The sequence below is a fragment of the Juglans regia genome, chromosome 1 (assembly GCF_001411555.2).
Source record: "Juglans regia cultivar Chandler chromosome 1, Walnut 2.0, whole genome shotgun sequence".
Taxonomy (NCBI): Eukaryota; Viridiplantae; Streptophyta; class Magnoliopsida; order Fagales; family Juglandaceae; genus Juglans; species Juglans regia.
In genome coordinates this window covers 8,304,912-8,424,420 of record NC_049901.1, presented here as the reverse complement: position 1 = coordinate 8,424,420, position 119,509 = coordinate 8,304,912, and the positions used below count along the sequence as shown (strand labels likewise).

Genomic DNA, 119,509 nt, shown 5'->3' with positions numbered 1-119,509 from the left:
TCCAGTATACTTGGCTACACCTATTGATGTTAATAAATTTTTATTTATCAAAAAAATCTCGGGAAGATAGCCGATCTATATTTAATTTTTTTTTTCCATGTTCAAAGGATACTTCAAGATGCAAGGTATTTGGGAAAAATTAGGGAGTTCTTCTCTCTTAGGTTGGACATGCTGGTTGGGTGTGCATTCAATTGCATGTCAATCACATACCCTTTGAGAATATCATGTCCATGAAAGGCTGAATGGAATTGAAGGCATATTCTCAATAGAATGAAATTAACACCACTGTTTGACCCTCCATTTTTCACAGAAAAATTGGCATCTAGGCATTTGGATCATGTTTGGTGTCATTAAGTTTGAGAATTAGATGAATCTTACATTATCAATCATGCCATTGCAAATAGGCATGAATTGCAACTTCGCCATCTAACCCCCTGACTAAAATTAGTTATTACCTGGCTTCACATTATAGATCTTTAAAATGCTGTGTTTGCATGTGATTGGCTCTCCTCTTAGAAAATGGGAAAATCCATTTATTTCTGTTCATGGTCTCACAATTGGAAACAGTTCAAAATGAGTCTCCTTTTTCTGTCTTTACAATATGTGAACATTTATAGTCAACCTGCGTGGGCCAACAAAGTTTTGGAAAATTATATTTATTACAAGATATTATTTTGGGTTCACAAAGCTTTGTTCCTGTCAACCACATCATCAACTCCTCCATTATGTTATATTGAATGAAAATGAAATATCATATTTAACTAAATGAAGTTATTAAATGAAAAATAATGTCTAATTAAGTTGCTAGTTTTCGTTTAAAGTTAGTAGAGTCTATAATTTTCTCAACTCATGCCTTTTGAGTTTGGTAACTGACGGATTCATAAAGATTATTGGATTTTAGAGAAAATCTGTGTAAGTTGTCTCTTGATGGTTAGGATTACTTTGACACACTATGTAAAGAGCTATTTGTCTCTTTCTCCACCCATACCAAGTTTGTGATGTTTCCATCACAAACATAAAAGCAAAGGAGACTAAGAAGAGAGAAGATTGAGATGCTCCACCAAATTTTGTAGATCAAGATGCTAATATTGACATTCTTTTAAACGTTATACTTGTTGTAGAATGATGATTCAACGTATTTAGGTTAGTTACATATAGCATTTTTTTAATATAAATTTAGGTATTTCTGTGCATCACGCAGGTCTGCTACTAATTAACCATAATATGAGAATACAGTTGGAACAAAGATAGGGCTTTTGAATCTTTGGGGAGTTTCAGATTGAACTATTGAGAAAGCATGATCTTTTAGGTAGATCTTTTGATGAACCTGCTGAAAACAAAATGCTGAAGGACACAAACGGTAGCATTATTTTTGAATTTTTGGAAGTATTTGTTCTGCTGCAGGGCTCGTTTAAGCTGATGCCATGTGAAATCACCATTTATTCCAAAAGTTTAAGTTGATGGAAAATAATAGATTTTATTATTTATTTAATATTTTAACACTAGATTTTATTATTTATTTTATATCTTAACACTCTCCCTCACTTGTTCTGCTGCAGGGCTCGTTTAAGCTGATGCCATGTGAAATCACCATTTATTCCAAAAGTTTAAGCTGATGGAAAATAGTAGATTTTATTATTTATTTAATATTTTAACACTAGATTTTATTATTTATTTTATATCTTAACACTCTCCCTCACTTGTGAGCCAGACTTCCTCCCAATGTGTAGGCCCAACAAGTGGAATATTTAATTAAATTTGGTAGAGTATAGAGTCAGGATTGAACCTGGCTCTGATACCATGTTAAAATTGCAAAGAAACAACTTTTTCTTTACTGCCATACCATTTTACATTGGAAGAGATTACAATTAAATAGACACATTGACTATGCTATGTATGATAACCATTGTGTATATGGTAACTATGTATATTCTTAATTTCTAAAATCATGTTGTTGCTGATTTGGTGCTGATTTGGTTGATCCTGTCAATAGTTTTGTTGAACTGGTTGGGTGAATGGCAAACCATATATGAGTCCCCGCGTTGGTCAACCTGTGAAAGAACTTGAGAGTGAATTGTTGTAGCAAAAGGTCACTTCTGATTGGTTTAACTCAGCCATATGTCCTGTGTCTTTTTTAAAATTGGAGAGCCCCACCAAGAGGAGTGGAGGTCAATTCCATTGCTTTTGTCATAGTCGAAGAAAAGTAAGGTATAAAGGGGGATTTCTCATTTTGTTAATAAAATTTCTATTAACAAAATGGCTCTTCTTTCTCATAATTCTCTCTCTCTCACTATTTATTTGTTTACATGATTTCTTAGGCCCTATTACATCGTTTGAGGTAACTTATCTTTTCAACATTCCATTTTTACATGACATTTTCCTGTTGAGTCGGGCCCTTTTTTTAAAATTCTTATCTCAACTTTGAAAATTGAAGTTCTGCAGAGTAATCTGTTTGGCTTGCCATGATTGCTAAAAAAAGTATTGAGCAAAGTGGAAGCAAGGATAGCTGTTGGTATGAGGAGGCACATAAGATGGCTGAAAGGGATATTGTAACAAACCTGAATTTTGCATGTCCATTTTGGCCAATAGTGTTGACAAAAAACAGCAGGTTGGTGGTTCTCGAGCTGCTGATATCATTTTCTTCATACGATTTTTCGGTTGTAGTGTACTTTTGTCTTCCCTCCTTCCCTATGTCAACTAAAAGGAAGAAAAAGAGGAGAGAAAGATACATACTGCAAGATTGATCATTATTTTAAATAAAATTGTGGTTATATTAAGACCACAAAAAAGCTAAGTAATGGGAAACAAAATGCTAGGCAAAATGATATACAAGTTTTTTGGTTGGTCATATTATAATGTCCTGTGGTAGGGATGCAATGCTCTGAAGTTTGGGATTGTTATAAGTTATAACACTCAATTTCACAACTTTGGATGGTAATCTCAGTAGATTTCTCAAGAACCCCTATCCTGCCGTTTCTTCTTATTATGGGAACTCCATCAAAGCAGTTTGACCTCTCTCTCTCTCTCTCACACACACACGCTCACGCATGCGCGAGTGCAATGTGCTTTAAATTTTGAGTCGTGCTACACAGAAGCTCCACACTCTGCACACCACTTAAAAATATGTGATTTTACTTTTTAACCCTCATTTTCATGAAAAAAATGTGATTTTACTTTTTTACCCTCATATTTCATATTTCATGTGTGCAGGAGTGTGGGGCTTATGTCTATAATTTTTCTTAAATTTTTTATCCTCCCACCTTCTTGAGCGGTAAAGGGTGAAGTATACCAAGTGGGTGGCGAATAAAAAGTGAAGCAACAGTTTCTCCCCTACGTTTTTAATGGTTAGTTGCAGCAATGGTAAGGGTAGAATGAATGTATTTGGCTTTGCAACTCAATTTAGTGAAGAGATAGCGGATCCTGTCGGCAAGGCTGAGCAATGCTGACTGCTCACCAACTAGAAAGAAAAGCTCTTTCACTCGTATGGTATGTCTTCATTGTTCACCCCACTCATGTTCTTGTAAAAGTGGAAGGAGATATAATGATTAGTATAGGACAAGAATATCTTTCTACAAGAATCTTTACCCTCTGTGTTCCCTCATTATTAACTTTCTTTTTATCACCTCTCTTTTCCTTTCCACTTATACCATTCTTGATTGTTTTTTTAATTTGATACCCATCCGTGTAATGTAATTGATAGTGAAATTGATTGGTAGTATTCATAGCTTGTGACCCTTCTTTGCCTTCTCCATGTGCTGTAGTTTTATGGCCCGCTGTTCCACAAGAAGCCCATATCTTCCCTCATTTATGTCACATTGTGTCCATTATGTATTTGTATACTAATTGTGAAATTCTAATTACAATGAAATGAGATTTGATATGAAATTATTAATGGTTTGATGGGAATATAGTGGCAGCAATGCAACATAATCATGACTTGAAAATATGATGTCCTTAATACTTCAGCTCTTTTGCGAGGTATAATTTGTTCAATGGTAAAAAGAAGGATCAAAAGAGAAGAAAATTTCGTTCCATTTAAGATGACTTATTCTTCTGATTTAAACAGTTTCTATTTTTGAACTTTGGATTGAATCTCTTACTGGCTGTGTAAAATATCCAAGATGGTGTGCAATACTCCGAAAAAAACCAGTTATATCCTAACATACCAAATCCATGCCTGCAGGTGAAAATGAGCAGACATGTTTCTCCACTTTTCCTTGATGCCATACTGGAGGAATATCTTCAGGATGGTCTTCAGCTATTCATCAAGTCTTGCATGTGCTCGAAGATTCTTGAACTTAATAGCAGTAAGACTTTATGTGCAGGTATGGAAGACCCAGATCAAGCCTAACAATATAAATGAACTTCAATACTTTTGCAGCACTCAGATCAGAAATTTTTTTAGAACATGCTAGACTTCCATGGAAGCAAAGTATCATTGAATAATACTATTACATCGCATGAGTGGAACCCCAAAGAGCTCGAGCCCCTCCTATAGTTATCTCTATACGAGGCTTCCCAGGAGAGATACCTTAAACTATGTGATGCCTCTTTAGAAAAAACAAATAAATAGTTTGGCTACTGATGTTCTGATTATGTAGATAATGGTTTATTTTACTAAGGTCTCATCTAGACCTACTACTTTTGTTCCACTACTTTGTCTTTCTCCATTATCTTCTGCAATGTGAAAATTCTTGGTTAAAGTAATTTACATGGTACATTTTCTAGGTGATTGGAAAATGTGTTGTGTTATGAGGGCAGTGATTCAATACCAAACTTTGAATTACAGGAGCTGAGAGTTTTAACAAATTAAACTAAGAGAACCAGTACCTTAAGAATCTAAAAGATTATTGCATCACATGGTAAGCTACTTTTTCTGTAGCAGCTTGGCCCGTTCGTTCTCGACATACACAGTCAAGAAAAAGTCCCCTCTCTCCCACTAACCCATTGCATAATTGGTGAAGCGTATTTGTGTGGCCCCTACTCTATGTGGGGAAGGAGAGAACAAAATAAAAAATAAAAATGAAGCAATAAAAAATAAAAAAGAAAAAAAAAAGGTCATGATCCTATCACTTGTTTACAATACAAACACGATATGACATCTAAAAGAAATGTTAAAAATTCAATATTTCGTTTGAATTCAGAAACGAGTTAAGGTGGTTTTAAATAAGATGAATAAAATATTATTAGAATATTAATTTTTAATATTATTATTTTTTTAAATTTTGAAAAAATTAAATTATTTATTATATTTTATGAGAATTTAAAAAAATTATAATGATGAGATGAGATAAGTTTCCAATTCAAATCAGGGCTAGAATAAACTAAAATAAAATTCTCACTCACTACCCATAAAAAAGGATGTTTTTGTTATTGATTCATTGACTATAAACTGTGTTACTCGTCAAGTTTGTTTGATATTTATACTTTTAGATGTCAAAAACAATTCTTTATTTCTTTTTAACATTTTATTTTCACATATTTTAATCACAAAGAAATTCTATAAAAGTAAAATTACAAACTAATGTGAGTTGATGTGGTACGTTAGATTTTTAGATTACTTTTTTTGTGAAGTAGATTTAATATATCATATAAAACAATATCGGTTTATAAAATTATTTTTGTGAGATTTGTCTGTGCCTCTAACATTACTTCCTTTGACATTTCTACCTCTAGCTAGGCGTGATAAATGAATAAACTCACTTTTCTTTTAAAAAAGAAAACATCATAAGATGTTGTAGAAAGAACAAACTCATTCTGTATAGCTCTAAAGTAGAAAAGCTTGATGCCTTATGATAGAGGAATGAAATTTTTTTTTAATAAGAACACGAGGGCTGCTCATTCAACCACAGATGCATGTCCCCCTACAAAAGAAAGGACCTCATATTCATTTCATTCCATCACAGCCAGAATCACTCATTATATTTTCAAATCTTTGAGTTGGAAATTAGACCTCGAAATCAAGAAAAAAAATAATGATAGTGCTCCATCAAATCTCCAATTATCTCATCGGCTGACCATCATTAAGTATCATTACAAATGCAATTATACTTTTTTTTTTTTTTTTTTTGGGTTCTTGTATTCCTGAGATCCCATAATTACTTTCTTGTATGGCTCCAAGATGGCGGGTCACCTAAACATATTATTGTACTTGATTCCCAGGGAGACAAATTTACATTGGTCCACCTTTAACGGTCTGTTGGTGTGATTTTCTATCTGACCTTTGCTAGTAGGGTTATTGGGTATGTTGGACTCATTGATCATTGCTACTCATTGATACGCACCATTTTAAGTTGTTTTATACACCTACTACTGCTTAGAATAGACTACTATTTAAAATCTGTTGCACATCCAATGGCAAAATCTAGAGGGGCAGGCGCAACGAGATAACATGCTTCCCCATATGGGCCTAAAACCCCCAAATGCATGATAAAAAGTTCATATTAACACCCATCTCTCAATCCAATCACAAACCCGGGCTTCTTAATTTCAACCCTTGGTATTAAAAAATTAAAAATAACTCTCCAACAAAACTCCCTCGTGACCAAGGGCCACCTCCAGAGGAGTAAATCGGTCCGTATTTTTGGTTCATCATTTTTTCGGACCGAACACTCATGGAGACCGGTAGTATGGTCTAATTATTTTATTATTTTGTTTTATTTTTTCTTTTCAAATAAATTAATAAAAAAAATTAAAATTAAGTAGATTATTAATATGAGTTATATAACTAACTCATTAAAAAAAATATGTAACTATAATTATATTTATGATGTTGATAGTTACTACTTACTAACTTAGTCTTTACTATTTACTATGCATAATTATTAATAATGTCATATATTTTATATATGATTAATAAATATCAAATAATTTTATTGTATATAGATTATTCATACTTGCTTGCAACTTAAGTATTTAAAAAAAATTACCTAATTATTTTAATTAAGTATAAATAGTAGAGTATGTATGATGTATTAACTATTTATATATAATGATATAAATTATCACATGATTTATAATTTATTATTAATTGATAGGATATATTATTTTATATTTTATATGGTCAATGATAATAAATTAGATGAAAATTACATCATTAACTTATATAATTACTATATAAAAATAATATATTAAATTATTAAAAATATTTTTAAAATATATATTTAGGGGTTCGGTTTGGTCCAGTCCAAAATTTATAGATCTCGGGACCGGATCGAATTTCTTTGATCCACAATTTGTTAGATCGAGACTGACTAGTTTCAACTTTGGTCTGAATCGGACCGGACCAAACCAGTCCAGACTGAACTCCTTACGGCCCTCACCACCTCGATCAACCTTGGCACTTAGGTCCCAGAGGTCAATGTTTATGCATAATAACACCGTAAGTATAATTTATTACTCAGATTACCATCCACCCGATCCGAAGAAATTCTTGCACTGATCTCCCTACTTGTCAACGTGGAACTCATTGGAATAATATTTAGGAATGGGATCTTTGAAATCCTTAAGAGTCCAAAGACTTAAACATTTAAAACTCCGTATTCTGCACGAGTATATCAAAGTCATTCAATCGGTGGTGGACCGGAGCCGGAGGTAAGACTAGTTGCAGTAAGACTGCAATGGGAAGAGAGAGAGTGAGAGGAATAAATGGATCAAAGGGAACGTCCACATAAGTTCTCTTCCCATCGGCATCTGCTCTACTACTCCGTATTAGGAGAAATAAACATGTACAAAAAAAAAACCTTAAAAAATATAACAAGTCAATCCAGGAATTCTGCCAATGACAAGTAAGCATTCCTTCCAAATTAAAGCCCTTTGGCCTCTGATAATTGAATGGGATGGATAAAGGTGAGCATGAAGTTCGTGAAAACAGGTCATTTCCTAAACCAAGTGTGACAGTATTATCATTTGGGCAGAACTCTACTGACGTTAATAAGGTGAAGTAACTAAATTGCAGGTATGTTGGTGAATCAAAGGATACCTGTTCAATTGGATATTTACACTAATAACGAATTTATGTAAGCAGTAAGCAGCATACCGTTGAATAAAGCAAAAGATACCCTCGAGCAAAACAAAATTCTATCATTTAACATCATCAGACAGTAGAAAAACTTATTTACACCCATTAGCCAAAACCTTTATGGACTGTATATTGGCACCGTGCTACTACAATATTAAACACCATCTTCCTTTTGCTATAAATTAAACCCAAAAAAATTATACTTTTCATTGTGATATCCTTTGAAGGGTGTTATGTTTGGAAGGTAGCTGTTGGAAAATTATTCGGCATTTACGCGAGCACTGGATGCCTCCATCATACCATTACGAATCTGATCACCAATATCTCTTACATGACCAGGGCCATGCGGAATAAACACGGTGGTGTTCTTGGAAGAGTTGCCGAGGTCTTTAATCGTGTCAAAGTATTGAGTGACCATGATTAGATCCATCACTTCCTTTGCTGAGGTGCCCTCCACCTTGTGAGAGAAGTTCAGTATGTTCTCTCTCAAGCCATCAGTGATTGCCTGCCTCTGCCTGGCCACACCAACCCCACCTAGGTATTTGGCTTCAGCTTCAGCTTCTGCTTTCTTTATTTGGAACACCTTCTCTGCTTCTCCCTTGTACACACTAGCAAGCTGAAGTCTCTGAGCTGAAAAACAGAAACATTATTTGACAAACTCGGTAATTTCAACTGCCAATCAGTAGTAAGAATAGCAATCATATTGACCACCGCAGATACTATGAAGGTTCTACCAATCAGAAATATACACAACTAATTAAGATATGGTTCGAACATGAATGCATATATGGGTAAAATTAATGTCCAAAGGGGACAAGCGTTGCAAGGGGCTGAAAACAGGAATAATGGCCACAGGATTTTCTTTGGCAGCAGGTATTTGAAGGAATTTTATGTGTTACAGGTTTGTGGTTGGAAAGGGTGGAAATGTATAGGGATTTTATGGTCCAAACGGTGTATGGATAGAGATTTTTTTGGTGAAACGAGGAAAAGAAGTCAAGTTTGGGTTGCTTAACAGTAAACCGGAAATGGTGTTTTGAGTTTTGGACTTTCTTGAGTTACTTGGGAACTATTTGATCGATGAATAGTCTAGTGTTTTTAAAAATTTAGATTTTAAGCAAAGACTAGGTCCAAACTCAATTTAGTCTTGGCTGGAATTGGACAGGAAATTGCTAAAAATTTCAAAGGAGAATAGAAAAGAAAATAGGAAGATACTAAGCATCACACCTTGGCTGAAGTTCACACAAATGCACTTTCATAAAAAAGTAAACCATATTTTTGAAGAATTTAGATCTTTATTCTCTCTTTTGTGGGTTTCTTGCTGTGTGCATCAATATGACTATGGCCAGCCACTGTATCTTGATGGTCTCAACTCTGTGTGCGCGCGCTGCATGTGCGTGTGAGTGAGTGAGTGAGAGAGAGAGAGAGACAAACACATTTCTCTGCTTACAACGGCTGGAGGAATTACATAAGAATCACGGAAATTCAGCTGTAATAATTTTTCCTTAAAATGAAGTAAAAAAGCTTCTTAGGAGCTTGGTTTAAATTAATCTTTTAACCCTGCAGATAGCTTGCCATGTACCACTAAAATAAGTCACAGCCTCACAGGACACATAGCCCATCCTCCATATAAAACTAATATTTCAACTTGTGAACAGATCCATAGCCACACATAGTCCCACAACCTGCCTTGCTTGAGCAACCCTGCGGCTTCTACCTGGGGAGGAGGGAGGAGCTTTGGGCTCCTCCCTTCCCCCCCTCTCCATGAGCCATTTTTGTCACCAACTTCCATTCCAGTATTGTCCCTTTTAAGTGCTTTTCTCTTCTCTATCCAATGGAGTGTCACAACTCAGATCCATTGCACCCCTTCATCCACTCCCGCCCAAAAGCCCCTCCGACATCATTCCCACCTCATGCACCACCAGTCCCCCTCTACCCCAATCCAAAATCTCCGTCATGACAAGCAAGTCTGGATCTTTAGCACTGTGGCCAAACACCACAAATTTGCAACCTGTTGTTCCCTTTCTTTTTCCAGGAGTTCCATTCTTCTTCTACTAGCAGTGTGGAAAGGGAATCCACCAACAACCAGTTCACTTCAGTCCTATATGATGCAGTCATCGCTGCTGTGGCTTTCTAGTCTCATAGGGGTTTAGCAGAATATTGCAACAGGATATTAATTGGATTGTTGCAAAAAATTGGGCCAGCTTGTTGGCACCATTTCCGGTTTTGTATTTTTTTCCTTGCATTATAGTGATTGTTTTGGGTGCTAGTAGGGGTAACCCTCCCTCACAATTTGTGTCCAGCTCAATATATAAATAAATAATTACCTCTCTGAAAAAAAATCTATCATTCATATCCTGCTTAGAAATATATGTATCCAGACTAAAACAACTCTTCTCCTTACTACAAGAGCAAAGGTCATTGAGTCTTAAAACGTTTATGTTTCTACAATATGATAAAATAAAAGATCAGGTCCAGATATGGTAAAAAAAACAGTAAAAAAATGTGAAAGGTTACCTGCATTTATCTCATTCATTGCCTTTCGCACAGAGGCGTCAGGAATTATATCGACCATTAATATGTGCTCTATGCTATATCCATAAGCTCCCATCACCTGATCCATAATTCCAACATATGATGTAAAAGCCTTATCCATTGACACAAGGAGTTTGGAAAAAAGAAGAAATTTTTTTTTTATTTTTAATCGGGTATGAAGCTAACCTTCATCACCATGTCAAAGAAAAGTCAAACAATTTGAGGAATAGCAGCACAATAAGTTGCTATTATCCAATAGGAGTGCTAGTCCAGACCAAATAATAGGGCAAACAATTCACTAAAAGTCATGAGAACATGCAGAGGCCAGTGCACAAGAGCTCAAGTAAGCAGTATTTTATCTTTTCTTCTTTCCCCCTCTTTTGATAAGTAAAAAGTCTCACAAGAAAGGTGCCTCGTAGAAAGCAAGCCTCATAAAAAAGTAATTTTCCTTCTGAGTTTTAATATTCTATCTTAATTTCTGACTCACTTCAGTTGACTATGAGTCATGATATAGATACAACCTTTTGACAACCAGTTTTTAACAAGAAAACAACAGAATGGATTAAAAGCCCTTTTTACAACCATTTTTACAACTCTATTTTAAATGGATAGCATTTTTGTAAAATTTTACATAGTTTTAAAAAGGGTTGTATCTATATGATTTTCCATTAACTATCCCCTGAACAAGACATTTTCCAAAATTTGTTTATCACGATGATATTTTGGATATCGAGCAGCAAAAGATGTGCAGAGCAAAATTAAGAGGAAATCATATAGTCATGGGAACAACGATGCATGAACAGCTGGGAAGAAAAAAAGGGGGGAAAAGAAGGGAATGCGGCAATACATAATTCACATAGGAGACAGGTGAAGTCCAACTGTTGATTACAATCTATAGAAGAATCCAGTTACCTTCTCAAGTTCCTCCAAGACAGCTTTAGCAACTTCACCCTTTTGTTCAAAGAGCTCATCCAACGTCATTTTGGGAACCACAGCTCGAACCACTAAAAATGCAAATGAAATATCATTAAAAAAGAGCAATACCATCAAATGAACTTTTGCTCTTAGGGGTTTTGCAACTCATAAAATGCATTGGAAAGATGAAAGCAAGAGAATTACCATCGAACACATAAGCCTGGATCTGCTCTTGGGGATTTTGCAACTCATAAAATGCATCATCAGCATTTTCTTTGACAACACGGTATTGAATAGAGCAGAGCAATTGCACAAAGACATTGTCCTGTAAATTCAGTTGTTATAAACCCTTACTCTCATAGAGTAACGCTATGACTTTTGTTACACTATCTGAAAAATGTACAAAAAATAAAATAGGCAAACCTCCTATACTATATTGACAACTCTAACAGTTGTTTTATCATCCAAGAATTGATGCAATAACCTTTTTTTGATGATTAGAATTGATGTGATAACCTTAAGAAAAAAGTTACTGGGAAATTGTGAAAAGCAGAGTCGAGAATAAAATAGCTGGTAAGTAATAGCACTGCTGACAATAAGTTCTGGGTCATGCTCTACCTATGCTCGTGCTGACAAAAACTTGATCATCAATAAGTTGATAATGCCACAAAAAATGAGCATAAAAAATGCGTTTGTGCATTATGATCTAGAAACTTGTAACAAACTTCTAGAAACATGATGCCCTAAAAAGAGGTGGATAGGGGTGTGTGTGTTTTGGGGTGGTGGTGTGTGGCGGCACAGGGCATGATTGGGGGAGAGCAACCTAGTTGTATAAAAAAGTCCACTCTCAGGATATGCTTCGTGTCAGTTTCTATGGTCAACTGAATGCAACTGGCTTTCGAGAATCCCCTATAAGACTGAACCGTCCAACCTGTGATAGATCAGAACAGTTCTATAATTGTTTCAAAAACACAGTCAAATGCTGCCAAATTCAGCATGGTATAACAGATAACCCATTCAACCTGATAGGTTTTACCAAATGGTCGGTGCTTTTTCAACCATCAAGGTTTGATGGTTTGGGTTCCACAATCACAAAGGGATTGTTTGAATCCAGCTTAACTTGGTTATTCATTGAAGGGGGTGTTCACGGTTTGATTGGTGCAGTTTTTACACTTCTTTCCTGCTCCTTTCCTCTCCCTCTATCCAAATGTAACCCTAGTGTTTAATCAACAGGATCAATTCTTACAGTTGGGCTTCAGCTCAGGTAGTCGTGTAAAGAAACAATCTGTTATTAACTCCTCTCCGTGCAGGCTCATAACAGAATCCCAGAGCTTAAATTATTTATTTTTCCCTTTCCGCCTCCTTTGTGCATCTGATGAAGTCTCACTTGCAGCTGGAAGAGGACGATGCCATCTTAATCACCTTCAACATCTTCACCAGACTTCAGTAATGCGTCACCTTTAAGTTTCTCATCACTTTTGTAAAATATTTGATAAAATCGTTGAGTCCTCACGACCGAATTAGGATAAAAAAGGCATGCACCGATGAATGTAACAGCAGCAATAATCGAAAATGATAGACTATAATATTCAAGTCGTCTGCATATTAATTCAAAAGAACCTCTTCAGTCATTAATCTTCCAATTTCAGTTTCGGATTAGATTCAAAATATTTCCCGAAAGACGTCATCGGAAAACATCTCCTTGGATCTAAATTCAATCTCATAACATACATCTACACCACGTGAAAAAGGACGTTGTGAACTCTGTCTTTGTTTCCAATGATTTCCACCACTCAGTTACTAGGAAAACAGAATTCAAAAACTCATACTCGATTGCTACGAAACAAATACAAACCAATAAAAATAGAACCCTCAGAATTTCCTCCCTTTCGTCTATTTTCTTTGGAGTTTCCGCCCAATTTTCTCGGCGACCAAACAAAAGAACGGCATCAAGATTCAAAACAAATACAAAGGAAATTAAGAGAGAAAGGAGGGGAAGGGAGTGCGACCTTGGTTTTGGTCTCGATGCGAACGTCGAGGGAGCGGATCCTGGTGGAGAGGACACCGGCGAGCCACTGGCCGGCTAAGGGATTGAAGAAGTGGAGCCCAGGCTCAGCCAGCTTTTCGAAGCGGCCCCACCTCTCCACCACCCCTACGGTAGCCTGGTCCACGCACCCACAAAGCAGACAGCATGTGTTTCCCATCTCTCCGTGAAAATCTCTGAATTTCTGTCCCTCTTTTCTTGAGAGGTTAACTACAAATCAGAGAGAGAGAGAGAGCGCGCTAAAATGGATTGCTTCTATAACTGAATGCTTCTGCAACTCGCTTAACAGTTAACACCGTGGATACGACGCACAGATCAACGGCTGTTATCGTGATACGGTTAATGCAGCTCTTTGCCAAGGTGTTGCAGGGCAATTTCTGACACGATGCTTGAATTACACGAATACGATTAGAAACATGATGCGTTCGGAAGAAGTCAAGGTTGGTTAATGGGAAGGGAAAACTTGAGCTATTGCAAGTCTTTCTCTTTTTTTTAAAAGATATTTATAATTATGAATTAGGTAACAATCGCATAATCATTTAAAAATAATAATAAAATATGAGATCTACATATAAAATTTAATTTTTTAATAGTAGACTTCATTCTTTTTCAAAATTAAGGATATAACCGGTCGTCCGGTTTTTTAATTTTTTTAAAATATAAATTTCATAATTTATCATTAAAAATTTGATTATAAAAAAAAAACTTTTAATATTAATTATAAGTATTAATATTAGTTATAATCTTTTAGTAAAAACTTTTAGTATTAATTATAAGTATAACTATAATATATAGTCTATATTAAACTATTTAGTATTATTTATAAACTTATATATTAGTATTAACATTTAATATAATAATTTATAAATTATAATATGAAATTATAAATTAACATTTAATGTAGAAATTTATAATTATACATTATATATATAACTTATTTATATTAATATTTAATATATATTTAAAATATTTTGTATAAAACTTATATATAAAAATATTATTTTTTATTTTTTTTAATCAACAGGTCCGGTCCGGTCCAAAAAATCTCAAAACCGGAACCGGCCGGTTTTTACATTTTAAAAACTGATTCCGGACAGGACCGGTTCAAAACCGGTAAAACCGGTCCGGTTTGAATTTACACCCCTATTCAAAACGATTACGTAATATTTACGCACTTTATAGTTTTATGTAGAATTACTCTCACTAATAAAGAATAAATTTTTTTATATTTTTTTAAGTGAGATCTACTTTTTTTTCTAATGATTTATATAAAATTTATCTATTTAAAACTTATATAAATCTTTTTTTTCCCCTATAAATCTAACATATTGTCATGTATTCATGCGTAACCCGACAAGTCAGCTAGAACGAAAAATATTAGAATTGCAAAAGTTATCATGAAAATTATTATTTTTATTATAAAATACACATAACTAGTGCATATCATATAAATTTGTGAGATAATTCTTACGATTTTCACTATATTTGATCTTATCTTGAGACTTGACACTATTCAAAAGTCAAGTAGTGAGTCATGATCGAAGATCTTACCTATATCACGTATTCATACTCTAAACTTAAGTAACAATCAGGTAGAGTTAGAAGAGTAGGAAGACGTAATGTTCAAATTATGATATGTTATTAAAAATAGAAATAAAAATTATATAAATAAATTTAAAATTATGCAATATTACATCATTAGTCCTTCAAAATGTTGGTCGCAACTCCCTACTTGTTAAGTTACAAGAGGTCAAGATTTTCTTAATCCAGATTGGTGTTGGACAAAGCGGACCGGTTCAACGAAACCGACTTTGAAATTTTAGAAGATAATGTTATATATAATCGTAGAATGTACAAACGTCATATCGTATAATTATTTTAAAAAAGAGTGATCTATTATTAAAATATTAATTTTTTTCAAATAAATCATGTATTTATTCTTCTTTTTAAAGATATTAAATAATATTTATATATTTTACGATTATAAATATTATTTTTCATGTTAAAAACGATAGAGGGTTCATAGAAAACTCTCGACGACCAGACCACCACAATCTAATCGGTGAATTTGGCTTCAGCTTCACCGATTCTAGATGTGTTTCTTGTGACGAATTGAAGACCAACGTGTACACTCTTGTTTTTGTGGTCTGAGCTTGGTCAAAAACAAACAGAAGAAAGACTTTGCAGGCCTTAGAGCATAGACAGGCGTTGAGTTCGGTCTGCCAACAAATATTTTTGGAAGAAATAATGACTTAACATCACATTTGAAATTACTAAAGTATCCCTAATTATACACATTAATAATCAACAGAAATTGTTAGCACGGATTAGTAATAAAAATATAATATTAAGAGAAGGAAAACTCTTTGAAGAATTCTTCAAAGGTAAAATCCTACGGAGCAATCAAATCCAATAAGTCAATTTTATTGATTGAAGGTTTTACAAGTAAAGCGTTTACAAATCCTTTATAACTCGACATATTTACCAATGACATGTGACCCGTTTGTCTTCTACCTCAGTAGGTATTCAGAACTTCTGACCCTCTTCAATCTTTGTCTTTCTTACTGGAACCTCCAATGCTTGAACTTGAACACAACAACTCCCCCTTAGAATATGCTCTCACTCAATCTCACGGATTGAGTCTTTTCAAAAAATCCTTCTTATGAGATTTTTTTCTTGCACGATCTCTTGAAATTCTATCCAGATCTTCAAGCTCTAAAAAATGCCTGTGAATACGTATAGTTCAAGTAAATTGTAAACCCTTAGCCGACTCCTTTGAATAGGCAATGCAGTCATTGATTTGGAGAATGATTCTGCTAACAGATTTAAGCCCCAGTCAGATACGTTGCTAACTATTTGCGAACTTCTCAGACTGGATCACTTATTCTGTTTCAAGTTTGTTTCAGTTTCTTCAATAAATCTTGCATACTTATCTCTTCAACTGTCTCTTTAAACTTAAAGCACATAAATGACTCTTGTTTACTCTTATCTTATAATATAGACAAGATTTGATAAGACCTATAATTTAAATATTTATCCTTATCATATCACTATAGTCCTAGAGTCCAATTAGATTACATTTATTCCTAACAGCATATGCATATAATCCTAGCCAAGCATAAATTACATATACAATCTCCCCTTTTGATTGATTGATGATGCCAACAGATATTGGATAAATGTAATCTAACCTGCAAAACCAACTAACCAACCACTAGCAAAGATCTCATTTAGACAGTCATACTTCATATCAAGTTTTACCATAGCAAAATATGTGAAGTAACAATACGTCTAAACTTAACCACACATATTTTAGTTTAACGTAATATGTAAAATAAAAACACACAAATCATTGTTTAACATACAAACCAAACTGAAATAAAACAACTATCTTCTTGTGTTGTGCCTTGGTCTGATTCCCTTCCTAACAGACTCTGCACACCATCTTCTTATTTTTCAAAATTTTTGGTAGTCCACATATAGTTTCTTTCTTAGATATTTTTTTGCATGCCCCTATAATTGATATGTTCTAGGTGGTAGTGTCAGAACTCAGTTTCATCTAGCTCTACTTTGTGACATTGCATCGTGTTCATTAGAGAGACTCCATAGCAAGTTGTCAGCAGTCCTAGTGCCCTTTAAGATTCATTTTTCATCATTATTGTAGACTTTGCATTCATCTTTTGAGAACTACACTAAAAGATGGTCATCACAAAATTGACTGATACTTAATACATTAGACTTGAGACCATTAATAAAAAGTATATTATGAAGAGTAGGTAAACCAAAAATACCTACACTTCATTTTCCTTCTACTGTTGCTAAACTTTCATCTCCAAACGTTACGGATCCTCTATTGATTCTCTCAATCTTTTTAAACAACCCTTAATCTCCTGTCATATGTCTATAACAAGCACTGGTAATATACCACATGCTAGTGTCCATGGCTTTAAGTGTTGTGCAAACTACTGGACATACGCTTTTTTTTCTTTTACTACCCACTTGGTTTTGATATTCGATTTATTTATGATTTTAGAAAACCACAATTTAGAAAATTCACCAAGTTTCTTTCTTAGGGTGTTTACTTGATTACTTAGTTTGTTAACTTTAATTTCTAGATTTGTATTTTTGTTTGACAAATTATTTCTTTTTCCTTTTTCTTTTTCTTTTCTAGATTTAAAGCAATTTGTTTTATTATGTCCAATTATTCCACGATAATAATAAGTAGGAACAATCATACCTTTGGACTTACCTGAAGTCGTTGTTACTGTTTTGTTTTTATTCACAGATTTCTTTGGGACATTTTCTACATTACTTCCTTTTACAAAGGTGATATCTTTGAATGTAGTGGCAGCGGATACTTTATGATGTGAATCTCTGGAAGTATTGTATCCTAATCCTATGCGATCGGAACTATCTTTTTAAATTTTTAGTAGTTCATTGAGTTTTTGAGTGTGAGTCTTTTCCTTGACTTCCTGACAAGCTGCTAACCTTTTTTCAAGCTCCTCTTTTTGTGCATGTAGCCTTGTTACTTCCAATTCCATTACTTTCAGTACTTCCACCAAGTTTTTTTTCTCTCTCTATGGTGGTGAGATTTTTGTACATCTTCTTATTTACCTTTTGGATTTTCACAAATTTTTTACATAAATCCTCATATGCCTCATGCACACTTAGATCATGATTAGCAACTTCTGTTGCAACATTAGAGTCAGTGTCATAAACAAACACAATATCGCCAGTATATAGTTTGCTCATGTCATCATAATTAGTAATAGAAGCAGAAAAAACAATAAAGGTAGTTTTATTGTCAGAGGATATATCTGAACTTTCAGATTCAGATTCATCACTTTGAGTAATATTCAAAACTTTTGCTTTCCTTTTAAAATTTGGACACTCAATTTTTATGTGACCAAAACCAGAACATTCATGACATTGGACTTTTTCTTTAAGTTCGGTTTTGTCTTTATTCTATTTTTCAAATTTTTTTTTTTTTAGTGAAAGTTTTACCCTTTTTCCATTTACCAGAATTTTTTTTATTAAACAATTTTTTCTTTTTATTTTTTGGCCATAAGTGCTAGATCATCGTTACACATATCTTCATCATCAGACTGTTTTTCTTTCTTAGTAGTTTTGAGTGCAATGGACTTACCTTTCTTATGTTGTGGAAGGGTAGATTCACAAGTTTGTAAAGAATCTACCAGTTCTTCTACCCGAATCGTGTCTAAATCCTTACTTTCTTCTATGGCTGTTATCTTTGGTCAAAACCTTTCAGATAGGGATCTTAGAATCTTCCTTACAACTTGTGCCTCTTCTACCTTCTCTTTAAGATTGTACCTGAAATTAACAATGTCATTCAGTTTAGCATAAAATTCATTGAAGGTCTCATCTTCCAGCATTTTTATTTCCTCAAACTTTGAGGTTAATATTTGGAATTTAGAATTTTTCACCGTTTTGGTTCCTTCATGTTTGGTTTTCAAAATGTCTCAAGCATCATTGGATGTCTTACACATGGAGATTCTCTTGAATTCATCAGGAGATACTGCCATGAAAATGGCATTTAGACCTTTATTGTTTCAATTACAGCTGCTCGATTATTCTTTGGTCCACTCCTCTGCAAGTGTTGTGGGTCTTGTCCATCCTAACTCTACGGTTAGTCAGACTTTCTCATCAAGTGATTTTAGAAATGCTCTCATTCTTACCTTCCAGTAGGCATAGTTATCACATCGAAATTTTGTGGTGATGATAGTGACGCCATGATCTTAGGGGAACAGATCTCACTCGGTTTGAGTGAACCACGCTCTGATGCCAATTGAAATTATTTAAGTACCTCTAATTATACACGTTAATAATCAATAGAAATTGTTAGCACGGATTAGTAACCAAAATATAATATTAAGAGTATTTAACTCAATAATTTTGGTTACGAAGAGAAACCCTTTGAAGAACTCATCAAAGGTAAAAGCTTACAGGGCAACTAAACCCAAAAAAACCAATTTTATTAATTGAGAGTTTTACAAGTAAAGTGTTTACAAAACCTTTGTATCTTGACACATTTACCCAATACACGCTACCCGCTTGTCTTCTACCTCAGTAGGTAGTCAGAACCTCTAACCCTCTTTAATCTTTATTTTTTCTACTAGAACCTCCAGTGGTTGAACTTGAACACAGCAACTCCCTCTTGGAATATGCTCTCACTCAATCTCACGGATTAAGTCTTTTTAGAAAATCCTTCTCTTGAGATTTTTCCTCGCACGATCTTTTGAAGTTCTATCCAGATCTTCAAGCTCTCAAAAATTCCTGTGAATACGTGCAGTTAAAGTAAATTGTAAACCCTTAGCCGACTCCTTTGAATAGGCAATGCAGTCATTGATTAGGATAAGGATTCTGCTAACAGGTTTATCCAGAGTCCCGATCAGATACGTTGCTAACTATTTGCGAACATCTTGGACTGAATCACTTCTTCTGTTTCAAGTCTGTTTCAATTTCTTCAATAAATCTTGCATACTTATCTCTTCAACTGACTCTTTAAACTCAAAGCACATAAATGACTCTTGTTGGCTCTTATCTTATAATATAAACAATATTTGATAAGAGCTATAATTTAAATACTTATTTTTATCGGATCACTATAGTCCTAGAGTCCAATTAGGTTACATTTATTCATAACAGCATACACACATCTAATCCTAGCTAAGCATAAATTACATTTATAACATTTAAGACATGTATTACACGATGGCTTCATCCTCTTTTATATATATATAGTAGATATATATATATATATAATACTGTGTAAGTTTGCCCATGCAGCCATGTACCCTCCAAGGATGCATAATCCACGAAGCCAAATCTTTAGACCCACTACATGTTTATTTTACACAACTTTTCCACCCATTTTTCATCATCACCTTCTCACACCCACTCCTTCTGTTGCACTTTTTTCTTCCAGATTCTTGGAATCCAATCAGTTGCAACCCTAGAAAGAAAGAAAAATACACTCTGGAGAACAGAAAAAGAATCGAGGAAATCCATGATTGCCTCTTCCACCAGAATTGCATCATCTCTTCGGAAAAATCACAGAGCTGGTGGGACACCTTATATATAATGCAATCAATCCAGACCACTAGACCAGTACACAGCCATTTTTTCTTTTTTCATAGAAGTCAGGTACTTCCTCTGTTTTATCCATGCATTTGGAAGGGGAACCAAGTTGATTGGATCTAGATCTCGGTTTGCCTTTTCGGGGTGCAAAAGCAAAGACATTATGTGACATAGCCAGCTAATTTTCTCATTATAAACTCGTGTATTTTTTAAAAAAACATAAGAGAGCGCAAGTGAATATGGGAAAACGAACTACTTTGTTTGTTCTACGTTAGTCTATGATGTTCATACTTCAAATATTCCCACACCCTTGTTTGACGAGAATTTTGTAACATGTGAAGTAGAAAGACCATCAACACTGCATGGCTTTTGCTACTCGATCTAACTGTCCCAAAAGTATTCCTATCAACCCTAGTTGGACGAAGACATTATTTTTTGTGAACTATGTATGGCAACCCAACTGGGATTTCAATGATCTTATTGCCACTTCTCATTGTTCTTAATAGAGGAAACTGTGTAGTTGGCTTCTAAACCCATAAAAAATATCGAGGAAAAACAACATGCAGTGATATTATAGGTCAAGTTTCCTAAGATTGTGAAGAGGTTTTCAGTTTCACATCCCGAGTATTACGGCAAAATAGAGAGATTCTTTTAATTCTTATGGTGAAAGAACTGATTCCTATCATAAATCTCTGAGGTGTACCTATTATATGTGAAAAGTTGTACAAGTTGCACCAAGCCATCAAAATTCTTAGTAAACTTGCAACATGACATAGATCTATGACCAAGTTTTGCATTCAGGAGGAATAAAATCCCAGACGCAATCACGTTTGAAAGATTTGTTGGTGGTGGGGATTTCACTCAGCTCCTTACAAATAGAAGTCACTACAAACAAAATACCCCATAAGAAAGCCTATCTCCCGGCCAGAACAAATCAAGGTTCAGTCACATTCATAAGAAAGCTTAGTCCTAAGCAAAGGACGCGACATTACAAGGAATCTATTTTCATCATCAGTGAGCAGTTAGTGGGTCATCCCTACACCTACCATTTGAAAATTCTGGAAGCAATGGCTAGAGTAATCAAGTCTGGGAGAGGCAACTACTGCAGTTACCCAATTCTTGAACAACGGCTTCCATGGATGGCCTCTCAATTGGAGACTCGAGAGTGCAAAGCAAAGCAATTCTTGCAAGCTTCGTTGCTTCATATTCGAAGAACCTGCCATGAAGGTTTGGATCAATAAAATCTTGATATCTGCATGACTCTGCACCAAGTCGTATTGAGCTAGTGACTTTCAGCTTTCCTGAGAGGACTTGGAAAACAAGCACCCCAAATGCATATACATCACTTTTCTCCGTGAATTTGCCAGTAGTGGTGTATTCAGGAGCTAGATAGCCCATTGCAGCACTGGCTTTGAGTGCCGAGAAGATAACATCATTGGTGAGAAGATTGTGCAGGCCGGAACCTGAGAGCAATGGGTTGAATCGCTGGTCAATGAGCACATGCTCAGCTGAGATGTTTTGGTGAACAAGAGCCCGTTTGTTCCCTTTGGAACTGTGTAAATATGCTACACCTGCTTGGGAAAAAAACAAAGTTCAGTATGAACAAATAGAAACATCACCTTTTAGAATGCATTCCTGTCATCAATGGTGAAAATTGAATCTTCCTTACATTTATGTTGAAGAAAAGAATAGAGAGAAACGAATTTCTCATTTAACAAATATAAAAATCACCATAAAGAAGTAAATATTCAATGCAAAACCAAACTTTTATTCCCAATTATTCTTTAGAGAATGTGGGATAAAATAATACAGTGATATGTGCAAGATTATTCTCAGAAAAAGCATCCCCCCAATTAAATTTCACTGTAGGAGATAATTTATACTGGATATACAAACCATATTTCTCCACCTCAACATCTTGTGGATAACAAAATAGGACCTTTGATTGCATACATTATCAAATCTACAGGTTTTAACCAAAAAGCAGACAATGAAACAACTAAACCAGAGTAAAACACTGACCTTTCGCAATCCCATTCACAATAGAAACTCTAGTTGACCATTCAAGGACATGGCCATCATCCTTTGCATCGAGATAGTGCAATAAATTCCTGTTGGGAACAAAATCATAGATGAGAAAGCACTCACCACGGCCCCTTGAACAGCAAAATCCTCTCAATCTTACTAGATTCTCATGCCTCAATGAGGTCAAATTGTTTAATCCCTTCAAAAACTCGGCTTCCTCTGACTTGCAGCTAGTTTTTCCGATGCTCTTAATAGCAACAATGGAGCCATCTCTCAGTATTCCTTTGTAAGTTGCAGAGAAGTTACTCTTATCCAACAAGTTCAACTCCGAGAAGTACTGAGTAGCTGACTCCACCTCTTCCAAATTGAACCTAAAGCTCTGGAAGACTTCTTTCGCAAACCCACTGAAATTTCGCCCATCAGCTAAAGGGTCCCACCCACTAGCGTACTCGAGGCTGATTAGAGGAGAGCCATTCTTCCGGTACACCCCCTTGGACTGATCAGTATTAAGACGGTTAACTGAAACATCAAACTTGGTGCTGAGTTTCTGTTTACGGTGGCGATATTGAATGAAGCTCAGAATTCCTAAAGCCGATAGTGCAATTATTACCACAATTACGCCAACAGCAACAGAGGATCTAGGGGATTTTGACAGATTTGAGCACCGAGTATGGTTGCAAGGTAACTGCACGTTTGCAGTCTCTGGTATGTCTCTTGTAGGCAAATTAGTTCCAACCGGTCCATAGGGCTCAGGCCGACTTCGATTGAGATGATTTGAAGCATTACACGTTTTCAAAGGATAAAACCCAACCCCACATAAACCAATGTTATTCTGGTATAGGAATCCATCATTCAGTCTTTTCAAAGCTTCATCAACCACAGCAAAAACGTGATCAAATTATATTCACATTTTTCAGTTAATCAAAACAGGCATACTCAGCCAAGCTTTAAAAAAATAAAAAAAACTTTACCAAGAGGTACACTGCCAGAGAGAGTATTGTTCCGAATGTCCAGAACTTCCAGCGAAGGGGTGTTGGCCAATTTTGAGGGAATTGAACCAAAGAGCTGATTGGAGCTCAAGTCTAGCCTCCTTAACAGACCCAAATCCCCTAAACTTGCAGGGATTGCTCCAGTTAATTTGTTAGATTGCAAAGCAAGAACACTAAGCCTCTTTAGAGAACCCAGCTGTGTAGGAATGCTTCCGGTGAACTGGTTATAACAAAGTTGCAATACTATAGTGCAAAAGAAAAGACAAGATGAGCAAAGTTCGAAGCGTTTATGAGAAAATCCTAAACAGCTAGTAGCACAAGGAAAGAAATCATTGAACAAAAACAAAACATATCATTTATTCAGTTCTATCTACAGTTGCAGATACCCGAAATAGCAAACACGAAAAATAAGGAATCTCTTCATGATATTAGGCCTTTAGCGTGACACAAAAATAAGAACTCTAACAGAATAGGCTAAACGGTTGTATCCGACATTGTTTATCGATTTATCTACTCATTTAAACATTTTATCAGCCTACAGCATCAAGATTTACGATTCTTTGTTTTCTTTCTGTCTCATTAAAATTCAGGAGTGAAGAAATATATGCACGAACTTTGGAAAAAGATATCAAAATCCACATCTGCAAAACTAAAACGCACCCACCCGCCCAAAAAAAGTAAAAGAAAAAGAAAAAACTAGCACGCCCACACACGCGAGGAGTAAGGCAAATCTTTGGGCGCACTGCTACAACCAATCGAAGTTCTAAGTTTTTGGTTCATATCCTCGAACAAAAATGAGAGAGAGAGAGAGAGAGAGAGAGAAGAGTGCGAAAGCCCACCACTAACCTTGTAAACCAGCCATGTTTCCGACCTCGGGAGGTATCCATCCAGAGAGATTATTCACATTCAGATACAAATCAGTCAGCTCAGTCAAATTTACTATTTCTCTTGGTATCTCTCCGTGCAGAGAGTTATAATGCAAGTAGAGCCCCGTCAAGTGCCTGAGCCCAGCAATGGCCGGAGAGACCTTGCCTGATAGCCCCTTTCCCTGCAACGAAATGTTCGCCACTTGACCTCTCTCATTGCAAGCAACACCTTCAAAGGAACCGTCGCATTGGGTGCCGTTGATGGTCCATGAAGAGAGATACTGGCTCTGTGGGTCCAAAGCTGCTTTCATATCCATGAGTGCTCTGAGCTCTGCATTTGCACAGACCCATGTTGGGCTTGTTAACAAAAATATGACGGAGAATAGGAATGCCGCGAGACCCATTTTTGGTTTTGGATCAAAACAAGCAGAAGCAAGTTCTGTTTTTTAACTCTCACTCCCCCCTCTGGTTCTTGGTCTGGTTAACAGGTTTTTCTCTTGTTTACGTCGACCTCTTCCCGAGCTCCCACCCTAAACCCAACGTAAAACCCATCCCCCCAAAAAAAATAATAAGAAGAAGAAGAAGAAAAACAAAACTCTCTTTCTCTGTCTGTCTGTGTGTTTCTGTCTTGGAAAGAATGAAATGGTGTGCAAGAGACAACGAAACAGAGAAGCGGACTAATACAGTGGGGATTGGGAAAGCAGCCTCGGTTAGTGATGAGATGGAATGTTATGATAACGGGATTGAGCCATAGGATTGAACTCCGCGAAAGGAATACGGAGATTCTTTATAGCTCAGGCGATGGGATGGTGAGACTGGGGCCGAGTGCTCTATGCTCTTAAGTTCTTAACATTCCCCCGTTGCGGTAAAGTGACTTTTGATATAGGAAGGCCGTATGGGCGTGAGTCTGTGACTCATACGACAGATCGATGATGTTGGAGTGTATATCAGATTTTTTTTTTTTTTTAAAGAGAAAAGTTCGATAGCGGTAATCTTTTAAAAAATTATCTGATTTATTATTAAAAATTTAATTTTTTTATATAAATTTTATATTATTTTTTTAAATAAATATGTCGATGGTTGCATATTTTATAACTATAAATATTATTTTTTATTTTTAAAAAAATTTAAATTCAATCTAAAAATATTAATGCGATCCATTAAATATGATACTGAATTTGCCTTAAATAAAATATTATTAATTACAGAAAGTTAAGGAAAAGATAATTTCATACGCTGTGACACCCACTTTGTAATCTACCATTGCAATCTAGAAATTTAACTAAAATTATTTATATTAGGTTTTAATTTCCTCTATTTAAAACAAAAATGTGTTAATGTAATTGATATGGCGGCAATAAAATGTATTCATTTAAGTTTCTATCGATCAGTTACTAATATAAATTGTTTACTAATCTGATTGGATTGGTATAATAAACTATAGAAAAAGATAAACACTTTGAGTGATTAAAAAGATAGACCCATTGTTAAATGTTGATGCATCATTGACTCAATCCAACAACAGCGATAATTGGTAATCAAATATTATTTGAGAATTGATAATCGAACGGTGTTTTTTTTTTTCTTATACATGAGGAAGGGAGATTCGATCATTTATTCTCTTAGTGAGAAATTTAGATGTTGTCAATTAATTTAAAAAATCTTGGCATAAACCGGTATTGTTGGAAGGAGTTAATATACATCAACATTTAATTTTGGGTCTATCTTTTTATATTAGACCATCAAATTCACTTACAAAATTAGAGATAATCTTAATGGTTTAAATTATTACCATTCGAGTTATTTACATTTTAATTTAAGTAGCATCGTGCTAGAGTATTTAATTCAAAATTTAAAAAAACACACACACATATATATGAAAAATTATATTTACAGTTTTGAGTGGGGATTATATGTGCAGTCTCATTAATAAATATGGATAAAAGGAAAAGAACATCAGTTTAAAAAAGATATTATTATAATTTTAAATTTTTATAAACATAACCATATGAGTTTATATGAGCATTCACATTTTAATATTGTATATAGACTAACTATATATATAATGCAAACACTAACAAATAAAATAGAAATGATAATTATAATCGTGAGTGCATAAACGTTGTATAATTATTTTGAAAAAAATGAATAAATACGATATTTATATAAAAAATAATAATTTTTTAATTATAGATCTTTTTGTTTAAAATAATTATATAATATTTATATATTTTATAATTGTATCTAGTATTATTCTAATTAAAAATGATATGGTGCATTTTTTGTAGAATTTCTTTTTCATAAGTATACACAAATGACAAAAATGTGGCTCAAATCATTGGAAGTAGAGTGTCTAATCAAATGGTCCTTTTTTTTTTTTTTGAATAAAAAAAATCAAATGGTCCTTGAATTTAACATAGAATTTAAATGTCACAGATGTAGGTCCATTCCTACTGAACTTGTTGCGTTTGACACGTGGTTAGTGATGAACACAGCCAGTTCTACCATACGAATCGAATCGTACGATCACAGATTTGGTCAGCGGTTTGAATTCAAAAAATCGAAATCACCTGTGTACACACCCATAGTAGACCAGTGTACGTTCGTGGTTGATTGAGTGAAATAAGAGAAGATCCACTAAGAGAGAAGGAATCGTGGTTTCAAACCAATGGAATTCCATAGTGTGAAGGGCAGTCATGGGCCTGTGCGTATCAGATTAAAGAAATTCAAATCAAATAAGTAGAAAGTACTCATCGGTAAAACAGTGGGATTTTCATTAAAAACAAAAAAAAAAAAAAACATTGGGATTTTGGCTGTATTTATGTGTCAGAGCAGGCACTGCTCCACTCTACTGTCATTTGTCCAGTTGTCCTGCTCCAGTGATTTTTTTTTAATATTTTTTAATAGTTCAAATTCTTATTCCATGTCAAAGACTTTGACCGTAAGTTAAAATAAATATAATATTATTTTTTAATATTATTATTATTTTAAAATTTTAAAAGTTTAAATTATTTATTATATTTTGTATGAAAATTTAAAAAAATTATAATGATAAGATAATATGATATAAGATGAAACCATCTTTAAATCTAAATATGACCTTAGGGTTAGTTTGGATATTATAATTTATTATTTTATTATTATTATTTATATACTTTTTATTATTATTTATTATTATTTAATTATTATTTATAAAATATTTAAGATCACCTCATTATTCAAACGTAATTTTAAGACAATTTCAAATCCTTGTTCTATATGAAAGACAACAAACGGAAACTATTTCAAAAAAAAACAAAACAAAAGGAAACATATGTATATTTTATAATAAAATTAATTTTGTAATTTAACATATTATATCAAATCATCTTAATTTATAGATTTACTTACGTGTAAATCATTTTGAAATTAAAGTATTTTTCTTAATTTAATATGTTGTAAAAGATTTTTATTTTATTTTTATAATGAGGTGAAAATTAGTTGGACCTTGATTTTAAATTATAATTTGAAATGTTAATATTATTAGGCTTGGTTTGGATGCCCAAATGAGATAGACTTCATCTTTCATCTGTCTAGCCAAATGGCAAAATACAAAATCTTATCTCAACTCTGATTTTTTCAGTAAAGCTACAATAACGATACAGTACCACTACAGTTGATCTATAATAAAGTTTCATTTGCCTCTATAGTACCGCTATAGTAATGCAAACTATCACATTTTTAATATATAAAATTAACTATTAGAATTTTTTATTTTATTGTAATATATAATTAGAAAAATATATTTGGAGTTTTATAAAATATAGTATAATAAATAGGTCATAATTAGAATAATTTCATTTAACAAATAAATGTGTTCATATTTCCAAATATTGAAATAATCACTGCCAACTACAAAAAAATATATTTGAAAAAGTTAAAATATTTATGTTTTTTAAAATTAATAATAGATATTACTTATTTTTAATATATTCATAATATTTGCTACCTAATAATTAAAAATATTTTTCAATAATTGGTGGGACCTACCACTTTATCAAATTTCTAAAAAATTAAAATTATTTCATCTCATTTCACTGTCTAAACACATTTTTATTTTACAAATCATCTCATATTAACTCAAAAATTTCACTACCATTCAAAATATATTACCCCATCTCATCTCAAGATGAGGCCTTAATAATATTACCTCCGATCCTTTTAAAAGTTCTTTGAAAACAACCGAACAACTAATAAAGAAACATGAAACATGGCCAACATGAAACAACTCTTGGAAGTTGGAACGTCGAATGAGACCATGGAAAGGTAATAGTCAAACATGTCCCTTCACTACAATATCATAAACTGAACTTTTCCATGCAACTTTCATGGACCTCTCTAGCTAGTATTTTCAGGACTGCAATATCATATCTGGGGCTGCACAATCTACCCACTTATAAATTAATCTGTAGCACAACATGCGTGATTTGGCTGGGCTTTCCTTTGATCAACACACTGTGTACCAAAAAATAAGGTTTTTTAAAGCATATTATTATATGTATTCTAGTACTGTAAATGTGCTCCTTTTTATGCAGGAATAGATCTCGGTTCCAATTAAAAGATCTCGGTTCCGGCCTACAGCTTCGTCGTCACTCTACCTGCATGCTTTAGATGATCAGTAGTGCGCTGGGCAGTGCATAACTTTTTCACCAGGCCAGGCCAGAGATCGAAGGACTTGTTCCTTTCTCCTTCTTTTAAACAGTTCTTTACTTTTTAAATGCCGTCCCGGATTTTTTCTCTGCCTTGGCTCCTTTTCAAACTTTTTGGTTTTCTTTACCATTTCTTTGCCGGGTTGGCATGGCATCTCTTTCTTATAAAGTACTGTCAGTTTTCAGCCTTTTTTTTTTTTTTGTTTTTTGCTCATTCCTTTATTATTACTGCTATCATTTGTTTAGTGGTAAACTCGCCATTCTTTGGTCTTTGTTTGGTATTTTACCCTGTAAATATACTCCGAATATATAGCAGTAGTAGCAGAATAGTGTTACCATGACTGCCATCTACACTTTCGTCCTTCAAACATAGTGCATCATTCAAAGACGAACACGCATGCATGAGTCTTGTCTAAGGATTTGCATGTGTAAAAATGCAATAAGTTTTATTTCAGGAAACTCATCATATATTAACATCATGTTTTGCATGCGTTTTGTACGTATATATATAGATAGCTTAATCATATATATGCTTTAATTTCATTGTGATCATGACTTTAAGCCTAGCCTTTCCATGTGTGGATATTAATAAAAAAATCGTGGGTACATCATGTTTTGGGACGGTTGTGGTCAACATCAGACCAGAGAGCATCTCTTTTAGGAGACGATGTAAAAGGGTTTTAAAGCGGATGCATGAGAGAGTGCAGGCTGGCATATTATCAAAGAAAAAGAATTTGCAAAAGGAAGCGGTGGAGCATAAAGCTATGAATCAATTATGTCTGTGGCCTCCATGGGTACTACAAATGATCTTAGGTTGAGTGCACACTTCCAAAGGATATATCCAAACGATCGACCTCTTTTCCAAAAATGTTTGTGCGTTCTAGACATGCATCATGAATGATCTAAAATTAGCTGCTGCAAAAATGGCTACGAGTTATTTCGTTTTAGGTAAGCCCATGTGGTTTAAAATCATGTCATTGTCTCTCACTTTGGCCTAGCTTTCGTAGTCATGATTTGCATGCCACGCGGGCAACTTTGCATGTTTCTTAATTACCATCTTTCTAATATTTTTCTGGACACTCCAATTCAAATAAAGAAATCAAGTGGATCCCATGCATGCATGGAGAGCTAGTACTGTTCCTATGCTCCGTTTGGGTGCATGCATGTCGAGAAGATATTGAGCTAGCTTGAGTAATCCATTACCCATGCAACCATCTAAGTGATGGTAATTCATAAGGCAATTTTTAAGTTACTCTCGTATATTTTGGTATATGCTAGATTTTAGATTCGATCCATTAATTTACGGCTTTATTGTTTACAAAAGGAGTAATTAATCCACTATATATTATAAAGGGGTGGTGACTACCTCAACGTTAGATCAAGTGACGACAAATAGACAAAAAATTAACATAACTAGGGAGTAAGACGAAAAAAATATGAAATCAAGGGTGATTTGCAGTTTGACTTGGGCTGGTTAATTTGGATGTTGATCGATCGGATCATCACTTAAACATAAACATTATTTATTTTTTAATTTTTAATTTTTTCATATAATTATTACCTAATCATTGCAACTTTCCTAAACATCCAAACAAAATACAAAAAATAACTTTGATTTTTTAAATATTTCAAACACATAAATAATATTAAAAAAATTATACTTTAACAATATTTTTATTCAATTTTTCCTCTATCATTTTTCAAAATTTCATCAATCATCTTAAGTTAAACTATTTTATTACTATTCATAAATCATTTTACTATTATTTACATATTTTTTTTATCTCAATATCGAATATCCAAATGTGACCTAAAAGCTAGACATCGATTTTGGAATTAACCCAAAAAAGTAACTACTAATTTTTTATATGGTACATATAATAAATCTTTAGATAATTCTGATAATTTGGATATATGATAATTTAGTATACCATTCATTGGAACATAATTTATTTGCGCACAATATGTATTTTCAGCCCTCCGCGGATTCTCTGTCCTCAAATTACGTACGTTCATGGTCCCTAAATGCCACATGGGTGCATTCTAGCATCTTAAGCTGGACCACGTTTAAGTTGTCACGAGATTGCATGGCCTTGAGTTTGTACTTATCCAAACCAATTAGCTAGATGCATACTATCAATATCGGGCCAGAACAATTTTCAGATCTATTTAGATGTTCTTTAAGACAAATTATTTACATTGCATTAAATTTAAAAGAGTTACTCGTTTTTCATTTATTTCTCGTTCAATTTCACCACAACACATAAGTCCTACGTACTAATAAGAGGGTCAAGATAATTGCTTTCTGCCCATAATTTGTCCTAAATACATAAATTATGAATTATATTTATCAACTATAAAGTCTCATTTGGTTATACAGATGAGATGAAAAATCTGTAAATAATAATTAGATAGTTTATAAATAATAGTGAAATAGTTTAAGTTAAGATGTTTTATAGAGTTTTGAGAAATGAGAGAGAAAATGTTGAATACAAATATTATAAAGTTAATATTGTTAGAATATAATTTTTTGATATTATTTTTGTTTTAAGATTTGAAAAAATTAAGTTATTTTTTATGTTTTGTTTAAAAGTTTGAGAAAATAATAATAATTAGATTAAAAAAGTTAAAAATTTGAAGTTGAAAAATGTTTATATTTAAATAATATTTGGATGATGAGATAAGGTAAGTTGAGACCATCTGTGAAATCAAATGAGTCCTAAATATTATGTGGCACATTCTATATATTTATCTATTTTTGGAGTTCAAAAAGTGTTAAATCACTATTTGTTTAAAAAATTTAAAGTGATAGAAAAATATTTATTTATTTAATATCTTAACACTCTCCCTTAGTATTGGCTAGACTCTCTCTCAATGAAGAGGGCTTAACACAAGAAATATTAAATTGAGCGGAGTAAAGTGTAGAATTAGGATTTAAATTCAGAATTTTTATTCTGATACTATATTAAATCACTATTTATTCTAAAAGTTTAAAATTTTATTATTTATTTAATATCTTAGCAAAAAGTTTGACAAAAATATCATTGGCATACCACTTTCTCCCATGTATGAACAAAAATATCCACTATTATTGTGAGGGGATATAACGATTAATTACACAAAAATGTATTCGTGTGGGTTTTTCGTAAAAATAGTACTATTTGAGGCATTTACAACACACACTAACCACATAGTAAAATTTAATTTGTAATATTCAAATTTTAATATTTTACTTCTAAATTAAATTATATCATATAAGTCATGTGTGTAAAGACTTTCAAATAAAATTATTTTTTTCACAAACATGACCCAATTTCAATGTGTGACACGATAAAATATAGCTAGCTAGCTAACTTCTAATGTGGGGCATGCCTCCAAACAAGGTGCTTCCTCGGCATTCTCCAGCGTAAATTAAGTTCTCGTTTGGCTTCAAAATTAGTATCAACTTATTTCATCTAATTATTATAATTTTTTAAAATTTTTATATAAAATATAATAAATAATTCAATTTTTTTAAATCTAAAAATAAAAAAAATATTATAAAAATATTTTATTTAATATTTTATTTTTATTTCAACTCATTTCAACTTACCATTCAAACCTAACCTCAGATTTCGCACTCTCCTTCACGCGGCCTTCTGACCCAAACTCATGTGGGCTGCGAGGGGATCTGTTAGCGAACTATGGTTCTCAAAGTCAAACTCTTCAGGCTTTGTTGGTCCCTCCGTCTTGTCTCACTGCAGTGGGCTTGAGTCTTGAGAAGCAAACCCTCTTATAATTAACTGTTATACGTCAGATTATTTATATAAATTTTAATTTTTTTTTTATGATATACCAACCCTCATAATTACTCATTACATTTTCATCATATTCTGTCTTACCTAATATATCGTTACAAAAATATTAAATTGGGTCTTAGATTTGCAAGTTGTTTTTTTTTTTTTATGAACGAGAGAGGTAAAGGGCAGGTTGACTTTATTTTTGTAGTATCGAACTCACACGCAATTATTCATGATTAAAAAAAGATATTAGATTACCTTGAATTAAATCCTCTCAGGGGTTAGCCCCCATCCTCTCTCCTTAGGTTTCAGCCATAACATAATATTAATCATAGATTTTTTACATTTTCTTCCATTTAAAAAATTGATATGAATTTTTTAAATATATAAGAAGCGCACGACACGTATTTTTAAAATGAAGAGATGGGCGTAAAGTAAATTTTAAAATTAGACTTTTAGAAAATTATGTGCTCTTCAGATATTTAATAAACACTTACTTTGTACATATAGAGATAGGTTGAAGAAAACTTCTACAAACCAATATTAAAAGAAAACGTTGTTCTTTTTCTCATTAAACTTCTTAAAAAATAATAATGAGTATGCAAAACAACGACTTCGAATGGCTTTCCCGAATTCAAATTTCGGAAGCCTACAAGATACCAATTATACATGGGCCGGAGAGAGGGCCCATTTCGTGGATGGCCTAAAGGCCTTAAAACTAAATATAAGATGCAAAAGCCGAAATCTGGCTAAATATATAAATAACCATTATATATCTCATTAGAAGCCTAGGGTTTGCGCAGCTCGTCTCAGCAGGGGAACGAAAGCACCGGTACCTCCACTTCCTTCGCCGCCGCCATGGGTCGTATGCATAGTCACGGGTACCTCTCTTTCTATCTCTCTGTATCTATATCTATGTATTATCTTCTTCTGGAGCTGGCGATATCTGATGTGTTTTTCTGACATGAATCTAGTAAGGGTATCTCAGCCTCAGCTTTGCCATACAAGAGAACTCCGCCAAGTTGGCTTAAGATCTCTTTCCAGGATGTAAGGAAAAAACTCCAATATTCTTTTTTGGATTTATATATACATATGTGTCTGTGTGGATATTTGTTTATATTGTCATTCGTGCTCACTTAAAAGAGGCTGTGGTTTTTGTGTGGGATTTAGGTGGAGGAAAACATATGCAAGTTTGCGAAGAAGGGTCTGACTCCGTCCCAGATCGGTGTGATTCTTCGTGACTCTCACGGTATCGCTCAGGTCAAGAGCGTTACTGGAAGCAAGATCCTCCGTATTCTCAAGGCTCACGGTATGTATTTGTTGTTTTCTGAATGATTTTGTGCTCTGTTGGAGGCTGAGAAATTGCGGTGGCGTTTAGAATTGGAACATTGTTGCCTAAATGCTTCGACTTTAGGGAATCAAGAAATAATGACGACAGTTAGTTCTCTACATGTGATGTCTTTTCTTGGTTTGCAGTAAAATAGTTTTCCATCACTAGGCTTTGTTTGTGTGATAATATGAGAAAATGTTAGATATGAGACGTGTAATGAGTTTTTTCCCTTCAATTTTCTTGTTTGGTTCCCAAATGAAAATGCTCAGATTCAATTGTTGGATTTTATTTACACCGTCTCCCTCTAGCATTTGATTCTAGTTACGGGTACATCAAAAATATGTATTTCTTTAGAATTTATTTGCTGAGTTTGTTTATATGTTTCTTCTTTCAACTGGGTCAGGCCTTGCACCCGAAATTCCAGAGGATCTGTATCATCTTATCAAGAAGGCAGTCTCCATCCGTAAGCATCTGGAGAGGAACAGGAAGGATAAGGATTCAAAGTTCAGGTTGATTCTTGTTGAGAGCAGGATTCACAGGCTCGCTCGCTACTACAAAAAGACAAAGAAGCTTCCACCTGTCTGGAAATAGTAAGTCTTCTCCTAATGTCTCACAATTACCTATTTGGATCCTCTTCCTTTTATTGATCCAACTTTTCATCCAATTTGATTGTGTCGTTGACCTTGTGATTTTGTCATTAAATACTGATAAAAAATTATCATTAATTCAACTTTTCTCTTTTCTGCAGTGAGTCGACAACTGCCAGCACTCTTGTTGCTTAATAAATATGTAGCTCCGCACACTTCTTCCTTGAGATATATGACTAATGTGAATGAAGTCTTCTGGTAGATTCGTCCAACTGTAAGACGTAATTCAGGACAATGAGAAAGGTTTTGTTATGCTGCTTCTAATTGGGGAGTAGATGAACCAAGAGATTTGTATTTTTGGATTTAGATGGTTATTTATTTGTCTTTTAGTTTCCTTTGTTTTTGTGTTCTGGTAGTCTTATGATTTGAACCTTTTGGCTTCAGATACATGTTTAATGTTTCGTATGTTTACAGTTGTGGGCAGGTAAGTCTTTTTTAACTTACTGTCAAAGTGATAGGCTGTGTAACACTTTTACACGACCATGTTTTAGAAATGACTATGCATCAAATTAACGGGTCAATGTGATATGCTAGCCTGAGTAGCCGCTGTTCGAGAGGATGCTGCAAATGCAAATCCCCTTCAGTTTGATGTGAGTTCGGTTGAGAGTTTGGTTTACCGGTGTTGTTTAAACTGATCAGGACCCGGGTTTCTATTTTGTAGTGCACAGCACAGTTTTGATGTTGGATACCCTGTTTGGAAGTCTTTTTACGCTATAGAAGGCCTTTAGATTCCAGGTAAGGGCTTGTGCACCCTTAGGATTAGGTAGGACGTTTTGCTCAGAATTACTTGGGGAGCAAAAATGCTACTACAGAAATCCATGACTAGTTAGAACAAAATGTATTGAGCTCAAAATTCGATTTTTTGCTCTCTAACTATAAGTATTAGCATCAGACATCGTGGTGATTCTTTTGTGCCTTGGAAAAAAGTCCAAATTTTTAGATGAGATGAATTAAAAGTTTAAAATATTATTAGAATATATATTTTTAATATTATTTTTGTTTTATGATTTGAAAAAGTTTAATTGTTTATTTTATTGTGTTTGAAATTGAAAAATTAATGATTAAGATGAGTTTAACATCGTCTTACAAAATTTATCTTATCATTTTAATTTATTACTATTTATAAAGAATTTAATTTAATTTGTTTTAATTCAACTCAACATACAAACGAGATTACTTGACCTAAAACATGAAATTACCTAGCCTAAAAAACACATGAATTCTCAAAGATTGGCTATGGTGTTATAATAACAGCACAAGGGTTATATAAGTATTTCTACGTTGAAATTTTTCTGCGCGATTTTACAAATCTTTAGGAGTAGAAGCAATGACATCAATTAACTATAAGTATGCAGCATCTACAACTAAGATATTCGCTACAATTTGATGTCTTCCACAGCTTTATGAAGTAAATTAGTGAACTAGCTTCAAATCATCGTTGGGATAGTGCAGTATTTTTCATAGCAGAGCTTTGTTTTATATAAAATATAATAAATAATTAAATTTTTTTAAAATTTTAGAATAAAAATTATATTTTAATAATATTTTATTTAATTTTTAACTTTTATTTCATCTCATCTATGTAACTAGACAAGGCCTTATTTAGTATGATTTTTAAAAATGTATCGTTATTTTCAATAGTTTTTCAACAAAATTTTCCAACTTTTTTAATTGCTTAAAACACTTTTACAAATTTACCAAACATATCATTTTAAAATAATAACTTTATAAACGTTAAAAGTACCTTTTTTTTTTTTTGTATGCAGTTAAAAGTACTTTTTAAGTTTGTACAAGAGAATATCTGATTTGAATGAATTTTATTTATAAAAAAAAAAAATAAGATGTTAATGTTCGATCTTCTTGAATAAAAAAGACTTATCTCATTTTAATTATTTCGTTAACTTCTTTTGTACATAAACAGTAGATTCTGTTATGAACTTTATTTATTATAGATATAGGAAATACCTTTCTGTAGTATCAAAAAAAAAAAAAAAAAACTCAAAAGTTGTTGAAATAATGAAAACTTCTGTTGAATGTGAAAAAAAAAATGTTGATAATTAGTTAGAGCGTTGGCAATGTCTAAAAGTCCAAAATTTAGTTAAAAGTTGAAGTTTTGGTTAAAATCAAAGTCATTGAAGATATTAATTCACATTAAATTATTAATCTTAAAATTAAAATAATAATATAATATTATATATTTTAATAATTTTTTTTTATATTTTCCAAATACACTCCCATCTATTATTCTTTTTATATCAATCTAATTATGTATTTTCTTATACATGCGGGTGAATTTCAGGCAAGTTGGGGAGGGAGAGGGAAGAAAGGAGGGGGATTTCAGACAAGTTGGGGTGTATGCGGCTGTATTGAGGATCTTTATGGAATGCCTACGTGTCTTGTTTTTATTGGCCAGTGGAAAAATGTTTTTCACACCCGGCCCCAAGTTTTTCTCTTTTATTAAAACAAAATAGAAAATATTGGGCTTTCCCTAGTAGCTTCGTCGAACAGAAAATAAAATAAAAAAAGCGGTTTACAAAACCCCAGAAAAAACCCTAGAGAGCACACACAGAATCCCAATCTTACGCCAGGGACTAAATAATTAGTAGGGTATTGCGAGAAAAAATGGTGTTAGGGCTGAGGCAATTCTCGGATAGAGTTGGAGAAGATGCCGGGGAACCCCTTCTCGACGCTGACAATGGCGAGGAGCTCATGCAGGTACTACCTGGTGTCGCCCTCGTTCTTGGGAATCAAGCTCCTGAGTCCCCCGGCACTCTCTACATCTCCACCAAGTACTCTCTCTCTCTCTCGCTCTCTCTCTGTGTGAATATGTACTTATATATGCATATCTTTCTGAATTACAACTTTCGGGCTTTTTGGGTTCTCAGAAAATGAAAGGGAACGAAAAGAAAATTGTCTGACTTCATTTATTCTGATCGGACGAAGAAATCTTTATTCTTGTAACTTGTAATTGACTATGTTGCTTAGATTATGTGTTAATTACCTAACTAAATTGTAACCAATACATTTTTCCTCTTTATTTTTTATTTTTCTTTCTGTTTTCTCTCTAAGTACTGGGAGATTCTATACTTTTATTGGAGTTGCTTTAAAGACTCAATAATTTCCTGAAGCTAGTTAAAAATGTATTTTTTTTTTTTCCTTGATTTGTAAGTCGTACGAGTACCCAGTGATTGTTGAACTCGCAATCTCAATGCTCCCCTTTGTGGCGGGGAAGGTGTCATTGAGCTGCCGGTCGTTGGCCGAACCTTGTTGAAGATACGTGATCAATTTTCCTCAAGCTCGACAATTGCATATTTATTAACATAATGGAGCAAAACTTCCTCTGTCCAAAAAAAATATTGTATATGTTTTTCACTGAAAAAATGGAGCCCTGGTGGTGGTCTTTGGTTTGTTAGATAGGCAAGGTTATTCAACTTGGTTGAGTTGACAAAAAAAGTCACCCGCAGTTGTATTCAACATGCTGGTGGTCTTTTGCAGGCAAGTGGTGTGGTTGAGTGATGTGGACAGGACCAAAGGTTATGCGGTCAATTTCTTGTCTCTTTCACTGCATGCAATTTCAAGGGACCCAGAGGCCTATCCCTCTCCTTGTATATATACTCAGGTATGCAAGTTTTCATACCCATCAATGTACTTCGGTCTGTGATTGTAATGCAATGATTTTGTTTTGGGATTTCCTAGTTTGAAATGTATTGTATGCAAACTGGGTTAAAAAGTAATTATTTAGCTGTCTTAGGGATTGTTGGATTAGTTTTGTTGCTGCTTTGGAACGTGTGTTTGTAATTGATCATCATTCAAGAACATCTGATTCTGATGCACATGACAATTAGACCAATAATTTACTTATTGAGTGTGTGGAAGCTTTGACACTCGAGCATTTATAAGGTTTGATCTTTTTCAGTGAAAACCATTAAAGTCTTTAAAGTTTCACTGAACTGAAAAATTGTTTCATTTGCACATATGCTAGTGATTTTGACTTCGTGCCATATTATTTTCCTTGCACCATTTGATCTCTTGGAAAAGTAGGAATGTTGACTTGTTTATGTAAGTTTCAAAATAATGACCAATATGTAAATCCAAGTGGTAAAGAAAGTCCTATATAGATCGGTTTTTGCAAAACTAAAAAGACCTTTGTAAATAAATTTTTCCATGTGATACAGTCGTGATGCTCAAAGGAAGATGACTAAATTTAAAACATCAATCAAGTATGGAATTTATAAATTATGTTAATTTGCAGAAGAATTTCATATCTGGATTTTTTTTTCTTCCTATATAAAGGTACTTCTAAACTTCATCATTTTTTATTTTCTTTTGTTGCAAGTGTCTTTCACTATAGATGGTACATCAGAGTCCATTTTATTTTTTGCATATTTCTGCCCCTTCTAAAATTAGTTGCCCTTAAATGATCTCTGTCCTCGACTTATTTTTACATTGCCAATGAATGTTATATTGTTCGAAGATTGAAACAGAAGCTGATGAAGATGATTCTGAGGGCTCAGATTCAGAAAGCAGTGCTGTCTTGGACTTATCCAAGATCAGAGAGATGAGGCTTATTCCATCAGATCCAAGCCAATGTATTCTTCTACCTTTCTTCGTGCTTTTTAAATCCTTCTCTTTTTCATTTGCTTGTCTTGCAGTTTAATCTTAAAATAATTCTCATACTGATGTTTTACATTTTCTGGCTGTACCCTCCTTATTGATATTGGTGAAACATGACTAATTTTTTACCTTCCGTGATAGTGGATGCTCTGTTTGACATCTTCTGTGAATGTGCTGAGCTTAATCCTGAACCAATTGATGGTGGGTACCCTTGTTCTACACATGATCAGATTCTATTCTTTAAGTTGTAGGATTTCTTCATCAGTTGCTTGCCATTTTTAATATTTGTGCATGCTTTCTTTAGAAGAAGAAGCAGCAGAGCATAATTGGGTTTTTAGTGCTGATCAGTTGGAAGATGAGGCGGCAGGTATAGGATCATTAAAATTATACACCTATAACTCTTTTTATGACACTTTTAGAACTCATTTTACAATTAGCCTATGCAATCATGCCACTTCATAAAATTGAATGTTAATTTTACAAAACTACCGTCCATTTTATATAAAATTGGAAAATAGTTGTAAAAGAGTTGTAAGTTGATCATTTTCCTTAAAATTATATTTATAGATGCCTACGTAACTTTATGAAATACATATCTTATTACATGTTTGTATATACATATATATAGAGGAGGAGGTTCTTTTCTCTCAAAATCCAAGCAACTCAATTGGTCATTCAAATGGGGATCATGACCTCGCTCGTACGGTGCTTGAGGTAGGCCTGTCAGCACACATATTAGTCTGTCTCGGAGCTCCTACATTATTGTCATATGACTTGGTCGAATTCACTATTGTATGTCATTGGATATGCACGTGTCTGTCTGTCTGTCTCTGTCTCTGTCTCTGATACTTGGTCTTTTTTTTTTCCTCAATAAATATGATATTTGATGTCTTAATTCCTACAATAGTTAGCTGAGATTGGGGATCTGGATGTAATTTAATGTATGGCATGTTTTCCCATTGTTGATCTAATAGGCCTAAATTATGACTTGTTAGCCCATGGTTCTAATGAGCCATGTATTTATTATCTTAGGCTGTTATTTGAGGGCAAGATCTTATAAAGGTTCTGTGATAATGGAAAGGTAAATTTACTTATAATAATATTATAATAATAAGTATAAAAAGAAAAGAAGAAGAAGAAATTGAAAAGTTAAATGGACTTTTTTTATAGAGTTTTTCCAAGGAGAGGTTTTTTCAACAATTATTTGGTCAGTACTAGCATTGAACCTCATGATTGTTTAGAAACCAGTAGTTTTAGTCGAGACCTATGTCTACGGGACTATATAATCAACTATATGTTTTCGGGGTGTTGATTTATCCTTTTATGCTGGTTGGTTTTAACTCTCTTCTTTAACCTAAAAAAGCTGTGCTTGTACTCATCAAAAAAAAAAGCTGTGCTTCTCTGATAAATACGAATCTGATGATTAATATGATGTTAACTTCATATTGAGGTTTTTATATTGGAATAAAGATATGATATTCGAACGTCGTACCATATCTGCCAATCTGATTATCTCCGAACGTCGTACTATTTCCTGCTCAGCTGTTACTTTTACTCTTTGAAAAGCACGTTTTATTGATTTGGCTTATGTTCTCATTACAGCTTCATATCAACGACCAACGATTTGAGGATGCAGACGACGACATGGAGCAAGACCGCAACAGTGGCCATCATTGATCTTCTATGCTTCTTCTAGTGTCGCGTCTTCAAATGTTTCCATTAGTCATATGTCCCATTTCTTGAGCCCTAATCAGAGTTTTACTGTACATGTGAATTATCATCGTGTCAATGTCAATTTGGAGCTCATGACAAAAGATAGGGCAATGCTGTACTATTATCGTATACTTTTGTTTTGATAACTATGACATCTTCTAACAATTATCAGCTTTTATAGACCCACCGTTTTCAGAGAAGAAAAATTTTACTTTGCAGATCTTATTCCATAATCCCTGCGCGCCTCCCCCGCCTGTGGGGGTGGTGATGGCAAGTGCTGGGCAATTATTTAAAAATAAATAAATAAATATGAGATTCTATTCATGTGAAAAAATTTGATTTTTTAATAATAGATTTTATTCTTTTTCAAAACGACTATACGATACTTGCGTATTCCGCATTACTAAAAAAAAAATAGTTCTTCTACTTAGCAGGTGTGTTGTTGAGGGGGGAAGGAGAAATTATATTTGCAATCATGAGTGTGCAAGCGTTATATAATTATTTTAAAATAAATAAAGAAATATGAGATTTATATAAAAATAAATTAAATTTTTAATAGTGAATTTTTCTATTTTTCAAAACTGTACAGTATTTGTGCATTTTATGACTGCATGTAACATTATTAAAAAAAAATAGCTCTTCTACTCAACAACTGAGTAGTAGAATTCCTCAAAGTCTTTTCCATTTTTGAGCATATTGCCATCGCATTCGAGTACGCCATTTTTATCTCTCATTACATCTAATCTCGCTGGATCTAATAGAGATCAAAGTGTTTATTTATAATTTTTTTAATTATTATCATTTCATTGTCTTTGATTTTAAATTATTAAAAAAATTACTTACTATTATTATTTTATTTGTGAATTGTGACATTGAAAGATGATGAAATACAATAGAAGAATTTTATTCGTTTTTTTTCTCATAATCTCATAATGTGATATTAAAAAATAATTTTATAAATAAAATATAATAAATAATATCTAATATAATAAAAAATAAGGAAATGGTGAAAAAATAGATGATGAGTAGTATTAATCAATACAATAATCAAAATAATGATGAATCACATTTTTTTTAATTCATAAATGATAATTCAAGCATTATTTTGGGCTGGACTTACTGAACCTATTTTTAGTTGGGCTACTCGCTGAACAAGCAAACTGGGCCCATAACACAACTATGGTATTGTTTGTCTTCACAACTTCTAACAACTTATCTAATTTCATTTTAGGCCTCGTTTGTATTCACAGCTCATCTCAACTCATTTCATTACTATTTATTATTATTCAGTAATTTTAACTCATAAATCTCATTATTATTTATAATTCATCTCACTATTATTCACAATCCATCTCAACTTATATAAACTCATATTCGAATCCAAACGACACTTTAATTATTATAAGTTATAATTTTTTTAAATATTCACACAAAATAAAATCCATAATTCAAAATTTTAAAATTTTAAAATAAAAATAAGATTAAAAAATATATATTTTAATAATATTTTATTTAATTTTTAATTTTAATCTCATCTCATCTCATCTCATCTCTTTTATGAAAACAAACTAGACCTAAATTCCTTTTGTTTATTTTTTTTGAAGTCCCAAAACCCTAACCCTAGAAGAGGGACGCACGTATATAACTCCCCAGTAGATTGCGCTTCCTATTGAATCGTCAGTAGCTTCGGCCGCCCCAACCAGAGATCCACGCCTCCGCTAGGGTCCTATTCTCTCTTTCGCTCCCCTAGTAAGTACTATCACACTGAAGCTTAGATTTATTTTTTTATTTTTATCTATTTGGTTAGTTTTTGCATTAAGAAAAGCAACATTCATTTCCTAAATTTTCATTTCGTAATTGCGTTTGGGAAAAAGTCACTCAGATCCAGTTTTTATTCATTTGTGGCGATTGGAAATTGGCAGGAACGGAAGCAAGAAAAGATGGCTTACGCAATGAAGCCGCCGAAGCAGCAGGGTGTGGATGAACCCCAGGAGCAGATTCACAAGATCAGGATCACCCTCTCCTCCAAGAACGTCAAGAATCTCGAGAAAGGTACCCCCATAGTTCTTTGCCATCATTTTTTTTTTGTTTCCCAACAGACATGGCCCATATGCCATATTACGATGAATTCATGTATGGGACGCTCATTTTGTTTTTCGTCTCATTTTGATTTTTGTTTGCTTGATAGTTTGTACGGATTTAGTTCGTGGTGCCAAGGACAAGCGTTTGAGGGTTAAGGGACCAGTGAGAATGCCCACCAAGGTTCTGCACATTACCACCAGGAAGTCTCCTTGTGGTGAAGGTATATTTTCATATTTCACTCTTGGGATTCAAATGCTTGGCTGTATAAAAGTATATTCCTGATTTTAGTGGTCACTTTTCAATATTCATTCGGCAAACCCATCTTATCGAATTTGAAGCATTTTGATAACTTTAAGTGGTTGATGTTTTTTTTATATTCTCTCACTGGTACGTTTCCATCACTATGGCATGCATGATCCTTTGGCCTGTTTTTCTTGATAATTTATTTAATGGTCTTGTCATCAGTTGCCTAAGTTTAGGTTAGGTGAGATGAGTTGAGATGAAAGATATTATTGTTTTAAGATTTGAAAAAATTAAATTATTTATTGTATTTTATGTGAGAATTTATGAAAGTTGTAATAATGAGATGAGATTGGTTGAGAGTGTTTCTCGATTCAAACCTAACGCTTGGGGCATGGGATGAGACACGAAATTCTCATCTCATCTCATCACATCATTATAACTTTCCCAAACTCCCAGACAAAATATAATAAACAATTCAACTTTTTCAAATCTCAAAACAATAATAATATTTTAAACTTTCATCTAAAATAAAAAATTCTCATCTCACTCTCCAAATTGTGAGGAGCTTAATGAAGTGGGTGTTGGAAATTTGTGAGGAATGGGCGGATATTGGAAGTGGTTGTAAGGGTGTTTGCGTCAAACTAAAAGATGGAAAAGAGAGATTCAAAATAATAACCTGGGTAGGGACGTGGTTGAGGTTAAGGTGTCTCAGATGGTAAAAAAAATGTTTCATCAATTTTGAGTCTCTTGGAAATGGATCTCAGAACAAATTTTGGAGCTTCCTCAACACTCCTTGCCAGCCCCCACAACTGAAGGTCCAATTAAATCACTTCATCTTTAATTTTAGTAATAGTTTTTTTTTCCCTTATTGGTGCTTGGTGTCTTAGAACAAAGTCCCAACTAATCCAAGGTGTTGAAAGGCTCTCAACAAGGAGGTTCCTACAAATCACCTTGGATAATTCTAGGGAAATATCCTGAGTCTGATAGCTCCTAAAAATTGATTGCACCCTAGAGGATCTGAACCCTAGACTTGGAGAGAGCATATACCACCAAGACCAAGGCCATTAAATGACTAATCAAACTAAACTATCTTCTTTTTAAACTTGTAATGTATTTCTATTGATAGCTAGGTCTTATTATCTCATAATTCTTCTGTTATTGAGAATTTTTATAAATTGTTTGGTTTGTTGTTCGCAGGCACCAACACTTGGGATAGATTTGAGCTTCGTGTCCACAAACGAGTAATTGATCTCTTCAGCTCCCCTGATGTTGTTAAGCAGATCACCTCTATCACTATTGAACCTGGTGTGGAGGTTGAGGTTACCATTGCAGATTCTTGAATGTAGACTACTACAGTTTCGCTCTTCCAATCACCTAGTTAATTAGATGTCCTTAGTTTCAGTTTCCCAGTTTTTTTGGAACATGTCATGCCTCAAGCGAATGATGCTGTTGGGTTAATGCATTACCTGTTTTTGATGTGAAAGGACTTGTGCAAGGAGGGATTTTTTGTTTTGGTATTTTTTTTCATTTTTCTTAAATTGAGGTTTTTGAATGATTAATTACTAATATATTTGATGTTAAATACCATAAAAAATGTTTTTTGGTCATACCTTCCAATTGGTAGTCATTCGTCGTCAAAAACAGCTATTTCGTGATGTGAGAAATTGATGCTGTAACATGTGTATTTTAACTTGTTAAATTTGTTTCAGGAACTTGCGAATCGTTATTAGCTACAAAACATAGTTTCTCATCTGGGGGTGTCACTAATAAGGGGTACTTTCATGCTGCTACGATGTTTTCCATTCGTCCTTCAAGAAATGGAAAACGTGAGTGAGATAATATAGTTTTATTTTAGAGTAGTGGGCCAAAAAGAGATTATATAAAATAATTTAAAATAATCTTATAAACTGACTTCGTTTTATGGAATTGGTTATATCTATTTAGCAATAAGAGTAATTTTATAATTTGACATATCACATTAAGTCATATCAGTTTGTTTGATTATTTTTGTATAATTACTGTAGCTAGAGTATTTATCTTTATTTTATGTATGCATCATCCAAGCATATGGGAGTCTGAAAATGATATAATAGTCTCGGTTGTTTTTCTAAATCAGATAAATTGAGAGTAGATTTAAAATTTTAATAAAATATTGTTATAATATTTTTTTTTAATATTATTTTGTGTGGAAATTTATAAAAGTTGTGATTAGATAAAATGAGATGAGTTGAGAATGATTGTGAAGAAAGAAAAGTTTGGGACCATATGAGTTTAAAACAACTTTTTACACCAGCCAATGATAATGTATCACGTAGACACAACAGGAAAACACCACATGAACCCGCATCCACCTGATCCCCCTCCCTCCCTCCGAATCTCTCTCCCTCCGCCATCGTACTCAAGCTTTTCTCATAGAAAAAACCCTTTCCACAACAATGAACAAAACAAAAGGAATGCCACCACGAGATACAGGGTTGGTACCAATTTGAAGATTATGATTGGCCGATTCACCATTGCTCAATGTTGTTTTACAAGAACCCTCCATGGTTCAGCAGGTTGATCTTCACCAATAAACCTTCCAATTAATATTAACTATGAAAATGGAGAAGACTATGCCCGGTTGCCCATGAAAACCTGGTTCAAAAACCAACGGAGAATTTTGTTCCTCAGATAAGCACAAACAATAACTCAATCTCTCTTTCCCTGGGTTGAATTAAAAAGCTGAAAAGAGAAAAATAAAATAAAATCTCAGGAGTCAATATCAACCCCCCCCCCCCCCCAAAAAAAAAAAAGAAAATGTGTCAGAAATACAAAGCTTAGAGTTAGACAATAAAAAAGTTATTAGTTGTTTCTAGAACAAGATGTATAGGAGAGGAGACAAATTCCAATTCATAGATGATAACAGAAACTGGCGGAGGAATAGTATTGGTGGGTGTTTTTTTGTTTTGCTCATCGTCGTGGGGAGGGTTTTTTGTTTGAGAAAAGCTTGAGTGCAGATGATGGTGGAAGGAGAGAGATTCAAAAGAAAAGAGGGGAATCAAGTGTACGCCGATTCTTGTGATGTTTTTCTAGAGTGCCTACGTGGTACACATTATCATTAACTGGTGCGAAAAATTTATTTTAAATCCATCCCGGCCCAAGTTTTTCTCTTGTGAAAACAAACCATGCCAAATCAAGTATTCTAATGTACAGCCGATTTCATTCTTGTTCCAGTGAATGCTCTTAGCTTTGGGACACATCAATCTGACAATCTTGTAATGAAAGGGGAATTACTGTGATAAAATTGAAAATCTTTGCTTAAAATAACCCCTTGTTCCAAGTTTTGAGCTCGGACCAATCCTATTTCACGAGATTTAATTTATATTTAATATTGGAGCAAAAAAAAAAAAAACATATATACCTTATATATGCTTCCTATTTTGCATCACCATCAGGAATCTTCCTTGTGACGATTGACGAAGGTATTAATATCAGAAAGAAATTAAATAAAATTATCAGATTGAGATACAATTATACAACTGTGGTTAAGGGTGTAATTGGTCCGTTCAGTAGTTTTGTACATTTTTTAAAATCGAATTGGTGTACACTGGTTTTGAAATTTTAAAAATCGATATCGGAGTGATTCATTATTAAAACTAAAACTTCTGGTTTTTTCGATTTTGGTCTGGTACGATTTGATTTTTTCGATTTTACAAATTATCTATGTTAATAATAATATAATGTTTACATATACTAAACTATTAGTCTATTTATATTATAGTATTATATATTATTTTATAATAATTAACACATATTAGAATAGGATTTTTCCTTTTTCCTTCTTTTTTTTTTTTTTTTTACACTCATGAGTGGTCTCTTTTTTTCTTTTACCGTTCAAGAACCGCACTGAATGAAACTTCTAGAATAGGATGTCTCTATTCAGGAATTTAGACATCGAGAAGCTCTTGAGTTTTCTCTTCAGAGTAAGAGTGAATTTAGAGAGACAAAAAGCATAATGGGTGAGTACTAAAGTATTTAATGATGTCTATATGAATATTCCTTGCAATACCAACTGCTGTCGAAACTAGTCATTGCGTCTAGTCTAAGGTATCTACACTAAGGTCGGTTTAGATGTTAAATTAAATTGAATTTTGTAAAATTTATCTAAGATTAATTTATATATATTTATAAAAATTTAAAAAAAGTTATAGATCCCATATGTAAAAAGATGTTAAGTTAAAAAATATTATGAGTCTCGCGTATAAAGAAATTTAGAATTATGATAAGTTTATTAATTTAAAAATTAAATATTTAAGTATTAAATTTAACTTAAAATTAAATTAAACTAAATTGATTTCAATTCGGTCTAAGTTACAAACGGGCCTAAATACCATTTTACCTGCTCAAAAACAATAACCAAGATTAACTAGAAAGAATATTCATCCAAAACTTCCATGTGTCGAGATATTTTTTTTCATCATGTCAAGAGTTTTTGACTTTGTTCATGCTCTTCACATTGGGCTTACCACATCATCTTGTTGGGCTGGAGATGTAAACTCTCATGGCTGGGTATCTCAGAGTCAAATGGAGTTGTATTTCTCTTCAAGTTAATTCCACTTTCTGTTGGATTTTAGTGAGCTATGGATGATCTTTATAAATAAACAGAGATTCTAAACACTGTCAGAAAAAAGATAAAATTCCCACAATTATTTCATGTATCTAATTATTGACCTGTTTGCAATCATGTTTCTAGTGCAAAATCGTACTGGGTATAATAAAAAGGAAAAAAAATTTCGTACATCAAACTGTACACTAATATTAAATGTAAGGTATTTTTTTATTTATTTTTATAATAAAAAAATTATGTGAGTGTTGATACGTATGCGGCATAAGATATTCAATCCCAATACATGAATTAACAGAATATGTGTTATATTTAATACATGAATTAGTAGAAAATGCAAAAAGCTAGCTCAAAAATCAAACAGCATGAAAAACCTGGCTACTAATTAATCTCAATTAAAGAAGTTTTTAACTCAAGTACAAGACAAGAAAGAGAACGCCATGGTGTAGCAAATATCATATAGAGGAAGGGAAAGAGAGAGAAAGGGCCCAATCAGGTGAGGAGAAACAAAAACAGTGTCAGGATAAGCATCATTTCCAATCACATACCAATTCCGACGATTATTGTGGGAGGTTTTATTTGTTGATTTTTTGTAATAGTTCGACCGTGTCGAAGCACGTCAGTTGATTGGTGTGCTTTTGTTTCACCTACAAATCATGACTTGGAGGAGTTTCTTTCGGTTCTTTTTCATCAAACAGGATTGCAGTCTCTCTCTCTTTTCAGTCATTCGTGCCCCCCAACAATCATCATTTCTGGAAATTATCTTTTTGTTAACCCATAATCACCACGACTCAGGCTTTAATTATCTTCACCGACGCGTTTTCCTGTGTAGAAATTATGTCGTTGAACTAATTAATCGGTTCAACCCCGGAAAGAACATCGTCAAGAAAAAGGAATCAACCACCCAACAATATCAATTTGCAGAAGATATTTTCACCTACGAGGATTTCTGTGGAGATTATTACGGCACGAAATTCAAAGGGCTTCGAGGGTTGAGACCCAAAATTCAAGGAAACAAAGACTCCTGATTTTCCTTTTCTTTTTTTTTTCTTTTTTTTTGGGTTCTGCATAACATAAAGATCGCTGCTTTGATCCCAATAAAGTAAAATTGACATCATCATTGCAGAAACTAAAAAGTTCAGATTCCTATCTTGCCAAACCAACACATATAAACTTGTCCATCACCAATACGAGAGAGGTCTTCGATTACAAGGCCTAGAGCCACGGCGGTGGGGGCCTCGACACTGAGAGATTCCACAGTGGTGGGGGCCTTGACGCAGAGGTAAAATGGTTCTCGCAAAGTTGTGTTGGCCTCTTTTGTCAGCCCTTCTCTATATATGCCCGTAGGAAGCTAAACTCATCTACTTCTGCTATTCTTTTGGATCAAATAACAAATAAGAAAATTTTAATTTACGGTCATTTTTATATATTATTTATGAATTTTTTTAATATAAAATAATTATTTTAATCAATCACATTAATAGAATATATAAAAAGTATACAAAATTAAAAGATATATAAATAGAGTTAACTTCAACGAATTTTTTTTTTTTGTGGGGGCTAAACAGAATTGCATCAGGAGAAGAAGTGTTAGGTGTTCTATATAAAAATTTCATTACATTAATCGCAATCCATGTTCCTTAATTGAGCCAAAGGAAGAGACTGCTAAAGGCAACAGCTTGTTTTGATCCAACAAATCAATTTGGATTTGGTTTGAAGTCACACTCAGTAGAAAGACAATACGATTCTATGCTTTTTGAACATTTCAAATCAATTACAACGTAGATGATCTTTATGGTGTAATTTAAAGAGAGATGGAGACATTTCATGAATCTAATTCATATTGAATATTTTTTGAGCTAAAATCTTTAGATACCAGAAACTCTACCATCTGAATCGGCACAGACTAACCTGAATTGAATCAAGTGAGCAGTTGAAAACATGTAGCCTCTATGTCTCGCATTTCTAAATGAGATTTTATAAAAATAAATTTATAAATTGATATGATTTTATTTTAGATTTTATTTTATAATAAAATTAATTATAAATTTAATATATTATATCAAATTTTGAATTTATTTTTATAAATATCTGAATAAATTATTTTTGTTTCCAAAACCCATCCGTAGACTGACAGCTTAAAATCAAATGGCAAACCGTCCTTGGATTTCTCCCTCCTTTGCGTTCTGCAGCAAATGTAGGACCATTTAAAATAGACTATAGCAGAAACAGAGCCAATGGATTTGGCAGGAGGGGTATACGGATCGTCACCTTTTATTTCAATTATAAATTAATAACAATTTCACCTTATCAAATCAAATAGAAAAATTATTCTTACCACTCATTATCCATTATTTACTATTTTACATTTCATATTTTATAAAAAAAGTTTCACACTTTATTAAAAAAAAATTGCCAAGTATGAAATGTGGGGTAAATGATGGCTTATGTATAACATTTCTCAATCAAATAAGATGAAAATAAAATGAGTAAAATTTTTCATTGAATATATTATACCTGAATGCTCAGGAAATATATAATAAAAAGGTCATTTAGTTGAAAAAATGTGACACCTTGAACTATTTATTTATATTTCTTCATTTATATTTTTAATTGTAATTTGAATATCTATTCACAATTATAAAAATACACATTAATTGTTTAACGTTAATATAAGATTTTAAAATAAAAAATTAACATCAACTAATAATAATATTGTAAAACTATAACTTGAAACACCTCAAAGATGATGTCATGTCATTAAAATGATGACTGATGTAGATTGGTTATCTTTTATGGTTGAGTTTGAGAATTGGATGCTTCGTACTTTTGAGACAAAAATAAATTTTCTAAAGTTACAAATTTGCGCGAAACGAATAGCATGTAATAGAATAAACTTTTTATGTTAAAATAATATTCGACCAGCAATTTCGACTCGACATATTTGACTAGTAAGAATAATCAAAATTAAAAGTACTGTAATTTTATTACATTTATTATAATAAATTTTTATACAATTTAATTAAATTATAATTAAAATATATCTTTACGGAGTTCACAAGTAGTGAGCAATGTAATTCTAGCTTCCTTTTATTCTTTTGCTTTTCTTTTTCACGGAACTCGTGAAGACACGCGCCTAGACAAGAGAGTATGGTGCTCCGGCATACTGAGCAATGTAACCCATTTTTCCCGCATAAACCCCAAAGTTTCCGCAGTTGTGTCTAACATACTAGGCGCGTGAGCACGAAAAGACAGGGACAAACATGTCAGCGCACGCGTGTGTTGTCTTGACTCGTGCGCGTCGCAGTCAAGCTGCGGGACCCATCTCGAGTTCTTCACTGTTTGTTCAAGCTCAGCTGGTGATTCTGCATGGGGGGCCCCACACGGTCGCTATCGATCTCTGCTGTACGATCGCTACTGTCCGTCGCTCATCATTAGGAGTCGCGCAATTTACTCCGTGATTAGATTAGAAATGCATTCTGAAATTTTATTTATAATAAATATTTACGAATGCTAAATGTAAAATCTAATTTAAATATTGACGTTATCATTATTAATTATTATTATTTTATTATTAATTATTAATTATTAATTATGATTCAATACTATATTTCTACTTTTTTATTACTATTCCCAAAATACCTTAAAATACATTACTATCAAAATACAACCTAAGAATCTTCTATGAAACATAATTTTGTAGAATTTATTATAAATTTATTTTTTATTAAATTTATATATCAATTTCTTTTCTTAAAATATGAAAAAAAAAGTAAATTGAATCTCTCTCGCCTCTCATTTTTTGTCCACTTGAGAGATGAAATGCAATCCTCAATGGTAGAGCGGAATTAGTATTTATTATATTTCAATATAAATGATAAGTTTATTAATTTTCTAGGTTCTTAAAACTCTTTTAAAACTTCATATTTTTCAACATTTTCAGTTTTGAAAATAAAACTAAGAATAATATTATGATTATAATGTATAGTTTCCCATCTCGTATTTACAATTCTATTTATTGACACACTAATCATATTATTGATATCAAAATTTGTTACATAAGGTAAGAAATGTATATATGCACTGTCTTTTTAAATACAAAAAAAAAAGGTAAGTAATATTTATGCATTTATTTGTAAGTAACAAAATTCTTTATTTTAATTCATTAAATTAACTTAAATGCTAAAAACTAAATTTGAAATAACAAAACTTAAATTTTTATATACACGATAAGGCTTGTACTTTAAAACAAGAATAGTCATGTACCTCCATTTCTTTCCAAAAGTTAACTCATTTATTTTCATCTTATCATTATAATTTTTTTAATTTTTTTAAAAAATATAATAAATAATTTATTTTTTTTAAATCTCAAAATAATAATAATATTAAAAAATATATTTTAATTAATTAATATAAAATTATCTCATCTCACTATACAAACGAGCCTTAAAATACTAGACCCACTTCACAAGACAACAAAATGACGAAACGCACTTTGCTTACCAACATTCAACACAGCATGCATATAAAATCTTTATGTAATTTTAAGTAATTATAACATATATAGCTAATTTACAACTCAATTTATAATTAACAAATATGATTGTATTATTTTGTAAAAAATTATAATCGTATGAGTTTTCTATTCGATTTGAGGAAAAAACTTTAGACAATTAATTTTCATTTAGAACAAAGTCGTAAAAAGAGTTGAGTTGTATATGGTTATTCATTTTTTAATTTCAAACATAGTTGTTAAAATTATTGTAGATAAGTATATGAATAGGTTTACATCTTTGAAAATATTTTTATAATCTAATCACTAAAAAAAAATTAAAAGAAATCCCCCTAAATCACAAGTTTTAAAAAGATACATAAATGAAATAGATTTTATAATGTTGATCAAATATGCAATAACTATTATAAATGAGAAAATATATTTGGAACCGTGAATTGTGCAACCGCTGCATAATTACTTTGAAAAAAATGAATAAAACATGGATCCCGCATGAAAAAAAAAACTAATAGTGGACTCCACTTTTTTTCAAAGCGATTACTCGGCGTTTACACACTTCACGGTTGTATGTAGAATTACTCATTATAAATATGGTTTAATTTAAGTATATTTATTTATCTCACTTTATGGTTTTAATTTTAAAAAAATGACATTTTTGGTCATAAAATTTTCAAATATGTATACTATTTTTTAAAATAAATAAATAAAATATTTATAAAAAAATTTAATTTTGTAATAATAAATTGAATTCCTTAAAAAAATAAAAAATTATACTTATCATCTTCACACCACACACCATACATAATTTTTTATTTTTTTTTCTTACTAAATATGTAATGTATAGATGATGACCTTAAGAAATTAATTAGTTTAGAGAGAATAAAATTAAAAACAATTTAAAAAAAAATTAAAATTAGTGTGATATACAATCAATAATAGCAAAACTAAAAGTACACGCCGTTAGAGCATTGACATTGGTTTATCTATAAACATATTCAAAATCACATTTTTTGAAGATTAATTTTTCATATCAAGAAAAATTCATTCATTAAATTATGCATCTTAAATAATAAAAAAATATTATTATTTTATAAATATGATTATTTTTCCTAAAATTATTTTTTTCTTTCAAATTTATTTTTATTGCTGCTGAGAGAGAGGAATGAGAAATAAATGTTTCGAGAGGGTTTGTTTTTGTTGATGTTGTGAAAGAGAGGGAGGAGAAGAGAGAAAAAATAGTGTAATAAGATTTGGAAAGCGAACATCTTTAAATTTATAGAAATAAAATTTATAACTATACAAATTTTTAGATATATATAATTTAATATAATCTAATTTAAAGTTATATTATATAAATATATAGATGCATATTAAAATGTATAATCTAATACCAGTGCTTTTATACCAAAAATGCCGAAAAAGTTTTAAAAAGATGATAGGTGACAACAACTTTTTACTGGAAGGAAAAAACTACTGCCCAAAACTTACCGCTGCATTTGACTGTTCAGTGATTTTGTTTTTATTTTTTTATTTAATAATTAATGAAATAATTTTAAATGTATGATATAATTATTTTTTATATTTTAAATATATTAAAAAATATATAAATAAATAAATAATTATAAAAATAACTAACAGTATAGACTAGGGCCGCCTCTCCTTATTGGAAAGGCTGAGGACTAGGTGCCGGAAACAGCACTTCGTACAGGTATAGGTTGGGTTTAACACTCCAGAGTCGAGTGTCTGACCCCCGAATACGACTTCTGTTTCTTGATCTTGGAGATGCCATTTGAATGCCACCTTTTTTTAGGGATCATTTCATTATAAATTTTAGATAAGATAAGAAAGAAATGATTTTAAATGAATAGAATGAAAAAATATTATAATATTATTTTTTATTATTATTTAAAAATTTAAAAATTTTAGTATATATTATATAAAAATTTAAGAAAATTATGATGAAATGATTTGAAAGTGTTTTGTATCCAAACGGATTAGATGAAATTTTCTCGATTAATTTGTAAAGTGAGATGAGATAAATTTTTTATAAATAATAGTAAGATAGTTTGTGAATAATAGTGAGATAGTTTGAATTGAGTATTTTTTAATTTAAAAAAAAAAGAGAGAGAGAAAAAGTTAAATAATAAATATTATAAAATTAAAATATAATTTTTATTTAGAAATTAAAAAAAATTGAAGTTTTTTTGTTTGAAAATTTTAAAAAATTATAATGATTAATTTTAAAATATTTATATTTATATTATGTTTAAGAAATAGATAAAATAAGATGAGACCTATTTTCAAAAAAAATCCTAACTCCCCTATAAAAAAAATGGGGGGGACTTTTAATTAAATAATTAGTCATATAGATGTGGGAACCTCATCAAGCGATTGAATTTACCTCTCACCTTTCAATTTGTTTAGCATTTTAAATCACTCAGTATCTATGTTGGATACGCTAATAAATGTCAATGTACTTGCTTTTCTCCTACGATGCATCTGGTCCATTCCGATTGGAAAGGTCATTTTTGCAAATTATTATTCACATTGACTTCTTTAAGCATGGTAAATATGGAAAATTAAGACTGCCCTTTCTTTTCTCGTATTCCCGTGTCAACTAAGAAATATTTGAATAATGTGTTAAGATGAGATGATAATTAAATAAAATATTATTTTTTATTTATAAATTAAAAAAATATAATTTAAATATAATTTTAAAATTTTAAAAAATTATAACAATAAATTGAAATAAGATAAAAGATGATATTAGTTAAGAGGTGTTTTTTATTCAAACCTAATCTAAAAGTGAGATAGGGAGTACGGAGTTTTCCTTTCAAATTATTAGCTCCCAAAAAAAATAGTAAATTCAAGAGGCTGCATGTAAATAAGGCCGATGATTGTCCTATCGTATGAGGTTATCAAGGGGTTTCCTTCATGTTTCCATTTTGTATCGAATAATGTTATTTCAGCTCTATTTCTACGACAAAAGTGGTTGCTTCACGGAAGCAGCGACTCTTTTGGGTTGGTTGGCTGAAATAACACTCTCAATTGCAAACATGGTTCCAAAAGTTCGCTTTCAGGTTATCTCATGCATATTTAATTTTAATTCTACGTTTATATAGCGTAAGTCTCATCACTAAAAGAAAAGAAAAACGCACATTTATAAATGACGAAGAGCACAGCCTAAACCAAGAAGGGTAGCAGCAGCTGATCTTGACAGTAATTTTAGAGTCCATGGTTCGTGTCTTGGTCTGGACCACGCACTGTACACTCATGGTCCAAACCCCCCGCCCCACTTCACCAAACTTATCCCTCTTACTCTTTTCCCGCTCTGTACGAGCAAAGTACTAACACAGGATTTGATCAGATCAGGACAACCATCATCCTGATCATCCCTCTCTTCTCCTAACCTGCATGGTATATACTCTCCCAATTGCGTAGGTCCCGCCCTTCCCTACTTTAAGATCCACTTCACACCTGTCCTCCACTATCCTCAAATCAATGCCTCCAATTTTTTTCAAGTCAAATCTCACAAAAAAAAATGATTTCTATACAATTTTGCATACAATGTTGTGAATTGACGGAAAATAGGATATTTTTATAAAAAGAAATGCCATGCATTAGGTATTATTTATTATTATATTTTAATATTTATAATTTTTTATAGGGTATGGAATATTTTTTATAAAATGCAAAGGTATTTTTTATAAAATATAATTTGTAAATTTTAGAATGGTAAATAATAATGGATGAAAACTTTTATTTAATAAAATATATTGTGAAAAAAAAAAAATTAGAGGTACACCTGTCACCGGACAGTAATTCCGCTCTATAATCTCCTACTATATATGGACCCTGCCTCCCTTTACTTCACATTTTGCACTGAAAGCAGGTCACTCATTCTCACTAACATGCGCCTGGGTTGTCCTCGCCGGTATCCGGCGCTCCTCCCCCTCACCCTTGTAACCACACTCTTCTTTATCAGCCCGGTGATCGGGTGGCGCCCATGGCCTCACAACAAGACCAACGCCCATGATTTAGTTTTCGGAGACTCCAAAAAGTTCGAGGGCTCATCCGAGTTCGTCCGCTTAAAGTACCACATGGGACCGGTGCTCACCGCCAACATTACCGTCCACACAATCTGGTATGGCACTTGGGAGAGGAACCAGAAGAAGATCATCCGCGAGTTCATCAACTCCATCTCTGCCGTCGATTCCAAGCACCCCTCAGTCTCCGGCTGGTGGAAGACGGTACAGCTCTATACGGACCAGACCGGCGCCAACATTTCCCGTACGGTGCGTCTCGGCGCCGAGAAAAACGACCGGTTTTACTCGCACGGGAAATCACTCACGCGCCTGTCCATTCAGTCGGTGATCAAGAGCGCCGTTGGGGCCAAGTCGAGACCCTTGCCCTTAAATCCGCAGAGTGGGCTCTACCTTTTGCTCACATCTGCTGACGTGTACGTCCAGGATTTCTGCGGACAAGTGTGTGGCTTCCACTATTTCACGTTCCCGTCCATTGTGGGGTACACGCTACCTTACGCATGGGTTGGGAACTCGGCGAAGCTGTGCCCGGGTGTGTGCGCGTATCCCTTCGCCGTACCGAATTATATCCCTGGGCTGAAGCCGTTGAAGTCACCGAACGGCGACGTAGGGGTGGACGGGATGATTAGCGTGATCGCGCACGAGATCGCCGAGCTGGCGACGAATCCTTTGGTGAACGCCTGGTACGCCGGGCAGGATCCTAGCTTCCCGGTGGAGATTGCAGACCTGTGCGAGGGGATATACGGTACCGGCGGCGGTGGGTCCTACACCGGTCAGCTCTTCAACGGCGAGGATGGCACTACGTTTAATATGAACGGGATCAGGCGGCGGTTCTTGGTTCAGTGGATTTGGAACCATGTGGTTAGCTATTGTACCGGCCCAAATGCACTCGATCAGTAAAAACCTCTCTCCCTCTCTGTCTGTCTTTTCATTTTTCGTGTATTTGGGATTTTTTGCTGTTGATGTTGGGTTTGTGTTTTGGGAGTGACTAGTTAAGGTAGTTAAGTTTGTTAATTATGTATTAATAATATTGTCGACAGTTGTATACCGTCTTTGTATACAAATTACATGTGGGTTCTTCCCGCCTCATTTGAAGCCAGCCAGACAGTTCGGGTTAGGTACTGCTGATCTTAAAGATATTTAAAATTGTGCTTAAAACAACTTTTGTCTTAATACTACACAATACAATACCCTACTCGACCACTGCAATTTGGGTTCGAGAGGGGGGCCCTTGCTCTAGGTGGTTTGAATCGACAAAGACAAAGACCTGAAAGACAATATTGCATTTGCATTTGCATCTGCTCGTGTGTCCTCCCTTATCTGCTCATATCTCCGATCCTTTTTCTGTGGACTCTAGTATTCTGTCCAGCAGCGTTGTGTGTGTCTGAGTCTTATATATCTTAATTTATGTGACTTCGTTTATACAACTTAATTTATATGGTCTTAATTTTAACGTTGTGCCTATATATCTCTATGCCCTGTTTCAATATTTGGGTGCATGAAAATGTAATATGCAGAAAAATGATTGAGGATCTCCATTGGGGAGTAACATCTTATTTTCTAATGTCTATGTTTAGAATGATTATCTATGTACGCTTAGCTTGATTGTGTGGGAAATGGAATACTTCACCCCTATAAAACAGCCTTTTATTTTTTATTTTTTATGGAGATAAATAAAAAGCCGTTTAGGAGAGGTATTGCTGCACCGAGCAGTGTTATATACGGTCTTCGTTTAAGAATTGTAATCTAAGTTTAGATAATTTTATTTTTAAAATTTTTTAAAATTATAAATATCTCTCTTAAAATGATTTTTTTTTTTATTTAATAAAAGACTTGCACATAAAGTCTTTAAATTGGGCCTGAAAATAGAATTTCTCTGCCGCACCGCACATACAAATTGTATAAAAATATCTGTGCGCGCGAGACATTGTAAGAACATGTTCTATATCCCAAGTAGAGACATCCGATAAAAACATATATACGAGAATAAGTTCGTACCCCTAGATTAGATGTTGCCTTATTAAAAGAGAGCCCTTTTATTTTATAAGATATTCTAAAAGATATCCGTACAAGAAAAAGGATCCTACTGGCCGTCTGCCCCTAGTGCAATTTTATTTTATTTTAAATTTTTTAAAATAATTTATTAAAAAAATAAAATTTTGGAGTAGTAATTTTTTAACATTTAAAAAGAATTAATAAAATGCATTAGCGGTTAAATGCAAACTTGCATTCTAATTTTTCAGCCAACCTATGCTTAATATATATATATCTTTTTTGTTTTCGATGTTAACCTATGCTTAATATTTTGAACTCTGGGGAAGGAAGGACCTTTAGCATATTTCGGGACCCACACACTCCTAATTTTTTGCCATTTTCTGAGGATACTTTATTGGGATTTGGGTAGAGCTTAGGTTATGATCGATGTTATCTTTTTATCATTTGAACGCTTTAATTCAGTTTCCCTTTTTCTAAAGGTCCATTGTTTGTTTGTTACGTACTTCGAAAACAAAAGTCATCGATTGCTCAGTCCCCTTCAAATAAAAAAGGCTGAAAAAGATGAGCAAGTGGCAATAATACCTGGGTAACATATTGTTATTGTAGGGTCAGCTTTCAGGCGCCTTGGGAGAGTAAAATCATCCCAAGAATTTTAAGAACACACGTAGTAAAATCTCAAAACCTTCTCAATCGGTTCAATGTTGCAAAATGCCATTTCAAGAAAAGTTTGCGTGAGAATTATAGCATGGGTGACATCCACCCCAGAGTTCCCCCATGGCCCACCATTTTCTAATAATGGTTCCCTGCTCCAATCCCTCTTCGCCTCCATACCCATTTAATAATGCTAATCAATCTTCACCAACTCTCTATTACTTCGAACGCATATATATATATATATATATATATATATATATATATATATATAATACTAGAGAACGGTATCAGATGCATTAATCATGATATGCATTTGATATAATGATTTAAATAAAAAATAAAAAAAATGAAAAAACTAATCTCTTATTTAACTAGAAAAAAAAAATTTAAAATTAAAGAAAGATAAAAAAATTAAAATTAAAAAAAAATTAAAACTTCAACAAAATATGAGCGTTGGTATGTATCCATATTTGATTATTTATTTACTTTCTATATAATAATAAAATATTATTAATTTTTTATTTAAAAAAATTGAAAAAAAAATGAGTAAACTATCAGAATAAAAAAGACATGAAAAATAGACGTTAATTCGTATGCGCCGCGGGACTATTAAGGACATTTTGGTAAAATATGATATTTCATTAAATTCTACAATAAAGCTACACGTCAAATTATAAGGGTTTTAAAGACCTTTAGGTAAAACATGACTTTACGAACTTAATAGGAAAATAAAAAAAATTACTATTCACAATTAGATAAATACTTATTATAATAGAGTAGATATATATATAGAGTAATATTATATTCCACACTCTCTCTTTATTTTCATCCCACTATATAAGATATGACATATTTATCATCATTATCATCCAATAAAAGATCATCTAATGATGATATATATATTACATCTTACATAATAAGATGAGAATACGATGGTAGTGGTGTATATAATTTTTCATACATATATATATATATATATGCATTCTTCCCCTATCATATTTTTTTTCCTTTTATATATATATATATCGTTTGGTTTGGATTTATACAATAACTCCCTACAACAATAATTTACATACGCATCATGTATACGTGCAGCGAACTTGTGACTAGAATTTAAGTACGTTTAATGCCACCTTCATGGTTCATCGAAAAGTGGGATCAGTACCATGTGAATAAAAAACAAAATGAAGTAACAGACACGTATTAATAAAAATAAATAATAAAAGGTTGAGGAAGATAAAAACGGATTTTTAAATTTTGAAACAGAAGTATTATAACTATAAAAGATTTTTTACAAAAAATCTATAAATCAATCTTAAAAATAATTTTATAATATAATGTATTATATTAACTTTTATTTATTTATTTATTTTTATGTGAGTAAAAGACTTATATTTTGGAAAGAGATGGATTAATTCGCATTAGATTCATCATTTTCATTTTCAAAATTTGATGAAAAGTACATGTTTTTCATAAATCCAAAACCTCCATATCCATAAATCCATATTGGATTAGCCATTGGATTTATCAAAATAATAATATAATATTAATTTGTTAATAATAATATTTTAAATTTATTTTTTTTATATTTTACAATGACACTAACTATATGTTAATTAATTATTTAATTTAATACTTAAATTATTGTTTCCCAACTTAAATATATTGTGGCTCAAAATTGAAAAATAATAATTTAAGTAAATAAAATAATAGTTACAGAATATGAATTGTGAGTCTTCAAATTTGAAGTTGAATTGAAATGCAATGTAACTCAAAGTTTCAAATTTTAGTATTTGGTGAATTCAATGCGGTGATTTTAAACATAAATTCATTAAATTTTGAAAATTAAACTCATTTGATTAGTCCAATACTAATGAAGCAGCTTAGGGCATGTAATGCATTTTCATACTTCGACTATTTGTGAGTAAAATCCTCTACATTGGACTAGTCAAACCACCAAATCTCAACATATGAGTTATAGTAAATTAAGTTCCCTAGTCATATTTATCTAGACACTATTCAATCACCAAAGTAATATTTTAATCATTTTCAATAATAATTATATTTTAATCTTATATCAGGTGCGCTGGTTTTCAAGTTTTTGACCCATCATACATTATATATATAAATATAAATGTTACTTTACATGCCCTTTTTGTTTTGTAATATCTTACATCTATTTCAAAAATCTATAAGTTATTTTAATGCCTATATTATCTAATTATTTTAAAGTCTATTTTATCGATTCCAATTTTAATAAATAGTCCGTTATTTTCTACCTTATTCTATTTTATTTTTCAACAGTATGTAATATTTTGCCTGGGTTTTGTGGCGTCTAGTAGTTGAATCCAGTTTGAAGAAATATATGAAGTGTATTTGTAAAATAATATTTTTTTTTAATAAAATATTATTAAAATATATAATATTATATTATTATTTTGACTTGAAGATGATTAATCTAATATAAATTTACCTAGATAAAATTTAATGCTATAATCAAAATCTAAAGTTTTGATCAAAATTTAGATTTAGATCTAGTTTGAGTATCAAGATATTTTCAAAATATCTTACTATTATTTTATTACTATTTATTATATATTTTTAGTTATTATTTAATATATTATTATTATTATTTATAAAATATTTAAAAATAATTGATTATCTAAACGCAACCTAAATTATACCTAATGCTCTTAAAAGATAAAAAATCAAGGAGTAACCTGATGAGGGGCCGCTTCTGGTTGAGTGCTTTTTCCGGCGGTGCCAGCTATTAATGTATGGATATATATATATATATTGGGGTTCACTTTTGTAGCAGCTAGCGTTCAACCTACTCCAAGAGAGAGTCTAGTAGAAGCCAAATATACAAATATCTTTTTGCCAATTTTAGAGGGAGTGAGAGCCAGCTAGCTCTTTTGTTCTCAAATGCGTTTACCGATGACTTTGAACCCATTCTCTTTATTTTTTAATCCATATATTTCTGGTGGGGTCGGGTTATCCATGTTAAGAAGAAGGGTAGTGCTACAGCCCCCGCTGGGGGCTCCGCTGGGGCTGTAGTATTTTTTAATATATATTTTATTTAAATAATTTTTATATAGATTTTTTAATATTTTAAAAAAATAAAATAAAATTAAAATATTATTAAAAAATATTTTTTTAATCTAAAAGTAAAAAATATATATTAAAAAATATTTTCTTAATCATGAAGTAAAATAAAAAATTATAAAAAAATATTTTTTTATAATTTTTTATTTTACTTCATAATTAAGAAAGTATTTTTTAATAATATTATGATATTTTTTAAAAATATTTAAAATAGTCATATTACAGCCTCGTTGGGGGCTCCCGTTGAGCTTAACATGTATTTTTTTATGTGTAATTTTTTAATTTATTTTTTATATAGATTTTTTTTACACTTATAAATATTTTTAAAAAATAAAATAAATTTAAAATATCATTAAAAAACACTTCCTTAATCAGAAAGTAAAAAAAAAATCATTAAAAAACACTTCCTTAATCAGAAAGTAAAAAACAAATCATTAAAAAACACTTCCTTAATCAGAAAGTAAAAAAGAAAAACATTTCCTTAATCAGAAAATAAAATACAAATCATTAAATATTAATTTTTATTCTACTTCATAATTAAGAAAATATTTTTAAATAATATTATAATTTTTATTTTATTTTTTAAAATATTTAAAATTATTAAAAATATTTATATAAAAATAAATTTAAAAAATATATATAAAAAAATGCTACACGCCCCAGCGGGAGCTCCCAGCGGGAGCTCCCGCTGGGCATGTAGCATTTTCCTAAGAAGGATGGTAGTTGTTCAACATTCCTGTAATCTTCGGCACTTGTATCAAAGTTGTCGGCTTTTTCCCCAGCTGTCACAGGGATTTTGTACCTAATTTTAGATGAGAAACATTTCACTTCGGTAAATATCTTTTTTTATTATTATTATAATTTTTTAAAATTTGTTATATAAAATTTATAATAATAATAATATTAAAAAATAATATTATAATAATATCTTATTTAATTTTAATTAAAATCAACTTATCTCATTCTAATAATCAAATCAGATTTTTTAAAATAAGACTGTTTCAATCGATGGTTGACTTTTTTTTTTTTGTGAAATTTCCTTTGAAATTTAAAATTATCTCAATTTATTATTATAATTTTTTTAAAATTTTCAAAAGAAATTTGTGGTAGGTATTAATTAAGAGAATAAAATTTTATTTTGTACTTACTGTCACCCCCTTCAATCAAATCTATAACAATTACAATAATTGTCAAAGACTAGGGAATCCTCTAAGAGAAAATAATAAATTATGAGACGAATACAAAACAAGCAATAATAAGTGCTACAACTGTCCTAGGGTTAGAAAAAAAAAAAAAAAAAATCCTAGAATGATGATAGGCTGCCGTCAGCAATGACAGTTGGTTGTGTCATCTAGGTAAAATTTATTTATTTTTTAATTTTTAATTTTTTATAATTTTTAATATTTTTAAAAATAAAAAATAGAAGACATATTAGCATTATTTAATATCCTAACCCATTTAAGCTGGTTTTATCTTTTCATCTCTACTTGTATATTTAATTAAATTGAGTATAATATAGAATCATAATTCGAATTTAAGATTCATGTTGTGTTATCATTTAAATTACTATTTATCTAAAAAAACTTAAGTTTAAAATGATAGAAATATCTTAACAAAACCCAACGATCCTATTTATCCCTTGATTCTCAACAGTATTGCAAGTTAATTGCAGACTTTGTTCTCTCTTTGAGTCTCTATTTTTAGTTGAATAATTCTATTTACAATCGTAAAATGCGTAAATACTATATAATCATTTTGAAAAAAAATTTTAAAATTAATAATTACGTGATGATTACATAATTTACAATTATAAATATATTTTATTTTTTAGTTTGAACGATACTCTCTATGTTTACCGTAAAAAAATAAAAAAATCCAGAGGGCATGTTTTCAGCACATATTCGTTAGCCGTCTCCAAGTAAAAGTGAACCATTTTGCTCATAAAGGCCAAATTGAACAGCACTAGCTAGTAGCTACCATGACCCATCATTGCATGTATACAACTGATTATGGTAGAACAAAATCCATATATATATATATACAGTCTCAAATGGCTGACAATTAAAGAGATATTAATCCCACTGTGCCCAATATATAATATAGCTGCATGCATGCAGAAAACAAAGTCCTGCACTAAAAACGATCATTAATACAAGCTAGCTGTGGAGTTTCATTCTGGTTGAAAAACACTTTAGAAAGAACAGATGCTTCGCCAGGTAATTGCATGGCAAACAATTTACTTCAATGATCTAGTACCAGAGGTGATCCTCATTCCCCTGAAAAAACCTTGGCAATTTCACTCTTCATCTTTGTTTGTAATTGGCATGAAAGCCACTAGTCCGAATTCAGCCTAAAGAAACTACTCGACTGTCGGCAGCCGGCACATAGAAAGAGGAATCAGATCATTATCAAGAAATTGTCTTCACTCTTCATTTGTGGTCTTGAAGTTTGTCATTCTGCAAGTAGTTGAACGTACTCCATAAGCAATATTCCAGCAATAAACAAGGACAGTCGGTGTAAATGATGGGTACTATAATTAATAAGAGTAATATTATATATAGTCGTAAAATGTATAAATACTGTATAATCGTTTTGAAAAAGAGTGAGGTCTACTATTAAAAAATTAATTTATTTTCATATGGGTCCTATATTTATTCACTTTTTTCAAAACGACTGTACGATACTTGCACACTCACGATTACAAGTATCATTTCTCATCAATTAAACCATTCAAGACACCTCCTCAATTTCACAACTTATATTTATTAGAAAATTATACATCACATTCTTATTCTACTTTTATCTCACTACGATAAAATATTGGTATTGCCCCTCAACCTTTGAAATTTTATTTAAACAAAATAAAGATTGATCCAAGGGTGATAAAAAGTGCCACATTTTACGTAGATAGATATCAATAGAATGAGAACGTGAAATGTAATATTACTAGTATATTTTTTTGATAGGTTTATTAATCGTATTTGTTTGATTTTAATTTTAATCTAAGACAAATACTAGACAAAAATGCAAAATTTTAAATACCATTTTAGTCGAGGTACTGAAACGAAATATTTCGATATTAATACAATTTCAAAATAATCTATATATAGATAAATTAATTATATATATAAAAAATTATATTTTAAAATAACAACAATATAAATCATAAACTCAATAATTATCAACCTAAAGCTATATTTTCCCTAGCTTTCATGTAGCCCATACTGTCATAACATGATAATTTACACCTATGCCATTTGCCAACCTAAAACCACAAATTTTCTAAACTTGAATTCGAGCATTACTTTTCCAAGCTTATGCTGTAGCATTAAATCAAATATTTGTAAATCTTTGATCAAGAATTCGAGCAGTACCTTTCCAAGCTTATGCTGTAGCATTATTCAATCAAATATAAGTAGCTAACGTATATATTTCCAGATTTTTATATCGTATGCAAGTGTTTTGATATATTATGAAAATACATGAACAATTGCATGGAATATGGCAGCGAATACATGAACAATTGATGATTATTGTTCCGACAAAGAAAATTCGGGCCAGTACGTAACGATATTCAATACTTTGCAAGATAGAATTAAAGTGCTATTTCATAATATATTTGTGGAGTAAGTTGGTCAGGGCCGTACATGAATTTATTACCTTTCAGCCACAGTATTATTTTTAATAAATTATAATCATGAAAGGGTGGCCATGTTCCGCATACAAAGTACTAGAAATTTAGAAGCAATAAAAAGGCAAAAAATAAAAAATAAAAAATAAAGAGAAGCATTTAATCGGTGCACGTTTTGAAGTGAATTGGTATATATAAATGCTGTGGATCATCGATGTTTAATGTATAAAAATCATATTTTTGCCCACAGATCGAACATTTCCATCATAAATCAATCTCCCTATTCTATACCAATATTGAGGTGCAGAAGAGTTTATTGAAGAAATTATTTGGAGTACTGAATACCAAATGAGTATTGAGAAGATCAAGTAGATCAACATGCATGCAGGAGGCCTTCTTGCATGCCCATATTGTGAAAGTGATGTAACGTGTGAATAATAACAAACATTCTGCATCAAATTAATCATATTAGATAATTTTGGCTGAGTCATCAGGACCGTCCAATATCCTGTTGATGGGTCCCAACAAAAGCTTGGACTTGCACAAGGAAAAAGGCATTATATATTGAAGCATAATCGGCTTCTCTAGCTAGGCAGGGTTAGAAAAACTGCTATACCATTGATCACTTCTTAATACTGTCACAGGACGTGACCTTTGCATGCACCCATGAAATGATGATAAAAATATTGGGCTAAAATTCAGCAGTTTGATCATATGGGTGGTGAAGTTATTATTTTCGCAACCCTTTTGGTATTTTCCGACCATTGTTGTGTTTAAAGGATACCACACCTAGCCTGGTTGAGAGATTGGAGGAATTCGATCATGTGACAGTAAAAAAGCAGCTTGTTGTTTCTCATGATGTGCTAGACAAGTTTACAGATAAGAGAGAAACCAACACCCATGCATCTTCAGATAATAAAATACATAGCTAGGGCAATCCTAAAATCATAAATACACAGCAATTTTAGGCGGTAATTAGACCTCATGGTCAAAGTCGTGTTGAGAATATGAAAAAATGCATTGGGTACTGTAGAAAATAAATGAATTACCTAAAAAGATGGCACGGCCATGTGAAAATATTCATGTCCAACTACCAATAAAAGAACTAGTACATCATTTATTTAAAGGAAGTAATATTGTTAGGTTTAAGTTATAAATCTATCAGTCTTATATAAGTTTTTTATAAAAATGTGGATCCAATTAAAAAAAAATGAATTTTTTTATACTAAGATCTATTTTTTAAAAAAAAAAAACTTATAAGAAGGACTTGCATGTATATATCAATTTGAAGGGTGGATCTCATCCCAACCAGGTCAGTAAAACCAAAATCATCAATTAAAAAATTAAGAAAAAAAATGAAAAAGTTGAGTAATGGATGAACAGGATAGAGAGCCTGCAGCTATTAGATTATACATGAAGAGAAATGCTTTGACCAAAAAATGTCTTGAATGAGATTTTTTTTTTATCGAATTATTAAAAAAATAATTTTTAATAATATTATGAATTTTTAATTTTTTTAAAAATATTTATAATGATTAAAAAAATACATAAAAAAAAAAGGAAAAGAAAAAATTTTACTCTATTCAAAACAATTTTTAGATCTAAATTCGGGATCCGTCGTAGCAGGACTATACATGAATCTCGTATCAGATACAGCAAACAGGTTGCTTGCAGTTATACAATCATATATAGACAGTAACCGTACAGCTATAGCGGAATAAAACCAGCGTACAATTAGGAAAAAGCTAAAAAGATGAACTTTTTATGATTGGAAGATGATCCCAATAGGCCGATATCACAGCGGGCCATCAATAGTGAACTTCATCAAAATATATTAATCCCAGTTCGTTTCGATTTTTCCTTTTATGGCTCAACTTGGATGATCCGAATTCTGAGCTCTTTGCAACTAAGTTGATTTTCAGCAAACCACAGCAAGGCCGGTGCTAACTAAATTAAGCGTGCGGCTGCTAACATTCACCGTCAGGGAAAAAACATCGAGATCTTCCCATGCCACAAGGTCCACAACTATAAACAAACAAGAAATCAATGACGCCACCTCCTAAACTCAAGTCGTCACACGACACTGCATCCGCTAAAGAATTTGATGCGCTCAACCAACGATTTTCCATCAAAATTTATCACAAACTAAAAACAAGAAATCACACCTGATGCAGAGAGAACAATGCCCTCAAGAAGAATGACCCCGCCCAGCCCCAACGTACAGAGCAAGAATAAAAGCATGACTTTCATTCCTGTTTTCCTGTTTCGCCTCAATTAACCTTATCTTCTTGGCTCACAAAAGCCGGTCTTCTGTACAATCGGTCATGACTAACTAATTATCGAGGCCCTCTCGCTTATGCTTTTCCGTTTCTTCTTAATAGCACTGAGCGTTCTCACTTGCATTTTGGTTTTGTAGGGTGGGATTACCACAGAGGTCTCAACGAGATTGGAGGTGAGCTTTTGGATATCTGAGGGATTCTGGAAGATGAGGTTGTGGTTTGCTGGTGAAGGAAGATGCAGAATGGATCGGGATCACGTGTAGCGCCGTTTTCAGTTAATTGAGAATTTTATAGAAGCGTCTTCGAGTCTCTCGGAGTTTTGGGAACACAAACCATTTACCATACATCCACGTTCTTCTCTTCCTCTTCTACACACTCACTTATATTCACTGATCCCTCTATTGCTCTATTTTCTGACTCTTATGCAGAGATTTCAAGTTCCTCAAACAATTCTTCCATTGCAACATTTGATCTAGTTGATGCGTTTGATGGACCACCTGCCACAACACCCATTCCTTACTCTTCTCCACTCCCTGAATCTCGTTGTTCCAGTGGGGTAAGTACTCCTCATACTTATCTTCGTGATTATCATTGTTTCTACGTCCTTGCCACCCTCAACAAACTTCACAATTATCGTGAGGCTCGTACTGACCCATTTTTGCATCAATCTATGTCTGATGAATTGAATGTTCTTGCCAAAACACATACTTGGGAACTGGTGGACTTGCCTCTTGGTAAAGCCGCAGTGGGATGCAAGTGGATTTATAAAATCAAGACTCGGGCATATGGATCAGTTGAACGCTACAAGGCTCGACTTGTTGTAAAGGGGTTCACTCAGGAGTATGGGATTGACTACGAGGAGAATTTTGCTCCTATTGCTAGACTTACATTTGTCACATCTTTACTTACAGTTGTTACTGTCTAGCGTTGAGAACTTTTTCAAATGGATGTTAAAAATGTCTTCTTTAATGGTGATCTCATTGAGGAAGTTTACATGCAGTCTCCACCTGGCTATGAGCATCCTCCACATAAAGTTTGTCGTCTTTGTCACGCACTTTATGAGCTCAAACAGGCTTATTGAGCGTGTTTTGAAAAATTTTAGTCAATGGTTTCTCAACAAGATTTTTTTTTCTAGCCCATATGATTCTGCACTCTTTCTTCACACTACTAGGGTAGGTACTGTCCTTCTTCTTCTCTATGTAGACGATATAATTATTACTGGTGATGATATTGTTGGTATTCGAGATTTTCAAATTTTTCTTAGTTAGAATTTTGAGATGAAGGATTTGGGACATCTTAACTACTTTCTCGGCTTTGAAGTTACTTCGAGTCAGGATGGTTATTATCTCACTCAAGCCAAGTATGCTTTTGATTTACTTTCCAAAGCTTGGTTGACAGATAGTAAGATAGACACTAGCCCATTTGAGTATAATACTAAGCTCCTAGCCACTGACGGTTCCCCACTTGCAGATGCAATACTTTATCGACAATTAGTTGGCAGTCTCGTTTATCTTACTGTCACCAGTCCTGACATTTCATATGATGTTCATCTGATCAGTCAATTTATGAGCACTTCTCGATCAATCCATTTTGCTGCAGTTCTTCAAATTTTACGCTACATCGAGGGTATTTTGTTCCATGGTCTGCACTTCTTATCCCACTCCTCTCCAGAACTTCAGGCCTATTTTGATGCAAATTGGGATGGTAATCCTACTGATCGTCGCTCTACCACTGATTAGGGTTTCTTTCTTGACACTTTTTTGATTTTATGGTGTAGTAAGAAACAGTCCGTTGTTTCCAATTTTAGCACTGAGGCTGAATATCGTGTTCTTGCTGACATGACATCTGAACTTTTGTGGATTACATTGACTTTTGACAAATATGGGTGTTCTTTAATCAATTAGTTCTCATCTTCACTGTGACAATCGTAGTGCCATCCAGATTGCGCACAATGATGTGCTTCACGAGCATACCGAACATATTGAGATTGATTGTCACTTCATCTGCCACCATCTTCAGCATGCTATCCTCCAGTTACACTCAGTTTCTTCTAAAGATAATCTTTCAGATATTTTTACAAAATCATATTCACCTGATCGGCTTGGTGATCTTGTCTCCAAACTCTAGTTGACTTCGCCACCAAGAGTTTGATGGGAGATATTAGTCTATATATTTGTATCTTAGAATATATTTAGAATATTAGATCATATCCTTAATTTCTTAGAATTATGCTAGATCATATCCTTATTTTCCTGTTATTATGCTAGATTAGAATCTTTCATTTTATTTGTATTTCCTTATTTGCTTTGGCCATATTCCATTATATCTAAGCCTCCTTTATATAGTTTAATACACACATAAATACATACTTCTCTGATTTTTCAAAATTTTCGCTATTTCAACAGGTTTTTGTGTAGTGTCGTTAGTCATTTGTTATAATTGGCCTTAAAATAATCGGACACATAAAATTAAATTAGCTTCTCAATCTCATTATAAATAGAATAAAAAATTAATCAATTTGGATTATATACAAGAAATTTATTCATAAATTCGTTTCATTGATACACTGAATTGTGTTTGGTTGTTAAATCAAATTCAAGTTATCTCAAACAAATCATTGATGAGACATATTACTTTTCAACTTTTCATAAAAAAGTCTTAACCTATTTTATATATTTCAATCTATAAAAATTAAACTCATCTCAATAAAATCTATAAAAATATTATTATTCACAAATCAACTTAACTCATCTCAACATCTAAACGTAATTTAAATCACCAAAATTATAAAAATAATAATATTTTAGATTTTTTCACCAACACTGTAGTATAATATATAAGGAAAATGCTAAATTTATTTCTCTATATATCGTTTATTGATATATTAAAATTATAAAATTTAAAATTTAAAAGAAAACTAAAATCTTATAATTAAATTGTAATTAGACTCTACTCAATATATAACTATCGTGACATCGTCTCCGACTCTCTTGTATAAACGACGTTCTGTTTCCGTGGAAGGGCAACGTGTACGGACAGGAATTGAAAAAGATTCTGTGTGGGACCCATACCAAACCCACGGAGCATAGTCCACTCACAAAACAATCTTAGCGGGAAGCACGTTTTGAAACTGAACCCACCGAGACCCGCTTTCGTGTCGCCCTCTAACCCACCTTCCTTCCCGCGAAAATCTCTCTCTGACTCTCCGAACGCGTCCTCCCGATCCCTCATCCTCAAATATCACTCCCATACAGCCCTTGAAATTATGCAATGAAGGACCCCAACCAGATCCCTCATGTCCGACCCGCCTCATCCTCCTCCTCTAGCTCCTGCGACAACGTCGTCTTCCTCCCCATCCGCCGCCGCTCCTCTTTCCTCCCGAGCCAAGCTCCGCAAGATCCCTCACATACCAATCCGCGGTTCCCCCAACCATGAATTCACTACGCAAAGCGATGCCAATCTAGATGAAGGACAAGAAGAAGATGAGGATGAGGAGAAAGAGGAGGGCGACGATGACAATGACAACCCCGACGTATCAGACCCCGTCGATGCCGATGCGCCGGTGCTCCTTGCTTCCTTTCTGGGGCTCAACCGCATTCGTACTCGCTCCGCTCCTTCTCCGCTCGGGTTTTCGTCATCCATCGGTGCGCCTTTAAATTTGGGAGACGATTCGATCAGTACTACGGCCGCCGTCCCGCCCGCGACCAAATTGTCCAATTTGCATCACCGTACATCCTCGTTGTTAGAGCAAGGTGCAGATCGCTTTGACAACAAATTTCAACTTTTTGTTAAAACCAGAATTAATTTTGTCTCGGAAAAAGAAAATGAAAGTTAACTGGTTTTTTATATATTTATAACTATATGTAGAGAAAAAGGTTCAATGGAGTGAATCGAGATCGCTGAGAGCCCCATTGCCACTCAATCCGAGTTTGGAGGTAATGAATTGTTAATGAATAATACTGCTATTTTTCTAAAAGAAAAAATTGTTTGCAATGTCTACATATTATTATTTATTTTGGGTTTGTTGGGAGAATATAGATAGCTCAGGTTTATGGCATTGAGGTGTTTTATATATACAGGCTAATCATGCGGCCCTTGCCAAGGAAATTCAATCCCCGCGTTTCCAGGCGATACTGCGTGTTACAAGTGGGCGTAAGAAGAGAACCCCTGATATCAAGAGCTTCTCCCATGAACTCAACTCCAAAGGGGTTCGACCATTTCCAGTTTGGAAGTCTCGTGCATTCGGGCACATGGAGGTATGTGTATGCATTGTTGGATTAGTTATTAAGGAGAAAAATGTTCCCCATGGATGCCCAATTATTATTCTTGTTGCCATCTCTTACACATTTCAATATATTTACTTTCCTCTAATTTTCCATATAGGAGATTATGTTGGCAATAAGGGCAAAATTTGACAGGTTAAAGGAAGAAGTTAACTCAGATTTAGGTGCATATGCTGGAGATTTGGTGGGTATACTAGAGAAGACTTCAGAGTTTCACCCTAAATGGAAAGAGGACTTGGAGGATTTATTGGTCACTGCACAGCGCTGTGCGAAGATGTCTTCTAGTGAATTTTGGGTAAAGTGTGATGCCATTGTTCAGAATTTGGATGACCGGCGTCAGGAACTACCTATGGGGATCCTCAAACAAGCCCATACACGACTCCTTTTTATCCTCACTCGGTGCTCCCGGCTTGTGCAGTTCCAGAAAGAGAGTGGTTACGAACAAGAACACATTCTGGGACTTCACCAACTCAGTGATCTTGGAGTTTACTCAGAACAAGTTTTTCGGGCTACACGGCAGGACTTTTCTGGGCGATTGGGTGGGAAGGAATTGAATAAGAAGCAGACAAAGAAATCGCATGGGCAGGAAAAAGGCAGCCAGATTACGAAGCAAGTTCTAGTAGATCAAGATATTAGTAGTGGAGCTGATGGCGTGGAAGTTGACACTGCCAGAAGTGCTGATTCATCTTCAAGCAGCTTTAGAATGTCATCTTGGAAGAAACTTCCAGGAGCTGCCGAGAAAAATCGGAAAGGCCCTGATGCTGTTGATGCACCCTCCAAGGATAAACCGGATCAGGTGCAACTTAAGGATGCAAAACAAACTCGTGGAGGTTACCATATTGAAAACGTGGATACTCCATTATGCCACCCTGAATATTCAGAGGCTTCTGTAGGTTTACAAACACTGGGACTCTGGGATCAGCAAAATGTTATATATGAGAATTCAATTATCTGTCGTATCTGTGAAGTCGAAATACCAACTGTCCATGTAGAGGAGCACTCTCAAATATGTACGGTTTCTGATAGATGTGACTTGAAAGGCTTAACTGTTAATGAGCGGCTCGAAAGAGTTGCCAAAACTCTGGAAAGGATCCTGGAATCTTGGACGCCAAAAAGCACACCTGGAAGCACTGATACTCCAAGACGAAGTTTTGAGGTTGCTAGAGTGTCTACTTCAAGCATGCACGACTTAGATGACATGTCACCCAAGCATAACAATCAATGCTGTGAAGACATTCTTGATGTTGCTTCCGATGTTCATAAGAACTTTGTCATGGATGAACTGAACGTTTTGCCTGAACTATCATGTCAAGCTCGTCCTAAAATGACACCTGATGAATGCACAAAATCCTCGCCAGCTGGAAGCACGACACCAAGATCACCATTAGTAACGCCACGAACTAGCCAGATTGAATTGATTTTGAGTGGACGGAGAACACTATCAGAGCTTGAGAATTATCAGCAGGTATGCTTGCAACTGATAAATTAACATTTCCATGCATATTACAATCCCGCCCCTGTTTGCCATCTTGCTTACTGTTTTCTTGGATCATATTCATCTGGCTTCTCGTCATACTAAGTTAAGTAGTACGTTTGGGTGTTGAGAATGTTTGTGAATAGTAATGAAAAAGTAATGAAAAAGTAATAATAAAATATTAAATAATAGTACAAAGTAAGTAAAAAGTAATGAATAATAGAAAAGTAGGTAAAAAGTAATAATAAAATAAAGAATAGTAGTGAGAGTACCTCAAATACTCTCACTTGCCAAACATAACCTAAATCTTTGCGCGTCCCCCCCCCCCAAAAAAAAAAAAAAAGAAAAGAAAAGAGGCCCTATTGCCTTTCATTTTAGAAAAGAAAATAACATACTGAAACCATACTATTTATCTTCAGTAATCAACGCCTAGCTTTCTTTTTCTTCATTAAATAACATTTTCATTACACTCCAATTTCTGTTTCGTATTGTTAAGCATCTTTAATAGATTTTCATCTTATTTAGCCCTTTATATAAAGAAAAATACTAGAGACAAAGGAATGAGATCCCACACACTGACGTGGCACACTGCCACATCTCCCACTTTTTTTTTCCCTCTCCCTGTGCATCTCCCCTCCCCTCCTCCGTTTTTCCCTCTTTCTCCCCACCTCCTCGTGCCCTCTATGGTGGTCAAGGACCACCTCAGAGTGGGCAGAAGTTTTCAGCGATCCAAGCGACACCTTCGGTAGGGACATGGAGCTCACGATAGTGTCGTGAGCTTGCCGTGCATTGTGTCATGGTCGACGGCCGCTGTCAGTTGGCCGGGAACCACCCTTGACCCAGCAGAAGTTTCCGACAGTCCAAGTAGTGACTGCTAAAGGGGACACGGAACTCAAGGCAATGTTGTGGGCTTGTCGTGCACGTTTCGTGCATGACTTGCATGGTCGGTGGCCGCCGCCCGTTGGCTGGGGTGGTTAGGAACCACCCCACACTGGCAACAGACAACGCCGGCACGGAGAGAGGGGTGGTCTCCTAGTGGGAAAGGGGAGGAGGGGAGAGGCACAGGGAGAGGGGGGAGAATGAGGGAGGAAAAAAGAAGAAGAGAGAGACGTGCCACCAAAGGGATCATTTTGTGTACCTAGCAACCCTCTTATATAAATTATTGTAATTCATGGAATTCTTTTAATATATTGTTTTGATGATTAACATGTAGGTTTTAATAACATTACTGGTAGAGCTAGTTCGATTATCTGGATTTTTAATGATGGAAATTCTTTCAAACTCTTTTTGCTGTTATTCTTATATATACACTGTTTTTGCTGTGACTTTCATTTGTTAATCAAATCATGAATGACAGATAAACAAGTTGCTGGATATTGCTCGTTCTGTTGCAAGTGTAAACAATTGTGACTACGGTGCGTTGGAGTGTATGATTGACCGACTAGAAGACCTAAAATATGCCATCCAGGACAGAAAGGTGGATGCCCTTGTTGTAGAGACTTTTGGAAGACGTATAGAGAAACTATTGCAGTGAGTCAAGTTTTGATGTTAGACCATATCCCCAGTTATCTATGCATTGTGTCTAGTCCAGCATCTCTACATATGATCCCATTTCCTCTAATTTCGTGTTTGTCATCCTGAAATTTACAGGGAGAAATATGTAGATCTTTGTGGGCAAATAGAAGATGAAAAAGTAGACCCAAACGCCATTGTTGACGAAGAAAGCTCGATGGAAGATGATACAGTCCGTAGTCTACGTGCAAGTCCTATTGATCCATGTTCTAAGGACCGGACATCAATAGAAGACTTTGAAATAATAAAACCAATTAGTAGAGGGGCATTTGGACGAGTGTTTCTTGCCCGAAAAAGAGCAACTGGTGACTTATTTGCTATAAAGGTCAGCATCCCTGCCGACCTGAAATGGCTGAAAAAGAGGAAGTTAATAGGATAGGCTTTAATTGATTCAGTAGTTGGACATATCTGCCTAGCCACCATGCAATAGTACGATTAAGGGTATATATGTGACAAGGACGGACCAAAATGTCTCTTTGATTTCTCGAAGACTTGTGAATTCAGTGCCTCAGCTCTAGGAGATTTTTTAATGCATGATTTAGCGAGTAGTTCGAAACTTCAAATAGACGAGTCATTGCATCTTTCTTCGTTCATTAGCATATTTGTTACTGCGTGTATATTCACATGGTCTGAAAGTGTCAATTGCTTGCATATGGTTGAGACTTGAGGCAATCTTTATCTCAAAGTCTCTTTATACGTTCTGAATATTGTACAGGTTTTAAAGAAGGCTGATATGATCCGCAAAAATGCCGTTGAAAGCATTTTGGCGGAACGCAACATCCTTATATCACTTCGCAATCCCTTCGTGGTAAGCAGGTCCCACAATGTATAAATCATTGAGACTGCATTTTACAGAGATATATACTTCTAATGTGTATGTAATGTGATGACGGACAGGTCCGATTTTTCTACTCCTTTACATGCAGGGAAAATCTTTATTTGGTAATGGAGTATTTAAATGGTGGAGATCTTTATTCTTTGTTGAGAAATCTGGGCTGCTTGGACGAAGACATGGCCCGTGTATATATTGCAGAAGTTGTAGGGACATTCATACATCCTTATTTGTTTTATATATTTGCATAGATTCTATCTCGGCTCACAAGTAGTACAACTGTACAAGTTATGCTTTATTTTCCTCAGATTCTTGCTTTGGAGTATTTGCATTCTTTAAATGTTATTCATAGAGACTTGAAGCCAGACAACTTGTTGATTGGTCAAGATGGTCACATCAAGGTCAGTAGTTTGCATTTAAATTTAAGCTCAATTAATACAAATTGGCAATAGTTAATATTTCTGGCGTTTTATAAGACAATTCAGATTTATAGAATCTGATAATTTTATTAAGAGCTGCTCATATAAAACTTAATTGATATGACCTGAAGTATGCTTAAAACTAATTGATACAATGCACAGAGAGATCTTGGTCCTAAATTATTTCGAAAAGGGTAGTGCTACGTGTATTGATATTGGATTCCGATTCTGGATCCCAAGATGTTTATTTTTTTCATACATTTTCTTAATTCCTTAAACATTTTAAATTTTTTTATAAAATTATTAAAATATATTTTATTAATTATTAAATAAATTATAATAATAATTATAATAATCGAGACCTCATGACTCATAGCAATTTCCTTTCGAAAAACCTGACTCAATCTGACCTTTTCATCATGTAAGGTACGTTGTGGAGATTCAAGATGAAATATTTCCGTCAAATATTTAACTCCTTTTTTTAATTATTGAATTTCTGTCTTCACCAACCTCTATATATTTGAAGACGATCAGTTTTCCTCTCATCCACAAATTATCAGAGAAAGCTACTTATCTAATATGTTTGAGTTCTAAGGCATATATGTGGGAGTCTGGGAGTCGCATTGATCTGAATAAAGACGCTACCTTCTCCTTTCGTTTTTTTTTAATGTTTCTTGTCTTTTAATTTATTCGTGGAGAAGTATGTGTTCTATTTTTCTACATTTAATACTTGTTTGGAACGAGAGTTGGGATGAAATGAGTTGGTATGGTTTTAGATGAATTAAATAAAATATTATTTTTTAATATTAATATTATTTTAAAATTTAAAAAAATTAAATTATTTATTATATTTTATATAAAAATTTAATAAAATTATAATAATGAAATGATATCAATACTCAATCCAAACGGACTTATATGTGATATTTCTCCTTTTCTATTGTATTTATGCTGCGAAGTTTTTATGTTTCTTACAAATTTCTAATCCCTTCTGTTACAGTTGACAGATTTTGGGCTTTCAAAGGTTGGCCTTATTAACAGCACAGATGACTTGCGTCCATCGGTCAGTCGTACTGGTTTTCTTGGAGATGATGATCTAAAAAGTCAATCTTCAGTGAAAAGAGAACAGCGCCAAAAGCAGGAAGTTGTGGGCACTCCTGATTATTTGGCACCCGAGATACTTCTTGGCATGGGACATGGTTAGCAATTTATCTGCTGATTAGATATTATATCATCTACTGACAAACAACGTTCTTCAGTTCGGTCTTATTATTTTCCCACGCTGTTCTTCTTGAAGGTGCAACTGCAGATTGGTGGTCTGTGGGTGTAATTATTTTTGAGATGCTTGTAGGTGTCCCACCATTCAATGCTGAACATCCACAGGTAGGCTATCTGTATACAATCGTCACCAGATTGAGAACTATGGCATTAATTTAGAGGGTTTCTTTACAGTATACAGATTCCCTAAAGTTGAAATATTACGTACAATCAGTTTTGTGCCATTCATTTTAGTTATTTGTTTTTTTTTTTCTCCTAACAAAGAAAATTACTTCCCTTTCTTTTCTTCCCAAATCTTCTTTTGCATTTCGGTACATATCTTGGCACTTTGTATGTTGCTATTGTAGGTCTTCGTTGGTTGTTCTTTTTGTACTGTAACCATGACTTTATTGCTCATTAAAGACTAAATTTAACTCTTTACAAAACTACATACTGGTTTAGTGGTTTACTTCTTTATAAATGGACTCTTTTGAACCTTAAAACAGCGACTACAGCATTTAGTGTTATATATAATTATGGGTCTAGAGTATGCAATTGTTACCAATGAATTCTCTTTATTTGCAGCAAATTTTTGACAATATAATAAACAGAGATATTCCTTGGCCCAAGATACCTGAGGAGATGAGCCATGAAGCGTATGATTTGATTGACAAGTAAGACTTATAATTGGCTTGTGCATTTCCTGAGTGTACAAAACCTTAGGGTACTGTTGTAATATCTGTGATTTCTTCTCCCAAGTTTTATGGGCTAGTCTTGTTATCTGAAGAGAATTGTCGAGTGCGTTTCGAAAGTCTTGTTTTCCAAATCAAAATGACTCTGTTTCTTCCTAGGTCATCTCGTCAGTCGTTAGGAGAATTTTTTTCCTCATGCTTAGTGCTACTCAGTAGCTGCCTTGCAGAGATTCTACTGTTACTACTATAGGCTACTTCTCAATCGTTTCTCCTCAGAATATCTCAATAATTAATATGTGGCAGATTTTCAGATATTCATGTTCATTATGCAATCAAAACTGAGACGCTGTTGAAGTTAATAGTGCAAACCATTGAGTTAGAGCGACTATGAAGGAGAATAAACATTTTTGGGCTAGGGATCCCGTTCCATTTTTTTTTTTTTAAATTTTTGTTTCTTATTTTTTTTTATGCAGTGATTAAGAAAATGTTATTTAATAATAGAGTTTTTTTTTTTGCACATAATTTTTATAACACTTTTAAATATTTTTTAAAAAAGAAAAAAATTTACAATATCATTAAATAACATTTCTTAATCATTTCGTAAAAAAAAAAACCAAGAAAAAAAATCTTTTTTGGAATGGGATCTCCCAGCGGGATCCCTATCATTTTCCAACATTTTTTATTTAATTATGCGTTTTGATGCAACTGTTACTCATGGGCTTTTCAATCAATTATGTATTTTCTTGGCCTAAGAAAAACGCTAACTGTGGTCATCTTATAAAATTTACCGCTGGAGAAGTATCAATCTTAGCTGTTCAACATTGCCTCGATATTTGGTGTGACTTGCATTGTTGCTGGAATATGCAGTCTTATCCAATTACAGCACCCATACAAAGCATATAGCCTACGCCGGGTCTGCTATTGCCCATCAACCTAGGAAACTGTCGCCGCTAAAATCAATTGCTTGGCTAATAAATTGCTAGCCTAACTCATATAGCACACTACTAGTCCAAGTTTAAATTTTTTACATGATAATTTCCCCAATAGTCTGATTGCCAGTTGCTTCTTGGTTACTTTCTATGGCTGGCAGTGGCTGCTACATTACCTAGACCAGTATATTAGTTATGTTATTGATTTGTCTTATGAAGCCTGCTTCTAATCTGGAATTAGGAAACTTCTTCTCTTCATATTACCCTAGATTGCTTTCCATTTCAGATTTTTGACTGAAAATCCAGTGCAAAGACTAGGAGCAACAGGAGCCAAAGAGGTAAATTTTTAAAGGCCAACCGGCATAATCTTATTTGTGATGATCAAAACTAAGGAGAACCTTGCCCTTCCTGGCAGGTGAAGCAACATTCTTTCTTCAAGGATATTAACTGGGACACACTTGAAAGGCAAAAGGTCCTTTCATCTGACTTAGTTGGTTTTAAAGATAGCTATTGACAATGATGTGATTTTTAAAAGCACTCTCAATTGGCGGCAGGCTATGTTCATACCAACAGTAGAAGCGCATGATACAAGTTATTTTATGAGCCGATACATATGGAATCTAGAAGATGATCATAGAGTTGGAGGTTGTGACCATGATGACCTGAGTGAAACATGCAGCAGCAGATCATTCAGCAATGAGCATGATGAAGATGTAGGCTTGCTTCCTATATGTGATCTTGTATGTCTGTGCACTGTGGCTTTCAATAAGCCAAAGGGTGACCCTGATTCCAGTTGATATCAGTGGCTCTCATAGCAGACCAAGTTGTGATGAAATAATTATCAAAATGCTTACAAAATATACTTAGCTGTGCTATGACGTAATTTAATTTTAGAAACCCAAATTCATAAGGAATTGTGTGGAGTCACAGCTTGGTCAAATCCAAATATCTAAGTGAAGCTGAAGATCCTAAGAAATTATTAGCAAACTTGTACGAGCTGTCTTTTTTATCCACTTACCATTACATGTCTGTGAACCAGGGTGATGAATGTGGTAGTCTGGCAGACTTCAACTGTCCAACCCTTGCAGTGAATTACTCATTTAGTAATTTCTCGTTCAAGGTAAGATCTCCCTCACCTGGGTATTCTCCTTTGATCATCAGGGAACATCAGATGTGCATGAAAATGAAACTTTTGCATTTTCCTTATGTCCTTTTCAACATGAGCCGAGTATACTTATGACTATGTGATGGGGTTTGAAAACTCTACTTATATATTATTCTGGTGTTCTGGGAGTTGATTTTCAATATTAGTGAAGAGTTTTATATTCCCTTCCCTGCATTCATAAACTTATATATTTTAGCATTACAGGAAAGAAATATGTTGTTTTCATTCTTAGCGTTCTGTCTAAACTATGTAACTTTTGATAAATGCTTCCTGTGTTCTCAGAACTTGTCTCAGCTGGCCTCTATCAATTTCGATCTTGTTGTGAAGAACGCCAAGGAATTGCCAGAAGCCTCCAAATCATCCATTCCATGACCATTTCCATGGTTACTTTGCAATCCTTTTGATTTCACCTATGAGGCATCAAGTCATCTTTTGCTTTCTGCTTAGCTTTCATCACCTTTCATGGAATCAGTCTGATTTAATTTTTGGAGGAAAATCTTCTACTTTAAGAGTTCAAGGAAAGGCTCATCTGATCTGATATGCCTTCTGTTTCTAGAATAGAAGTTGTTCTTCCTGATGGCAAGGATATGTCTAAGTCTCCGTCCATACTGACCAGCTTATTGCTAGATAAAAGAAGCCGGTATAGTTCTTCTCTTACTTTTACTGTATGTATCATTCGGTCTTCCATTTTAAGAATTGCAGTTCTATTGAGAGAGAGCCATGGGTTTTCCATCAACCCCTGCGCATACAATAGGAGATTATAAATAATGATTTGCAGCATGGATTTTTCTTGGTGATGTATTTGTTGTTCTCAAGGCCAGATATCTAACAAGAGAGTCATCAAAATTTAATATGATTGCTATATTCCTCAATCCTAGCCTCTACATTCATAAAAAAGGTCACATTGTCGCTCAATCCTAGATTGCTGGTGAAGACTGTTCTTTTGCTTATGCTCTCATGGTTCTTGAGGACATGTTACTGCTTCTATGGGATGCTTCCTGAAACATATTTTGGCAACATATGTAAAAACCCAACACTTAACAGAAAATAAGAACATGGTGTCGTTCAGGAGCTCCACAAAATATGAATGACACCTCAGCGTGCCAATTACTCTGTTTCAGGGCTCTACAAAATATGAAGTACACGAAAGTTGTATTCAGGGCTCTACAAAATATGAAGAACATGATGTCACTCATTCACAATACCCAACACTTCCCCGCGGGCCACCCGATTTCATTTCATTTTAGTCTTTAGAAGGATCAAGCAATAGAATGCTGTAACATTACCCAATGAAAATCCGAAACCAAACCAACGATGTGATTTGGCGTTTTACTTTCCCTTTACTCTCTGCACAAAGATTTCAAATGGTGGATTATATTGTTGTGGTCATTCAAATTCAAGGCTGGTTTTTTCTTATCAGCTGTTGTAACATTGTTGCTAGTTTGGCGGTGAAGTGGAAGTGCGTGTAGTATAGTATCATTTGAATAACTGACAAATTGCCCATGCATATGTCAGAAATAATGTCACTGATATTGTAACTAGATGTTATTGAAATGACAAATTGTTCTCACGCGTATCATGCATACTGATCAATTTTAAAACTTCGGGTACTTTTTCATCATTTTGTGACCCTTTTTCAAGCTTTTTTTTTTTGTTCAAGCCAATGATATCTGGATTTAGGTTGGATTGTCTTCCTATGCATTCTCCTTTCGTGGCTTTAGCAAAACTTAGCTTTCTTCTTAGAACTCGTTATCTTCGACTTCCATCACGCTTATTGATGCGGTCAATTTTAAGTGACTTCGTGTCATCAAACATCGGCAACATAATTACTTACCAAATAACGAAAGCAATTCAACCATCATTCCTCTACCCCTTATTCCTTTGTCTCGCCTTCTCTCTAGAAAGAGAAGCCCTTAATTCTTTCTAAAAAATCCAAATTACTCCGTGCCTCTGTCGGAAAGGAAGGTGAGAGTTGTGTAAATATGTTTTCCACCCTCCTCTCCATCTCCATTTCCTTTCCACTACCATTGTGTGAATATGCTTCTATGGTAGTATTTTTTTTCTCTCCTCCCCTCCACCGGTTTGATTTTCTTCAGATCTACTGCACTTCGGCCACCAATAGTTGACACGTGCCTCACCATACAACCCTACTGTCGTCGATATACTGGGACGACGCGGAACCGTGCCAAAAGTCTTGGCGTGTGACCCTCACGCCTGTGGTTTTTATTTGCCGCCATGCCCTGACGACTCCATCGGCTACATGCGTCATACCAGCAAATTCCCTACCTCACGGTTTTTGAGATTTGCCCCACCTCATCTCCCAACAATTGGCGCGTGCCTCCACGAGCCATCACAGAGGCGCAGAAAGATAGATAATCTGTCACAGATTAGTCCATTCGATACCCGTTTTTTTACTATTTTATCGCTTTCCCTAATCGATGATGTTGAAAAAGAGATTATGGATCTTTTCAAAAAATATCTTAAGACAACAAATTGCAGTACACCCACAGTTTACATTGCCTCCAGCGATGGCTTACTTAAAAACTATCTTTTAAGATGACGCCCTCTTTGTAGGGTGTGGGTAGAGATCAAGAAATTCCAAAACCCATTTCATTTTTATTTTTTTATCATTTTTGCATTGTGGTTATTTTACTGAAGTGTTTATTGGAAAACCCCACTCTCTCCTCATGTATTTATCATCTTTTCATTTTTTAATGAAAATTGCTTAGAAAAAAAAACCATCATTCCTCTAGGGAATAACGAGCAGCTATGTTTCATTGATTCACATGTATCTAGTTGTAAACCGGAGAATTACATAATTAAGATCATTGCTAGGCCACAAAAGTAGTGCATGCCCACTCATATTTGGGTTACTTTTTGTGGGTAAAACTTGGTCGTTTCACCAATACCATGACAAGTATGACCTGAAAGCAATGCGCACAAAAGTTGGGCAATTGGAGCGTCTTCCAATACACTCGGTCATTAATATTTGAGCGGTGGGACGCTGGAGCTATAGCTGAATTCTGTTAGTTGTTTTAAGATAATTTTTTTTTATATTTTTTAACACATTTAAATATATTTTAAAAAATAAAAAAAATTATAATATTATTAAAAAATACTTACTTAATCATTAAATAAAAAAACTCATAATAATAAAAATTAGCGATAGAAATTAACGGTAAGAGTAATATTTTCCTTAATATTTTAAGGGCAAGAAATACTTAAATACATGATGCCACTGCAAATATAGATAAAAAGTACACGATATTCCTGGGATCAACTCAGGATTATTCCCTACTTACTCGATCTTATTTTAGTAATTCTTGCTATATATAGCGTTAATTATACACATGATTCTTACATGAGAGCAATATCATTTACATATATTGGGCTCCTGTGCTTCAACCACACAACTCTTTTGAGTGGGGGAGCTTTTGGTACGTTGCATTACATCTTCTAAAATCTGAAAAGAAAAACATGCTATATATATAGGTAGCATATCTGCATCAATATCCTATGCAATTAGAAACCCTAGATTGCCTCCGATCAGTCCAGTACCACCGCATTATTAGCTACATTTAGTTTGAAAGATAGGCAATATCCTTGCGTATCCATATCCATAATATATAGGCATACCCATATCCTTGAAGTGACTAACCAACCAGAATTCTTGTAGACTTTCTAATTGCATAAGTTTCTGTGATCTCTAAGACTTTCTCAAATAAATGAAAACGAAATTGGAAAGTGGAAGCAGAACCAAAAAGTGCCCCACTTTTGAACCCCTTGGTGCCTTTTGAACCTTTTCAGTCAGTGTTTGCCACCCATGTCTAGAGAGTTCATGTCCATTTCACTGAACAGACCAAGCCCAAATTCTTCTCCAAAATCCTTGCATGAGTTCAATAACCATTCGGAGTTATCCTCTGATGATGGCAATCCAAAGTTACTGCAGCTCTCTGATCTAGTGCCTGAGAGGTTCCAGAATGAATCATCTACAAATGTCTCGGACCAGATGTAACTCATCAAGAGGTCGTCGTCTCCGGGGTTCGACCATCGAAGAGACTGATCAGCGGTGGAGGGATTTCCAGTTGGGGCATTAGAATTATCACTGGAGGAGACATGGTGATCATCTACTTTTGGTGAATTCTGACGAGTGACTTCGACATGATGATCTCTTTGATCATTAGCGTGACATAAGTCTTGTGGGGTGCTGGCTTCTTTATGAAGAGGCTCATGCGTAATTGGATCAATACCCATTTTGATAAGCTTTTTCTTGATGTGGGTGTTCCAATGATTCTTGATCTCATTATCGGTTCTTCCGGGTAATCTTGCAGCAATTTTGGACCACCTAAAGAAAATGAAAGTGCAACAGTCTCTTAAGGAGAGAAATTAAAGGGAAGCGAGAAAGAGAAACACTTACTTTATTAAAGAACATGTTCTCCATTGATATTGTTATTGTTATAAGCTAGCACTTCTACTTTTTTAGGGCCATAATGATCATCTGTTATCATCCACTCTCACTACTATAAAATCAAAACTTCTTTGTAGCCATATGATCATAAACTTCAAAAAATAGTAAGGGGCTTTTGGACGTACATGCATCCCGCACCATCTCCGACCATATTCCTAGCTTTTCATTCACGTGTGTACAGATACATATGTGCAGTAAAAAACCTAGATCTTTTACTCGCTTCTTAATTTGGATTGAAATCAAAATTTTCTTCTGTGAATATATACAACCATGGAAAATGAAAATAAATCGGCGTTATGAATGCATTGGAAAACGAAAAATAAGTCAGCAGTTGGGCATATCAATGCATCATAACGTTATCATCTTTACTTCATGTTTTCATACTCACATTCCAACAAGTCGAAATTTAAGGTTTTCTGGTGATCTCTAGCTAGTGTGATCAGTTTTCTTCGCATGCATGCATGTGTTTCCACACAACTAGATCACGTAGTTAAAGCTGACAGCCAAAGTTTTCAGATTTAACCCAAAAAAAACAAAAAACTAAGTGTGAACATAAAGATCATGAGAAGAAATTAGATGGCAGCACCTATTGCCAAGACGGGCATGAAGATCAATAACAAGTTGTTCCTCGTCTTCATTGAGAAGGCCTCGCTTCAAGTCCGGCCGGAGGTAATTAGTCCAGCGGAGACGACAACTCTTGCCGCAGCGGCAGAGTCCCGCGAGCTTGGGGATGGCACGCCAACAACATTGGCCGTGGGTGAGGATGAAATTGACCAATTTCTTATCCTCCTCAACTGTCCATGGCCCTTTCTTCACTCCAAGCTTGTCACAGCAAGGTTGCCTCCCCATCACTACTAGTCTAGAGCCTTGTAATCCACCAACTTTAGGAGGACCCAAGCCCCACCCCACCCACCTTTATATACATTGGGAGGGGAATTACCTTTCTTTAATTGGGAGAAATCAAATGTCTATTTTGGAGGTTAGCCAGTCTCCAACTCGTTTTGTGCATGTCATTATTCTCATCAAAATATTTAAAAATTATTCTTACTAAAGTCTTTGCAAATTAAGTCATGACTTATATAATGATGTCTACTAAAAATGATATATTCATAAGTCTTTTATTCACCGGGAATAATTCTGTGATTATCAATGCAGTGTCTATAGTAAAAACTCGATGTATTTGGCGCAAGAAAAAAAAAAGGAAGTTGATAAAGGAAGTCCAAATACTTGTATGACATTAGGGATTTTTCTAATATATATATATATATATATATATATATATAAGTCATGCATTTTGCATGGAGAAGTATGTCAAATGTGATTATATAGATGTAGCTTAGACATTGACAAGAGACTCGATCGGCCTAGAAATTCCAAAAGTCGAAGCCAGTTAAGGATCAAATGTCATTGTAAAACGAATTAAAAAGCTTTCAATTCGTAGTCCTTGTAAATACCATTCATAGATCAATTGACTGGGATTAAGAGACTTACGCGTAATGTGGAAGAATAAACAATATCGTATATATGTTTGGTGTTGGGTCTCAATCCTTTTGTATATTGTTGAGCTCGTGACATGAAGAGGAGCTGTGGTCTTGAAAAGAAATTAAAAAAGAAAATCGCTTGTATGTATATAACTGGGAGTGCAGGAGGAAGAGAGTAGTCTCTATTTGGATGTTGGGTTGAGTTGAGTTCTTTATAAATAATAGTAAGTTAAGATAATGGAGTGAGTTTTGTGGGACATACTTAAGATGAGTTTATATGTGTTTAGATGTTTAGATGAGTTAGATGTATTTATTAAAAGTTGAAACAAGTTGTGAATCTTTCATGTAAAAAGATTTTAAGTTGAGATGAGTTTAATAATTTGAGAATTATGTATTTAAATGTTAGATTGATCAATTTAAAATTAGAGTGAACAAACGAAGCCTAAGATAATATGTTTAAAAAAATAACTTTTGTAACATATTATCAAATTATTAACTTTATCATTATTCACAAATTATTTATTATTTTTAAATTATTTATAAATTATTTTCTCAGTACTCATGAAATTGTCTTGGAACCTAAAAGAGAAAGAATAGAGAGGAGTGGGTGGTCCACCTATCACTTTTAGGAAAGCAACGCGGGACCAAAGATTAGAGGTGGGGTTCAGGATCGAGCATGGATGATGGAAAGGTGGGGAAAGTGGTGTACCCACTGAACCACATGACAAAGCTAGCTTACATCAACTGATCAAAGTACTAAAAACTACTTCATCTTTTTATTAATATGAAATTTTCATAGCTTAGCAAAGGCCGCCGCTGCATCAAACTAGTTCCTTCGTTTTTCATGCTTACTCATGTCTTCCATCACTCCTATCGTCAGCCCTTAGAATCCCACCCAATCTTTGCTCTTCATAGATTTATTTTGACTAGTTTTATTTTAATTAATTACCTAATTTCCAGATGATTTAATATTCTTTCTTTTCAAAACTTTCAAACCCAATTTCTTTTTACTCTACTTATAAGCCTATTTATTGACACATTAAATTATGTATCACTAAAATAAAAGTATGTCACCTCTATTAGCATAAGATAATATTTGTATCTTGACTTTTTTAATGACTCTCATGATTGCACAGTATGCAATGTATTTATACATTGACTAATTATAAATAATAAAACCATTTTAAGAATAAGATTTTTTTTAAAAAAATTTACTAGCAAACCAATTGAGTGCAAAATTGTAAAGTTATACTGTCGTAGTTTTTATCTTGTAGGCTTCCTACAATACTATCATAATCTTATGATATGTGTCCTACGTCGTCCTCGTGCCAAACGGAGTCAATCACAGTTTTTCCACTTTGCTTTTACTAAATAACAAACTAATTAAATGCAAAGTTATGAGGTTGAAATTTTTTATCTTGGAGGCTTCGTACAGTACTTCCATGACCTTATGGTTTGTATGTCACATGTCAAATTGAGCCAGTCGTATTTTTGTCATTTTGCTCAATCTAAGTAACCAATTGAATGCAAAGTTGTAAAATTTTAAGTAATAGAATTATTTTATAATCTTGGTTTGTTTCGAATATTTGGTATGATATTTTGAAGATGAAAATTTTATTGTTACATAAATGTTTAGATTGGGAATAAGAAAACTTTTGAAATTTTTTTAAAAAACTCTTTGCCAAACATCGCCGAACCTAACGATCACGGGTTCTCATACCAATCTTAATTAGAACCGAACTCGAATCCAAGCCATTACTTTGGGCAAGGAGGCCCAGGGCGAGTGACCAGCTCGGCCCAAATTAGGAAATAAAAATCAAAAATAAAAAATGAAAGTGAAAAGAGTGAGAAAGAGAAGCAGTTTAGTGGGGGCCCACGCGTCCCTTGTTCACCTCGGGTCAGCAACTCATTCGTCCTGGCGATGCCAACGTGCGTAAGTACACGTTTTTGCGAACTGCTCGGTTGACGTAATGCGTCACTGAACTGATACCACATCAAAGAACCCAGATCAAGAGCACCCGATAGAGAGACACACGACGGGAGAGATGTGGAGGCGCGTGGCTTCATTTTCCCCATTCATTTCTTCCACCAAATCATCCACTCTCAGCCAGGTAACAACTCTGCGGAGAAACCTTCGATGAAAAAAAAAAGATCTTGAGCTTAGTTTTGTTTGTAAACAGAGCTGACGTTGCTTGATCATAGTTGTATAATTTGTTTTCCCTGAGACCATGCGAAGCCAAGAAGTGAGATAAGGGCATTAGAAGCGTCCTGATATGTCTTCCTGTAGTTTTATAATCAGGCGGAGCAATTGGGTGGGATCCCACCTGTAAATTCGTTAGCAATGTTAGACTAGCTTTCAAGCTTGAAATTGGTTAAGCTTGAAGAAGCGCTGCATTTGGCCACGACGTGGTGGTATTTTTTCGCGTGGTTCCAACCAGCCATATTGAAATGTATTTTCTGGTAGTTTCTTTTTTGATAAGTAAGAAGAATTTATTATCTACGTAATTAGGCATAGCCCAAGTACACATGAAGTATACAAGAGAATATTTTCTGGCAGTTAAAAGAGGAGTTTTAAAATTGGGACAACAATGAGGGTTGAAGAGCAGCCAGTTTCTTGTATTCTTGTAAGTTGCTTGATATTTTGGATGATTAATTTGCATCCATTTATATTTACCCGCAGGTGGAAACTTTATCAGTTTTTAAGATCTCCAATGAGTAATTCGACATACAACCATGAAGTGCGTAAACGCCGCGTAATCGTTTTGAAAAAGAGTGGGGTCTCATGTTTTATTCACTTTTTTCAAAGCGATTATGCGGCTATTGCACAATTCACGGTTACAAATATATTTTCTCTTTTAACTTTTATGTTTTTAATCTTGACTGTAGTTGGGACCAACATTGAAGATTTGGGAATCATTTACCACAGGGGCACCCATCCCGGTACTATAGCAATTCTATTTCGTTGTTGCTGTAAATTTTATGATAAAGATTGCTTTTTGCAGTTGTGCCCAAGTGTTTACTACTTTCTAGTTATTGTTTCTATGTATGAACTTTTGCAACGAATTATGGTTTTTGTGCTGAAGCTTGAAAATTTTGGTGACTATGGTAGAGATGTTCTTTTAATGCCTATGCTAAATGCCATGTTTTAAATGTTGGATTTTGAACGAAATACATGTCGTAATTGACAAAGCCTTGTTTAGGTCAAGTCTGTTTCAGATATTGATGGAATCATGGAACAACAGCATCTAGCCATGTTAAAACCTGGTGAAATCATAGGCCACATAGACTTGCCTTCTAATGCCGATATGCATGTTTTTTTGTCAAGATTGGCATAAGTCTGTTTCAGATATTGATGGAGTCATCAAACAACAGATTATATCCATTCTCTATATGGCCTGCAATTGATATTTTAGTACTCCCTGTTATTTGTATGGTTTTCTTCTGTAGTTGCTACTACTCTATCTATATGGTGTGTGGAGGTTGCATTCTTACACACTTGTATTGAGCCCAAGTAAAGGATACGGTAGAGTAATGTTGCCAGCCAGTGTAGAGGATCAAATCTTTTAGTCTATCTCGTCAGTTCGTAATTTGAATTGTATTAATTACTTAAGTTGTCAATTTGTAGAAATGTTTTACTTAAATTATTTGATCAAATTGCACCTACCTTAGGTGGGGTGGTAAAGTTCATTGTTTATCATCCAGGGGCCTCTTTGCAAAGTTTCTGGCTATTGAGCTTCATTGTCTCAGTTAATTTCAAGGAAAGCATTTCTTGTTTGTTTCTTATTTTGATGCAGGTAAATCATGGAATATCCTCCAAAGATAGCACTCCATTCATAACTTTTGTCTTAGGTAATAGTTGTTCGTTATTGGGTGACTGAGAGATGGATGGGATTTTTTATTTTATTTTTTTTGTGGGAAAGGATTCATATATAGACTGTTATGAATCCTTCCTGTTTGAAGATAACATGGTTAAATTATTCCTTTAGAGTGCTTGCCATGAGGTCTGAAGAAAGTCGAAACAGATGTCACAACTTAGTTCACATGGATTTCATCTCTTGAGGCTTAATTCATGTTTGCGTCTTGCACTGACTGCTTGTTGAGCGTTTTACTTCTTCCAAGTTAAGAAGTTAGATAAATACTTCTTCCCTAACCACACAAACTCCGAGAGAGGAAGAAAAATGAATACCACTTAGCTACAAATGCTGGTTGTAGATGATCCATCAGTCATGAGATTTATTAATAAGAACTGGATGTTATTAATCACTCTTTTAAGCAATTGGTAAAAGGCAGGAAATGTATTACCATAGCTTGCGGCATTTGGGCTAAATTAATGCCAAGAAACATCATTGTTTCTAGACCATACTGAAAAATGCTTTGCTGGTAACTTTGGTATGTATTTTGATAAGTCTCGACTTATCATTAGTAGGGTTCGTGCATACTTCCTGTGTACCTGGGCTAGGCCTACTGTTTTCTATTAATAAAATTTTACTAAAAATCATTAGTATGGTCAATAGGTCAATAAAATATCTGGAATGTCACTAGAGTACCGATTTTTATGCTGCTTGTTTGTGGCATACTGTCAATGGCTTGTCTGTTGACACACCAACATAGTAGAATAGCAGAGAAAATATCAGTTTTTGCATCCTCAATGTTGGATGTGTGTAGAGTATGTCAACTTAGCAGACATAAAACAACTAAGCTTTGCAACACATTTTCCATCAACATGCAGTAAAGCAAATTCTCTTCTAAGCCCCTCCACCTGGGCTTCTAAACACTCCCCTGACAATTGTTTTTTGACTAGCAAATTATGAAATAAAATGAAAACATATAAGAGCATTGAACACATTTTTTTCCCCGAGAAAAAATGCATGTGAAGATTTCATAAATAGATGCTCTCCTGTAAATATAACTTGCAAAATTGTTGAAATGCTAAGATTTTGATTGCTTTTAAGCTGATAAATAATTTTTTTCATGTACTCTCAGGTGGCCCTGGTAGTGGAAAAGGTACACAATGTGCAAAGATTGTAGACACTTTTGGATTTAAACATCTTAGTGCAGGAGATCTGTTAAGGAGGGAAATAGCTTGCAATAGTGAATCTGGGTGATGATGCCTCATCTTCCCTATTCAGAATATCTCTTTTTAGCACACTGTCAAATTTATGATTTTCTTTTTGACGATGGAATCACAATTTCAGATCCACGATTCTTGACACAATTAAAGAAGGACAGATTGTTCCTTCAGAAGTGACGGTCAGACTTATACGAAGGGAGATGGAATTGAGTAACAATCACAAGTTTCTTATTGATGGTTTCCCACGAAGTGAGGAAAACCGCATAGCATTTGAAAGGATTGTGAGTCTCTCTCCCAAATATTTGTCTTATCAAAACTGGCCAAAGGAAATTTAGTCTTCCTCCATTTCTCATAATTGCCAAATGAACTTAGGGAGATCCGTACTTTTGCATTACGATATATACCTTCGATCAATAGAACTTTTGTTACACTTGCAAGAGTTAACTCTTTGGCAAAATAATGATATTTATAAATAGATGTAGGGCTTTAAAAAAAGTGGGATCTATCGATGAGGAGTGTGGGGTGTTTTGAGGTAGAACGCATAGGATTTTAGTTGTTGATCTTGAGAGGTCCGTTAAGATTAGTTGTTGAATCAAAAGTCTTCCTTCTGATGAAGGAGGGGAGGCTTGGTGCTCATCACAAAGAGGAGCTGGAGGGTAATGAAGGAGCTAAGACTTGGGAAAGCTGTGGTGCAGTGGTTCATCAGAACCTTGGAGGAAAGCCTAAGGAGTGGGATGAAGGAGCTGTATGCGACGAAAAGGGAGGGTGATAGAAGGTGCGCAAATGCCCAAGGAAGGTTTATGGCGCTTGTGGAATATATTGGAGGTGGAAGACGTAACTTCATCTTCATCCCTGAAGATATGGAGGGGAGGGGTTGGAGGAATATGGTTGTTGCGCTGGGAGAGATCTCTTTGGAAGAAAAAACTGAGATTTACAGGGGGGAGGAGGAGGAGGAGGTTCACAAAGGCTGCCAGAGGTGAGGTCAAGTATGTAGCCTCGATCTTGTGGAGGGGGTTAGGCAATGGTGGAGGTATTCAAGGTGGGCGTCGGTATTTCAAGTTTGAAAACATGTGGCTGAAAACTGAAGGTTTTGTGGAGAGGGTTAGGCAGAAGGTTAGGCAATGGTGGGATTCTTATCTGTTTAATGACACTCCTAGCTTCATTTTTGCAAGTAAACTGAAAGCTCTAAAAAATGATTTAAAGCTATGGAATATTCAAGCTTTTGGTGATGTAGGAGATCGTAAAAAGGCTATGATAGAGGAGCTTCAAGAGGTAGAGAGGACACAGGGGCAGGTTCTTTCTATGGAGGAAGCATCTAGGAAGGCTGAGTTAAAGGCAGAATTAGAAAGGGTGGTGTTATTGGAGGAGATCTCTTGGTGTTAAAAATCAAGAGTTTTATAGTTGAAAGAAGGAGACCGCGGCACAAAGTTCTTTTATAGTGGCCAACTCCCATAGGAGAACTAATACTATTGAGATGTTGAAAATAGACAGAGTGGAATGTACGGAGGCTCTGGTGATTAGGGAGCATGTTGTGGGATATATGAACACTTACTTTTTGAACAGGTGGGATGGCGGCCAACGCTCGATGGACTAGCCTTTGAGTCCATAGATCCACAACAGGTTTTGTGGCTGGAGCAGCCCTTTGAGGAGTTAGAGGTCCACACCGTGATAAGGAGAATGGTCAAAGATAAAGCACCTGGCTTCGACAGCTTTTCCATGGGATTTTTTCAAACTTGTTGGGATGTGTTGTGGGCGGATTTAATGAAAGTTTTCCAAGAATTCTTTTCAATTGAGAAATTTGAGAAGAGCCTTAATGCCACATTTATAACTCATTCCTAAGAAAATTGGGGCTTCCGTGGTGAAGAATTTCCGGCCTATCAACCTTGTGAATGGGATATATAAGATTATTTCTAAGGTGCTTTCCAATCGTCTAGGAGAGGTTTTGAGGAGGATCATAACAAAACCCCAAATCGCTTTTGTTAAAGATAGGCAAATTCTGAATTCAGTTCTCATTGCTATTGAATGCCTAATGGTAGGCTAAAATCTGGCCAACTAGGAATCCTATGCACGTTAGATATGGAGAAGGCGTATGATCAGGTAAATTGGGAGTTCTTACTACATGTGCTTGGGAGGTGCGGTTTTGGGGAGAAATGGTTTTCGTGGATTAGATGGTGTATTTCTACGGTGAGGTTTTCTGTATTGGTGAATGGTTGCCCAAATGGTTACTTTAATAGGTCTCGGGGCCTAAGACAAGGAGATCCTTTGTCCCCACTCCTATTCGTTCTTGTCATGGAGGCACTTAGTAAAATGATTTTAGCCTGGGTGAACAATGACTTTATTGAGGGATTCTCGATGGGTGATCCTAATAGGGGCACTATTAACCTATCTCATTTATTGTTTGCTGATGATGCACTTATTTTTTGCGAGACAAAACAAAGCCAAGTTCGAACATTAAGGACATTATTACTTTGTTTTGAAGCGGTATCCGGCTTGAAAGTGAACTTCTATAAATCAAAATTGGTGCTGCTGGGCAATGTTCGTAACATCAGGCAACTGGCTAGTATCATTGAAGGCAACTGGCTAGTATAAAAAATTTAATTTTTTCAATTCTCAAAACAACAACAACAACAATAATAATAATAATAAATAATATTCTAACAATATTTTATTCAACTTTTAACTTTCATTTAAAATCATCTTATCTCATCTCACTATTCAAACCACACCTATATATCTCAAAAGGCGGTAGGATCACCTTTATCAAAAGTACTCTTTCTAATCTACCAACATATTTTTTATCTGTATTCCCAATTCTAGGAAGTGTGGTGAACCTTATTGAGAAGCTGTATCGTGATTTTCTTTGGGGTGGGATAGGAGAAGAATTCAACTATCATCTAGTCAGGTGGGATAAGGTATGTTCTCCAGTCTCTTCGGGTGGGCTGGGCATTAGAAATTTGAGGATTTTCAATCGAGCCTTGCTTGGGAAGTGGTCGTGGAGATATAATACGGAACTGGAAGCCCTATGGAAGTTAATGATTGATTGCAAATATGGAGGCGTGGGGGGGGGGTTGCACTAGGGAGGTTTATGAAGTGGGAGTTTAGAAACACATTCGAAGGGGGTGGAGGATCTTTAATCGGCATACTAGAATGGTGTTGGGCGATGGATCTAGATTAAAATTCTAGACTAATCTATGGTGTGGAGACCAAGCTTTAAAGGATTCTTTTTGAGCAATCTTTAGGATCGCAGGTGAGAAAGATGCATCAATGGTTGATTTTATGGAGTTATTTGGGGACCTAGTCCAGTGGAACGTGAATTTCACTAGAGCCGCCCAGGATTGGGAAGTTGACAGCATTGAAGAGCTATACTCCATGAGGCCGAGAATCCAAGGAGCAGACAAGATGTGGTGGATTCCCACCGGCAAAGTTGTATTCTCGGTCCGCTCTTTCTATATGTCTCTTACACGACCACAGAATACGGAATTCCCATGGAGAAAGATATGGAGAAACAAGGAGCCTCCCAAAGCGGCACTTTTTTAATGGACAACAGCTTTAGGGAAGATCTTGACGACAGATGATCTACGAAGACGTAAGGTGATTATAGTATATTGATGTTGCATGTGTTGGAAAAATGGTGAAACTGTGGATCATTTACTATTGCATTGTGAGGTGGCTGGAACGTTATGGAATGAATTGTTTAATAGAATGGACTTAGCTTGGATTATGCTAGCCATAGTGATAGAGCTCATGGCCAGCTGGATAAATGTACGAGGTCTCCCACAAATCGCAGCGGTGTGGAAAATGGTCCCGATTGTATCATGTAGTGCCTGTGGAAGGAGCGAAATGACTGAACATTTGAAGACAAGGAGTGCTCACTAGTAGAACTCAGATTATTTTTTGTTAGCACTCTTTTCCTTTGGGCCACAGTTGTAGATTTTTGTGGCCTTGATTTTCATGATTTTCTTGTTTCTATTACTTCTCTCTAATTAGGTGTGACCGTTTGTATACCACGTTGTATACTTGGGCTATGTCTATTCTTATCAATATAATTGTTTAGTTATAATAATAATAATAAAAAATAACACTTTAAAAAAAGTGCTTATCAAGATTCCATTTCAAACGAAATGATTCATCATTACTAGCATTATAACACTGTTTGTATGTAACCATATTGTTCCAAATGCAGATTGGAGCTGAACCAAATATTGTGCTTTTCTTTGATTGCCCTGAAGAAGAGATGGTGAAACGAGTGCTTAACCGTAATCAGGTTCTTTTGCATTATATATATTTTCATATAAGAAGCTCTGATAGAAAATATTATTCAAGGGAATGGTGTCTTTTGTTGTAGGGCCGAGTTGATGATAACATAGATACCATCAAGAAACGTCTTAAGGTGTTTGAAGCATTGAATCTTCCTGTCGTCAATCACTATGCGAAGAAAGGAAAACTTCATAAGGTATAAATGAAAATTATTAATTATCTATGGGCTGGTAGTGTTCGAGGTTCTTCTTTTTTATATGGATACATATCTCATTGGCTTGGCTTTCATGTTTCTAGTTTATTTATTTATTCATTTATTTTAAGAGAGGTAGGTATCCCAATTTTATTGATTAGCCCTCACTTATAGCGGATGAATATCTTATACAAAGAGGAGCAAGGGGGTTATAGAAATCCCAAAATCAGGCTCCTATAAAAAACTATAATCCTTAATAAAATCTAGTTACAATCAAGATAAGGAGAGAGATGAAATTAATAACGCAACATGGGAATTCCTGGACTATCCAAATAAAAGATACCAATCATGAACTTATATATATATATATAAAAAAAAGATACCAATCATGTGTGTTTAGGTAATTCATAGAGGGAGGAAAAACTTGCCATGTTGCTCATTGCAACGAAGGAAGCAAGGCTATCTACTAAGGCATTGCCTGCTCTGTATGCATGGAATATATCGAAGTGGAAAGCACATTTGAAATGAAGAATGTCATCCCAAATATTGAAATAGGAGCAATGGGGCAACAAATTGTTCTTGAACCAATTAACAATAAGAAGAGAGTCTCACTCCATAATAAGATCAGTAATACTCTATCAAAATCCCGGACTGCTTGTTAAGTTTTCACAGTGGCAAGGACCCTCCCTAATGGCTGTATTATATTTTATCTGTGTTCGTAGCTTCGTTTCCCGTCTCTGTAATGAACTTTTTATCTTAATGCATGGTTTCATAGTTCCAGAAAAAAAAAAAAGATCAGTAATACTCGGTTGATAACATAAAGTAAGACCGAACTTCTGAGCTGAAAGTTCAGCATAGTTTATTTTCTTTCCCCCTTTTGATGAATTTAGAGCACCCATTTGAGATTTAATATTATAATAAATGATGTAACAGAAGTCAACGTGTGCAGATCTGTGCAGTAGGAGCAGAAGATGAAATATTCGAACAGGTTCGCCCAGTTTTTGCTGGATGTGAGGTATGTTTTATTATAATTGTTCCCCCTTTCAATGCCAGTAATCAGGAATTTGCCGCTTATCATTATATTAGTGCTGCTTTATTGTCAGGGGCATGAAATTTAATTTTTTATTGATAACTGTCATACAATAGGTACTGTATGACACTCACCTTGTGGAATCGAGATAGGTTTGTGTCTGAAATCTAGAAGTCTAGCGCTAGAGAGTTGGATGTAGTGTGCGGTCCTACAATCTTTATTATTTTGGATAGCAGTAAATCTCATGCTCTTGTTACTATCTTTCTCTCACATTATAAGCATAGTAGGATTCTAGGGGATGTTGATACCTTGTGCTATATATATACTATTAGGAAACTAATTGTTATCATTTCATACTCTTTGTTCCGCAGCAGGTGATAAGCGAGAGTTAATTGTGGGTGTCAACCAAAGTCCGAGCTAGGACAGATTTAGTTGGTAGTTAGGCTTTACTGAAAGCCTTTTAAAGAGTGGGAATTCAGCAGAGGAAAACATACATAAGCTTAGAGGGAAAATGTTCTTTAATTCTTGTTATTTTTTACTGTTCTTGTACAGAGATTAGGCTGCAACATAAAATCTGTAGCGTTACTGCTCTATTTCGAGTTCCCTTGTGTTTTTTATAATGCAAAGAAAAGGGTACTACTCTAGGAAACAATGGCTACAGCAAATGAGAAAATGGGACTCGTTTCATGTTTGATGGAAGGTAATTGCCACCACAGAAACTTAAATTGCATCAGACTCTTTGAATATACATGATTATTTTTCCTCTTTGAATATACATATCTTTCAAAATGTCTGAAGAATTTCTGCAACCAATTCAGCTGATTACTGCCAAAAGACAGTATCGGACCTTCTTTTAAAAACAAAAAAAAAAAAAAAAAAATTGTGGACCTCGGATTTATATTCATCTACTTGGGCTTAAAAACACAATTAAAAATTTATTACAGAGTACTTATTAGATAGTTCTAAAGTACGAACAGTGATAGTTTTCTTATTTTATATAATTAAAAATTAGTATTTATATTAAAAATTTATTAACATGTCATTTTGTGATAAAACGCCAGATTTTTCATTTTGATAATTAATAAAAAAAAAAAGTAAAAGTCACTGGGGGCCTGCACTGTCACGTGACAGGGATTCCCCGTGAAGCCCCTATAGGGCCGTATGCATATGAATGCAAATCGACGATTCGCAATTCATATTTCTTCCTTCGTTAGTCCAATATGGTACGCACTCTACAACTACAACCAGTAGCGTTCCACACAACTACTTCTTCTGCTCTCCACGGCTACTACTGCTCTTCCAAGAGCAAGAAACTTCCGAAACAAAAACGAATCCACCGAAACAAAAACACCTCCCTCTCATTCCCAAATTCAACCCCAACCCCACTCCTGATCAACCAAAAACCCTACACCCAAACAAAAGCCCAAGCCCTTGACGCCATCGTTGATGACCTCGAAGCCTCCGTTGACAAACGTATCAAAATTGACACCGAAATATTTTCTTCCCTCTTAGAAACATGCTACCGTTTACAGGCCATTGATCACGGTATCCGAGTTCACCGCCTTATTCCCCCAAACCTTTTACGTAGAAATGCAGGGTTGTCTTCGAAACTTCTGCGGTTATATGCGTCGTGCGGACGCATCGAAAAAGCTCACCAGGTGTTTGATCAAATGGTTGACCGTGATGCTTCGGCTTTTCCGTGGAATTCGCTTATCTCCGGGTATGCTGAGTTGGGTCTATATGAAGATGCCATGGCGCTGTACTTCCAAATGGACGAAGAGGGTGTTGAACCGGACCCATTCACGTTCCCTCGCGTGTTGAAAGCTTGTGGGGGAATTGGTTCGTTTGGGGTTGGGGAGGAGGTGCATCGCCGTGTGGTTCGTTCGGGCTTTGCAAATGATGGGTTTGTGCTCAATGCTCTTGTTGACATGTATGCGAAGTGTGGTGACATTGTAAAGGCTCGGAAGGTCTTCGACAAGATTGCTTCCCGGGACTTGGTTTCGTGGAATGCTATGCTCACGGGTTATATTCGTCATGGGCTTTTGGTGGAGGCATTGGAGATCTTCTGCCAAATGCTTCAAGAAGGGCATGAGCCAGACTCGGTTGCTATATCCACAATACTTGCCAGTTTGTCATCACTGAAGCTTACACTCCAAATTCATGGGTGGATTCTTCGTCAAGGATTTGAGTGGGATTTATCTGTTGCTAATTCATTGATCGCTGTGTACTCAAATCACGGAAAGTTGGATCGAGCACAATGGTTGTTTAACCACATGCCTGAGAGGGATGTTGTGTCATGGAACTCTATAATTTCTGCTCACTCTAGAGACCTGGAAGTTCTAACGTACTTTGAGCAGATGGAGAATTCTGGTACTTTGCCAGATAGTATCACATTTGTGTCATTACTATCAGCTTGTGCCCATCTGGGCTTGGTGAAGGATGGGGAAAGATTGTACTCTATGATGAAGGGGAAATATGCAATAAACCCCATCATGGAACATTATGCTTGCATGGTTAATCTCTATGGGAGGGCAGGACTGCTCATGGAGGCATATGCGGTCATAGAGGAGAAAATGGAGTTTGAAGCTGGCCCAACAGCGTGGGGGGCATTGCTATATGCTTGCTTTCTTCATGGAAACGTGGATATTGGAGAAGTGGCAGCGGAAAAGCTTTTTGAGTTGGAACCGGATAATGAACTTAATTATGAACTTTTGATCAATATTTACAGCAATGCGGGTAGATTGGATGGTGTGGAAAGAGTGAGAATGATGATGATGGAACGAGGACTGGATCTTTAGACCCATCTGTGGATAAATGGGTTCCATATACCACGGATCAGATCCTCCATCTTGGCTCACTACGGCCGCAAGAAGCCATTTTAGTCTCTCCTGTTTGCCCCACAATGGGTACCAAATGCACGTTTAATGATATCAGGTTCTTTATGTACATCTATTGGACCAGCATCGCCTTCAATTGATCATTTGGATTACAGAGAATTGGCTTGTCGTGCACAAAGCTAACCTGTTCATCAACTTTGGATCTTCATTGGGATTGTTGTACAGATATTTGCCATACCCATGCCTCATTATTCGTTCATATTTATGCTCAACTCCTCTAGCCATTAAAGAGTTGGGATGGAACAAAAAAAAAAATGTTCTGTGTACATGTAATGAATCGTATCTGTTCCCAAACATATCTAAAAAGGCTTGAAAATCACATTGAAATTGGAATGTTTGGAGAAACAATTTTGCAATCCTTGGGGAAGTATTTGTTTACAGGGATGAAAGTGAATTAGAATAATGTTAAATATAATCATGGGATGGTAGTATGGTGTATAGAATTTTTCTTTAAATGCGCAATAAGAATGATTATTCTAACTTTTATTTAAAAAGAATGCGTGACGCTTGCACAATTATAAGATGTGATATATTTATCACTATTAAATGATTATTTATTGTATATTTCTTTATCATATAATGGTGATTAATGTGTTACATACTATTTAGCATGATCAAAATAAGATGAGTGTGGTGTATAGCATTATTTTTTTCATGTCCACATGAGTAATGATACATGCACAATTTTTTTTTTTTTTGTAACTTTTTATACAATCATGTTTTAAAATGAGAGTATTGATGTAAAGTGGTATTATTTTTATAAGTTACTTTACAAAAATACCCTTCATTTAAAATATAGTTATAAAAAGGTTGTGAAAAGTGTTGTATCATGCATGTATTTTCCAAATTTCAAATTTTTTGGAATGGTTTTAGGGGTCGGAAATAAACTTGGCCCGAACTTCAGTTCACAAGCTAACCTTGCAAATTGATCATAAATCATTAAACAACCAAACAAGACTACTTGTCCCACAAATCATTTTTAGATTGTGTTCGAATATTGAGTTGAGCTCAGTTAAATTCAGTTTTTTATAAATAATAATAAGTTGAGTAGTAGAGGGAGTTATGTGAGGCCTATCTAAATTGAATTTAAAATATGTTTTGATGTTAAGATGAGTTTAATATTGTGAGTCTCACGTATAAAAATGTGTTAAGTTAAAAAAGGTTATGATTCTCACGTATAAGGAAGTTTTGAGTTGATATGAGTTTAGTAATTTAAGAACTAAGTGTTTAAATGTTAGATTTAATTTAAAATTAGACTAAATTTAACTGAATTTTGCAATCAAACGCAACTTTAATATTTCATTAATCCGGATTTTTGAAAATTGAGCATGTGATGATTTAAAATAATATTAAATATAATCATGAGTTGTGCAAGCCTCGTACTTTTTTTTAAAATGAGATTTTTAATTAAAAAATTAATTTTTTTACATAAATTTTATATTTATTTAAAAAAATATATACTGCGCGCGCAAATATCATTTTTCGATGATTCATAGCGACCGCCCACAATTTAATATTCTATTTAAGAGTATATCTGCAAGATTTCAGGGATCATGCTGGACTAATAAATTGTTGATTTTTAGCCAATTCAATCACTGCGCAGTCCTTATCACCGGTGCCAAGCAACCATCTCTGTCGTTTCTCATTCATCTTCATCTCAATTGTTTTTCCCTTTTTGATACGTACGCGTTTAAACATCAGAAAAATATCTCTTAATTTTGGATGAGTGCTTAGATAAATCAATTGAAATTAAAATTTTGTCTGATTATTTAAAAAAAAGCCTAAAATCCAAGAGTGTCAAAATAAAGTTTTTGACAAATGAAGCTTCAAGAAATAAAATAAATGAGACCTGAATGATTTCTTCAATCCCTACCAAGCTATTACTTTTTCAGATAAAGACCTCTTTAATGAAAGACTGTTGCCTAAGATCGACAGAACTTCTTTAACTCTTTTTAGTATTCTTTTTAATTTTTAAATTCCAATAACTTTTTTAGACAATTTATTTTTATAAACTTGGCCATCACATCTAAAATTAAATAAATTGAAAATTACAAACTTATACAACCACTATATCTATTGTGCTTAGAATAAAATACAACTACTTCAACCAACAAAAATAAAAACTAAAAATATAGGTGACCGGTGAGTTTTCTGCAGGGATGCTGGTCTCTGCATTTAAATGAGCACTTCTGTAAATTCAGTTTTGGCCACACAACAAGAGTCAAGAGGCAAGACTCGAATTAATATTTCACCATTTGGGTCGGCAACCATTTATTAGCTTTGACTTTGGCCAGGTTTGTTTTTATAACTTATTTTATTTTGTTATTATAATTTTTAAAAATTTTAAAATATAAAATTTAAATTTTCTCAAATATCAAAATAAAAAATAATATTAAAAATATATATTATAATAATATTTTATTTTAATTTTAATTTTCTTTACTATTCATCTCATTTCATATATAAAAAGAAATGACATCTTAGTCATCGAGATTAATAAAAAATAAAAAAGAAAAAAAAAACTTTACTTTTAGCAAAGCCGTGCGATTTACTTTGCTTCAGCTGCTAATGCTGGTTAAAGGTTTCACATTACTTTAGGTGTGTTTTTTTAAAAGGTTTCATAAGCCTTTTGACCCATGTTTCCTCGCTTCTCATTGGATTCACTTTCTTGAAGTTTCACACCATTATCAACTCGTCGTGATCAACAATGATCTTCGGGATCAAATCCATAAGTTTTCGACAACGAATCCAAAAAAACGTACGGTCTATCAAATGTTATGATGTCTTTCTGTTTAATTGGTCCCTTTTCATTATTACAAAGTAAAGAGTGATTAAAAGGGGAAAAAAAAAAAAAAAACTGTCCTCGTATGTGAAACAAATAAATTTTGCTTCCGCATAGGAAGGATAACAACACCATCAACCTCAAGCAGAATGACCAAAAATAAAAAAAAAACACACAAGAAAAATGATTAGTCCAAGTTGTAGAGCATGCAGAAGTATTGGGGTCCAGGTCGGTAGCATGATTTAAGGGCTCGTTTGTTTTATCCCTTTCATTTTCTTTTTCAAGCAATTAAAATTCATAAATATATTGGCATAATATGTGATGATGTTAGCACTACAATTTGAGTACCACGTGGTGGTGGGACACACTTTTTTTGTTTTTTTTATAAAAACAGACTTTATTTCATTTCAAGTTATAATTTTGATTTATCAATATAAAAAATCTAAATTATAAATCAAACTACGTATCTATTTTAAAACATTTCTGCACACATTTTTTTTTTCCCTTTAGATTGGACCCTTTAAAATTAGATAAATATATATATATAATAAATAAATATATAAAGAATCAAAATAAGATGACAAACTCATTATGCATACTAACATTTACATGAACAGCTAAATACCACTTATTATCTCCAGACACTGGAACAAATTACTCCAAAATTAGGTACGGATCATGTCGGTAAGTAAAGGTCAAATGTACACAGGCCACACCATATGTCATTAAAATATAGAAGATCCACCCATCTCGATCTAGAAGCGAAGTGTAGCATATTAAGATTTTCTTATGATACTAATTTTACTCCATATCATGCGCCTTAATTGCTGAAAACTTTTGACAAAGATTTCGGCTCCTTTAATTTGTATTAGTGCTTATTTCCCAGAACACAACACGCATGGGCGCACACGGCGTACGGTGCCTCGTAAGTCCTCTATAAATACACACTCATCTCGTACTCAAACCACTCATCCTCTCTAAACTAAACTAAAGACACCCATTTCTCCCTACCTAATATAATGGCCAAGGTTTCCCATCTTTTGCTACTTTTCTCTGTCTTGTGCTTTGCCGCTGCAACCGCTTCGAGTGGCGGTGCCACAAATTTCATCAAGGCCTCATGCAGCACCACAACCTATCCTGCCCTGTGCGTTCAATCTCTCTCAGCCTACGCCGCAGAAATCCAACAAAACCCACACCAGTTGGCTCAGACCGCCTTGTCCGTGAGCTTGTCCAGCGCTCAATCCACTAGGACATTCGTGTCAAAGTTAAAGAAGTTCAAGGGATTGAAGAAAAAGGAGTATGAAGCTATTGCAGATTGCTTGGAGGAGATAAGTGATACTGTGGACAGGCTAGGGCAGTCGATCAAAGAGCTCAAGAACATTGGTAAAGCCAAGGGTCAGGAATTTGCGTGGCACATGAGCAATGTTGAGACGTGGGTCAGTGCAGCGCTAACCGATGAGAACACGTGCGTTGATGGGTTCGCTGGCAAGGCCTTGGATGGCAAAATCAAGGCGTCCATTAAGGCAAGGATTGTCAACGTGGCACAAGTCACCAGTAATGCACTATCACTAATAAATCACTATGCCTCAAAGCACTGAGACAATTCCAAGGTTTTGTTTTTGAAGGATTCTTGGTTGCTACTTTTGTGTTGTACTGTGGTTTGGTTCTCTCTTTTTTTTTTTTTTTTTTTTTAAGAAGTGTGGTTTGGTTCTATGTATATTTCTGTGAGTGTTTTTTTTAATGATACATAGTAGAAAGATCCGTAGAATATCCGGTACTCCAACAGTCAAAGTTGGTTTGGAAGTTCTAAAACTGTGACTTCACGTGTTCCATGAAAGTCTTACAGCTCTTTTTTCTTTGATCTTGGCGTTTTGTACGGGTCTAAACTAGTATCTTTCCGTGATTGAAGCGTTCTAGCTTTAAGTAGTTTAATCCAAACAGTAACTTTCAAATCTGATGGCAGAGATTTTTTTAATTTTTTTTTCCAATTCAACAAGATATTATCAACATGTTAGATATTATGTTAGATACTCATACAATATGTTAAGGTTTGTAAAATGGTAAATATCGAAAGAAAAAGATCCTATCATTGAATAAAAACAAATAAAAAAATCCACCAAATAAAGTACCTTAAAAAATGTACAAGCTAGATAATGAGCCAAACTGTAGGATGGTCGTAAGGGGGGAGAGGAAGTGATCACGTGAAAGATATAAAAGCAGACAGAGATAATGGCTAAAAAAATCAAATGAGCAGACAAATAGGACCCACATGTGTGGGGTAGGTCGATGCTCATGCCAGCTTTGCTTTGCCTGTAAATATATGCATGCATATGTATGTATGTATAGATGTTTATGGTTGTTAGGCAAGGGACAAACCACGTGCGTGGAGGATAAACGTCGACGCCATTTATATATAGAAAAAACAAAAAAGAAAAATAAAATGAAATGGGTAGGTCTCTAATAAATTTAAGTCCCTACAAACCAGAGAAAGGCCACGTGCGTTCCGATGAGAAATTAAGCGCTGGGGGCAACGCTGCAGACGGTGCACGCCAACATTGGACCCACCTTCTTTATGTTATTTCACTTTAAAATTATCTAGAATAAAAAGATCATAATAAAATCCTCGTCCTTCGTTAGTACATATCTTCTAGATTGAAGATTCATTTTTTTTTAAAATATACTAATTGTTCGATCGCCAGAATGTTTTCTCGAGAAAATAAGCATGAAACAGATCAAGACACATTTTCTTTATTAAAAAAAAATAAATCAACATAAGCCGGCGGTTGAAATGACTTGCCATGCAAGTAGAAATATATCATTATTGCACATGGAAGAAGAAAATGGAGTAGTAGATCCTGAACTACATTTTTATATATCCTTTAAGGATTTAATCATGTGCACCCATCCGCATCATATTGCACGATACTTGTTGGGGGCTTTAATTTCTTAATTTTGTCTTTTAACAAGCTGCCATTTGTAACAGGAAAATGCTATGTATTCTCTTGATTTTGTCTCTTCGTGTGTTTTTAATTTTTTTTAATGATTAAGAAATTGACTATTAATGAATTTGTATACTTTTTTAATATTTAAATATATTTAAAAGAAAAAAAATTTGAAAATGCACCAGGCCAGGGCACGCCCTAGCATATAATTGTCCATAGGAAAACTCTGTTCATATAGCTAGTGCTAATTAACATGTATATCTTATTACCACTTGGTGTCATTTATATGTAATTAAGATCACAATCTCATCATTGAATCGGATATTTATCGATCTGATCTTTTAGTGGTAAATTGGCTGAAATATCACAAATCTTAACCCCCTTGGATGTAGTGGTACCTTGACATATGGGATGATGTTTTATCAATCCAAAAGTAAGTGCTTTCCTTTCAGCTTGACTCATATTTATATAGGCTTAGTAAATGCTAATTTAAGTACTGATAGTTTTGCAATATATGACTCTTTGGGTGATACAAATTAACCAAGATGGAGTAAAGGTTAGCTAGGCATCGGATTATATATAGTTTCTTTTTACATTTCATCATGTGGAGATAGTTGCATGCATGCATGCCGGCCTCGTCATTTCCTTTTTTTTTTTTTTTTATTAAAGTTTCTTTCAACACTTCATGTCGATCGTCTTTATTTGAGCTAAAAGCTACCTGCATGTTCAACAGAAAATATAATATGTCCTTTACATGAATTGATCATGATCTTCTTTTCCGTGCTCTCTAGCGTACGTTTTTGTTATTTCTTAGATATCCTCAGTATATCTATACAGCTACTGGAATCCGGGAATTAAGAAAGTAACAATAATTGTTCATAGTTGGGGCATCAAATTGCGCGCATGGGGCCGGGATGCAGGTGCAATTTAAAATGGCAATTAATTAATGGAAACATTTAATTAATCATTCATAAGTACTGAAAAGCCAATGGAAACACTTCTAATTGCTGTCGTACAACATTTAAATTAATAAATAGAGAAATAAAAAGAAAAGGAAAATACGAGAATTAATTAGTACGTACTAATTACGTACTAGGATTGAAGAAATTTTATGAATAGGAGTAGAGAGTGTTGATGAGAGACAAAGCATTGCTAGTTGGCCTTGCAACATTGAGAATAATCACTCTGATCTTGTTCCTCAAAGTCGTGCTTACTCTCTGCCCGCTGAATCCATCTGTGCATGTGCCTTCATCCGTTATGGCAGCGCTGACCCATGTCTTTATATTATCTATCTTAACCTGCACATCGGAGCCTCCGAGATTTCCCATTTCCTTCAAAGAATGTTTGAGCTCGTCGACAGTGTCCTTGATGTTCTCGACACAATCCTTAATGACCGCCGCTTCGCTACGTGTCAATCCCTTCTTTTTAGACAGCTTTGATATCGTCGATGATGCGCTGCGTGCGGCTTTTATGGCCACCGAGAGCGCGGTGTTACAAAGCTTTTGAGGGTTCGCTTTGATTTTGGAAGCGTAAGGGGAGAGGGAACCGTAACATACTTGTGGGTATGTTGTTGAACTACAAACAGTTTTGATGTGAGTTTTGTAGTTTTTGGTAGAAACAGCTGCTAAGGTTGTATGAATGTTTGAGAGGACTAGAAGAAGATTCATGAAGAGGATTGTCAGAGTATAGGCTTCCATCTCGACCTGTCTTTTGCATTGATATGCGTGAAGACGATCCTCTTTTATAGGCAAATTTTGGAGTTTGAACAGCATTTTCAAATACGAAGCCATGTGGCTCCCTAGAAGAAAAATGCAGTATACTGACTTGAGAAAAATAATACAAACAAACGTACAATTCATGAGAAACCGGCAAAACTAATAATAAAAGAAAAATGTCCCAGTTTACATTGGATCGATCATGCACAAGCTTATTTCTCGGCCCATCCCTGTTATCAATCCCCATTATAAAATCTTTTAGCTTAATTAACGCGATTACATGCATATAACATGTGAAGCCTAAAATAGAGCCATGCACTATCTTACCTGGTAGGGATACCTGTCCATTTTGTGACCGTTTGGCCGTTGTAAGGTCAACTACGTACCTTGCTGCATGTGATCTTGTTGTTTCCACCTGCTGCGTCTAATCATTCGAGAGACCCAATATATCACATACATTCTGAACCCGTTCATCTATTTTATTATATTATATTGCATATATTTTTTTTTTACATCCCTGTACATGTGCAATGAGAATCAGAAATGGCAAAGAAATTAAGATACGTCGGTTTTGAGCCAAACCCATGATTCCATAACCTTTTAAAAAATCTCAAACTCTGCCTAATTCATTCGAGACATTAATAGATCGTACATATATCGTGTATGCGCAAGGATGGGTATATATATTTTGAAACCCCTGGTATATTATTTTCATTTTCTAATTAATGAATCTAGATGATCATCATATATTAATGAATATTACACCTGACAAATAGCATTTAAAAATTAAATATTAAAACGTTTTCGCGTGATTTATGGAAATTGAAACATGGTCTACGGACAGAAGTTTGCGAAATTCTCCAAGATCGAAAGTTTTCCCACAGTCAATTAATATGATCATTTGGAAAGTTTCCCATTCCCTTTTCTGATTGCAGTACTTAAAGAGAGAAGTTTCTTTTTCATTTTCAAATGTACTGATCAAGCGTACTTAATACATGAGTACATACACAAATGCCTCTTTGATCTAAACTTCAAGAACTGGTCACGAGCTTCGAACCGCTTTTAGATGACTGCTGAATGCAGAACTGAACGTTAATAACCTAGAGCTGAGGATAAAAAGAAAATGGGAAAACTAAAGTTTGAGTTTGCATACGCAAAATATTATAATATACTACTTCTTACCATTCTTTTGTGACATGATTACGAAATTATCATTTTACTCCTCAAATTATCTCTTGCCTTGCATTAATAGGCACACTCCAGCTTTAGATATAATTGTAAAATCGTGTTCTAAGTATCTATATATTTAATCTATTGAGTAATATTATATATACACCACACTCCCATCTCACTATATAAGATGTTGCACATTTATCACTATTGTATGATCAATAATCATCTAATAAATAATCATGTGCTAAAATAGTCATATCTTTCGTAGTAGAATGATAGCTAGTGTGGTATATAAAACTTTCCTAATCTATATCATTGCAGATTTCAATAGCAAAATAAATTGTAACCTACGTTTCATATTTAAAGAGCAAACTTATAACTTTATTAACGTAATTTTCTGATCAAATTAGAAAAATTTCTCGTGACAAAATTAAAAGATCCAACTCTTGACAAACACGTAGTAATACCAATTAAGATTGCATTTTTATTAGTACTTGAGAGTATTGATGAGAGCTAAAGCATTGCTAGTCATCTTGCAGAGATTCAGTATAGACTTCCTAATTTTCTTTTTAACTGTCGTATTCACCTTCATCTCGTCCAACCCATCCAGGCACGTATTCTCGTCCGTTATTGCGGCACTTACCCAAGTCTTTACATTATCTATTTGAAACTCCGCATTCGAACCCCCAAGTTGGCCCATCGCATTCTGAGAATCTCGAAGCTCATATATTGAATCCTTCACATTATCAATGCAGTCCTCAATGACTGCCGTTTCAGTACTCAACAATCCTGTTTGTTTAGATATCTTCGATACTGTGGAGGATGTATTTTGCGCAGCTTCTAGTGCAACTTCGAGGGCAGCGTTGCAAAGTTTCAGAGGATCTGTTTTGATTTCGGAGGCGTGGTAGGAGAGGGATTTGTAGCAAACTTTTGGGTACAGAGTTGAATTGCAGGTGGTTTTGATGTAAGTTTTGTAGGTTTGGGTGGAAGAAGTACTGGTGGCGGCGGAGGCTAAGGATAAATGTGAGTTTATGATGGAAAGGAGAAGGGTGAGGAGATACAAGAGAAAGCGGAGCCGTGAGTATGAACCTGGGCTTGTGGAACTCATGTATACTTCCATCTTTAATTCCAAAGTGCAGATATTTGTGTGTTGGAATTGTGGGAATGAAGACTGCAATTTATAGGCACTAGGGCAAAGTGTCTGACCGCCCAGTACTTTGATTGTAGCCATACATGCATCTGGTAGCAGTACAGACCCGGAATAACAGATTATCGTTTATAATTAAGTAAATAAAAGAATAATGGAAGAATAGGTGCCCGATGAGATGGCATCAGCACATGCGCGCATGAAATCATTTTGTTCTCTTTAGTCTGGGTTTTAGACCTTGCGTTAGGTTCATAAATTGAATTGAGAGAGAGAGAGAGAGAGAGATGACAAAAAAAGAAAAAAATAGAAGATCGTGCACATATGTGCATGGAGCTGGTTACGTGGCTTCATGAGTTAAATTAAGAGGAGATTAACGAATAGAGAATGAATGAAATATGTGTTTGTTGTATGGTACGTAACGATCAAGTAGTAGTACTGCTGATTGGCGACCGCATGCATGCTTGTATGGAATATTTTTAATTATGGCAAGAAAAATGCTTATTATATATAATCAATTATTTCCGTTAAAAATGACTATTTTTTGTTATAATGAATTCATTATTTTCGTAAATAATCTTTTTTTTAATAGTGCTTCATACCTTATTGGTATTGGATTCTTACAATTTTTAATTTTAGTATATATATTATATATATCGAATGCGTGTGTTAGATACATATAGATAAATCAAGTGTGTTTTATGATATTTATTGACGTTTAAATATTTTGAAAATAGTAGAAATTCAATAAATATCATATAACTTATTTTCTATGTTTAATTGATCTCTTCCCTTCTATAATTTATATTTCTAACATGAATAACTCTAGACAATCTTTATTCACGTTCTCTCATACCAAACATACATCTATAAATTGTGTTCATCCCCAAAATGCAATTTTTTTTTATGAGAATTGCCTTGAAATTTTCTTGAAATAATAGAGTAAATTCATTTTTCTATCATTTTGATAACAGTTAATAATTTAATACGCTGTTAAGAAAGATAAAATTCGGTTATAACATAATTAACTTGACTATATATATATATCCTTTAATTTCAGAAAAATATATTCCAAATATTAGACGGTGTGACATCTTGATCTTTCCATTATGCATCACTACCTTCTAAAAAAAAACAACAATCTAGCTAATAACCATTAACACGCGTGTATGGGATATGATTAAGGAATATTGAGCTTGATGATTAACGAATAAGGAAGAAATACAACTGCTATAGAGTGTGGGGACGCCTGCCTGCCAATGCCTACTGATCCTATGAAACAAAAAGTCAATGCATCGATAGGGGCAAGAGAGGAAGAACATTGCGGTTGCGACTTTGACACATGGATAATTGCGTGAAACGCTGCGTCACAAAAGGCGCCGCGCGTTAGTTATTGGGATTCCGAGCGAGATTTGCTCATCGATCCACAAACATTTCTTTCCTTCCGTAGAAACATAGCTAGCCGCGGCCGCCGCCTTTTTATGCACGATCCATCCCAGATGTCTGCATGAGCGCCTACTCGTCATGGCCGCAGGGCAGCTTAATTGCTTTTATTATTTGTTATTTAATTTTGTTCACAAAAGGTAATGATCTAGTGTCAGCAAACATCCTAAGGCTTCGATTTATTTCTAAATTCATCTCAATTGATATTAATTTATTTAAATTTTTAAATAATATTAATATTAAAAAATAATATCCTAATAATTTTTATCATCTCAATTGAATTCAGTTTAACATCCAAACACAATCTTAATAAATTGAATTGTGATTAAAAATTAAAATTAAAATAAAATATTATTTAAAAAATTAAAAAATTAATTTTATTTTACAGAAAATTTAAAAAAATTGTAATTACTTTTAATCATTCCTTTAGCATATAATTCGTGCAGTGCATTTAGAAAGTACTGGAGTAAACCCAGAGAAATATTGCAGAAAATAAAACATGATTGGGGAAGGAATCTTTCGTTCTAGACGTCGACATGGTACTTATATAGCGCCTGTCAATATCGTCACTGTTTAAAAAGGTTAATCTCCTCTTCTAAGTTATCCAACAAATTAATAATATTTTTTTTGGTTTAACAAATTAATAGTATTAAGTGTAGCTTTTATGCTGTAATGTCTCGGAGGGTGGTAGTAATGATCTCTTATTATAACCGTGAATTCTCGAATACTACTGATCGTGAACACGCCACAAATATAATTTGTTAACATTAACATTGTCAAGTTTTTATTCATTATTGTTTAGTTGTACGTAATTGATCGTCGTGGTGTACGAATTTGATAGCTTCAAGTGCGAGAAAAAGACACATAAATAGAAATGTACCATATTTATTTTTCAACAATTAATATTGCACGAAATATTTATATGGATAATAATAAATGTTGTAGGACTCAATTCATGCATTTATCTCTCTCTCACTTAGTACACTTAACTATGGATAAGAATTGAGAAAGAGTATTATTCTTGATTTTCTTGGAGAGGCCGACTGGAATCCTAGCGCACCTCTCGCTCTCTTCCTTTTCTCTATAGAGTAGCCCCCTAAAAAAATCTAGATTAGAGGAGGGGGGTTGGAGTTTCGACTCCTCCCTCTTCTCTCTAGTTTTTTCTTTTATTTTTTTCTAATTTTATTTATTTTTCTTTTAAAGTAGGGCAAAATGCCGATCTATTGTTCTTTAGAGCCCGGCGACCACCATGTGACCCACCACAAGATTTCCAAGGCGCCGATCCTTCAAATGGGCGAAAAACATCGTCGAACGGAGCGGCGTGTGAGCCACACGCCTAGTCCAAAGTGTGCGCATGACATTCACGTGCCACTGCAAGGGGAGCTTTACCGTCATCACGCACTGAATTTCTGGGACCAGGGTCATCGGTTTCTTCAGACTGTCCGCTGTACTTCTAGGGTGGCGCGTGCACGCTACCACAGTCCATATATTTGTTTTTTTTTTTTAATTTCCCCTAAGGTTGAAAATGTGGATCTACAGCTTGCTAAGCTGTAATTCGTTATTTTCTTATATATCATTTACGTTTTCTGTTATTTCCTTTGTTTTAGGTTAATACTAAAAAAGAAATAGTCTCTTCGATATTTTGTCCGTAGTCTCCTCTAGAGGGTGGGGTTTGAAATCTCTGCTTTAGGCAGAATGTGGTCTCTCAAACGGTTTGTCTGTAGAGAGTTCTAGAAGTTAAGACCATACCAATCACAAAAGAATTTGTGTACTAGTGGAGCTTCAACCGTGAATAGTTGACTTTTTCCTTGTATGTATTAGTTACAGCTGTAACTTTACTTTCATAAATGAATCCACTTTATTTCCCGTAAAAAAAGCTACGGATAAGAATTTGAAGAGATATTTTTCCGCAACGTAGTACTCTTTAAGGACCGATTTGTTCTCATGGTAGTTATCGAATCAATGAAATTAATTATAGCCAATTGTAATCTTCACAAGGACCAATTGAGTATGTTTCTTTATGCTAACTAAATAGAGATAATGTGGACACATTACACCATCATTTTATTACAATATGCCATGCAAAAATTAATATATATATTTACATAAACAATTTTAATTAATTATACTCTAGCTAAGAGGTTTGGGCCATTTCAAGCTGAAGAAAGGTCTAATTGACTTAAGATTCCAAGAAAATCCCTATACTTGGATTAATGGCAAAAGTGGCAATACTCTAATCAAAGAAAACCTCGATCGACAGAGAATATGGAACTCAAAATGGAGACTTGTTCCCCCAAAAGCATCGATCATCAATCAACCTAGCTAGGTTCACTCCGTATCATTCTCCCATCATCCCAGAGACCACAGATAATCATTATCACTTCCTAAGCATTTTTTTCGTTTTAAGCTGGTCTCATGATAGGTCTCATATTATATAATACACTACAACAAATAGTGTTTTTTCCTGTAAGTGATTTCGTTGCAATTAGTATCAATTTGTGCTGGAATTGACTTTTTCCTGCCACATCTTCCCGTAGCTAACTCTGTGGAATAAGCTGGCAATAGAATAGTGCTTTCAACTGCAAGCCTACTTTTCGTGAGAATTACTATTATTTCTGGTAGTAGGTGATCGTGAGAAATACATATATTTTTAATAGGAAAAAGTATTGATTAAAGGCACCTTTTGCCCACATAAAATGTATATTCATAAATTTATTTAAAAAAATTAAATGCATCATGTTTTTATGTTCTCATTATTGCAAGAACATATGTCATAATTAGCAAATATTGCAAGTATAGTTTCAGAGAAAGAATAGATTATATACTTGCGTGCAGAAAATAATCAATATGAGCAACTACGCTAGAATAAACTTAACATGCTCTTAGCCCATCCTATAGATCAACCCACATAAAACTCAAAATCTCCTTTTGTTAAGCTTCTCATTGTTGTAATTATATACTTAAATAGGACACTGACTTGTACATAAAGTTTATATTTATTTATTCAATTTTTTTTTTTGTTTTGTTGATTTTTTTAAAAATTTTATTTCTTACCTTCCCATTTACTATTTCTTAGTATCTTTATTTACTCTTTTTTTCCCATTTGGCCATACTGGCGCACGTTGCCCTTACTAGTATGTGTGTGTATATATATATATATATATATATATGGGTTGGATAAAACTAAATAAGTGGCACATTTTTTTTTTATAGATAAAAACAAACCTACAATCGACATCAACAAAGATAACAATATCAAAATGATACAACTCGATCCTACATGCTAGTGACTTATTGCGATTCTCTTATATATTCTAGTACATGAACTTATAACAAAATTTCCTCACAAATTAATAGCAATAATTGAGAAATCCCGACATTGAAAACTAAAGAAAGACATGACATGATTCAACATATATGGATCTACAATCGATATTTCATTTAATTTGCTTTTGCACTTTACCTAGACGTACACATATTAATTAGCAGTCTCTTTCATCTTATTATGTACGTGATACTAAGCCATCAAGAAAAAAGTGGTAGGGGTGGCATTCAACGTACATTTCAGCTAGTATTTGAGGTTGTTGATGAAAAATATGCAAAGCTTGCTAGTTAGCCTTGAAATTTTTAGTATCCCATTCCTGATTAGGTTCTTCATTGTCGCATATATCATTTGTATTCTAGCATCCGTCAAGGCCGCACTGTAGAATTATGCAGAACAAAGAGAAACAAAATTTGACAATATGGTGACACTCCCGTGAGGGTATTTGTCCCACAAGTTGGTGATGGACAAAGAGAATTGAGTGAATTGATTTGTGCACAAATGATCCCTATTTATAAGTCATCATGCACCGGTTGGCAAAATGGTACAACCATTAGTAACCTAATAGTTGGCAAATGACACAACCGTAAGAAGTGATAGGTTGTGTCTTTTAACACTTCACTAGTCACACACAACCTTTTAACTAAAGCAAAATGTTGTGTCTCTTGACACTTCTGTAACAATCATCTCTCATGGAAACCATCACCATGTAGAGGGTGTCATTCCAAAGGATATACCGTTTAGTGATCACACCCCTTAGAATTACATCTCTCAGTTTATCACATAAAACGGTGATGATCCAGTTGAGTATTTTACCTTGGTACCAATATGAGCTTTCCATTACTCAACTCTCATCTACATACTCTTGCAAATCGGCGTCAGAGTATGACAAGCCTCTACGTGCACACGTTTTTTGTCATTACCTTATCGGACCTCAACCTTTACCATTTGTGCTTCCACTGATCACATATTAGAGGCGAATTTATTTCACTAAAAAAATTTAGTGAACGACATCAATTCGCCGTGACTGGATCAATAATTTGTATCCCGTGATTGGATTAATGATTCATATCTCTGTTACAATTGACGACTTCAGCATAATACATAACACATGTAGCGATATGTGCTGAATTTTCGTTAATTACTTCCTCTAGAGGCTATTTCTGAGAGGCGACTTTGCAAATAATTAACAGTTTACTTAGGTAATCAAATCACATTTCACTTAAACTTTAGTTAATGGCACTGAATTTTCGTTAAGTACTTCATCTCCTGAGTATTTCCTTAATCACTTTATCAGTGACTTTACCATGATCAACCTTTTACTTGGTTAATCAACTTACACTGAAATTTTATCAAGTACTCACTTTAAGGCTATTACTGAGGTTTTTCTTGATCACCTTATCAGTGACTTTATAAATGACCAAAGTTTTCATTTGGGTATCATCATAACTTTTTTAGGTATCACTAGAATTTGCTGACTTATACATGTCGACCATGAGATTGTTTCACCTAAATTTCTCTCAATCTCATTTTAGTCACATATTCTTTAAATTTCTCCAGAGATAAACCAAACATTTGGTCATCGGATCTACTACTATCTCGGTCGAGAAAATAAAATTAACATTGACCTCACATTTTTCAACTATATCTAAAATGTAGTGATAATGCACATCAATGTGTTTTTTCTTGAAACTCTATGTTCCACTTTTTATCAATGAGATGACAAACTGATCATCACAAAACACATTGATTGGTTCTATGGATGTACCTAAATTCAAGCTTTCAACAAACCGTTTTATCCACACCGCATTACTAACTATAGTACTACAAGCAATATACTCTGCTTCTATAGTAGACTTAGCAACACAACTTTATTTCTTACTTAACCAAGAAACTGTTATTCCATCAAATAGAAATATATATCAAGTTATAGATTTTCTATTATCTATATCACTTCCAAAATCAATATCATTATAGCCGATTAATTCTAAATCATTGTTTCCAAAGTACAATTGTAAATTTTTGGTACATTGTAAATATCCTAATATATGCTTTATTACTTGTCAATGTTCTTTACTTGGATTGGATTGAAATCTGCTTATCAATCATACTACATGACAAATATCTGGTCTAGTACTTGTCATTGCATACATGAGGGTTCCCACAGTTTGAGTATAGGGAATTTTATTTGTGGTATTAATTTATTTTTACATATTCTGATGATTTTATTTTTATTTATATGTCATAATCTTAAATGTCATAAATATGCACAATATGTATACACATTCAAATAATCAAAAACATGTACTTTATTACTATTAACATTCAGTACATACATATCGTGATATTTCATGTCTTTCACTGACGCATTACCCTTACTTATTACAACAGTTTCATACTTAAACTCAATTGTGTAGCATTTCTGATCTAGTACAGGCACTGATACTAAATTCATATGAATAAAAGGTACATATAATACATCACTAAGTAAAATAACGAAACCATTCACTTTAAATTTGCATGTACGTTGCCTCAAGATATCGCAGTATGTATTGTTGCTCATAAACACTCTATGCTCTCATGTTTGTTTATCTTCAAGTTTGACAAACATATCTTTGTTTCTGCATATATATCTTGTTTCTGCAGAGTTAACCCGCCATAAATCTGACGCTGGTTCCACTAGTATTACTTCTGAGACTGTCATCACAATTTACTTTCTTATGTTTTTCCCTTATTAGGACATTGTGATTTGTAATAATCGTTTTTTCCACACTTAAAACAGTTTCTAGTAAATGTTTGTTCTGTTTCCTTTTCAATCATTTTTTTTCTTAAACTGTTTTGCTTTCATTTTGTTCTGTGTAGAACGTTTGTCCTCAGCCATCAATAAATTAGATGATTTACTATTTTTGTTCCTTATTTTCATCATTTCTCATTCAAGTACTAAAAGTACTGAAAGCGATATCATTGTTATTTCATTTCAAATTTGTGTTAAAGAAGTAACAATGTGATCCCAAGATAAATGAAAACTATTTAGTATGGTTGCAAATTGCATTTTATCAGTGAGATGATGACCATCATCATGTGATTTTTTTGCAGTTAACTCCATTTGAAGTACATGCTCACCAATATCATCATTATCTTTCATACAAGTTCGGTTATACTTATCCAATAATAATTGTATATAAGTATTCGACCTTAAACCATACTTTGCTTCAGCTGCATCCATAATTTTTTAGCAGTTTCATAGTCTTCAAATAGAGGAATAATGTGATCATTCATACAATGCAAAATTAAAACTTTTGCCCATGTATTGTGTTTTATCCATTTATCTTCACTTGAAATGATGCTCCAACTTTCATCTACACCTTTTTCTACAACTTTTGATAGCTTTGGTGTTATTAATGTATATAAGGTCTATTCATGGGTTAGAAGAAAAATTATATGCCTTTTCAAGACTCGAAAATTCCTTCCATTCAGTTTTTCTATCCCGAGGGATCAATACTTTTCTTCAGTGCCATAAATAATAAATTTTAAAAAATTAACAATAAGAAGAGTATAGAAATAATAAATGTGTATCATTTAAATACAATAGTTCAACTGTGAAAGATTAAAATTATTATAAATTTAATAGTAATAATAACCTTTGGATTTAATCCAATGTAGCAGTCTTGAAATTCTCCTAATATATTTTAAATAATGAGAATAATGAAAGTGATGCCCCGATCGAGGATATCCACGACCTTTCCTTGATCTTTCACCTCTTTCAAAGAATTTATGGCGATAATTTCGACCAATAGGTGCTTTGTAATATTTTTGCACGAGATTTGGAGCATAACGACTTTTGAACGGACCAAATCGGACTTAAAATGATCTCAAACGACTCGATTGAACAAATCTGTTACGAACCAATTCATAAAACCGAGTAAACCGAGTTCAAGAGAAAACACGCAGTCAGCGGCTCTGTCAATGGCTCAGATCAGAGATCGGCTTGCTGCTCGGCTGGAAGGTGGCAAAACGATACCATTTGGAGGTGACGTTGTGTCTCTTCAGTGCTGAAAACGACGCTGTCGTTTAGCCCAGATAGAATTTGAGTATCATCTTCACAATGCACGAAAAAATTTCCTCTAACATGATCAGGCTCTTGATACCACTGTAGAATTATGAAGAACAAAGAGAAACAAAATTTGATAATATGGTGACACTCCCATAAGGATATTTGTCCCACAAGTTGGTAATAGACAAAGGGAATTGAGTGAATTGATTTGTGCACTAATGACCCTTATTTATAAGCCATCATGCACTGGTTGGTAAAGAGTACAACCATTAGTAATCCAATAGTTGGCAAATAGCACAACCTTAAGAAGGTCTCTTGACACTTTCTTAACCATCACCCCTCACCATCACTATGTAGAGAGTGTCATTCCAAGGGGTACACCGTTTGTTGATCGCACCCCTTAAAATTACACGCACTCACCCATGTCTTCATATTGCGCGCTCACAATTGACACAATCCCTCATGGCAACAGCTCGCTTCTGCGGGTGCATATTAATTAAAAGTAG

General features: G+C 34.0%; 13 protein-coding genes and 1 pseudogene across 20 annotated transcripts; 9 read left to right on the top strand and 5 right to left on the bottom strand.

The window, feature by feature from the left end:
* Positions 1-8,057: 8,057 nt before the first annotated feature.
* On the bottom strand, positions 8,058-13,986 carry LOC108987405 (hypersensitive-induced response protein 4). The gene is made up of 5 exons (XM_018960311.2): positions 13,477-13,986; positions 11,672-11,792; positions 11,465-11,556; positions 10,535-10,631; positions 8,058-8,650 (listed from the first exon to the last, which is right to left on the bottom strand). The coding sequence occupies exons 1-5, from the start codon at positions 13,669-13,671 to the stop codon at positions 8,280-8,282; spliced, it is 876 nt and encodes a 291-aa protein (XP_018815856.1). The 5' UTR covers positions 13,672-13,986; the 3' UTR covers positions 8,058-8,279.
* A 7,352-nt stretch (positions 13,987-21,338) lies between these two features.
* Positions 21,339-25,349, bottom strand: LOC108987404 (probable leucine-rich repeat receptor-like protein kinase At5g63930). Its single transcript, XM_018960310.2, has 4 exons — positions 24,470-25,349; positions 23,606-23,866; positions 22,632-23,501; positions 21,339-22,180 (listed from the first exon to the last, which is right to left on the bottom strand). The coding sequence occupies exons 1-4, from the start codon at positions 24,891-24,893 to the stop codon at positions 21,690-21,692; spliced, it is 2,046 nt and encodes a 681-aa protein (XP_018815855.1). The 5' UTR covers positions 24,894-25,349; the 3' UTR covers positions 21,339-21,689.
* An 8,362-nt stretch (positions 25,350-33,711) lies between these two features.
* LOC108987407 (40S ribosomal protein S13-like) lies at positions 33,712-35,452 on the top strand. Its single transcript, XM_018960314.2, has 5 exons — positions 33,712-33,837; positions 33,931-34,003; positions 34,127-34,265; positions 34,690-34,876; positions 35,035-35,452. The coding sequence occupies exons 1-5, from the start codon at positions 33,815-33,817 to the stop codon at positions 35,066-35,068; spliced, it is 456 nt and encodes a 151-aa protein (XP_018815859.1). The 5' UTR covers positions 33,712-33,814; the 3' UTR covers positions 35,069-35,452.
* A 1,964-nt stretch (positions 35,453-37,416) lies between these two features.
* Positions 37,417-41,584, top strand: LOC108987406 (chloride conductance regulatory protein ICln). Of its 2 annotated transcripts, XM_018960312.2 has the most exons (7): positions 37,419-37,722; positions 38,429-38,552; positions 39,408-39,522; positions 39,689-39,748; positions 39,852-39,914; positions 40,176-40,261; positions 41,150-41,584. In XM_018960312.2, the coding sequence occupies exons 1-7, from the start codon at positions 37,556-37,558 to the stop codon at positions 41,222-41,224; spliced, it is 690 nt and encodes a 229-aa protein (XP_018815857.1). In that variant the 5' UTR covers positions 37,419-37,555; the 3' UTR covers positions 41,225-41,584. The 2 variants fall into 2 exon arrangements, with proteins under 2 accessions (XP_018815858.1, XP_018815857.1); XM_018960313.2 differs by lacking the exon at positions 40,176-40,261 and having other exon boundaries at positions 37,417-37,722; positions 41,150-41,448.
* A 1,268-nt stretch (positions 41,585-42,852) lies between these two features.
* LOC108987408 (40S ribosomal protein S20-2) lies at positions 42,853-45,151 on the top strand. Its single transcript, XM_018960315.2, has 4 exons — positions 42,853-43,009; positions 43,183-43,312; positions 43,449-43,562; positions 44,783-45,151. The coding sequence occupies exons 2-4, from the start codon at positions 43,201-43,203 to the stop codon at positions 44,923-44,925; spliced, it is 369 nt and encodes a 122-aa protein (XP_018815860.1). The 5' UTR covers positions 42,853-43,009; positions 43,183-43,200; the 3' UTR covers positions 44,926-45,151.
* Positions 45,152-56,545: 11,394 nt separating this feature from the next.
* On the top strand, positions 56,546-58,042 carry LOC108987415 (protein EXORDIUM-like 3). Its single transcript, XM_018960326.2, has one exon. It carries the CDS (start codon positions 56,550-56,552, stop codon positions 57,642-57,644), a length of 1,095 nt encoding a protein of 364 aa, XP_018815871.1. The 5' UTR covers positions 56,546-56,549; the 3' UTR covers positions 57,645-58,042.
* An 11,322-nt stretch (positions 58,043-69,364) lies between these two features.
* Positions 69,365-70,535, top strand: LOC108987384 (annotated as a pseudogene).
* A 1,022-nt stretch (positions 70,536-71,557) lies between these two features.
* Positions 71,558-81,903, top strand: LOC108987420 (probable serine/threonine protein kinase IRE). Of its 2 annotated transcripts, XM_018960337.2 has the most exons (17): positions 71,558-72,160; positions 72,276-72,343; positions 72,488-72,664; positions 72,792-74,156; positions 75,523-75,695; positions 75,816-76,062; positions 76,453-76,545; positions 76,635-76,775; positions 76,878-76,970; positions 77,989-78,187; positions 78,286-78,371; positions 78,831-78,919; positions 80,153-80,204; positions 80,282-80,338; positions 80,421-80,579; positions 80,906-80,986; positions 81,314-81,903. In XM_018960337.2, exons 1-17 carry the CDS (start codon positions 71,704-71,706, stop codon positions 81,401-81,403), a joined length of 3,627 nt encoding a protein of 1,208 aa, XP_018815882.1. In that variant the 5' UTR covers positions 71,558-71,703; the 3' UTR covers positions 81,404-81,903. The 2 variants fall into 2 exon arrangements, with proteins under 2 accessions (XP_018815882.1, XP_035538682.1); XM_035682789.1 differs by lacking the exons at positions 78,286-78,371; positions 78,831-78,919; positions 80,153-80,204; ... (2 more) ...; positions 80,906-80,986; positions 81,314-81,903 and having other exon boundaries at positions 77,996-78,183.
* Positions 81,904-84,393: 2,490 nt separating this feature from the next.
* LOC108987421 (protein ODORANT1) lies at positions 84,394-86,369 on the bottom strand. The gene is made up of 2 exons (XM_018960338.2): positions 86,086-86,369; positions 84,394-85,376 (listed from the first exon to the last, which is right to left on the bottom strand). Exons 1-2 carry the CDS (start codon positions 86,346-86,348, stop codon positions 84,839-84,841), a joined length of 801 nt encoding a protein of 266 aa, XP_018815883.1. The 5' UTR covers positions 86,349-86,369; the 3' UTR covers positions 84,394-84,838.
* A 2,449-nt stretch (positions 86,370-88,818) lies between these two features.
* Positions 88,819-98,304, top strand: LOC108987390 (UMP-CMP kinase). 6 transcript variants are annotated; one of them, XM_018960290.2, is made up of 9 exons: positions 88,819-89,091; positions 89,867-89,920; positions 90,775-90,829; positions 91,964-92,081; positions 92,176-92,332; positions 96,235-96,315; positions 96,397-96,504; positions 97,451-97,516; positions 97,903-98,304. In XM_018960290.2, the coding sequence occupies exons 1-9, from the start codon at positions 89,026-89,028 to the stop codon at positions 97,921-97,923; spliced, it is 726 nt and encodes a 241-aa protein (XP_018815835.1). In that variant the 5' UTR covers positions 88,819-89,025; the 3' UTR covers positions 97,924-98,304. The 6 variants fall into 6 exon arrangements, with proteins under 6 accessions (XP_018815835.1, XP_018815838.1, XP_018815839.1 ...); XM_018960293.2 differs by having other exon boundaries at positions 88,847-89,091; positions 97,435-97,516; XM_018960294.2 differs by having other exon boundaries at positions 88,848-89,091; positions 97,435-97,516; positions 97,906-98,304.
* A 377-nt stretch (positions 98,305-98,681) lies between these two features.
* Positions 98,682-100,863, top strand: LOC108987389 (pentatricopeptide repeat-containing protein At4g25270, chloroplastic). The gene has a single exon (XM_018960289.2). It carries the CDS (start codon positions 98,752-98,754, stop codon positions 100,327-100,329), a length of 1,578 nt encoding a protein of 525 aa, XP_018815834.1. The 5' UTR covers positions 98,682-98,751; the 3' UTR covers positions 100,330-100,863.
* Positions 100,864-104,070: 3,207 nt separating this feature from the next.
* Positions 104,071-105,071, top strand: LOC108987394 (21 kDa protein-like). The gene has a single exon (XM_018960298.2). It carries the CDS (start codon positions 104,230-104,232, stop codon positions 104,806-104,808), a length of 579 nt encoding a protein of 192 aa, XP_018815843.1. The 5' UTR covers positions 104,071-104,229; the 3' UTR covers positions 104,809-105,071.
* Positions 105,072-107,261: 2,190 nt separating this feature from the next.
* Positions 107,262-107,849, bottom strand: LOC108987383 (pectinesterase inhibitor 4-like). Its single transcript, XM_018960284.1, has one exon. It carries the CDS (start codon positions 107,847-107,849, stop codon positions 107,262-107,264), a length of 588 nt encoding a protein of 195 aa, XP_018815829.1.
* Positions 107,850-109,527: 1,678 nt separating this feature from the next.
* Positions 109,528-110,160, bottom strand: LOC108987391 (pectinesterase inhibitor 4-like). Its single transcript, XM_018960296.2, has one exon. The coding sequence runs from the start codon at positions 110,158-110,160 to the stop codon at positions 109,528-109,530; it is 633 nt and encodes a 210-aa protein (XP_018815841.1).
* Positions 110,161-119,509: the final 9,349 nt, after the last annotated feature.

Coding starts and splice junctions, on each gene's coding strand:
- LOC108987408 (XM_018960315.2), top strand. CDS start 43,201: ATGGCTTACGCAATGAAGCCGCCGAAGCAGCAGGGTGTGGATGAACCC. Junction 43,313..43,448: donor CGTCAAGAATCTCGAGAAAG/GTACCCCCATAG, acceptor TTTGCTTGATAG/TTTGTACGGATTTAGTTCGT. Junction 43,563..44,782: donor GAAGTCTCCTTGTGGTGAAG/GTATATTTTCAT, acceptor TGTTGTTCGCAG/GCACCAACACTTGGGATAGA.
- LOC108987405 (XM_018960311.2), bottom strand. CDS start 13,671: ATGGGAAACACATGCTGTCTGCTTTGTGGGTGCGTGGACCAGGCTACC. Junction 10,632..11,464: donor TCTTGGAGGAACTTGAGAAG/GTAACTGGATTC, acceptor ATTATGGATCAG/GTGATGGGAGCTTATGGATA. Junction 8,651..10,534: donor AATGAATGAGATAAATGCAG/GTAACCTTTCAC, acceptor TCTGTTTTTCAG/CTCAGAGACTTCAGCTTGCT.
- LOC108987404 (XM_018960310.2), bottom strand. CDS start 24,893: ATGGGTCTCGCGGCATTCCTATTCTCCGTCATATTTTTGTTAACAAGC. Junction 23,867..24,469: donor AAACATGGCTGGTTTACAAG/GTTAGTGGTGGG, acceptor TTTGCACTATAG/TATTGCAACTTTGTTATAAC. Junction 23,502..23,605: donor CTCTGGCAGTGTACCTCTTG/GTAAAGTTTTTT, acceptor TGGTTGATGAAG/CTTTGAAAAGACTGAATGAT.
- LOC108987394 (XM_018960298.2), top strand. CDS start 104,230: ATGGCCAAGGTTTCCCATCTTTTGCTACTTTTCTCTGTCTTGTGCTTT.
- LOC108987406 (XM_018960312.2), top strand. CDS start 37,556: ATGGTGTTAGGGCTGAGGCAATTCTCGGATAGAGTTGGAGAAGATGCC. Junction 39,915..40,175: donor GTTGGAAGATGAGGCGGCAG/GTATAGGATCAT, acceptor ACATATATATAG/AGGAGGAGGTTCTTTTCTCT. Junction 40,262..41,149: donor TCGCTCGTACGGTGCTTGAG/GTAGGCCTGTCA, acceptor TTCTCATTACAG/CTTCATATCAACGACCAACG.
- LOC108987420 (XM_018960337.2), top strand. CDS start 71,704: ATGTCCGACCCGCCTCATCCTCCTCCTCTAGCTCCTGCGACAACGTCG. Junction 76,063..76,452: donor GTGACTTATTTGCTATAAAG/GTCAGCATCCCT, acceptor AATATTGTACAG/GTTTTAAAGAAGGCTGATAT. Junction 78,920..80,152: donor GCGTATGATTTGATTGACAA/GTAAGACTTATA, acceptor TTTCCATTTCAG/ATTTTTGACTGAAAATCCAG.
- LOC108987390 (XM_018960290.2), top strand. CDS start 89,026: ATGTGGAGGCGCGTGGCTTCATTTTCCCCATTCATTTCTTCCACCAAA. Junction 89,092..89,866: donor AATCATCCACTCTCAGCCAG/GTAACAACTCTG, acceptor TCTTGACTGTAG/TTGGGACCAACATTGAAGAT. Junction 96,316..96,396: donor GAGTGCTTAACCGTAATCAG/GTTCTTTTGCAT, acceptor CTTTTGTTGTAG/GGCCGAGTTGATGATAACAT.
- LOC108987421 (XM_018960338.2), bottom strand. CDS start 86,348: ATGGGGAGGCAACCTTGCTGTGACAAGCTTGGAGTGAAGAAAGGGCCA. Junction 85,377..86,085: donor CATGCCCGTCTTGGCAATAG/GTGCTGCCATCT, acceptor CATTTTCTTTAG/GTGGTCCAAAATTGCTGCAA.
- LOC108987415 (XM_018960326.2), top strand. CDS start 56,550: ATGGACCCTGCCTCCCTTTACTTCACATTTTGCACTGAAAGCAGGTCA.
- LOC108987383 (XM_018960284.1), bottom strand. CDS start 107,849: ATGGAAGCCTATACTCTGACAATCCTCTTCATGAATCTTCTTCTAGTC.
- LOC108987391 (XM_018960296.2), bottom strand. CDS start 110,160: ATGGAAGTATACATGAGTTCCACAAGCCCAGGTTCATACTCACGGCTC.
- LOC108987407 (XM_018960314.2), top strand. CDS start 33,815: ATGGGTCGTATGCATAGTCACGG. Junction 34,004..34,126: donor TTAAGATCTCTTTCCAGGAT/GTAAGGAAAAAA, acceptor TGTGGGATTTAG/GTGGAGGAAAACATATGCAA. Junction 34,877..35,034: donor CTTCCACCTGTCTGGAAATA/GTAAGTCTTCTC, acceptor TCTTTTCTGCAG/TGAGTCGACAACTGCCAGCA.
- LOC108987389 (XM_018960289.2), top strand. CDS start 98,752: ATGGTACGCACTCTACAACTACAACCAGTAGCGTTCCACACAACTACT.